Source organism: Balaenoptera ricei, chromosome 19 (assembly GCF_028023285.1).
Source record: "Balaenoptera ricei isolate mBalRic1 chromosome 19, mBalRic1.hap2, whole genome shotgun sequence".
Taxonomy (NCBI): Eukaryota; Metazoa; Chordata; class Mammalia; order Artiodactyla; family Balaenopteridae; genus Balaenoptera; species Balaenoptera ricei.
Genome location: NC_082657.1, coordinates 18,095,457 through 18,236,854, shown reverse-complemented (window position 1 = coordinate 18,236,854; position 141,398 = coordinate 18,095,457). Strand labels below are relative to the sequence as shown.

Genomic DNA, 141,398 nt, shown 5'->3' with positions numbered 1-141,398 from the left:
CTGAAGGCTGGTGCTGACTCTGTTTGGTAACATCACAGCAAACGGCCTCCTTGTCTCTATTTTGGTTCTTGCTACTGCTGCTTCTCTCTGCACCTTTCAAGAAGCGTTCCTTCCTTCTGGAAGGCTGGGGTGCCAAGCTCCCCCAGCTCCTTCCCATTTTGGTAAATTAAGGGACAAATCGTGCCAAATTGTTCTCGTCTCTTTCACGAGGTTATTCGTAACCAGCTTATTTTCTTTTCCTCCATTGAGTGAACACATTAAAACTAAAATTAAATCATTACCCGAAGCACAGACGACGATCCCCTTCATAATTACATCCTCTTAATTGGCATCTGAGGACCCAGCTCATTTTTATGCTTGCTGGAAAATGTCTCAGGCACATTTAATTTTTTTAGGTTTAAAGGTCAACAAGAATATCTTACCTTAATTTGACAAGTGTGCAAGAAATAACGCAAGACGGGTTTATGTTCAGGTAATGCACAAAGAAATCCATAAATCAAGCTGGGGGAGTATTAGATGATGCCATATCGGAACCATCTGCCTTCGATCTGAGAAGAATCGATACCACAGAGAAAGCACCAAAGATGTAGTGATTTATGCCTTTGTGTTGGGGGAGAAATACTGGCCATTTTTAGAGTTACTTCATTTCATCCTAAAACAACAGGGCCTGAGGGAAAGAATGAGAGTGGCCATAACCCTGCACATGTCAGAGAGCAAATCTGACGCTTGGTTTTTAATTGTCTCTGCTTGAGAAAGGATGATTCTGAGGTCCCTTCATGCCCACCGCTCTGCCCCCTCTGCTGTTGTATGCAGGAAGGCTGCCATGAGTGCTGAGTCATGCCCAGAGACGGTGTGGAAGGGAATTAACTAAACTGCATCTGAGTGATTGTTGCCAGGGGATAGATAGAGGCTTAGAGCTTGGGGACCCTGGGTTTTCCATGCTAGGCATGCTGCTTAAACCCCCGCCTTCCTTTTGAGAACCTTCACTGGTCTTCGTCATGGGGCTGGGAGAACACACAGCCTCGGGGAACTCCACCCTCCACCGTGCTGGATGTTGGGGCTTGGTCCTAACCAAGATGGGAAGAGGTGCTGTGGCTTTGTGGGGAGGGAAAGAAAGTCTCTGAGCAATTAGGGCTTGGAAAACAAGTGGCGTTGTTTCACCACCTTCCCCAGAGGTGGTCGTCGACAGCAGCACTTCTCCAGGGAGATGGGAGGAAGAAGGACAGGCACATGAAGCTCAGGCAGGTGTATCAGTGTCTGGGGAGGGAGAGGAGGATTTGAAATGCTTGAAAAAGAATATTTCATAATTGGAGAGGTGTTTTGTGGGGAGGGTTCAAGGTATAAAATTATATTTTCATAATCAAACTATAGAAAGGAAAGCTTTTCACAATTCTTCTGGTGGGTGGGGCTCTGCAGAATTTCGAACAAAAGAGATTTTGCTCTGTGACACTTGTGTATATTGTGGACTGTCATTGTGTGCTTATGTTGCCATGTGCACTGTGGTTCCCATTACATGTCATACGCAGAAGCGTTTTCTGTTTTAACGTGAGGATATGCTTTGAGGAAAAGTTTGATTTTTGTATTTACTAGAGAGTAGCACAGAAAAGGGCCTGTGAGCTTGTTACATCTTCAGTTTTATCCTTTCCAAGAGTTGAAGTTGGTCCTAACACTACACAAGCTGGAAATCAAAGTAAGATCATTTCCATCACCACAGGCGCCAGTACACTGTGCTCACGACTTTTTATGTGAAACAAACCCACAGCCACGATCCTGCTTCTTGGAGCCTGGGTGTGGATGGATGCCGGACCTGCCCCACTACCCTCTGGCTGCTGGCCCTGGAGGTCCCACTGCCATCTGCAAATCAAATTGAGCGTCAGGACTCAGGTTTTGCTTTCTTTGTCCCTTTTGAGGTAGCTGACGATGATGACACATGAGGCTGATATCAAGGGTAGATTTATGTCTCTTGCAAAGATGCAGTCACCTTCCTTGAGGCACTGGAAAATCTGGGCAGTCAATGCCAAACCACCCTCATATCTTAAAATACGTTGGACCAAGATCACATGAAATTTATTCTGAAACCTGTGGGTCTAATTTTTTTTTCCTGCAAAACGTCATTCTCTACTTCACATGAAAGAAACTAACAGCATCAGGATCTTATCACCAGTCTGTACAAAACTCTTGCAATCCTAAAGGATACAGATTCTCACCTTACTGGAAATTCCCATGAAAACTACATTGACGGCAGCCAGACCTTGCCTTAGTGAAGAAACTGAGAACATAGCCCGGAGGAATTCATTACGAGGGTGGCAGGCTAAAAGTTTTGCAAAAGGTCAGATCTATTATTTGGCTATTAGCTGTGATGAATGGGTGATAAAGGAAACCATGCATAGCTACCTAGGTGTGTATGATCCATGGCTCAGGAGGTGATCAGAGAGGAAATGCTGTTTTCCTAAGCCTTGGAAACTACCAATAGAATTGATTATGTCTCTGAACTGGAGTCAAATTTCTTCAAAGTAAGTGAGCTGAATTGGAAAGTAATATTGGACTTCCATTAAGGGTGTTTTTGCAATGCCAAATTCAAGACAAAGACTGTGTGTGTGTGTGTGTGTGTGTGTGTGTGTGTGTGTGTGTGTGAATACAAGGGAAAACCTCACAAATATTTTCAGAATATACTCCGTCATTCCCTGCCAAGCTTCAGCATTTGCCAGTTTTTTTTAGAAGACTTCAACCTTGCTAGTAAAATAATTATGTAAAAACAAAAAAAACAAAACACCTCACAACAACCAAAAACACCCACCCAAACCCAATGCATTGGATGCCGTGCTGTTCTCTTAATTCTCTGAATTTGGATTGCACACTGGGTTCTCTTGGTCTGAACTGAAATTGTCAAAAGTGCTTGGTGAGTAAACAGGCTGAAGGTAGACGTTACCATGTTTTTAATCATCAGGGAAAAGACCAACTGCATCAAACTTTCGAAATTGATCATTCTGAAGTGTTTGGCATACTCAGTAGACATGATTGAAATAGTTTTGCAAACACGGTACTTTGAAACCCCATTGCTCGTCATGACACATGCAGTAGAGGTAGCCCAAGGCCAGTGCTGGCTGCAGAGGCATGGTGCTTGGAATGGCTGCTCATTTTCCCTTCTTGATGAAGTGCTCAAGGGCCAGCTTCATGGAAGCCCTTTCCAGGAGCGTCACATTTTTCTGTGGGTCTGCCTATTAGCCTGAGCCCCTGAGACATTTCTCGGAGACCCCCATTGGAAGCTTCCACAACTCCCATTTCTTGCTGTCATTCAGGCTTTGCTAGAGGGAGTTGTTTCTCCAGGTCCAGGTTGATGGATCTGCCTGAGAGAGGAACACTTTGGGGAGCCCTGTTCATCTTCCCCAAAGCAGCCACTAACATGATGGGGCATCCCCTGTGTGCCAGGCACTTCCCATTTAGTCCTTATAACAACTTTGGGAGGTAAACATTATTACCCCCATTTTGCAGATGAGAAAAACAAGGCACATAGAGCTTAAGTCACTTGCTCAGGGCTACACAGTTGGTAAGTGATGGAGCTGGGATTTGGAGCCAAGCAACCTGACCACTCCAGCGCCCTCCTTCCAGTCATCACTATGTGTCTCATTATCTCATTTCCATTTCATTTACATATACCAGGCAACTGAGTTTCCTGCACTTCTAGGTATGATAACCAGCTGGGAGGGCCAGGCTTGACATGAAGAGTAACTTACAGTTTTCTCAGGATCCAGAATATTTACATGAGAAAAGCTCAGCAAGTGGACCTGAGATACACATTGATATCAGAGCATCAAAGTAAAAACATATAATTTTCAACATCATAATAAAGCCCTCTTCTAAGAGTACCAATTCTCATGAGAATGGCAGAAGCAGATTTTCATGTTATAGCTGAAATTTCTCACCCGGATTATTATGGTTGCCTGTTCCCTGACCCGCCTGCTTCTGCCCTTGCCTATCTACATGGCCAGAGGGGTCCTGCTGAAATCCAGGTCATAATGTCCTTCCACTGTCCCCCATCTCACTCAGAGTCAAAGCCAACATCCTTTCAACAGCCCACATGATTGGCCCCTCATTACTTCTTTTACCTTATCTCATTTCATCTTCCTTATGTTCACTTCTTTGCAACATACTGGGAGTCAGGAATGCTCCCACTCCAGGGCCTTTGCACAGGCTGTTCCCTAGATAACCACATGGTTCAAATGTCACTTCTCAGTGAGGCCTCCTCCCACATGCTTAGGTCTTGAGACTGCCTCTAGCCTCCAGCTCTCCCATCCCCATCACCCAGCTGTTATTCTTTTCTCCATAGCATTTATCACCCTCTAGTGTTATTTGTAATTTACTCATTTATCATGTTTGTAGCACTATCTCTCTCCTGGTTGGAATATAATTCTACAAGGGCAGGATCTTTGTTTGTTTTGTTCACCAATAGATCCTAATTGCCTAGAACAGTGCCAGGCACATGGTAGGTGCTCATTAAATATTTAACACATGTGGTTACCTCTAGGGGGGAGGGAGGGCTTAAGTAGTAGGAAGGGGTACAAAAGAGACTCCAAATATTGGTAATTGTTTTATTCTTTAAGCTAAGGGTAAGTGCACTGGTTGTTCTTTATATTATTTTAATATTTTTTTGTCTATCTGAAATGTTTCACAATGAATTTTAAAGAATCAAACTGGGAGGGACTTCCCTGGTGGCACAGTGATTAAGAATCCACCTGCCAATGAAGGGGACACGGGCTTGAGCCCTGGTCGGGGAAGATCCCACATGTCGCGGAGCAACTAAGCCTGTGCGCCACAACTACTGAGCCTGCACTCTGGAGCCCGCGAGCCACAACTACTGAAGCCTGTGCGCCTAGAGCCCGTGCTCCGCAACAAGAGAAGCCACCGCGATGAGAAGCCCGTGCACCAAAACAAAGAGTAGCCCCCGCTCGCCGCAACTAGAGAAAGCCCACGTGCAGCAACGAAGACTCAGCGCAGCCCAAAAATAAATAAATAAATAAATTTATTTTAAAAAAATCAAATTGGGTCAAAAAGTAAGATTTATATATGGTTTGTATCAGTAGGACAGTCCCCTTCCCCACCCAAATGTATTGGCTTACTTTTGTGCACTATCCTGTGTCAGTGGCTGGAAGTGCAGGTTCTTAGGCAGTTGTGTTTGTAACCAGGAGATGTGGAGGGACAGTAAGAGAAAGTGGAGCGAGGGCTCTGACCGTCAGGGCAGCTTGGCTTGGAGGGTGAATGAAATGAAGGGATCCCCTGAGCTGACTTGCAGAGCTGACCGTCGAAACATGTTGAGAACAGACGAGGAACAAGAGCACAGCTGCCCTGGGTCAGCTTCCGAGAACAGGATGCTGGGGGCAGGGTTGGGGGGAGGGCGGTGAGGGATGTGTCTGATGACCCTTGGCAGAAGGGCTCGCATCCCTTCTGTTTGCCAGAGAAGAGACAGAAGAGAAATGATGTTTCCTGAACCACGAGGAAGGTGGAAAGGGCTCAGCTCGGGGACCTGGTAGAAGGCTCAGATGGGAGCTCCTCTGGGCGGAGATTGACCTGAGCAGGACAGAACTCAGATCTCAGCTCCATGACTTCCTGTGGCCCCATAAGATCCCCAACTCCACAAAAGGAGAGCCAGTGGCTGAGAGCCGGTTTTGGCTGTGTGGACGCCCTGGCCCAGCCCAGGGCCAGTGGTCTGCAGGTGAGGTGAGCTGGTCGTGGCCGGGAGGACACATCTTGTCCCCACGCCCGCCGGGCAACTTCCCAGATGTCGATCAATGCTTCTGACGAGAACAGTTCCTTCAGAGGAGCGCCATTGATCAGGCCAGACGGAAAACAAGCGGCGGCGATCGGGACAAGTGAATATTCATTTGGCAGTGTTAGAGGGCACGTGGAGATTATGCTTGCGGTGACCGGCAGGGCAAGATCGATTCAGGACAAGAGATGGACCAGATGTCTACAGGGGCTGAGACTCGGGCAGGGGGGAGAGGGGGCCAGAGAATGTCTGGAACAGCGAGGTTGCCACCCCACGCACAGCTCTGTGAAAGCTGGCTGAAGCTGGGGCTGATGGAATGTTTCTGGGGAGTGTGGAGGTATCCTGTCTGGGGCCTTTGTCTTCAGGTGCACAGCGGCCACCAGGCCTGGGGACATCTGTGTGCATGGCAGGAGTTGAAGGGCCTCAGGACGCACAGTTGCTGGGAGAGAGGAGGGATCTGCTGAGCCTGCCTCCATCCGAGGGTCCCGCTTCCCTCCTGGGCACACTGGGGGGTGGGGGGTGGGGCTTGAGGATGTCCAACTGGCGCCATCGCTAATCTCTAGCTGAGACCCTTCTCCCACTCCATCAGTGCATCCCGCCCTGCACAGATGGGTCTCGAGCCAGGGAGACTGTGAGATTTGGGACCAGGGTCCTGTGTTGTGGTCCTCCTTGACCTGGGGGTGGGGGGTGGGGACGGACATGGATCCACCCGTTACAGTCTGGGAGCCCTAGCCCTTGGCTAGAAGCTTCCTAGATAGAGGTGAGAGGTCATCACTGCTGGCCTGGGAGGTCAGGAGTCTTGTCAGCTCATTGCCAGGTGCACGGTCAACTAGGTGCAGCCTGCCCCCTCCCCCAGCCCCAATTAACCATCTGTAGGAGCTGCTACCGACATGAGGGAGGGGCTCGGTTCCACTTCTCTGTGCAGGCTGCTCAGCTCATGAGGGGGTTTGTGAAATTTTTAATTATGGCTTCCATGCCTGGCTTAATGATGTGCGTATGGCTTTTACAAGTGAGAAGAGGATGCCTGCATGCAGCGCTTCTCCTCAGCCCCACGTTTGACTTTAATTAAAGGCAGAACCTGAGGTCTTTCCATCACTAATGATCGTGGAAAATTAGCTTCCAGTTCCCAGGGGTCGCCAGAGTGATGCACCCTGAGGCGGGAAGGGGACGGAGTGGGGAGAGTGGGAGGCACAGCACAGATGGCAGGTGGCCTTTCTGGGCTGCCACCCCTGAGCACTGCCCCCCGCAGCCCACCCTCCCGCCACCTTCCCTCCAGGCCCTGCAGAAAAGGGATCCTTGCTCTCCTCTGCCAGGAAGGAGGCCTGACCCCAGGCCGCAGCTGGGGGTGCGGGAGCACCGCTGAGCTGGGAGCGAGGGCTGCTGTGGTCTATGTCCCGGTGGCCAGGAGCTGGGAACGGCCTGGGCTGCAGCTGGACTGCTCCCTTCTGGTGGTCATAGGGCAGAGGGGATGGGAGGTTCTGGAACCGCCACACACGGGCACACACACGCACACGCATCCACTCACACACACATGTCCACTTACACACACGCTCACCCAGGCACACGTACCCGGCCCTTCACCCACTCCATCCACAGGACGGAGTCACAGAGACACATCTGCCCGCTCACACATGTGTGTGCACACATGTAGTTACAGACGCTTTCACGCATGAGCCGAGGGCCCTCTTAGGACCTTCCTTGCTCTCGCTGTCCCTCAAGCTCTCACCAAGGCCAGTGTCTGTTTGGGAGCCAGTAGACCAGTGCTGCAGACAAGGTGCGGCTTAGAGAGGGCTCCTGAGCGCGGCAGAGCAGCCCTGACCGCCTCCCCGCTGACCTACACAGGTCTGTGCTGGCGTGTGCCTGGGATGTGGCTTCCTCAGTCACAGGCAGGGTGAATTCCAGGGCTCAACAGGAGGCGTGGTGGAGAGCACGTCCTTTGGACTTTTAGACCTGAATTCAAATCTGACTCCACCACCTCCTAGCAGTGTGGCCTTGGGTAAGTTATTCAGCCTCTCTAAGTCTGTTTCCTCATCTGTAAAATGGGGATTATACTTGTTCATGTGGCTTTTATATGGAGCAAAGGAGATAATTGTGCAGTGAACTCAGTGGCCGGCTCCGGGTCACCCCTCCCCAGCTCGTACCCTACTAGTCTTTGGGTTTGGGAGGGATTGACCCCACCCTCAGCTCCAGGGAGGCCAGTTCCATCCCACTGGCTCCAGTAACCCAGGCCTGCATCCACCAACAGAGGGCATTCCCCCAGCCCCAGAGGTGCCATTGGCTCAGGGTCCGGTTGGGGACAGGGCTCCCTCTGTGCTGCTGGATGTAACGAGGATGCCTGTAGGCTGGACTGTGGCCCAGCCATCGTACAGCCATGAAGGAGCCATGTGAGGATAAAACCTGCCTGAGGACAGAGGAGTGGAGCCACAGGAAGGACCTGGGTCCTGGTGACACCGTGAAACTGCGGGATTCCCACCGAGCTGGGTTTTCTATTACTCACCTCCAAACACATGCTGGTTGTCACAGGGCTCATGGCACATGCTTAGTCTGACACTGCACACAATTGATGGCAACCACCCAACCAGGCAAGAGCTGGTCTCCTGGCAACGCCCCAGCTCCTTCCTGTCCCACCGAGGACGCTGTCCTATAGGTGGGGGCTGAGCCTTCTGCCACGGGAGCTGTATTCCTTTGCTGGGGCTGCCATAACAGAATACCACAGATGAGGGGTGCGCTTAAACAACCAACAAATATTGTCTCACCATTCTGGAGCGTAGATGTCTGAGATCAAGGTATTTGCAGGGTTGGTTCCTTCTGGGTGTGGTGAAGGAGAATCTGTTCCAGGCCTCTCCCCGAGCTTCTGGGGGGATTGCTGGCCGTCTTTGGCATCTCTTGACTTGTAGATCTCTGCCTTTATCCTCCCAGGACATTCTCCTTGTGTGCATGTCTGTCTCCAGATTTCCCCTTTTCATAAGAACATCAGTCCTATTAGATTAGGGGCTCACCTTACTCCAGTGTGACCTCATCTTAATTAATTACCTCTGCAATGACCCTGTTTCCAAGTAAGGTCACATTTTGAGGTACTGGGGATTAAGGCTTCAACATATGAATTTAAGGGAAACAATTCAACCCATAGCAGGCGCATACAAGTGTGAGTCTGTGTGTGTGTGTGTGTGTGTGTGTCACTGCTGGGTTGGGATCCTGTGTCACTACTCCCCTGTCCTACCACGGTGACTGTCCTCCAGGTGGAGACAGATGCCCTGGGCTGGAAGCCACTGTTTCTGCGTGAGTGCCATCTGGTTACAGAACTGTAGGAAGCAGCTCCTGACCAGCGAGGCTGCTGCAGTTTCACTCCACTGCAGCTGACTCACAAGCTTTCTCTCCCCTCAGATGATTTTGCACAAAAATTCTTTGAACTGTTAGGCATCATTTTTATCCAGAGGTTGGGTGCTTTTCCCCAATCCAGGCTATGCTTTTCATGGCAAGACTGGCAACGGGTGGACCCCGGGCCAAATCCAACTTGGACATGAGTTTTTATTGGGTCAAGTCGGTTTTTAAAATGTACATTACTTGCCAATTTGAGAATCAGGAAATATCAAGTTAAAAATCCAGGTTTTCAAACCGGAAAATCTGAAGGTCTGGATCTGCTACCAAGGGTTACTTTAAAAGAATTTTCACATTAAAATGGCTTACGGTTATTATAGGAAAGGGCTGCTTTAAACAAGTGTTCACTGAAGACCATCAATTGGCCAGTCTGAGTCTCGTCATAAAAATGTGTATTTGCACCTGTGTCTTCCTGTATTCAGCAACCATATAAAAAGTCAGGGCTCAAGTGACCCTTTGCATGCAGTGTGGTGTAGGGCACAACGTGGGGCCTGTGTTGATGCCGTTCTGTTTTCAGATGCTCCCAGTTCACTGGGTGTTGCCCACCACTCCAGCCTGGCAAACATGCCATAGAGTGCCATGTCCAGGGATCATAAAGGTTTAGCCCCTTTTCTACCTGTGTCCTTGAAGCTGAAAGATGAGAACATCCAGGACGCAGGGCAGCAGAAAAGGGGCTGCAGGCTCAGGGAGAGGAAAACCAGAACCCCTCCCCCTGCCTTGTATGTTGTTCAAGGTAAGCAGAGAAGTCAGCAGAACTGTTTGGAGAGAAGGGCAAGACTAACGATGGGGAGCACGTGCCCTGCAGGGAAGGGACTGGGTCTCAGAAGCTCACCCCACCTGCCCTGAGCCTCTTTCCTCCACCCCAGGACAGCACCCCGTCACAGCAGGAATCTTCACAAATAACCCCTGTGGTATCAGTCCACCTGGGACTGACTTACTGGTTGGGAAAACTGAAGCTCGGAGCTGTAAAATGATGATCCCCAAAGTCTCCCAGGGAGAAAATTTAGTACTGAGAGTAGCACACACTCCGAGCCCAGTGGTCTTTTCTCTACACTCACTTCTCACTCTTACCTGTGTTGGAGGAAAGCCCAGGGGCTCTTTCGATGCCTCACCCGGCCTGGGGGCTGTCAGGGAATGGTGAGAGATGAGACCGGATACTCACTTGCCTTGTGGGACATGCTGAGACATTTAAACTTGGACTGTTCGGCAACTGGGCGCCCTCAGACGGTTTTGAACAGGGAGGGACAGCAAATGCACTGCCGGAAGCGGTGTGGCGGTGGGGGAGCTGTCCAGGACCCCGGTGCTGAATCAGCCACACTGAGGGGCTGGAAAAGATAGACAGGACAGGAGCAGGGGACCAGGTGTACAGTTGGATGTCGGGGGAGAGGGAAGGGAGGGGAGGTTGGTCCTAAATTTATGTCTTTCCAACACTGTGGTGAAAAGGGGGGAAGGCATTGAGCGGGAGGAGACTTGAAATACAGGAAGTCAAGTGGAAGGAGGCATGAGGCAGAGTCTCATAGAGAAGGCAGGCTCCTACCTCATGCATAGCCTCTCATTAGGACTTCCAGGTCACTCACAGCCTTGGTCCCATCCTGATAGCCTGAGACAGACCCAATTCTCCACGGAACATTCAGGACAGAGACGATAGACTTGGTTATTCTGCCATATCCTTAGTCTTTGAGCCCTTAGATTGGAAGGAACCAGCCTGTTCTGAGAAGAGCTCCAGGGAAAATCATGCTGGGCTAGTAGGAATCATGAATGTGGCGGTCAGCCTTGGCGCCAGCTTAGAAAGGCCAGCCTGATCCCACAGGACACCAGGGCACACCTGCTGGGCTCCACATGACCTCAACTCAAAGCACCCAGCTGGCCTTAGTGTACAAGCATCCCTTACCTTCCTCCCTCCTCCTCCTAGCCTTTCATCACTCACTACACATTGCCCAAATACCTCCTCTGTGCCAGGCACTTTTGGCAGCTGGGAGCACAAAGGCAAGTCCTCTGGGGCCTCCTTGCGCCAGCCGCAGGGAGAGGGATTCCCTGGAAGGAAGCCAAACCTCCTTGCCATTCTCTACTCCTCTGGAGTCTGTGGGTTCAGTCTGCAACTTGGAGGCAGCTGCACTCTGCCAGGGGCCAGGGCATTCTGGGTTTACTCAAACACTCCTTTCTGTTCGTATTATACCCCAACTTTCAATTTTGAGAAGTAAATATGCAATTTTTTCCTCCCTGTAATTTTCCCTGCTGTGGCTGTGGATTTCAAAGCAGCTGGAAAATGTGAGTAGCTCAGTGCTTTCTAAAAGTAAAAGGAGGCCGTGCAGCTTCGTACATCGTCTGCTGCTCTTCGCAAGATCCAGCGGCTCTACTGTGGGGAGATGCTCTCCAGGCTGTACTGTCAGGGGAACTTTTAACCCAAATAATCCACGTCCCCGCCTACCATTAGCAACGAGTTAATTGCCAAGAAGTAAGCGTGTGTGTGCGCACAGACGCATGCGTGTTGCAGGGATGTTAGTAGTGCGTGTTGCAGGTGAAACAAAGGTATCTGCTTACGCAGTCAAACTTTCTGCATGTTCCTCTGGAGACTTTCAAACCTTCGTGCCTCAGTAACTGAAGGTCAGGATAATCTGATCTATGCTTTTGTTAGGAAGAAGCGAGGCAAACAGATCTGGGATGGCTTATTTACCGTGTAACGTTGACAGTCTCTCTGGGTCTTAATTTTATCATCTGTAAAACAGAGCAGTGGACTTGGAGATATGCTGCCTGGATCCCCTTCCAGGAAGGACTCACTGACCACCCATGGGACAGGTGGTCAGCTGTCATCTCCTTAGGGATCTGCAGCAAACTGCCTGATCCCAGGTCATGCCCTCCCCTGGGCACCCCACATCCAGCTACTGAGTAAGGTAGAGGCATACAGGCAGAGCCATTTCTGCCTGTTGCAGGGTGCTCTGACAGCCAACACCTACTCCAGAGTTCCCATCCAGGCTTTGCTGGACCTGAATCCCTGACCGACTTCTCCTGCTCACTTCCCCTTCCTCCCTTTTCCCTTCATAGATGTTGAGCCTTGATAAACATCTTGTACCCCAAACTCCATCACAGCATATCCTTATAGAAAACCAAACCTGTGACAAATAGGGATAAAGATTTTCACTTCAAGAGGTTATTGTGTGAAAGCTAAATGGGATGTTTATGTGGTACCCAGCATAGTGCCTGGAACGTTGACAAAGCATGACAAATGTCTATTCCTTTTCCTTTTCCCCTAAAAACTGTGACACTAAGTCCCATTCCAGGCCTTGAGCATTTGTTCGTAGCCTGTGCTCTGTAATATCGGTTTGGATAAAGACCAGAGGGGAAAGTGGCCCTGAAAGTTTGCCCCAGCTGCTAAGTTTGAGAACCTGGCAGAGGACTCCAGAGCCAGCCTTGTCCTTGTGAAGTTCTTTATCCGTGGATCACATCAGCCCTCTTCAAGGTCCCTCACTGAAAAGAAATCGAGCGTGCAAACACTCTTATCATTGATTATGATAAAAGAGTATTATCCACGGGGAAATTCATGAAAGAGCCGGAAGTACATTGAAATTCAATATTGTTTTAGTCCAAATCAATATTAATAATTGTTTGCATTTTTAAAGTGCAATTTGCAATTGAAAAATACACAAAGATCAACCAGTAGTTGTTAACACATCAAATTTTCCTGTTAAAGACATACCCTTTACCTTTAAAATGTTTCTTATTCAACAGAGGATGGTGCTAATCCATGAAAATGGTTATCTGTTATTTATGTGCACAACATTAGAATGTGCTTCCATTATGCATGAGCTGAAAGGCCAGTAACTTTTCTTTTTAAGTTCTTGATTTTTTTTAATTAAACTTTTTATTTCAAAATAATTATAGATGAACATACAGTTGTAAGAAGTAATACAGAGAAATACTGTGTACCCTTTATCCTGTTTCCCCCAATAGTAACATCTTGTAAAACTACAGTCCAATATCACAGTGAGAACGTTGACATTGATACAGTCAAGACAGAGGACATTTCCATCACCACAAGGATGCCTCATGTTGCCCTTTTACATTGTTTAAGAATTAAAGATTTTTAAATGGCAAAGTTGACCATAGATACAGTGGGATTCAAATCATTAGCCCTGTTTAGATTTCTGCCTTAAAATGATTTTTATCATTAGGTGAGACACTGTCCCAACTGGGCTCAGTGGGCTCAAACATAGAGCAGTGGTAACCTAGGCAGAGAGTGGACCCAGGAGAGACTCGCCTCGACCACGAAGGCCTCAGGGGTAGATCAGAAAGAACCTGAGAACAAATTTTTCAGTTTGACACTTGCATCAGGGTCCCTTGCCCCCTCAAATAAGGATAGCGTTATCTCGAAGAGAAACAGCTTGGCAGCTTTGGTCCCTAGGGGCACAGCATTGACCCAGATTTGTGGCAAGGGGCCGTCAGCAGGTGTGGGTGAGGGACCTGAAAGTGGCCTCACACGAATAAAATTCACAAGGTGCCTTTCTGTTCTCCAAGATAGGTGTTTGTCTCACACCAGAGCTGCAAGGAATTTGGAAACTCACCTATAGCGCATATTTTGGATGCATCTTGATTTCAGGGTTAGGAAAATCAAACCCTGAGGGTCAACAGTTAATTGGAGGGGGAGCCAGGCCCAGAACCTGAGCTCCCCACTCTGAGCCTTGTGTCCATCCCATGACATCTGGTCACTTTTCGGGGGGCTGCCTGGGTTCATAAACTTAGTTCCTCTATGTCCTGGTTATGTTTCACACAGGCGTGAACTTGACCATTCTGGTCTTCCTCAGCTTCTGGGCCCACACCAAGTCACCTGTGGGATGAGGAAAATGATAACATAGTGATTTCTGCTCAGTTTGCGTTCACTGATTTTTTTTTTATTGCAGTAGAATTACTATCATTACTATTATTTATATATATAATATAAAATTTACCATTTTAACCATTTTTAAGTCCAGAGGCATTAACTACATTCACATTGTTGTGTAGCCATCACCACTATGCATCTCCAGAACTTTTTTCATCTTTCCCAACTGAAAGTCTGTGCCCCATTAATTAATAATGCCCCATTCCTCCCCCCCTCCCCTGCAGCCCCTGGTAACCACTATTCTACTTCCTGTCTCTGAATTTGACTACATGGAATCGTACAGTATTTGTCCTATTGTCACTGGCTTCTTTCACGTAGCATAATGTCCTCAAGGTTCATCCATGTTACACCGTGTGTTGCTTTCATAGGTTTTTTTTTTTTAAAGAAACTAATAAACAGTAATTTATTTATTTATTTATTTATTTTTGGCTGTGTTGGGTCTTCGTTTCTGTGCGAGGGCTTTCTCTAGTTGTGGCAAGCGGGGGCCACTCTTCATCGCGGTGCACGGGCCTCTCACTATCGCAGTCTCTCTTGTTGCGGAGCACAGGCTCCAGATGCGCAGGCTCAGTAACTGTGGCTCACGGGCCTAGTTGCTCCATGGCATGTGGGATCCTCCCAGACCAGGGCTCGAACCCGTGTCCCCTGCATTGGTAGGCAGATTCTCAACCACTGCGCCACCAGGGAAGCCCCTTTCATTGGTTTTTGATCAACACATTCAACCTCCAATTTTGTTTGGGAGTTTCCTATCATCATACTGTATTTTAAAGGTTTGGGGATCATCCATTTTACAGCATCTAAATGACTTGTATATTTGTTTGTGCATGTGTTATGTGTGTTAATATACATCTATATATAGAAATAGAGTTGTTATTTACCTCTACAAGTATACTAGTCTTCAAGCCCCATGATTTGAAATCTTCCCTACCAACATGAGGATACAAAAGTGGCATCCTGGTGGTGAGTGTGCCTTGGGTATTTGGGAGCTGTCAGGTTCCGATGGGCTCCCTGGTGGAGCTCAGTTCCTTGTCTCTTCTTCAATCATAGGATTGGACTACTCATTGGACCTGATTCCAACCCAGACCTGATCAAAACAAACCCACAGCTCCCTGAAACATAAGTGACCTTTTTAAAATCCCAGGTTCATGGAGTGCCTCTCTCCAGATGGCCCAATCACCTCTACCTATTAACTCATGCTCATTCAACATGCAGCGAAGTTTATCGATCACCTGTGCCAGGCACTGTGCTAAATGCTGGGACTACAGAGATGAGCAAAGAGTCTGAAACAGGCATGTGAATGCTCTCCACGCAGTGGGGGAAGGGCTGTAACTGAGGTACACATGCTCACAAGATTGGAGGTACTGCCTGGGCAGGGGTGGGGAGGGACTCAGTTTTTCTACCTGTAGAATTACTATTCCACGACCCTGTTCCATTGTCATAAAACACCCTGAAAATATAAGACGCTCTGGGCAGAGATGATCCCCATAGTAGCAGTGGAAGGCACTGCAGCCTGTGACACCTTGGCCAGGCTCTCGGGACCCGCTCGCCGTGGCTGTGTGTTTGCAGGCCTTCGTTCATCCTCTTTGTGTGCGCAGTGGTGGGAAGCTGGGCTGTGGTGTTGCTAGTGGGGCCGTGGGGATATGGCTTGGGGCTGTTTGAGCCTGATTTATGCCTCGGCCTTCACCTTAGCGTTCCCCTTTCTCTCCCCCTGCAGAGAGCATGGGAGATTGGAAGGACTCCCTGCCTTGTAACAGGGGAATGTATATCAAGTGAATTGCTTCCCCCAGGAATGGGGTGCTGTCATGCCTACTTGGGTGTGCCAAGGCTGGGCCCTGGCCATTTCGGGACCCAGGTCAGCACACACACACACACACACACACACACACACACACACACATGTGTCAGCGGTGGGGCAGGAGTCTGCAGCTCCGCCTCAGACTCTCAACGCTTGCAGGCATTCGTCATCCTCGCAGAGCATTGCAACTTTATGCCTACGCATAAAAACTGGAGGGACTCGTCCCAGAGTTTGCTGCTGCTACCACCACTGCCGTTAGAGCAGTTTTAATTAGCTGCAGGATTTTATAAGGAGCTGAAATCAAGAAGAACCCCATCTCAGAAGTAAGCAGGAGCCACACACACGGAAGAACTCGTCTGACAAAACAGATGGAGGCGGTGTTCTCAGGGGACTGGGCTGTGTGCTTTGTTTCAGCAAAGAGCAAATGAGTTACTGAGGCCAGGAGGCTGAGGAGGGAAGCCGGGAGGTCAGCCCCAGCGCCGGCCTCGGTGGGGGGCAGAGCTGGAGGCGCGGCCCCGTCTGCTGCCCTGGCAGAACGCTCGGTGCCGGATTCAAGGTGACGGCAGTGCCTGGTTCCATTCTCCTCAAGTTGCCATAGCAGCCTCTCTCCCGATGAGCAGCTTCTCCTGGAGCCCTCAGCCGGGAGGGACGTCATTCTTCGCTCCTGCCCGTTAGAGGTGGAGACTGACTAGACAGAGAACTTTCCTGGGCCCGGGGTCTGCATGCCAAGTGAGTGCACCCCGTGGGCACGCGGCTGGATGCATCCTGCCGCCTCCAGTGGGGCACAGCGTCCTCTGGGTGACTGGGGTGAGTGTCTGGGCCTCGGAGCGTCCACAACCAAGTGTGTCCTTGGAGCCGTCCGTCCGTCTGCCTGCCGGCCCTTCGCCACTGGAGGTGCGTGTGTTTTGTTGGCTGAATTCCCAAGTCCTTGCTTGTGCCCTGAAGTGAATTTTCTAGAGACGAATTTTTAAATCAGATAAATAAGGAAATAGGAGAAATCCTTGGCCCTGCCCTGTGTCCCAGGAGGTGTTTACAAGATTAATTGGATTTCTTTTTCTTACTGTAAAAATTGGTGATGCCATTCAGGCCTCAGGGAGAGAAGCCGCTGGGAGCACTAGAAATTGTGAGGAGGGCAGGACCTTCTGGAAACTCAGTGGGCTGTTTATTTTTCTTGCCTCACCCCTCCCCCTTCCACCCCCAGTTATTTGAATTTTCTTATTGTCTGTTGGCCTTGGAAGGGAAGCAGGGAAGCAGGGGAGGGTTTTCCACTTGTCATCGGAGCCGAGGGTGTTGCAGCGCGTGTTGTGGCTGCACCAGTCCTCCCAGCGGGGGGCGGAGGCCTGTGAATGTGTTTCTGGGCCCCGGGCAGCCCGGGCCCCAGCCTGTGATAGAGTGTGGTGTCCCCTTCCCAGGCAGCAGCTCAACTCCCAGGAGAGGGAGACAGCCTTTGGACAGCTCTCCCCACGGCCTTGAAAATAACGTGTGACTTTGAAGACAAGGACCCTCACGGGAACAGTAGGGGATCAGATGTGCATACCCTCTGGAGTGTCTGGTGGTCTGCTGGTGACCTCTCAGCTACCTCCCTTTAAAGGAAGGAGGTTCCTACGGATAACGTGATGTTGGCCCCCTCCTGGGGCACTGAAGACCCAGGCAGACTGCAAACCAGTCTCCCAGGAGGGGAGGCATGCTAACCTTTGATTCTTGTTTACGTGGAGCAGGGAGTTAGTTAGCCAATCAGATGGTCTCTCAGTGAGAGCCGCCACTGGGAGGAGGGTCCCGGCGGGGGGAAGGCTGGGGTCTGAGGCTTAAGGGCTGGGTCTGGGCAGGGGAAGCCATGCACGGCTCTAACACCAGCTTCCCTGGGCTGGTGGGGAAGGGGCTTATATTCTCTTGGGGGCCAACAAAGAGAAGAGTCGCTGAAATGAGACACTTGAATGGTTGACGCTCCTGCCACAGTGAAGGTGCAGGTCCTGGGGCTGTGTTCTCTCCTCCCCCAGATTTGGGGGCGGGGATGTGGTCCTCATCCCGGCTCCAGGCACGTGGGCTGCTGGAGCCTGGCTCCGGGTGGGCTGGGTTTGGGCAGGTTCAGAAACAAGTGAGGACAGGTCGTGGCTGCAGGACAAGGGGAATCGACACTGGCTTGAACGGCGACAGTGTGACAGATTAGGAAGAAAAAGGGACTGACCAGCTCTTCTGTACTCATTTCTGCAGGGCCAGCCACTGTACAGACCGTGCGATGATGATCACATGTGCGTCTGAATCCCCTTTTCTCATCCAATAGAGTCTCTGGGTCGAGATCAGGCAGCTCTTTATTAGCTGTTTAACCGGGCAGCTGTGTACGCTGGCCATCAATTTGCCATCCTTTCGTCCCGCCTTCCTCTCTCCTTCCCTCTCCCCCTCCTTACGAAATGTCCTGACGTCGGAGCTCACCCTAGATCAGATCAGCCTCCTGGCCTCGTGTCTGACTCTGCAGGCCGGTGTGGCTGCAGGAGATGTGCCAACACCATGGCCAGCATAAGCTGGGTGTCCTTACAGCTGTGGCCTTGCTTATAGGCTTACCCTGTGGGCCCTGCACTCAGGGCCTGTCATCGCTGAGGGAAGGGCCTGGGAGACCACAGGGTGCCGGGCATGCTGTGGGCAGCGCTGAGAGTGGCCTCGTCCTTTCCCGGAGCCTGGGGCCTGCACTCTTGCATCTGTGTCTTTGCAGGATGATGAGCCAGGTCCCCAGGACAGTCCCATCTGGGGCAACCACAGAGGGGGAGGTCACAGCCCTTCATGAGGGGCTTCAGGGTCTGAGCCTTTGGGGACACGTGGCTACCCATTTTCACCCACCGCAAGCCCAGGGTGGAAGTGTCCCTGGTGATGGCAGGAAGCAGCCATCTTTCTCTGCGGCAGGGGGCCACTGCAGCGAGGTCAAGGCCAGCTGGAACCCCAGAGCCAACTCCAGAGGCAAACCGAGCCCAGCTCAGCACTGCCTCCCAAACATAAAAGCTGAGAGGCCGTGGGAAACCCCTGCTCAGGTCAGCCCAGAGAGCCCGGCATTCAGGCGCGTTCCCGTGCGTGGAGGCCTGGAGAAGGTTAATTAAAGTTAACTGAGTGAAAAAATAATTACAGAGACTGTAGAGGGGAGAAACCCAAACCTGCAATTTAACTCTCCTCAGCCTCAGAGCTTTGCTGAGAACTGTCTAGTCCTTGGGAATCTTTGTCTGGGCAGAGGAGGGAGGGGCTTCTCTTAGTATCACTTCCTGCTTCGCGCCCCCCAGGTTGGATGCAGAGGGAAAAGAGTTAGGGTTTCCTCCCCCAGCATCTGGGTGCCAGGTCAGAGATGGGTTCCCTGACCAAAGTATCGCACCAAGGAGACCCCGGGCAGGGACCATCCTTGTGCCGAGCAGCACATCTGGTCTGGGGCCCCATCAGCCACCCAGCTGTGCCCTTGGAGGCTGCTGGGAGCTGCCCACCTGGCCTCAGCCTCCCTCGGGCACTGCCCTGTGGCAGGGAGGGACAAGTTCCCAAGGGCTCCTTGGGTGGAAAGAGGGTGGTATCCCTGGGCCCGGACGGGTAGGACCCAGTGAAGGTAAGGGGACCCAGTGACAGCTTACTGGGCGGATTCCCCTCCCGCACCTGTCCCACCCCACCAAGCCCCGCCCCACTGCAGGAACGTACATCCTTCCCTTGGGCAGATGGCCTTGGGGCACCCCCATCTTTTTTTTTTTTTTCTTTTTCTGGCCGCACCGCGCAGCATGTGGGATCCTAGTTCCCTAGGCCAGGGATCGAACCCACGCCCCCTGCAGTGGAAGCGTGGAGTCTTAACCACTGGACCACCAGGAAAGTCCCAGGGTACCCCCATCTTGACCCACAGCCTGGCCCAACCGATGTCTCTTGGTTGGTACTGGTGTATTTGCAATTTCTTCTACTTCAGGAGGAACAAGGGTTGGGACAAGCCACGCGGGCATGCTCTGGGTCTGCAGCGGCCAGAGCAGTGGGGGTCCATCTGCAGAGACACAGCCTCTGAGCCTGGGGTCTGTCAGATCTGGGTCTGGCTGCCCCGTCTCAGCTCCAGGCCCCGGGGCTTTGAGAGCAGGGACAACCGTGATCTGGCCAGAGCTTCAGCTCCTGCAGGTGTGACTATCCACTGGAGCCTCGATCCTACCAGCCCATCTTTCAGTCTGTCAGGGAGGGAAAGCTCTGGCTGGTGGGGGTGGGGAGTCACTCAGTCCCTGCCATCCTCTGGGCCTGGGAGGCTCCTTCTCGAAGCCTCCAGTTCCGTGGAGACCCTTGTCCCCAGCACCCTGTAAACAGGAGCCAGGGCAGAGAGAGACCCAAGAGCTTTTCTGTCCAGCAGGCCAGTTGCGAGGGAGAAGGACCCAGATTCCTGCCTGGACATTGCAGGGGGGTGGCCGCTGTCCCCGGCTGTGGGTGATGGGGCTCCACCCTGGGCTTCCCTGGGCAGGAGCTGGGCAGTGTCTCTCTCCATGGTTTTTCTAGGGGTGCAGATACAGGAGACCCTGGCAAGAAGCTGGTGTCTTGGCCACAGGTGGTGACCGGGCTTCCCTTCACCTCCTTGGGCTTGAAAACGTGAAAGGGATGCACCTGAGTAAGGATGGAGGGATCCAGGATTACGCTGGTCGAGTGCGGTGACTGGGGCCCTGGGCCTCAGTGATGGACCTCTCTCTCCTCTGCTGCTCCATAGACCGTGGCCTGATGGACACCTGGTGTGGACGATGAGGGAAGAACGCGCCTCCCACACCCGAGAGGTGACCCCAGAGCGAGCCCTGGATGACCCCGCGAGCAGGAACGATGCGGCTGGCCTGCATGTTCTCGTCCATCCTGCTGTTCGGAGCCGCAGGCCTCCTCCTCTTCATCAGCCTGCAGGACCCCACGGAGCTCGCCCTCCAGCAGGTGCCAGGTGAGCCCTCACTCTCCGCCCCGCCGTCTGCTGACCCCGGCTTTCCCGCCCGAGGGGCAGGTCTCCACGCTGCTCTGGTGCCAAGGCAGGGGTCCTGGCCTCCTCCTGGTGGTCCTCAGCCTCAGTGTGGGAACACAGTGTCTGTTGTCAGACCACCAGCCTCAGGGTTCTGGCCTCTGGCCTCTGGCCTGTGCGCTCTTCTGGGGAAGGACAGACAGGCTGCCCATCTCTCAGCTGGTCATTGCCTTTGGTGTAACCCAGATTTAAGGAGGATTCTGCCACCTCTCGGGGCCTCTTCCACATGGTCTTGGACATCCGAAGATGAATGCCTTCTCCCTGAGCCCAGGCCTCCCAAATGGGACTCTGATTCTCTGCCCAGCCCTGGGGACCCCTCGAATTCAGCCTCTCCAGCCTGGTCAGGGAGGTCGGGGTACCTCCTGGCTTTGTGAAGCTGAGGTGGCTCCTGCTGGCCCGCCACCTGCTTCCTCCTAACACACTGGAGGGAAGTACCCTCCCTGACTCAGAGGTGGGGTGGCAGTGAGGGGAGAGCAGGAAGGATGGTTCTGGAGCCTCGGAGTGGACAGGATGTGGAGAGGGGAGCTCAGGCCAGGCCCCTCTTGCTGGGACACAGAGAGCACAGCAGGGCTGGAGGGCATCCGGCTCGGGGCCAAGGCCGGGGACCACTCTGCTTTGGGGTGAGAGGAAAGCGTGGTTGCCAGGCCCGAGCACCAGCGTTTCCCAGCAGTGGTCCCGGAGGCCTTGTTAGGGGAGGGTCCGTGATGACGGCCCTGTGCTCCAGGACACGAACAGAATGAAGGAGGTGTGGAGGCTGGGGAGTTAGGCAGAGAGATTCCTGCCATCCCTGCCCGCAGCCCATAGCACAGGAGTGCGGGGCATGGCACAGGGGCCCCTGGCCCTGAGTGCGGAGGGCTCTCAGGCCTGCACCCTCCTCCCCAGCACCCCCTCAGCCATGGCGCACACGCTCAGGGCAACCTGCACCCAGGCTCAGACTGGGGGCCTGTAGGCAACACGTGGAAAGGCAGAAGGAGCACGAGGAGGCCAGAGCTGGGGCCCTGGGCCTGGCAGCTGCTATCAGAGGCCCTGGTGGGAGAGGCTGATGAGTTGATTCTCTCATCACAGAGAGTCGGCTAGAGGCAGCCCAGGCGCTGGGTCTCCAGGAGGCAGTGGGTGAGTCACTGGGGCTGACCCACGCTTGGGCCGGACCCTCCTAGAGGGTGGCCGTCGAAGGTGGGTCTGGCTGCTTCCTGGCTTCTGAAGAAGCAAAAGCAGGGGCCCACGACCGAGCTGGTCCTCTGCGGAGACTTTGCAGCCTCACGTGAGCCCCAGAGTGGCCGGCTCACTGTGTCAGCGGAACCGGGGTCCACAGGCAGCGCCAGCAGGGGCGCTAAGAGTTGGTCTCTGCAGTTGTGGGTTATATATGCAGAAGCGAACTCCCAGAAAAGGGCCCTCAGACAGGGCTTGGGGTTAATGGCACCGTGTATCCTCGGCACAGGTCTTGGTGAGTGCGTGTGGTTGGAGCACACGTGGACAGGATCTGCGTGTCCAGTGTCTGCGCTCTATGGGACGAGCCTGGGAGAGAAGGCATGAGTGTGTCTGCGGTGTCCACCTGGGTATCCCATCCGTGGTGTCCTCTGGGGACAGGTGTTATTTTCCTGGGTGGGCTCGGGGTCTGGTGGCCACGACACACACACCCCACCGTGCTGTAGCAGCTGGCAACGCAGAGCCCTTGCCCCTCATGTCTTCTGCAGACGTGGATTCCTGTCCCGCCCGCCAGCCAGCACTGCCTTGCACAGCTGCCCCAGTGCACGCACTTGCAGATCTCCTTGATTGCTGGTGGGGTGGGAGCCCACCGGATGGCTGGGGTTTCTGGGGTGGGGTGGAGTGGTGAACAGGAGAGGAGCATGGAGCCTTAGCTGGCAGGGTGTGTAGGATGGCAGGAAGCTGAGGTTCCCCTCCCGCTGCAGCCGGGGATGGCAACGGCCTGGCAAACCCAGGCAAGGAGCACACTTGGGTCTTGAGCTCCCTTCCTCGGGCTGTAGATGGAGCGGGACCACCCCCTCGCCACATGCCAGGTGATGGGCAACCTGGACGTCCTACGGAAATCACATCAAACACAGTCATAAAACCTTAAGTAATGCTTACATTACTTTCCCTGAGCAAAGTGTTCCTGACACAGGCTGTTTGTGTTGATTTGTTGCTATTCATTTATTCTTTCCCTGTACTTCTCACAGCAGCCTAATTGTGATTCGGTACCAAGAAAGCAATATCAAAGTAATTTTCCACAACATTAGTTACAATTTTCTTCTGATCTTTCAAGTGAAACAATCCCATCCTGTTGGCTTCTTTGAGCATATAAACCTTGATTACATTTATCTGTTGGAAACCAGTACTTACAAAGTGTATGTATCCAGTTGCATGGGTGGGTGGCCCCAAGGGCCCTGGACAAGTCAGGATTTCTACCCACGGGAGGTGTGGATGTGTGGGGTCTGCCCTGTCATCCGGATCAGGCAAGGCCGATGGTGGGGGACACCTTCAGAGGAAATTCCACACGGGCTACTCTGGCTTTCCCAGCAGCAGAAACTTCCCTGGGAATGGAGTGTCTCGTATCTGCTGTTGGTGGCACTGATCAAGGTGGAAGGGGGAGGGTGGGCAGGTGAAGATCCAGAAACAAGCTTGAGGAGGCAGGCAGAGCCTTTAGTTGTTTGTGGTCCCTTGGGGTTGGGGGTGTCCTTCAGATTTCTCCCATGCAACTACCAGCTGTTAAAAGCACCTGAACTTCTCAGAGACCAGTCAGCAAATCTCACCTGCTTTGTGCATTAGATGCAATCCTATGGGGCTGCCAACTTTTGTAAACCAAGCGATATTTTCCAAAATGTTTGCTATATTTAAAATCAAACCTCCTGGAACATAAATCACTGCCGGTTAACCTACCTTCATTCTAAGATTAGATTTTCTTGGGTATCAGAGAAACCACCTATCCTACTATTTTTCAGTCTCCAATATTGCCAGGCTCTGAGGCCTCAGGAAACTCACTTCTTGACCTAGGAGACTACACTTGCCCCTTCCTTAAGTGGAAGAGAGCAGACCAGAACCGGGAATAACACATCCCAATGTGCTGGCCCTGGGGGTACAGAAGGTACACTCCATATGTGTGTTTGGGCACACTGACTTTTTATGAGCTGCCTGTCTTTATGAACTTTGTATTATGGAGAGCTTGGAACACACACAAAAGTAGATTAGCATAGTGCAATGAACCCCATGCACCCAACACCCAGTAGCCTCAAGAGGGCCCCATCCACAGCCCCATCCACTTCTCTCCTTTTGAAGCATATACCATATGGCCTATCAATTCAGCCATCAATTTTTTTTTTAATTGCTATTGGAGTATAGTTGATTTACAATGTAGTGTTAGTTTCTGCTGTACAGCAAAGTAAATCAGTTATACACATACACATATATCCAGTCTTTCTTTTTTTTTTTTTAATTATTTTTGGCCTCGCCACACCTCATGCGGGATCTTAGTTCCCCGGCCAGGGATCGAACCCGTGCCCCTTGCAATGGAAGCACAGAGTCTTAACCACTGGACCACCGGGGAGGTCCCTATCCACTCTTTTTTAGGTTCTTTTCCCACGTAGGTCATTACAGAGTATTGAGTAGAGTTCCCTGTGCCATATAGTAGATTCTTATTTTATCTACTTTATATATAGTAGTGTGTCTATGTCAATCCCAGTCTCCCAATTTATCCCTCCCCCCTTGCCCCGCTTTACCCCCTGGTAACCATAAAGCCATAAATATTTCAATATATTTCTCAGTTTAAAAGATAAGAACTCTTTTTTTTTAACATTCAACAGTTCTTTAATCTCACCAAATGACCAGTGTTCACATTTCTAGTTGTCCCACAAATATCATAAATACCTTTATTTCCAATTTGTTCTATCCAGTATCCAGATAAGGTCCACATGTCGCAGTTGGTGGATGAGTCATTTAAGTCTCTCTCAGTCCATAAGAGGCCCTGCACATCTTTATTTCTCTCTTGCTATTTATTGGAGGAAACTGGGTCACAGGTCCTGTAGGTTTCCCGCAGCTGGGATTTTTGCTGATCGTGCCTGTTTGGTATAGCTCAGCACAGACTTCTGCTCTTCCTATTCCCTATAAATTAAGTCAATTTAGCAGCTTGATCAGATGCAGGTTGGTTTCTTTTTCTTTTTTCTTTTTTTTTTTGGCAAGAATTCATGTGTGGTCCTATGTTCTTCCGTTGGGAGACGCACGTCTGCCCGGCTTTCTTTTGGGATGTCAGTTAGCCACTGACCCTGTGCCTAGACCGTTCATTCATTTGGGGCTGTACAATGTGATGTTCTTTTTTTTTTTTTAATTATTTATTTATTTTTGGCTGTGTTGGGTCTTCGTTGCTGCGCGTGGGCTTTTCTCTAGCTGCGGCGAGTGGGGGCTACTCTTCGTTCGTTGCGGTGCACGGGCTTCTCATTACGGTGGCTTCTCTTGTTGCGGAGCACGGACTCTAGGTGCACAGGCTTCAGTAGTTGTGGCATGTGGGCTCAGTAGTTGTGGCTTGCAGGCTCTAGAGCACAGGCTCAGTAGTTGTGGCGCATGGGCTTAGTTGCTCCGCGGCATGTGGGATCTTCCTGGACCAGGTATCGAACCCGTGTCCCCTGCATGGGCAGGCGGATTCTTAACCACTGTGCCACTAGGCAAGTCCAGCGATGTTCTTTTTTTTTTTAATTTTTTAATCTATTTCTTTAAATTGAAGTATAGTTGATTTACAATGTTATGTTAATTACTGCTGTACAACAAAGTGATTCAATTATACATATATATACATTCTTTTTTTAAAATATTCTTTTCCATTATGGTTTATCATAAGATATTGAATATAGTTCTCTGTGCTATACAGGAGGACCATTCTGTATATAAAAGCTTACATCTGCTAACCCCAACCTCCCCCTCCATCCGTCCCCCAGCCCCCTCCCCTGTGATGTTCTAAATATTATCATTCCTTCTTCATTCTTTTAAGTGGGATGGATTTTGTTTTAATGGGGTGAAGCGAAGCATTGTAAGTGACCCATGAAGCCAAAGTGAACAGTGGATTGATTGGCTTATTCACTGATATATTTTAAAACTGTGACCTTATGATACAGATTCTGTTGCTGGCACACTACAAATAGGTGTTTTTGTTTTTTGGGGTTTTTTTTAAATGTTTGGTTTTGGCAGAGTGGATTTCCTTAGAGTGAGCCACCCCACGTTTTAGTGAAGTAGCTCTTTGCTTCTTCCAAAGCCATGTAGCTGTGATGGGGGGGGGGGTCTCTGGGGACTGAGGCCAGTGCTGGGGTGCCGAGGGGAAAAGGCAGCCACAGTGATGGCTCAGCGGCCCCGAGTGCAGACAGGACAGCCTCTGATGACTTGTTGGTCCATAACCAGGCCCCAGGGCATCCAGGAATAATAATAATAACAGAAGTTTACCACGTGCCAGGTCTTGTGCTAAGCCCTTTAGATGTTTTAATGCATGTAATTCTTATAATAAATGAGGTCCTGAGACTTACAGGATGGACACGCAGAAAACACTGATGGGGGGCTAACGCTCCCAGCCACTCACTGCGTGCCCACCACTAAGACAAGCACTTCACAAGTACTTAGCACTCATTTAATACTTTCGGAACCCCCTGAGTTAAGTACTGTTACACCATTTGACAGACAAGACGCCCGAGGTAAGAGAGGTTACAAGCTGTGCCCAGGGCCATAAAGCTCTGGGCTTCAGAGCCCGGATTCATCCTTAGGCAGCGGGCTGTTGCCCGCGGCACCTACTGCCTTCCCAACAGCAGTGATGCTCGCTCGGGCTGGCCTGTCTGGTCCCAGAGCAGAACCTGGCAGAGAGAAGAGCGTGGATCGAAGAGGCATGAGAGAATGTGCGTGGGAAGAGCTCCCAGTGCATTAGGGGCTGGAGTGAGACCCGGGGATCCAGACTAGTGGCCGAAGACACAGCCAGGTGCTGGGCCCCGTGAGCCCTTGGAACATTGCAGGGAGCGAGCCTTTGCTGCAGGCTCAGCAGGAAAGCTCTGGGGATTCTGAGGGTGCAGTGGCCATCAGAGAGCCCACTCCAGTGACTGCATGTCGTGGACCTGTGGGCAGGAGCAGAGGAGGAGACCACAAGTATAAGGAGAGTGGCTGGGAGGGGTTGAGTGAGGCTGGAAGAGATGGCAAGGCCTGGGGCAGGCAGGCAGGGACTGGAGAGGTGGTTCAGGGCCATCATGGGGTCGGCAACCCCAGAGTTGGTGACCACATGGGTGGGAGGATGAGGAGGGTGAGGAGGGCAGCCGTCAGGGTTCAGGGTGACTCTAGCTCAGAGTGTCTGTCTCTGGTAGATGGGGGTTAGGGTGCCAGTCACCGAAGCAGACACTTCAGACAGGGAGTGGTCAGAGGAGGGAGCTGGAGACCACATGTTCTATTTTGGGCAGATGGCATCTGAGATGCTGGGCAGGGTGTGTGGAGTTGCACTGTGACTCCTCCACCCAGGGTTCCAGACTCACAGACCACAAGAACGGGCGAGAAAAGCAGGAAGCTCCCACCCTGCCCATCCCTCCTCCACCGGCATCTTCATTCACGCAGGTCACACACTCACTCCTTCGCTCTCACACACCCGAGGGCAAGGTCCTGGCTGGAGGAGTCGGGAGGGCTTCCTGGAGGAGGGGGGCTGTGGACTGCTTGTTGGCCTTCTCCAGGGCACAAGAGGTGACAAGATGCTGACCTCCAGCAGAAGCAGTGAAGTGGATTTGGATGAGACTCAGTGGGAGCCCGTGGTCTCCCTCCAGAGTGCATGATGCTAAGTATTGTGCCCAATATCTCACAGTTAGAAACGAACAGAGCCAGAATTGACTCAGAAATTGACAGAGCTCCTGCTTTGGTCCCCTGGAGGCAGGGCTGTGTTGGCTGGAGAAAGCGTGGCCCTCACTCTCGGTTCCATGGTTACCAGGGACACATGGCCCTGCCTGTGCCAATGTGCAGGGGTCAATGTCAGAGGGTTTGTCTTGTTCCTACAATGACTGTCTTTCTCCAGGTGTGACCCCTTGTAGCCCTGAGACACCACCAGGCCAAAAGCCCTGGGTGAGCCAGGGCCACAGGGGTAACTGCTGAGACGCTCTCAGCAGCTCACCCACGTGAGGGTGATGGAATAACCATAAGCACGGTGGCCGTCCCTCCTCCCCCTTCTCTGGGCAAGGTGGCCTTGGGGTAGGGGCAGCCTGCTGGAGCCGGTGTGCCTAAGCCCACGCTCCTTCCCCGGCCAGGGGAGCCAGCCCCTCCAGTTTCCATGGAGCTGTCTGCTTTGCCCGGGCAGGTAGGTTTTACTAGAATCCTCTCGAGTCTGTCTCCTGAAACCTTTTTCTAACAGCATTGTGGAACATCATATATATTTCCTACAACCCTTGTGAAACTGACACCTCCTTGTTGTGACTGTGAATATCAGAAGTGACATGTAATTGCAGTGATCCATCCTGTTAAGTAGCTGGCAATATATCATTGCAAAATCAGCAGGGCTGGGACTCTCAGAACCCAGTGTTTCTAAACAACGCACCTGCAAGCGTGTGTGTTCAAACGGTCTTCGCCAAACGCCGCCCAGGGCTCACGAAGGCTGCCTCACCTGCCTCGCCTCGCCTTGCTATGACCACAGCAAAGAAAATTTAACTCTGGTTAAAGCCACCCACTGAGTTTTCGGTTCTCTGGAATGCCGGCTCCTTGTCACAGAACGCACTGGGTTCTCAAAGTCAGGGCTGCGGTCAGGATGCTTGTAGCGGTGGTCCTTCCAAGCGTGGCCCTGGGGCTTCCTGTCCCCCCTTTCCTCAACTCCAGAGTGGCTTTGTGGGGGGTTCTTTCTGGTGCCACAGGGCGGGCAGTGAGCTGGGCCAGCCCAGCCATCACTGTGCCAGCCTGGGGAAGGGAACTGGTGGGGTCAGTGCGGACGATTGGAGGGTTGGGGACCAGGGGTGGCTAGAGCCCATGGCACGATGGCTGAGCCCTGCCTTGGTCAAGTGGGAGCACTGAGGCAGGGCCTACACATGTCAAGGGCACCACTCACACTGTGTTCTAGGCTAATTCCAGGGTAGTGTTGATTTCAACTGTGGTGTGAAGGGCGCCCCCTGGAGCTGTGCAGAGGACAGTACTGATGGAGGGGCAGACATGGGACCTCCAGGGCAATCAGACAATAAGTGCCAGAAAGGGGGGCCATGTCAGAACACGCAGCCCTCAAGTGTGGGCACCAGAGCCCAGGCGGGCTGGTAGGCCCTGGGGGGTGCTGGTTTTGGAGCCTTCTCTGAAGTCTGCTTTGGGGGGAGGACCCTCACAGAGCCCTCCCTGGGACGCCCTGACCTCAGGAGTGTCCACTGCGGGCCCGTCTGCAGTGGAAGTTACTCTGCCCCCATCCTCTCTCACCTGAGACACCGCCCCGGCCTGCAGCCCCCTGGCATCTGCTTCTCTGCTGTGGCCCCCATTTCCTGGGCTCCTCCCTCCCCACTGCGGAAGACACCCTGGAGGCCTCCAGCTGGAGCCTCACTTTTCCTTTGGTGCGTTAGAATATGCTAAGTGAAAAATAATGAGCATGTAGGAACTAATAACAGGAATCACCAAATTAAATTAGGAAACAGACATCTTATCACTGTAATCTGAAAACTGATATTAATAGAAAATGGTCCCAGCATTGTTATGCTAAATGTTCCTAGGGGTGGAGAAAGTAAAAAGGAGAGCAGAACGGAAAATGGGGACAATCGTATCCAATAAGAGCAAGACATGTTTTAAAGGAACTAAAGTAAAATGCTAAAAATAGAATACAGGGTCACTCTGAGGCTCTAATGACGTACTGGACAAAGATGCCTTTGAAAACCACAGAGCTCCACACACGTGTACGATGATAATTTTTTAAATGAGACAATGTGATTAAGCTTCAGTGTGCATGAAACCTGGTAATAGTTATCGTTCACTGGCGCCAGGCACTATCTCGGGTGCCTTTATTTCATCTTCCTTCACCCAGTGAGACGCAGGCATCATCGTCCTCAGCTTACATTCAGAGAGGTTAGGTCAGTTGCCCAAAGTCCCACAGCCAGAGTGGCCTGAGCTGGGATTCGAACCCAGATTTGCCTGCTTGCAAAGCCCTTCCGAGGCTCACTTTGCCCTCCTCACCTGTTGCTGCTGGTTAATGTCACGGTCAGCAGTTCTCGTATTTTCTGTTTTTCCACCGTCTCCTCAAAGGGCATTTCTTGCCGACAGCCAGCAGATTTCTTGGCAACCAGACTCCCTGCCCCAACCCCAAGGCTCCTCTGGCGTCTTGGTTAATAAAACCCACACAAAGACACCTTCTGAAATTACAGTGCAGCTGGGAAACTGGGGCTCCCATTGTGTCCGGGGCTGGGCGGGGCTGAGCGGCCGAGCTGGGCTGGCGGTTCCGATGCTCGTGCCGACCCCGGAAGCCCTGGTTTCAGGTTGTGTCTCCACAGCAGCTGATTGTTCCCCCCCGCCAAGCCCCCACCTGGGAGGTGAATCAGGCTCTGTTCACCTGCGACGTGAGTCACTACTCCGTGAGCCCAGAGCGGGGCTCAGGTGTGGGGTGACCCCTTTCCCATCTGCCCGGCCCAGAATGAATAGGAGGGATCCAGGGAGGAGGAGGAGGGCTCAAGATCTGTGTGTGAGATGCCCCAGAAGTACCTAGTCTGGGCCACCGCGGGGAGCACACCTGGGCCGGCATTAGCAGGGACCCCGCACCTCCCCACCTCTGTGCCCATGCACCAACCAGGCACCTTCAGTGGGGGGATGGAGGGGGAGTCAGTCACCTGACATCAGAGCCAAGCCCCCCACTCAGCGCAGGAGCTCCGCCAGGGAGAGCAGGAGGGCAGGGCAAGACTTCAATCCCAAAGTGGCACAGGGCTCTGGGGGTGGCCTCCTGCTCCGACTTGCCTCCCCACTCAGCCCCACTTGGTCTGCAGTCTCAGGGCTCTGGGAGAGAGGCTGGGGAGACAGTGAATCTCACTGCCAGCTTGGGGAAGGGTCCGGTCGGGTCCTGACATGTGTTTATCCAGGCCCTGCTCACCTTCCAGAAGTCCTAGGTTGCTAACGTGGGCAGCAGAGAAATGGTTCTCTGCCAGAACCTGGTCTAAGGACAAGGCTGTTGCTACGACTGTCATCCTTCTTCATAGCTGGTTCTTGTTTTTTTAAACCCCGAAAATGTCATGGTTGTAGTTATGACAACAGAAGTGCCGGAGGCTGATTCTGGAGGCCGATGCGGGTCCATGGTGAGGTGGGCCGATCAGGGATGCCCTCGGACCAGGCCAAGTGGAGCTCTCACCTGGGCACCGACTGCCTACTGGGTGGGCACGCTGGCCCCTCCTATTATGATGATGCCTTTCTTGTAGCCTTCGGGTCAGTGTGGGTCTCCTTCCCGAAATCTTTGCAGGAAGTTGGGTGCTCAGGCAGATCCCATCTAAGCCAGAAGCTCATCGTTACGTGTCTGCCGATGTTTTCATTGTAAAGCTTATCTCCCAGGATTTATGGCGCTACAGTTTTAACTTGAATCATGGTAGGACTCAGTGGACAATTCTCGCTTTTAAAATTTTTTATTTATCTGGGAAAAATAGCTGAACTTAAATGGGTTCCATTGTCCCCAACAACTGCTACTCAGGAGCCCCTGCGCAGCTGGCTGGCTCCTGACGGAGGGGTGAAGAGCCCCGGGGGGGGTCTTCCCATTCTCCGTCTGGGGTCCAGGCAGGAAGGTGGGGGCTGCCCCTTACCACGCCCTGCGGCCTAGCCATGGCATTTCCCAGCCCTCCTCAGCAGTCCTGAAGACCGGCCACCATAGAGCAGGCGCTCCCCGTCCAAGCTACCTGCTCACCCCAGCTTGCTTGTCCTCAAAGCAGGTCAAGGGTCCAGTCCCCGGCCAGTGGTTCTCAGCCCAGGTGGTTTCCAAGCTAGGTTGGACCGAGGGGGTGATCTGTGAACCCCTCACCACGTTTCGGTTGTGTGTCTGAATGTGCTTAGGTCCTGGGAAGAAAAGGCAGCCTGGAAGGAGTCTGGGACCCCCACCCCACCTCTCCAAAGGCTACAAGCATCTGTGGGTGCTTTCGAACTTTGCCCTCAGGGTCTGGGCCTGCCCCGCAGGGAGGGAGATAGGAAAGAGGAAGGGATGAGGGGGTATGTCAATAAAAAAAAAATGGTGTGGGGTCACCAGGCCCATCAGAAAATGTATCAGCGCAGAGCTGCCAGGGCCGGGAGACCACAGGGAACGGGGTGGGGGAGGGGAGGGGGGAACAGATGGTCCCTGGCTCCTGGGGCAGGGCCGCTGCTCAGCTCCAGCCAGGAGCGCCGTGTGGAATGCGGGCCCAGGGTGGCCAGATCCTCCTTTTTATTTTTTAGTTTTTCAAAGAAACGAGGAATCTGTAACATACAATTATATCATTTCTTCTGATTTTTAAGTGGCAGCTCAGACTTTAGAAGGTGTTTTCAGAGTTGGTTGGTCACGCTTGTCACCGCCTGTTGGTTGGATGGGCTGGAAGGAGAGGCTGTGTCCACTCTCCCGCCCTCCCTCAGGCTGAGACTTGCCCCCTCCCACCCTCCCTAGCTACTCCCCCCACCACGCCCGCCCCAGGACAGAGAGGTAGTGGGTCTCCCTGGTGAGCAGGGAACTCTTTATCTTTCCAGCCCTGGCAGGACTCACTTCAAGCCAGGCCCCAAGCGAGTCCTGGGCAGAGCTTCTCCACGTGTCTGCTGACCAACGGTGGCTTCCCAGAGCCCGAGGGGCCGCTGCCCAGTTCAGGGGGCCAGGAGCCCTGCCAGATCACTGTTCACCATTCAGGCCTGAGACCTGGGGGGCCCAGAAGATGACTGGGTAGCGGAGGTGTCAGGGAGGCAAGGGCCAGGGAGTGGCAATGACACTGGGGCTGTGAGTGGGACCCGAGAGTCCCAATAGCACCCAGGGAGTTGGCACCTGGGGGGGGGTGTTGCGGGCAGTGACGATGGTATGAGTGCCAGGTGCCTCCTGTGTCCCAGGCACTGCACTTTACCTGCTTTATAGATATTTTTACACTGAAACCTCACAGCTGCTTGTCTCCATTTTATAGATAGGGAAACTGAAGCACAGAGAGGCAAAGTCACTTGCCCAAGGTTACACAGCCAGGAAGTAGCAGTGCCTAAAGTAGAACCCAGGTCTTTGGATCCCAAAGACACAGGGTCTTATGGGTGACTCTGACAGCCACTCAGAGCTGAGACACACACTGTTGGAGGGCCAGCCTGGGGGCCTGCACACAGTGCCACGCTGATGTGTGGGGTGTACTTCATTCCTGTGTGTTGCAGACACGTTCTGGTTTGTGCATAGATCTGCTGGTGAAGGACGGGGACCTCTGTGAATGTGTGTGTGTCTGGCTCTCATCCGCGATCCTGTGTACAAGTGTGTATGTGCACAGCCATGAGGTGTGTGCGCGCCTCGGGCTCACAACTCACATGGGGAACACTTCCCACTGAAGTGTGGGGCTGGCTCCTTGGAGTGCACACTGACATTGCCATCTGCCACAAGCAGGCGTGGGACACACACAATCAGGGCCTGGGCTGGGGCAAGTGACTTGGGCACCAGGGTGGGAGTTGTCTGCGGGTTGTCACCACAGAAGTGGGTGAGGAATGAATTGCCATTCCAGCAGGAACTTGGCAAAACCAGTTATTGTAACCCCCTGCCCGCGACCGGGGCAGACCAAATAATGAAATTACATTCTTAATAGGTCAGGTCGAGTGACTGCTGCTCGAATTAGTTCCGTCCCAGAACCCAGCCAGAAGTAGCAGCAGTAATTAAAGGATTTTCTGGGCTTAAACCAAGTCTGCTTGTCAAGCAGGTACAATATACAGGGCTTGCAAAATGTGTGTGGGCCTTGTCCCTTCCTGGGGACTGGGATGAAAGTCGGCGAGAGCAGGAAGGCCACTGGCCCAGAAGGAGGTGGGTTCTTACTGCAGGGGGCACTTTTCCACTTTCATTCATTCGTATGAGAAATGTTGAGTCCCAACGTGGCCGGGCACTGGGATTCTGCAGCGAACAGGACCGTGAGGTCCCCGCGCTCATGGAACTCAGCAGCGAGTAGAGTGATGGAGAAGTCCTGGTGTTCCCCACCCCGACTCCCGCCTCCTTCCCAAGCAAGCTGGTCCCAGGAGCCCTGTGATGTCGAGAACTGCCTCCTTCCACTTGGGGACCTATAAATTAGGGTCTGAGGCTGAAACCGTGCTGGGACTTTCCACGCACCAGAGAAAGAGAAAGGAAGGGCATTAGCGTGGCATGACCCCCATCTGACCCATCCTGTGTCCTGGAGAGAGGGATAAGGGAGCCAGATCCAACACTGGGGATCAGTTGGAGCTCACACCCAGGCTGGAACATCCCTCCCCCAAGCCCGTTTTTCATTTCTTCCATTTGCTTCACTGAGAGGAACACACAGCCCTCCTCAGGGAGCAGAAAATGCCAGAATCCCAAGAAAGCAAATATCGGTAGTGTGGCTGACAGAGGCGATGTGCCCACCCACCCTGGGTAAAACAGAACCTACAACTTCCTTAAAACTCCAGAAGGAAACGGAAATCCCAGGAGCCAGAAAATGAGACGGATTAGCGAAGAAGCAGTGAGTGCCAGGGGTCGCCTGCCACCGAGCCTGCGGCTAGAGCCTTTTTTACAAAACAGCTTTATTCAGGTATAATTTACATGCCATAAAATTCACGTACTTTAAGTGTACACTTCAGTGGTTTTTAATAAATTTACAGAGCTCTGTAATCACCACAATCCAATTTTAGGATATTTCCACTGTCCTCTGCCCCGCCCCCAATTTCCATCCCAAATCTCTCAGGCGCTTTGCAGTCACTCCCTGTTGCCCCAGGCAACCACTAATCTACTTTCTGTCTTTATAGATTTGCCCATAAATGTAATCATACAATATGTGGTCTTTTACATCTGGCTTCTTTCACTTAGCATCAGGCTTGTGGTCACTTTTCATCATGTAGCCTGCATCAGTAGTTCATCCCTCTTTATTGTTCAATAGTATTCCATTCCATGGATTCTTGGTTTACCCATTCACCAGTTGATGGACACTTGGATTGTTTATACTTTTGGGCTGTTATGAATAATAGTGCTATGAACATTCACATGCAGATTTTTTATTTCTCTTGGGTAGATACTTAGGAGTAGAATTGCTAGATTGTGCTAGATGGTTTAGTAACTTTATGTTGAATTTTTAAAGACACTGTTGCCAAAATGGCTACACTGTTTACATTCCTGCCAACAATGTATGAGGGTTCCAATTTCTCAACATTCTCATCAACACTTGTTATTATCTGTCCTTTTAATTATAGGCATTCTAGTGAGTATGCAGTGGTATCTCATTGTGGTTTTAATTTGCATTCTCTAATGACTAGTGCTATTGAGCATATTTTCATGTGCTTAATAGTCATTTGAATATATTCTTTAGTGAAATATCCAAATCTTTTGCCCATCTTTTAAATTGAGTTATTTGTCTTTTTATTGAGTTGTTATTTTTATTTTGTAGATACAAGTACTTATTAGATTTGCAAATAATTTCTCCCATCTATGGTTTGTCTTCATTTTCTTAATGGTGTCTTTCGAAGTGCAAAAGTTTTTAAATTTGAAGAAGTACAATTCATTTTTTTTTCTTTTATGGATCATTCTTTTGGCGTTGTATCTAAGAAATCTCTGCTTAACTTAAAGTCATAAAGATTTTCCTCTATGTTTTCCTTTAAAAGTTTTATAGTTTTAGCTCTTCCATCTATGTCCATGATCCATTTTGAGTTAATTTTTGTGTTTTGTGTGAGGTAATGGTCTTTTGCACGTGGATATCCAGTTGTCCCAGCACTGTTTATTGAAGGCTATCTTTTCCCCATTGAATCACCTTGCCACTCTGGTCAAAATAAATTGGCCTTGAATGTAAAGGTTTGTTTCTGGTGTCTTAATTCTATTCCATTGATCTATTTGTTGATCCTTACACCAACAGGACAATGTCTTAATTTCTATGGGTTTGTAATAAGTTGTGAAATCAGAAAGTATAAGTCCTCCAGCTTTGTTCGTCTTTTTCAAGATTGTTTTGACTATTCTGAGTCTCTGTAAAGACAGTGTAAGTTCCCATGTAAATTTTAGGATCAGCCTATCCTGCCAACAAAAAGCCTGCTGAGATTTTGATAGGTATTGCATTGAATCCAACAGTCAACTTGGGAAGAACTGCACCCTTAGCAATATTGAGTCTTCCAATCCATGAATGTGGAATGCCTCTCCATTTATTTAGATCTTCTTTAGTTCCTATTAGCAATATTCTATAGCTTTCAGTATACAAGTCTTACCCTTCTTTTGTTAAATTTATTCCTAAGTATTTTATTCTTTTTGATGCTATAGTGAATGAAATTGTTTTTGTTTTTTTTTTGGAGGGGGTGCTGCGTTGGGTCTTCGTTGCTGCGCGTGGGCTTTCTCTAGTTGTGGCGAGCGGGGGCTACAGTTCGTTGCAGTGCATGGGCTTCTCCTTGCGGTGGCTTCTCTTGTTGCAGAGCATGGGCTCTAGGCATGCGGGCTTCAGTAGTTGTGGCACGCGGGCTCAGTAGTTGTGGCTCGCGGGCCCTAGAGCATGTGGGCTTCAGTAGCTGTGGTACATGGGCTTAGTTGCTCTGCGGCATGTGGGATCCTCCTGGACCAGGGCTCGAACCCATGTCCCCTGCAATTGGCAGGCGAACTCTTAACCACTGTGCCACCAGGGAAGTCCCTGAAATTGTTTTTCCTAATTTCATTTCTGGACTGTTCATCACTAATATAGAGAGATAAAATTGCTTTTTCTATATTGATCTTGTACCTTGCAACTTGGTGATTAATTCTAGTTCTTTTTGTGAATTCCCTGGAATTTGCTAAATACAGGGCCATGTTGTCTGCAAATAAAGAGCATTTTACTTCATTTCCAATCTAAATGCCTTTTTTTCTTTCCATGCCTGATTGTACTGGCTAGAATCTCTAGTACAATATGAAATAGAAGTGGTGAAAGTGGACATCTTTGCCTTATTCCTGATCTTAAAGGCGTTCATTCAGTCTTTGACCATTAAGTATAATGGTAGCTGTAGGATTTTTGTAGATCACCTTTACCAGTTTGAGGAAGTTTCCTTGTATTGCTAGGTTGTTGGGAAAAAAAATTTTTTACCCTAAATGGGTGTTGGATTTTGTCAAATGCTTGTTCTACATCTATTGGGATGTTTATATGGTTTTATCCTTTATTCTGTAAATATATTACATTAATACATCAACCTTGCATTCCTAAGGTAAATCCCTCTTGGTCATAGTACATAATCTTTTTTATTTGTTACTGGATTCATTTTGCTAGGATTGTGTTGTGGATTTTTTTTTTTTTAATATTTATTTATTTGGCTGCACTGGGTCTTAGTTGTGGTGTGTGGGATCTTCATTGCCGCGTGCGGGATCTTTAGTTGCGGCATGTGAGATCTTTTAATTGTAGCATGTGGGATCTAGTTCCCTGACCTGGGATTGAACCTGGGCCCCCTGCATTGGGAGTGCAGAGTCTTAGCCACTGGACCACCAGGGAAGTCCCTGTGTTGTGGAATTTTTTAAGGGATAGTTGTCCGTAGTTTTCTTTTCTTGTGATGTTTTTTGTCTGGCTTTGGTACTGGATTAACATAGGTCTTAGAATTAGTTAAGAGTATTTCCTCCTCCTCCTCCTTTATTTTTCTGGAAGAGTTTGTGAAGGATTGGCATTATTTCTTTTTTAAATGTTTAGAAGAATTTGCTAATGAAGCCATCTGGAGCTGGAAGATTTTTAAATTACTAATTCAATTTCTTTGCTATAGGTCTATTCAGATTTTCCATTTCTTCTTGAGTCAGCTTCAGTAATTTATATCTTTCTAGGGCTTTGTTTATTTCACTCAAGTTGTCTCATTTGTTAGCATAAAAATGTTGATAGTATTTCTTTATATTCGTTAGTGATGGCCCCTCTTTTTTTCCTGATTGTCAATTTTATAGATCTTTTCAAAGAACCAGCTTTTAGTTTCACTGTTTTTGTCTTTTTTTTTTTCTGTTTTCTATTTCATTGATTTCTACTCTGATATTTATTATTTCCTTTTTTCTCCTTGCTTTGAGTTCAATTTGCTCTTCTTTTCTTTTTCTGGTTTCTTAAGGCAGAAGCTTAGGTCATTAATTTGAGATCCTTATTTTCTAATATAGATATTACACCTATAAATTTCCCTCTAAGCATGGTTTTATCTGTAGTCCACTTTAGTTGTCTCATTTCCTAGATCTCACTTTAAATTTCTGCATGGTCTATTGCTTCCCTCAACCCATATCACAACCTTGGGCTAGCTGAGAATTTGGAATTATTATTTTCAGCAACATTCCTGGGCATGGAATGTTTCAATCTTCTTGGCCTGCTCTACCTTGGTAGAACTTCAACCACCAGGGAACTGAGTTGGGGTGATGGAAGCAGCCCCGGGCTAAAATGCCATAGGCTTACCTTATTCTTCCTAGAGTTCAGTAGAAGTTCTTGAATAAATGTTTCCTAATATGTTGTATACTGTTGGTCAATTTCCAGAGTCTTAAACAGTTGTTTTGATTTTTTTTTTTTCCTGTTCTGTCATTTCTTTGGGGGAAGGAATTTGCCGAGCTCCTCACTCAGTCCTTCTAGACGTCCCACCTCCAGGACTGGGATCTTGATGTCTACACAGACAGGAAGTGAGGTCTCTGGCCTGACTAAGGTGCTGAGCTGGAGTGCAGCCTCTCTATAAATAGCACCCTCAGAAGGCATCAAACCCTCTGCCCATGGGTCCAGTTTGCTTGGGACAGCCCCGATTTACACCTGTGGCCTGGTGTCATTATCATCAGCACTCCCCTCACTCCCAGAAGTGGCTTTATTTTGATGATAAGTCACTGTGTAAGTGTAATTCTGTAAGAAGAAAATTTAACCAGAAAGAATGGGATGCAAGAAATAATGGTAAGGAAATAAGTTGTAGGTATGTAGATAAATGTAAATAAATATTTACTGTAAAAAAAATAAACACTCATTTTGCAAGTTTAGGAAGTGCAATAACATGGAAGTGTGTATGGGGACAGTAATTGGATTTAAGCATTCTAAGATCTTAATCTTGTTAGGGAGGAAAATAAGGATAGTAATAAACTTTGGACTTTATTTTCAAATGCGGCTCAGCCCTGCAAGTATAATGTGTATCTTCTGAGTCTCTGCACTGGCCCCTCTCACTGTAGCCCCACTCTTAGAGCTGGGCACCTGTTTAATCACCTCCTGTTCACCTCATTGGTAAAAGAGGATTCCCAGCCTATGGTTATGGGGATGGCGAACCCTCAACACTGGACAGATGAACTCAACAGCCATTGATTAGTCACTCACAGCCTGGGGGAGAAAGCTACTGCATGCCTTGCCCCTAGGGTCACGTGGCGAGAGAACAAGCAGGGGCTGTGGTAGGCAAGCTAGTAGTATCAAGAGGGTGGGGTGCCCCCTGGTTCCCACGGGAGGATGTCATTGATTTGTTTGAATAATTCCATGGGCTGGTAGGGCACTGAAACCTGCTACTCAGGGTAAGCAGAAACTGTGCCTGGTCCCCTTGATAGGTGGTTATTTAGCTAGGGGACCTCATCTGCAGGAGCAGAGTGGGGAGGGGACTTGCAGTTGGGCCATTGGAGGCCCTCCTGATTTCACCAGGTGTCAAGGCAGCATGTGATACTGGGCCTTAATTTTAGACCTTACTTTAGGCAGGCTGTCCCACAGAAGCCTAAGAGTGGAAACACCTCACCCTGAGTGGGGGCAGCCCTGAGCCAAAAGCTGGAGAGAGGGCTTCCTTGCTGTAGTCTCAGGACTCCCCTCACCCCAGCTAAGGTGCTGGAACCCTGCTTAGCTCCTGCCCTGGTCACCCTCTGCCCTTGCATCCTGCCTATCTGTATATCCATCTCTCTCTCCACCATCTGTCCAACCTCATTTATAGGAACATGCTATAGAACCCCATAGCCCCCTAGTTTGTGATTCCTTCAGAAATGATGTAGATGGAGACTGGCCAACCCGTGTGGGCCGTCACCCCCATGGACAGCAGCCAGGAACCAGCCATGAGGCCCTGAGCCCAGCATTGGGGTTTCTGGTACTCACAGCCCCTACCTGCCATAGGTAACCCCAGCATCACCTGGCGCACGTCCCTCCATCCCTGACACACGTGAAGGGTCTGTAGCCTGGCCATGCTCGCTGCTGTTTCAGGAACCAGTGTAGCTCAGTGGGTGGGTGAAATGAGGTTCCACTTGCCACCTGTGGCTTCTCCCAGTCTACAGGGATCTGTGGAGGTGCCACATCTTCCAGTATCTTCTCTCCAAGCAGAAGAACAAGGATTGGTGGCCCTGGCAGGTACCGTTGCAGCAGTAGTGAAGTGGCAGGCTCCCTCCTCAGCTGTCTTTGAGGCACCACCTCAAATGCCACCAGGGCGCACTCACCAGCACAACCCTCTTTCCCTCCCCAGGGTCTTCATTCTTTGAGGCATGTAGCTACCACGCAAACCCGAGCATTTCAAACTGTTATTGCTGGAGAGGATGAGATTGGGGTTTTGAATCTGCCAGGTTTTTTGAGCCACGGGTTCCAGACCGAGCCTGGCTGAGGAGTGCAGGGCTGGGTGAGAGCTGCCTGCATGCCACAGCTTCCATCTACCCGGGCACCGGGAGGGGCACCCACAACGCAGAATAACAGTTCTCAGCCCGGGCTCCGTGTTAGAGTTACCTGTGCAGGTGTTAAAAAGCTGATGCCCAAGCTGCCCCATGCCTAAGACCAATCAAATCTGAATCTCTGGGGGAAGAGACCCAAGCAGCAGAAGTTTTCAGAGCTCCCCAGGCAACTCCGCTGTGCAAGCGATTTTGAAAGCCACTGGACTCAGAATAGTGTTTCTCAGAATTTAACATAACTACAGATCATTTGGACAACCTGTTAAAATGCAGATTCTGATTCTCTGGGTCTAGGTGGGGCCCAAGATTCTGCATGGCTAGCGGCAAGGGTTCATCATTGGAATCGTGCTACTTAAAGTATGGCTGTGAACCGGCAGCCTCCGCAAAGCTTGCGAGCTTCCTGAAGATGCAGACTCTCGGGCCTGCCACCAGATCTACTGAATTAGAATCTGCATTTTGATAAGATTCCCAGGTGGTTCTTTTTTTTTTAACATCTTTATTGGAGTATAATTGCTTTACAATGGTGTGTTAGTTTCTGCTTTATAACAAAGTGAATCAGTTATGCATATACATATATCCTCATATCTCTTCCCTCTTGCGTCTCCCTCCCTCCCACCCTCCCTATCCCACCCCTCTAGATGGTCACAAACCACCGAGCTGATCTCCCTGTGCTATGCGGCTGCTTCCCACTAGCTATCTATTTTACGTTTGGTAGGTGGTTTGAATGCACTTTGAGGTTGAGACACACTGGTTTAGGAGACTTTTACGGCCCAGCAAGCCTTAGAGAGAGGGGCAGGCTGCGTCCAGGCCTCATCAGAGGTCACAGGCAAACATCTCTTCGTCATCAGATGACAAAGCCCAGGCTTGGGTCCTTCCAGAATCTTGACAGCTCTTTCATTCTCTTGCTCTCCTACTCTGGGACCTGACCCAGCTGGGTGTGGCCCTCCCTTTGCCTTCCCCATGCCCCCTGCGCCAGCCCCTCCTTCCCTATCCCGCCCGGTGTGGGATCCTGACGCCAGGCTTGCTTACACCGCCCGAAGCCTCAGAACTTTGGCTCCGGCTTCGAAGAGCAGCCTTGCCCATCAGGGGGAAGGCACAGCCTGCTGACACACAACACTCTCTCCAACACAGTGTCCCCACTGCACCCTCCCTGCAAACCCAGCCAGCCCCTCCCTCCACAGGCCCCTAACCCCAGCGCCAAAGATGCTGGCTGCCACCTTCTCCCACACACCCACTTCTCTCTAGACGGCTTGTCCAGGATGCTTGCCCTGCTGTTTTCATGTTTGCCCTGTTGCCATCTGAGCTGCCCCTCTGCTCCAGCCAGTAAAGAATTCCAGCCCTGTCTTCAAACAAGTCACTAGCTCACCCTTGGTCCTCCCCTTCCTCACTCTCCCAGGGCTGCTGTTTGGTCCAGGCCATGGGTGTTCTGTGAATGGCCTGCAGCTCCCAATTCTCTCTCTGGCTGTGCCATCCCGTGCCTTGTCCCCTGTATGATCTGAGCTCTTTCGGGAGCTGGGACTCCCATTCCCAGGGGTGGGGAACCTAGGGGTCTTGGCTGGCGTCTTGCAGCTTCTCCTGGAACTGGGGTCAGAGAGGGAAAGCAGACCCAGAGGGCTGGTTTCTGAACTGATAGGGACAGGCCTTGAGGTAGGGCTGATAGGGCTGTGATTTAAGAAATGGAAGATAAGACTTCCTGGGACTGTCAGCTCTGCATCCAGCGTGCTTCTGGTTGCCTTGGCAACTCAACAGGTTCAACCTCTTTTCTGGGCATCGCTGTCTGCTCAGATGGGAGGTGACAGGAGTCCTAGAGGTGTGCAGGTCTTCAGCAGGCAAACAGCTCAGCGCCCAGAATGCCCTTCACCTCCTTGCTGGGTTAGCTGACCTCAGTTGTCATCTAGCTACCTGCATGATCATGTGATCGTGTCCAACCAGCCAACCAGCCAGCCATCCTCCCATCCATCCATCCATCCATCCATCCATCTGTTTATCCAGTAAGCAGTCACTGAGCGTCTGCTGTGCGCCTGGCCTCATGCTGGCCTCTTCAGGCAGGTATATGAGTTCCTGGGCCTCCAGGTCAAACACAAATGCCTCTATGGGTCCAGAGGTAACTGGGAAAGCCTGGAGGTCAGGAAAGCCATAGGCATTTTTTTACTATCACATGTGTGAGTCCATTTAGAAGATATTCTCAACCCATAAACACTGCAAGCCTGCCTACCACCCTCTGCCAGGCCCTTCTTATGTACGTGTAATTTGCATAAACGCAGTCACATTCTGCACACTGTAATCTATTTTCTTTCACCTAATGCTACATGGTGGACCTCTTTCCACATAGAAACATAAAGATTATTTTCACCCTTTTTAACAGCCTTATGGTATTCATTGTAAAGATGCATCATTGGTTTATTTAACCAGCTCCCTACTGATTTATGTTTAAGGTGTTTGCAGTTTTTGGCTGGTTCATGAATTATTTCTGTTTCCTCTAGGGTCATCTTTATCTGTTTGCTTCTTTTGGTCTCTCTCGTGTTGGAGGCTGTCCTCAGATGCTTGATGACCCTTAGATATCGATTCATAGTTGAGAGCAGGTCACCAAACACCTGATTGTTTGAAGTAAGGCCGGGGGCAGGGCTTTACTTCATGAAGTGTGGGGAGGAATCAGCCATCTAACTGGAGTCTTCCAAGGGAGAGTGCCTTATCTGCTAGGGCTGCCACAAACTGCCACAGACTGGGGGGTGTAAACAACAGAAATTTATTCTATCACAGTCTTGGAGGTTAGAAGTCCAAGATCAAGGTGTCAGCAGGATTGCTTTCTTCTGAGGTCTCTCTCCTTGGCTTACAGATGGCCGTCTCCTCCCTGTGTCTTCACATGATCTGTCTTTATCTGTATTTGAATTTCTTCTTCTTATAAGGACTCCGGTTATATTGGATTAGAATCTACCCGCATGACCTCATTTTAACTTCATTGCCTCTTTAAAGACCCTGTCAGTCACATTCTGAAGTACGGAGGGTTAGGACTTCAACATATGAATTTTGGGAGGACACAACTTAACCCATAACAGAGAGATTTGCAATCTCCAGCCTGAGGGGGAGACCCCTGGTATGTGCAGTTAATCCTCTTATTTCAGAGCTGCCCTGCTCCCCTCCCAGCCCGGAGTCCTCAGGCCCTTTGCAGTTTCATCAGAGGTGAGATCTTCCGTCTCCTGCTGGGTGGGGTCAGGGTGCGGGTGGTGATTAGGGGACAGTTTGCCTGGCTGGTGATTAAAGGACAGTTTGCCTGGCTGGTGATTAAAGGACAGTTTGCCTGGCTGCTGGACTTTCAAGCCTACACGTCAACCCTGGCAGCTGTGCTTCTCCAAGTCCTGGCTCCCGTGACACAGATCAGCCCTCCACACGCACCTCTGCAAGCTCAGCTACGCATCTCCGTCAGCTTGTGGGATCTGTTACCACCCTCCAGCCACTTACCAACTTCCAAAAATCTGTTGGAATCTGTCATCTGCTGCTGTCCCCCTCCGGGTCTCTGCTCCCATGGGCCTCTATCTGTTTTATTCCCTGGCTGTCATTACACTAGAATCTTGGGAGGACGATGAGATAAATGTATACGTTCAATCCACTCTGCCACCCAGAAGCCTCCTGGTCTGCAGGGGAGGGCACAGAAGCAACGCAGACTCAGCCAAGGGCTCTCGGGCCCCATTGGACCCAATGATGAGGAGCTATAGCCACCTGGGGCTTGGGGGGGTGGGTTTGGGGTGAGACCACGGCTGTGGGTGAGGCCTATGGAGCTGCCCTTTGAATCCTGAATCCCTGTTGCTGCTGGGAGCGAGGGAAGGAGATTCCTAGCTCTTGCTGTGCGTGACGGTGGGCTCTGGACCCCAGGCTTGGTTCCAGGGCCTGGAACTGCCTTGCCTGCCAGCCCCTCTCCCCCTGGTGGTGTCACAGGTGTGACACTCTAGAGCCAGAGATGGGGGGGGGGGGGCGTCTGACACCTCCAAAATAATACATGTTTTCCAAACTGTTGCTGAAGCTGCTAAAATGTTTTTTAAAAACCGTTTACACTTCCCTTGATATAAGGCAAATACCTTCTGTCAGCCGGATGTGGGTCGGGAGGCGGGGCGCCTTAGACTGGAGAAACAGGATCAGAGCAAGGCCTCTCCGAGGGGGAGAAGGACAGGCTTGGAGGGAGACACAGGCCTGGGGTAGGGGCCCTGTGTCTGTGAGGGAGGGGGGCCTGCAGGGGAGGCAGGAAGGGGCTGTGCTGAGTTGCCGGATAAGCCATGGTGACAGTCATCTGTGTTTAGTCCCAGTTGAATTTTTCCTTCCGAGTCTCTCTGTGTCCTTGTGAGGGAGCAGGTTTGTATCTGAGGAGACGCGCCCCACCCCCACCCCTACTTTTGGCTTCTGTTTTGGAAATCCTGAGCTCACTGAGGAATTGTTCTAGGGAAAAGGAACGGGGAATGTCTTTGAAAGATGTGAGGCAGATTCAGTGCCCAAAGCTGAGAGGAATGGAGTTTGCCCAAGGCTAGGAAGGGGTAGGTGTTTGGGGTTCCCTGGGTAGGGGGTGACAGGCCCAAGGAGGTGGCAGGACAGTGGGGGACACCTGAGGAGAGTGGACAGTGCCTGTGGGTTAGACCTCCACCTGCCTGCAATGGCCAAGGAGGACAGAAGGCAAAGGGCCTTCCCTGGACACCCCAGACTGTGTGGGCCTGGGGGCTTCTCAGGACCCTCGAGAGGAAGAGAGGGGGACACACATGGTGGAGCCTGAGCCTCCCCTCAGCAGAGTGGGGCCTGGAGCAATTTATTTTGAGTCACAAGAAATAAAGAAACTTGTGCAGGGGAACCAGAACCATGCACAGCAAGCCGGGCTTTCCACGGCCTGTGACTGTCCTGCAAACATCTCTCCAGCCAACCAGAGAGGCCGCCGGCCTGTGTCGTGACAGTGCCACCACACACTCAGCGTGTCAGCTGCTGGGTGACGATGGGAAGGCTTAGGGCCACAAGGAGACACTTGGGCTCCGGCTTCCCTGCTGCGGGAGCTTCAGCACTGATTTCTCCACGGGCAGCGTTTGGAAGGTGGGGCAGCCCCGCTGTCTACCTCGGTGGCTGTCTCCTGCAGAGGCTGGAGTTACCCCTCTGAGCAGTGGAGACTCCCAGCCAGACCTTCCCGACCAGAGAACCAGCCTGACGGAGGAGGGAAAGGACCTGAGGTTCCTGGTACCTTGGGAGGGGCAGGGAGGAGCTATGTGGTCCCTGTGGTCCACACACACCCACACGTGTACACACACACACACACACACACACCCGCATCACACAGTACATCACACACACATACATACACACCGCACTCCATCCCATCGGCTGCGGTTCACCAGCCAAAGTCACGCACAGCCGCACAGCTGAAGCTCTGCTGCCAATCCTGGTGTCTGCTCGCTGCAGGGGGCAACCTTTTCCCTCTTTTAACCCTCTGGGGCTCCCATGTTGACTGCAGCACCTGCCCTGATGAGAGCTGGGCAATGCCTCCACTCCAAAGCCATGAGGATGCAGCAGGCAGGGAGCTGGGCAGGCAAAGGTGTGCAGGGCCAGAGCTACCAAGGGCAGGACCCTGCCTGCCTATCCTAAATGCCACCCCTTGGTTCCTTTCCCCCTGCAGGGTCAGCCTAGCCTGGGAACTGGGGTCAGAAGTGGGGGAGCCCACAACAGGGATGGCCGTGCTCGTCATTGCTGTGCTCTGGCTCAGCCTGGACCCAGGGAGGAATGGTGCTTGGACCTGGCCCAAGCAAGGGCGGCCGAAGCCTGGTCGGACCAGACATGTTCTGTTTGTCCTCGGCCTGTGCCTATGGCCATCCCCAGGTTCAAAGCCATTTGTCCCAGATGTGACTGGTGTGTAGCACCAGGAAGCCCAAAGTCCACATATCCACAAATGAAAACTTTGTGGGGACACTGGTGGTCCCTGAGAACCCTTTCTGGGAGCCCTGTGACCACCCCCTGCAGCCCAGTTCCAAGGTCCCTAGAGCCCGCGTTGGCTTTAGAGCTGTGCATGTGCCTTGCCGCCAGCAGAGGGCGCCCTGAGCCTGCTCACAGCAGTCTAGTCTACCCTCAGTTCTCTGTCCTCTGTCCTCCAAGACTGGGCACCCTCGGGACAGGGCCCAGGTCTGTCCCTGCCTCTGTCCACCTCCAGCCACCTTCTCACCTCCCATCACCATAAAGGATGCAGGACTTAGCACCTGCTAAGTGCTTAATAACTGTTGAATGGACGGAAGGATGGATAGATGGACAGATGAAAGAAGGAAGGAAGGAAGGGAGGGAGGGAGGGAGGGAAGAAGGAAGGACCTATGGATGGATGGACAGATGGGTGGGTGGGTGGACAAATGGGTAGGTAGGTGGATGGACGAACAACTGGATGGACAGATGGACAGATCAACAGTTGGATGGATGGGTGGGTGGGCAGGTTGGTGAGTGGATAGATGGATGGATGGACAGACAGACTGATGGATGGTTGGATAGGTAAATGCACTATAAGAAGGAAGTCAGAGGGAGGTCAATAAAGGCTAATTGATAGACTGAAGCTATAGCCCTGGCTGTGGACTAAATTCTTTCAGGAGAAAGAGAGAAAGCTTAATTTTTCCAGCATCTCCAGGAAAAAGGCCCAAATGCTGACATTTCCTCACACCCAGTGTTCCTGTGGTCTTGTCATCAAGTTTCCCTCTGTTCGCTGGTTACGCCCCTTCCCCTCTCCAACCTGGGCTGGGCCCTCACGACTGGGACACAAACCTGGAAGGGGCGTGACTGCTGAGATGATGTTTCTGGGGAGAAAGGACTGTTCCCCACCCGAGCGTAACTGCTGACCCAGCACCCCACCCCTCATCCGCACGCGGCCCTTTCCTTCCCTGCTCCTTGAGTTCTTAGCTCACCCCGGCTCGGGCTGCTGGTATGAGTACACTAAGTGGATCAATAACGTGTCATCTCTTAGTCAAGAGCAAGAGGCGTCAACCAAGTGCTGAGTGACAGCTAGTCATTTTTCACCGGGCACTCACCCTTCCCGAGACCCACGGCTCTCCTCCGAGGCCTGCTGGCGACCAGGAGGCAGTGGCAGGCTCTGTCCCACTCCCCTGCAGGCCGAGAGTGCTCCACCAGGTCACACTTCCTCTCCCAACACGCAATCCCGCCGTGGCTTAGTGGGAACGTGAGCACGCCCTGGGCTCGTGAGTACACATGTGCGTGTGAGCAGCCCAGAGGGTGAATGCCTGGCCTTTGGGGTGTGCCTGAGGGCTTATCTGTAAGTGTGTGCATATGACTGTGAACATCTGTTTGAGAATGTGTGCGTCTGTATGTGTGTGCGTGTCTGTGCACGTATCTCTTGAGTGTCCGTGTGTGTGCGTGCACAGGCATTTAGAAGCCCGTGTCTGTGAGTGTCTGTGCATGTATGTATCTACGCATGTGTGTGTCTACATGAAGGTGTGTGCCAGGTGCCTCCGTTTGTCATCAGGGTGCTGCTGTACGTGCCAGAGGCTGCAGCCCCCTTGGGTACCCCTTTTGAGTCCTCCCTCCGGGAGAGGGGTGCCTGCAGGATGCCCTACCCGGGGCCACCTCATTGTCGCTCCCCCCTTAGCTAGTGCCTGGAAGGGAGGAGTGGTGGCTGGAGCTCTGTTCTCACCCATTGTACCTTTCCTGCTGGAGAAAGCAGGTGCCAGAGAGAGGAGGAGAATCCGTAGGGAGAAGGGTCCTGGGTTGACAGGGACATCTCAGTTGACATGGACGGCATCAGGTAGGGCTGTATTCAGGTGCTGTCTCCGTCATCAGAAGTCAGCTTCTCCATTCTTCGCCTCTGCTTTCCCTTTATGGGCTTCACTCCCAGGCAGCCTCTCCCCAGGGGGGTGGCCCTAGCATCTCCAGGCCTCCATTATCATCTAGCTTTGTCACTAAGCTGGTCAGTCCAGCTGGATCACATGTCCCTCTTGGTGTGTGTGGTGTTGCCCCATCCTAACTGCAGGGGCTGAGAGTGTGGAGGGGACAAAGTGGGTGTTGATGGGATGGGAACAGGGAGACTGGGTGGGCAGGAACAGGATGTGGGCACTTTTCTCCCTGGTGTAGGTCTCACGTCCTGGGCACGAACAGGTGCAGTCTAAAGGGCACTGGGCCTGCCTCCTCAGTGCCCCAGCCCTTCATGGGGTCTCACAACAGCCACTCTGTAGGCCCTGGGTGAGGCCAGCTCCTCTGGCTTCAGGCTTTCCATGACCCTGGCCTTTGGCCACGTGCCCTTGACCAAGCTCCCCTGGTTACCAGCCACCCAGGCCCTAAACTGGCTCCTGCCCATGAAACCCAAACCCTACCCCAGACTCCCTGACCAGGTCCCGTCTTGTCTCCTGCTTTGTTGCCTCCTCCTCCTCCCTAGAGACCCTGACCCACAGGTAGTATCTGCACCCTGGCGTGCGGCCCCTAACCCCATGCAGCCTTTCAGAAGGGGAAGATGCTGGGCCAGCCCCTCTCTCCCCGTGGACAGCATGGGGGGGCCTCGCCTTCCCAGTGGTCCTCCCATCCTGGATAGAGACACCCAGGACCCCTCTGGAGTCCTGCCAGAGGAGCCGGAAGCAGCCCTCCGCGGGTGGCTGCCGGGTTGCTCGCAGCAGGCAGGCAGCTCGCCCAAGTGTCTATGAATAATTGAAGACACCTTAAAACGTGCGCCTGCAGCCTGGAGGACGCCCCTCCCCCGCCGTGTGCAGGAGCGGGCCCAGACGGTGCTGCTGCGTGGGCCCCATCTGCCGGGGATGGCCCTGGACAGGGTGGAGGCCAGGCCTGGGCCTGCCCCCTGCACCAGTCTCCTGCCTGCCTGCCCCCCTTGCAACCCTCAGGGCAGAAGAGGGTCTGCGGAGGGCCTAGCAAGCCTGGAGTTGCCCAGAGCGGCCGCTTGGGGGAGGGGGAGGGGGAGGGGGAGGGGAGGAGGAGGGGAGGAGGAGGGGGAGGGGAGGAGGAGGGGGGGAGGGGAGGGGGAGGGGAGGGGGAGGGGGAGGGGAGGGGGAGGGGAGGGGAGGGGAGGGGGAGGGGAGGAGGAGGGGGAGGGGAGGGGAGGGGGAGGGGAGGAGGAGGGGGAGGGGAGGGGAGGGGGAGGGAGGAGGAGGGGGAGGGGAGGGGGAGGGGGAGGGGAGGGGGAGGGGAGGGGGGAGGGGAGGGGAGGGGGAGGGGAGGAGGAGGGGGAGGGGAGGGGGAGGGGCCCCGGAGGGGCCCCACCTGGGCCAACCCCAGCTAGGGGCCAGGTTGGAGCAGAGCCAGCCAGCAGCTGCTCCAAGGCAGATCCCTGGAGAAGGGACCCAGCAGGTGATGCGGAAAGGGGGCCGGTAGTGATTTCTCCGAGCTCTGGGGAGCCGTCCAACCCAGCTGTGCGTGTGACGTGCCGGGGGTGGGGAGGCAGATGTTACAAGGGCCGGGAGTGTGTGTGTGCGTGTGTGTGTGTGTGTGTGCAGGTGTGTCATACTGTGTGGATGTGTCAGGAGCTGGGTGGCTGTGGGTGTGACTGAGGGGTCGCAGCTGGGTCTCTAGGTCTACGGCTCTGCATGTCACAGAGCCTTGATCAGGGCTAGGAGGTCCCGAGCCTGGAAGGGCATCTCCCTTTATCTCCAGGCTGAGCCCTCAAAGCCCCAGAGACAACCGCAGGGCGTCCCATCCTGGAACGCGTCCCCTGGCCGCCGTCGGGGCTCCTCCAGACCCTCATTCTGAGAGCTGAGCCTGAAGTTCTAATCCTTCAAACCTGGAATTTTTGGTAATGAAATTTGTGAAAGGTGAAAATTAAAAACCAAGGGGCACACTCCTTGGTCACTGTGCCAGCCCGGGCTCCCTGCTGGGCCCTGGGTGGGGTCTCGGAGGTAGTGCATGCCCTTCTCTGACAGCTCCTCCCCGCTGGCGCCTTGGCGTCCTCCTTAGTAGAAAGGAGTGACTCTTCCCTCCTTCCCTTCCTCATCTGTTCCAAATGCCGCACGAGTGAGAGGTAGGATTTCTCCTGTGGCTCTTCCTCCCCCTGACCCCCCACCTGGTCCTCACCTGGGACTCTGGGGGTCTCTGTAGAGAGGTGTGAGCAGGGAAGGGGTCAGGTGCGAGGAGAAACCAGGAGAGCCAGGCACAGGTGACCTCTGGCCCCAGCATTCCCTGTCCCTTTGTGTCCCCTCTTCCGGTCATGATAGACACTTTGGGGAGGCTCGGCTCAGGGTGGGCTGGGCGGGGCCTGGGCTCAGCTGGACTTGCCACTTGGGACACTTGGAATGGGGCCCCTCGGGACTCTCTCCTGCAGGTGGTCCTGCTCTCCTGCCGGTCCAGAGAGAAGCAGCCGGGATGGGGCAGGAGTGTCACTGCTCAGCGGGTGGGGGCCTCCTGCACAGTCCCTCTTATTCCCTCCCTGGACCTGGGAGAGAGGGTGGTCAGCTGGGAACTAGAGTTGACCTGACTCTGTCCTGAGGCCTTCGTGGACCTGGGCGGAGGGTCCTCAGGCCACTGATCTCTTGAGATGACTGTGCTGCCCACTGGGAGTGCAAGGTGGGGCTGTGGATAGGGCAGAGGACAGAGCCGGGTCACACGGGCCTGGCCACACTGGGCATCGAGCCGCCTAAATGTGAGGCATCAGCCTCGGGGTGGTGGCAAGGTCTCGGGCCTCAGATCTCCCTACTGGGTGGGAAATAGGATGGAGCTGGGTCCGTTTCCCCAGAGCAGAGAGACCCACCAAATACTTGCCTCTCCACAACGGCATCCAGCCCCACTCTTGGCAAGGGCGGCTCTGGGTTTGCATCTTCATCCCAACTGCCACAAAGGAGGGGCTCCCCTGGCAAGGGGCGAGGGAGACGTGGGCCGAGGGTCGTGAGCAAAGGGAGGCGGAAGAAAAAGTGACAGATGGCCCCGCATGCGGGCCTCCCATCTGCCAGCCTCAGCGCTGCTCCCAACCCACACCAGCATCCGACCTGGCCGCGCTCCCCGATGGTTCCTGACCTGACGGGTCCCCCTCCCAGCGTGTGCACCTGCTGGCACGATGCACTCTGTCCAGAGTCACGTGGGAACCATTGACGGCCAAGTGTCCAGCTCCCCAGCTGTGCCTAAGTTAGGATGCTCCCACATCACCTCCCTTTCTTCAGAACCGCGTGTTTCCTTGCTCTGAGGCTGAGTCTGTGTTCCTGCCAGGGGAGAGGCCTGGTACTGTGGGCATCCCCTCCTGGAAGTCCTCCATCTTCATAGCTTGGGATGGAAAGGCAGGGCCAGACCACAGTCTCATGCTAACCTGGGAGGCTGGACCAGCTCCCATAGCAGCTCTTAGCACCACCCGAGGAGTCCTGCCTATGAGACCCGAGGACGGGGGGTGGGGCTGGGGGCCTGCAGGCCTGTGGGCGGGTGCATCCGTGCACATGAGTATCAGTGCACGTGTGTGTGCCACGTAGTCCTGGAGTGGGCCTCAGGGGAGCCAAGAGTCTGCAGCTGACCGGGCTCCTGCTCCCAGCCCGAGGAGCGGCGCTGGGGGCAGGGGGCTGCTGCTTGCTGGGGGTCGTGCATCTTGTCTCGGCTGGCTTCTTTATTCATCCATTTGGTGAGCAGACTTGGAGTTCATGTTGTGAATCCGGCCATTTGCTCCTGTTTCCTCCGTGCCTCCTGGGGGGAGGAGCACATGTTAAATATTTGCGGTTTTGCTGCGTTAGGTTTTAAAGTTCAGCTGTAATTACCGTGACCAGGTGCCAAGTGAATCTGCTCCCTGGGGATGCCTTCCGCTGTAGCGGGCTGGTGGCTGCATTCCAGGCCAGCCTCTGTGTGCTGTTTGCAAAAACCTATGTGCCTCCCCTTGCCTTTCCTCCCAGAGTCCCGCTGCCCTGGCCCCACTGAGCCCCGAAACCAGCCAGGCTCTACCACCTGTGGTGGGTCATGGATGGGTGTGTCCTCAAAGGGTCAAGGGCAGGGCCGTGGGCAGCCAAGTGCCGATGTGGGCCTGCTGTGAGCAGAGCCTGGAGGCTCCAGCCAGCCTTAGCCTCATGGCAGGGTCACAGCCCCACCTGTGGCAGTCAACAGAAATTCTGGCTTAGCAGGCAGAACTTTATTTGCAGAAGAGATCTGAATTGTTTTGTTCTAGATCCCCCAGCCCACCTCGTGCAGACTGCTTAGCTACTCTTTCAGATAAATGCAGCCCAACCCATGATTTCCTGGACAAATTTGGGATAATGAACACGACCCCATCCCTTTCAGAAACGTCTCCTGGCTCCGGCCGGGCCAAGGGTCGTGTCTGCGGCCTCCATCTGGTCGTATGCACATGCTGCTTGGGGGGTGGCTCCTGTTACAGGGGTGGTGGTGCCCCTCAGCTTTCTGGGCAGTGTCTGCTTCTTCCCCTGGCTTTTCCCAGGACTACACATCAAAATCCCCAACAATGGATGTCCTTCAGAGTAGCTGCCAGATCCAAAGAAGGCAGGTGGAGAAGTAGTGCCAACTGGTGCCAGGTGAAGAAGGGGCACATTTGGGCTGGACCTCATATAACCATGCCTCATGCAGTCTCAGGAGAGAGCTCCCAACCTATCCCCTGATACTTGGGTTTGGTTCAATCAGCATCCTGGTCTCTCCTCTGGCCATGCCTGGCCTGGCTACAGGTACCCAGACATGCACTTGCCCTCAAGAGGCTCACAGCCCACTGGGCAGAGAGATGTCGGGGAGCACAGAACGGGGTGGGGGGAGGGAAGGAGGCAGACTCCACCCCTTCCAGCTACCTGGGAGACTGTGAGCTGAGGTCAAGGGGAGCTGGGGCCCCCAGGGAAAGAATGCATCCTAAGGCAGGCTTGCCCCCGAGGGAGCTTTGGGCCTCGGGATGGAGGCAAGCTCACACACCCGTGGTGTCAGCTGCTCTAGTCCAACTTCCGGCCCCACCCTCTGTGGACCACATCTTGTCCTGTGGGAGGGGCTGGGAACAGGCAGGAAGAGCAACTGACCAAGTGCTGACAAAGCACAGGGAACTGGTCTGCTGGCATCTAACAGGGGTGGGATGGAGGGGAGATGGGCCCGCCCCTGTCTTGTACCAGAGTGCCCTGCTATGTGGGCATCCCAGGAGCTCCAGACCTCAGTCAGCAGTGGAGCTTAGAGGGAAATCCAGTGGACGCTCAGAGCGAAACGGGCCACAGTCAAGGTGTAGCTGGGGCAGCAGTCTCATCTGAAGGTTTGACTGAGGGTGGATCTGTTTCCAAGCTCAGCCAAATGGCTGTTGGCAGGAGTTATTCCTCCCAGGCCTGAGAACTCCCTCAGTTCCCTGCTTGTGGGCCTCTCCGTAGAACAGCTCACAACACAGGAGCTGGCTTCTTTCAGAGCGAGGAAGCAGGACAGGGCAGACCAAACCGGCATCTCAGTGTCTCTGTAACTTACCCTCAGAAGTGACATCCATCACATTAGCTGTCTCCTGTGTGTTGTGTGTTAGAGGCTGGTCTCTCACATGTGGGGAGAGGGGATTGCAAGGGAAGTTACCAGGCAGGGATATCTTTGGGTACCACCGCGGGGTCTGGAGGTGCTTTCATAGGAAAATGACATGTTCTGATTTACCTTGTAAAGGATCACTCTGGCTGCTGTGTGGAGAAACAGTTGGGACTGGGCAAGGATGAAGCAGGGAGACTTTACTTCTCTGAGATTCGTTTCCCTATATGTAAATTGGCTGTAAGGTTAATCACAGAGCCTTCCTCACAGGTCATTGTGAGAGTTAAATGAGATAATATGGGGACCAAGCTCAGCATGGGGCGATGCAGACATGTAATCTTTTTCCTTCAGACATGGTTTTGCCCCAGCCCCTCCCAGTGTCTGGCATTTGCCGCTGCCCCCTTTGCTGTTGAACCCAAGTTTGTGTGCCCGACATACAGTGAAGCCAAACAAACCGAATCATCAGAGTTTGGAGGAGAGAAATATTTCTTGACTGAGAGAGCACCAACCGAGAAGATGGGAGACATAGGCTTGTTTCAAATCCATCTTCCTGGCTGGTCAGGGCATATGGTTTTTAAAGGTATGATGGGGGTGGGGGCTGCAGAGGGCATGAATTTCTTCTGATTGGTTGGTAGTGTTTCAGAAATCTTAATCATCAACCTCTGGCTGCATCCAGTCTGGGGTCTGCATGCTTGTCCTCAGCATGTGGTCACCACCTTCCACCTGGTGGGAGGGAGGGAGGGTTAGTTCCTCCAGAACAACCATATAGCCTTTGAGGAGGAACTAGGACTCTGTTACTGCTGAACTGTTGTTTCTTGACTGCTTTTCCTTTGTTCCTGCCTTCCCTCATTTCCCTAATTAGTAACTGCTTGAATCTGCTCTTTGGAACTCAGGGAAGGCCTTGGAGACTAAAGCCTTTTTCTACAAACAAGAAACAGAGGACACAGAAAGGCCTCTGTACCCAGGAGGGCCCTGCAGGGTCTTGCTCAGCTTCAATCCCCCTTTTCTTTGATATTCCTCAACCCCCCTCAACAGGTGCAAGACCAGAAGGGGAATAAAGTTTTGGATAGAGAGGTTAATCATAGACTCGGCAGGGGAACTCAGTTTTAGGGGGACTCGGTTTCACCTTCATCTCACTGGATGTGTCTTTATATGTCTAGATGTCTGCAAACAATGATTGGAGACAAGTTCAAGTTCTTCCCCTGGAGCTCTGGGCCCTGTGCAGCCAAGGGTGGCCCAGTTTTCTGGTTTGCCCAAGAAGACCCTGGGCAGAGGAGAGGTGCGAAGATGTTCTGTTTTCCTTGCTGGCTGCCTCAGACCCCATTTCCACCTGAAGCAGCTCACAGTCTCAGGGAACCAGGAGAGGCAACTCAGCACCTTGATCACATGGAAGAGATTGGGGTGTGGGTGTGGTGGGGGGGGCCCTTCGTCCACACGCTGGGGCCACAGAGCCTCCACTTCAACCCGGCCAGGTCTGCCACCACACTGAGCGTTGCCCTGTGAGTGCAGCTGGATGTGCTGGATGTGCTGCCTTGATGCTGCCTCTTTCTTTGGAGGGTCTGGAAAAGAGCCCCCTGAAGTTCATGATTGCCTTTAATTTAAGCATGAGGTCAACAGGAATCTTTGTTCTGTGTTGGCTCTTGAGAAGCTCATGCCCATGTTCTGTTTCTCCCGCCACTGGGAGTGGGGTGGGTTCTACAACACAGTTCTGACTCTGACACCCAGAGTTGGTGTCAGACCCCACAAGTGGAGGGCAGAGTCCTGAGCTTCCTGCAGACACCAGCCACAAGTGGGGTCCCCGGGCCACCCACCCTGCTCACCAATGGGCTACAAATTCAGGGGTTCCACGATCCCCTCAAGTTTGATAACTAGTTAGAAAGACGCACAGAACCCAGGGAAGTGCTATATTCACAATTACAGTTTCATTATAAAGAATGCACATAGAGCAGGTCCGGGAGGGTCCTGAACCCAGAGCTTCCATGTCCTTCCCCATGGAGTCAGGGCACAGCACCCTCCTGGCACATCATTGTGTTTAACCAGGAGCTCCCCTGAGCCTCGAAGTCCAGAGTTTTTACTGAGGTTTCAGAACAGAGGCAGGATCAGTTAATCATTGACCAAACGATGGAACTCAGTCTCCAGGCCCCCACCCACTCCCTCCATCAGGCACTGAAATTTCCAACCCTCTAATCGGGTGGTTGACCTGTCTGGTGACCAGCTCCCATCCTGAAGCTCTCAAGGGGCCCAGCAAGAGTCACCTCGTTAGCACAACAAAGACCCCTACCACTCAGGAAGTTCCATGGGAGTTTGAAGCTCTGTGCCAGGAACCCCAGGACAAAGACCAGTTATATTCTTTATTATATCACAGCCTGTTCCCAAGTGAATATACGTCATTGTGAAATGCAACTTTCAGCTTTGCTTCTGGATCCGTTTATAGCCCCTCACTTGTTTTCCCTTTGTCAGTCCCACTTTTAATTTATGCTGTCATTTCTCGTATGCCATCTTCAACCCTCTCTGCACAAGGTGGAGTAGAATAGATAAATCATCCCTGGTTCTAGCTTCAGCTCCAAAAGAACATGTGACCTAGGAGTGGACGCTTCCTATGTGTGTCACATGTGACATCTAGGAGCTTGGTTCTCAGGGGGCCCCCACTCCCCCCCTGCGCCAGCTGCTGGGACTTCAGTTGATGATCTTGTAAATTCTTCAAGTCAAGGCGCATTGCTCTGTGAGCAGACAGCAGCAGGGTGCGTCTGCTGGGGTGTGCCCCCAGAGCGTGACTCAGCGTGCTGTCCTCGGGTGGGGTGGAGAGGAAGGGGTGGGCATGGTGGCTGGCCAGGCCAGACCCCAGGCTCCTAACTCCTAGGAGTGTGCCCTGCCTTTGTCACCCCGACTGCAGGAGCTCAGTGAGCGGAGAAGGAGGGAGAGCACTTGTGCCCAGGCAGGAGGGACACCAGCAGCAGAGCCCGCTGGGAGTGGGGACCCAGCTTCCTGTTCCCAGAGCGGCCCCTCCCACCATGCCCAGCCCCCCTCCCTGGGAGCTCGGACTTACCCAGGGTATCCTTCCTACCCAGGGTGTGAGGGAGTGGGTACAAACCCTGCACGGTGAGTCGGGGATGAGGTCCCAGTGACGACCGTGAATCCTCCCGAGTTGGTCCCCAAAACATTCTCCGCTCCCCTCATCAAGCTGAGCAGAGGGTTAGTGGGGTCTCTGTCCGAGGGTCCTCCGTGCCGTGGCCTAGAGGCTGTAGTAAATTTCAGGTGGGGAAGTCTGTGGCCCGGGGAGAGGAGGAGGGCAGCCTCTAAAGGCATGTGCTTTCTGGCAGGCAGCAGTACCAGACCTGGCTTTCCTTTAGAAAAATCCCAGCTGTTGGCAGACATGAAGACAATCCCTGGACACAGCCTGGCTGGGGAGAAGTGGAAGAGAGGCGGGGACAGCTTTGGGCCCCCTCCCCCCGCTGGCACTCATCCCACCACAGAGGCCCCTTGCTTCTCAGCAGGGGGTGAGGGGGCACATCCAGATGAGGCTTCAAACACCTCACATGCAGAGCAAGCAATTGAGCTGGAGAAGAGAACTCACAGACTGATGGGGAAAGACACCAAGTGTGCCCCTGGCAGCGCGAGAATGTGGCTGTGAGAGGGGGCGGTGCCTGCCTCCCGCTGAGTGCTGTCTCACCTCCTGGTTCCCCAGCCTATGGACAGCCAGGGGGTCTTACCTAGTCCGTCTCCCTCCATCCCTCCCTCCTTCTCTCTCTCTTTCTCTCTCTCTCTCACACACACACACACACACACACACACTTTGCTCTACACCAGCCATAGAAAATCAGACTCTCTGCCTTCCACCAGAAGGATCACTCACACCTGTGAATGGAATCGAACGTCTCCTCCACCTGTTTCTAATTAAGGATTGCATGTTTTCAAACGTACCATCCCACCACCAACGAGGAGGATGGCTCCTTGCTGAGGGGCCACAAGTGACCTCAGCTCAGCCAAGCCAAGAACTTGTGGTGACCAAGACAGACACCTGAGCCCCAGCCTTCTCTCAGAAAGGCCTCTAGCCTCGCTCCCGTGCATGGACTCTCAGCCTGGGGACAGTCTTGGAGGACTTCTGGGTGGAGGCGGTCTCGGGAATCCCTTCCTAAGCCTGTGCTCCTCTGAGTTCCTAACAGCAGCCCAAACTCTGCCCTCAGGCTGAATGATTTGCTTTCATTCCTGTCCTATCAGCTGTGCTTACTGAACTGAGAAGTGGACCCCTCAAGGGCAAGAGAGGAGGCTGGAGGACGGATTAGAGAGTGCTTCAAAGTCCAGGTGCTTTTTGGAAACCAGCAGTGAAGCACTAGCCAGGAACTGATTAAGCCAGACTCGGTACTGCCCTGGGGTCCTGCCTGCCTTCCCGGGTGCCCTCCAGGACTCCACTCCCAACTGCTGTGGAAACCGCCTTTCTTCATCAACTATGAGCATGATGGGGTTGGGGGGTGGGGGGGGAGGAGGCATTAGTCGAACCAGGGGCTCTCAACCCTGGATGCACATCAGGATCACAGGGGGCTCTCCCAGAAGATGAAGGGGCGGGGTGGGTGGCGCTTCCTACGGGCACTTAGAAAGGCTCCCCTGCTTCCCCTCCCCTGCACCTGGCTGTTTCTTTAGCCGGGCACTGCCATCTCCAGACAGCGGGGCTTCACTTTTACAGAGAAGGGATCCCTCTGAGGACCCTTCTGAGGCACTCTGGGGTCTGCTTGAGCTCAGACTAGATGCACAGTCCGTGCCTGCCAGGCCAACCTGGGTGACCGCTTCCCTGGCAGATAAGTGTGTATGGGCAGTTTGGGGACCTGGGACACTGCAGAGGTCCCATGTCCTTGGCGCTGTCCAGACTCCCTTCCTGTTCCTGAAGAGATGGTCTAGCACCAGCAGACACACTCCCCTGCCCCCCACCTCCTTACCCCACACCACAGAAGTTGGGGATCTGTGGCCATGTAGGATACAGCCCACAGCCCCGTCCCCAACGTACATGAAAGAAAGAAGGTGTGGTGTGTCATTGTCATTCTACACCCAAGTGCAAGGCCAGTGGGACATCCATTCAGAACTGTCCCCTGCAGTGGAAATCGACTGCCTGGTGACCAGGGATAAAGGTGGACTTGATTAGAGCTGAGACAAATGGGGGAGACAGTTCACTTCCCCTTGCCATTAGATCCTTACAGTCAGCTTTTCAAGATCCAGAAAAAGGCCACAGGACAGAACTCCAAGAAGGAATTATCGCCAGGGAGTGCTTGGGCCTGTCACGCTCTCCTTCCAGGATGGATGTCCTAGCCATCTCTTCCCCTGGGGCTCCCCCTGGGCCTTCTCCAGTTTGTTCTCCGCCCATCCTATCCTCTTGCCTAATCCTGGGTTCTCCCTCTTCCCCTGACCACCTGTCACATGACCTCTGCATTTGATAGCCATGCACCTGGCCCCTGGGCTGTGACTCAGCATTTATCCCCGAGTCCTGGAGAATTGTCTGTCATCTTCAGCAACAAGTGGTTGCACTTTTCATTATCATAAGACCAAAAAAAAAAAAAAAATGTAGCTGAGAAAATAGAGATGTGCTTTCCACCCTACACTGGGAACATCTTGACATTTAAATCCAATTACCCTTTTCCCATTCTTGATGAGGATACGACATGCAGCTAGAGAACGTTCTGCTAGATAAATGTATCATAGTCTCTGCCTGCTTATAATTTCCCAGGGCTGATCTGGGGACTCTGTGTCCCCTGGCCACCCTCGGCCTGTGTGAGAGGATGGAGTCACGAACTGGGTATTTCAAAAGGCCCTGAAAATGTATGTTTGGAAAATTTGGGCAGCATTTGATCTCTGCCCTTCCCCGAGTCATTAAAATTAATTGGGGAAATGGCACAATTGCAGAGGCAGGAGGACTCGTGTCAACCTTTGTAAAGATTCTGCGGTCGTTCTGAGCTCACCATCCCCCGGCTTTTGGCAAAACGCCGCAACCCAGGTGGCTGTAGCAGAGTGGAATTTACCAAACACATTCCCATATTACTTCAAAACTTCAGTTCTGTCAGACGCGGGGAGTCGTGGACTCCAAATGAGCCAGAAAGCCAGTACGGACCCTTGTGCTGTTATTCTGATGTCCATATTAGTTCTCTTGGACATCCGGAGAGATGAGGCACAAGTTCTTTAGCAAGGCACAGATGGTTCCACAGAGGAAATTGCCAGGATTAATTAAGGCTGTGAGAGTCCTGTCTCCTCTCCCTTCCAGCCGGACTCCCTGGGATGGGCTGTGTCCAAGGAGATGGGACACAGCTCCCCCACCCAACCCTGCAGAAATCCATTTACCACTTAAACTCACAGGGCATGCCTTGACTCTCCTCTCTCCATTTCCATCTGCAGAGAGAGAGGGAGAGAGCAAGGAAAATGTAAGTTCATGGAGATTTAGAGTCTACTTTAAACTTCATTCCAACCACCTAATCTCTTCCCCAGCCCACTCCCAGCCATGGCTATTACCAGCCCGAGCTGATTGTTCTCCCACTCCCACAAGATGGAGCGATAAGAAGCAGAGAAAGGTTATCCCCACCCCGACGTCACCCATCCCCCCAGAAGTCATGGAAGCAGAAAACCTTCCCTCCCCTTCCTTCAGAGCTGGGTGACCAGTTGTCTTCCTCCCCTGAGGCTCTGATCATCCTCGGACACCTCACACGGTGTCTGGACTTGTTCATCCCAAATTACACTGTTATTTTCTCCTGTGTGCTCAAGGCTGGTTAATAAATAGAAATTAAGTCATTTATTTACTTTTTGCTGCAAATCACAGTGTGAGACTCGAGTGGTACTTACATTTGTGAATGCATAGGTGTGAAATTTTGTGTCTGCGTGTTAAATGGAATTCAAGGCTCATTCCATCAGCCCCAAAACATTGTTCCCAAGAGTTCACACGTATTATGTATTTTTACAAAAACACATTTGTCTCTTCTAATATTCCCTGAATGCTTAGGTAAGTGTTGAAAATGAGATCTCTCTTCTCTGACATCCAGGCTCTGGGCACCTCTCAGAGAGAGAAGGTCAAGGGATCTAATGGGATTTGGGGCTGATAAACAAGGAGCCATAGAGAACTAGACAAGCCTACATCCTGGCAAGTGGTGCCACACACTCAAGGCTTTGGTCAGGTGCAGCCTGGTTAGAGAAGATTAACTCTCAGAAAGAAGGAGGGGTAAGAATGAGGACCCTGTCAATTTCCTTGTAAGTCCTTCCATACTACTTTTTAAAAGAAATATGTGCTTTAAAATATTTTCTAAATCAATTTGTAATAAATGCCAACCACTTGTCCTGGAATTAGATGAAAATATGAGGCTGTGCTGGAACCATCCAGCAAACCACAGGAGCCCTGAGTAGAGAAAGTCAAACCAGGTCATAGAGCAGACCTCTCGCAGCTCCCTCCAAGAATGCCTCACGATGGTTTGTGGGGTTCCTTGGTAGAAATTCCCATTCTCTGAAGGTGAGGGGACCTCTCCAATGACCCTCAAGGGTGAGGGTATGTTTGTAGAACTGTGTCATGAAAACCATGTGCCATACTAAGTTCAAAGTCAGCAGTTACCAAGCTGAGAAGACACAGGTTTTCCCCACACAGCACAGGCCGTGTGGCCATGTGCCATGGGAAGGTGAGTCTGGGACAAAGACACTGCTGGACTATGTCACTTTAGGGAATTAGTGGAAACACCCTTTCCAGGGAGAGGAGAATCACTCTGAAACAGGCCTAGGCTGCCAGTTTAAGACATACTGTTAGACTCTCACAATTAAACCACAGCATGGAGTTTCAGCCAGAGGAGTGGATCCTAACATTTTGGGGCCTCCCTCCTCCTCTCCTCTCTGTTTGTTCTCTCTCTCTCACAAACACACACACACACGCACACACACACACACACACACACACACACACACTGCTCACCATCTCAGGAGGCTCAAGGACCCATAAAGGGGATTATAAGTTGATCTACGTGTCTTTCCCACTGGACAGTGAACCCCTCTGGAGATAAATGACTTATTTTTGTATCATCCCCCAGAACTGGCATCATGTGCATGTGCAAGTCTTGGCTTCTGAGTTTGAGGAACTGTCCGTGGTGTTGACACTCAGTTGCAGTCATTTCACTTGATTATGCTGATGGCCAGGACCTCACCTGGTTATCCACAGTGATGTTTTGACAGACTTCACTACATTTCCAGGGGCTCCTGGAACCAGAGACCAGAACACGGCCTGGGGCCAAACCTTGGAGGTGGCATAGCATTGGGAGCTGTCCATGGTCCTGGAAACAGCCACCCTTCTTCCAGTTGGCTGAGTTGCCACCACAGGGTCCCATTTTCAGGAATGTCTTAGTGCCAGGCCTCAGCCTGATTTCAGTCACCTAATTGCTAGTTGCTGTGCTTCTTGGTGCAGCTTAGATTCTGGCAAGAATCTGGCCTTTTGCTTCAGTCATGCTCTCCTAATCCTTGCAGCTGTTGACGTGATCCTGTCTGAATCAGCTCTGCCTGTGACCTCAGTCTTGCCAGGCCCTGAACCAGGGTTTGGCCTCTGATTGCAAAGCTGTATTTCCATTTCATCCTATTGCATGCTTGGTTCCTTGGGAAAGCAGACTCTGAGACAGAGATTTATGTGCAGGAAGTTTATTGGGACTATATTATGACAGAGGACAGGAGAGTTAAAATAGCTTTGGAGCAAACTAAACATCTACTGTTGTCCATTCCAAGTCAATGTGAACTGTTTCTTATACTCTTTTTTGACAGATGGAAAAGAATCTATTTGTCAAACCATGATCATATACCATGTACCCAAGGCCACATAAATCTAGCAGATACCACACGACACAGTGATTACAATTGGGGCTACAACTTGATAGAGTTTGCAGCAATCTCCTGTCTTCCTCCAGGACTCATTTGTCATTTGTAGGGACTAGACTAGTGAATTACATGACGATTTGATGGTTTGACTACTCCTGCATCTTTTAGGTCTTTAAAGGTAGCACTAATCTCTGCCATTTCCCCAGGAATGGCAAAATGGAAAATTAAATATTACCTTTGATTTAATATCTTGGCTCAGGGGATATGGTAACTTCCAAAGGCTTCCCAGGTATTCCTTACTATGGTAGCTCTTATCCCATGGGTCAAGGACATAGGGGTTCCGCCAACTATCACATATGTCCATTTCAACTGTACCTTCAGAGATGGGGAAAATGATCACTGGCGTGGGGGAGTCTATGAACCTGACTTGAACCAGATATGGGCCATTTATTACCTGGTCCCTATATTCCCTCACTCTACCTGAAAGGCTACATGTCAGGTTCCCAAGAGCCAAGTCCCTAGGTGTAAATGTCAACTCAGACAAAAATCTAGAAAAGTTTAGATGTCATTCCTCCCAACCCCTGCAGTGTACATTTATCCAAATAAATGGCTACCAGTCACTCTGAGGAAGGACTACGGTGTACACTTGCCATGATGACATAAGGTTCTTCCTCTTGGGGACCCAACCTCCCCTCAGTCATTGAGTTCTGGATTTGAAAACTGGTCCAGGGATTGTGCCATTTTATTGGATCAGCGGCCCTCAACCTCCTGATTGTCCATCCTTGGTTTCTTTTGGTTGTATATATTGGTCAATACCCTTGTTGGCTGCCCATCTTTCTTGCCCTTGGGATGACGTGTTCTATTAACCTTCTTCATAGCTTTCTGCAGGCCAGCTTCTCTTGGCTGACGCTCTGACATTGCTGCTCATTAAGATTCATTTATGGTGGCTAAGCACCACCACGTGGGTTGTATTATTTCAGGAGCCTATCGTCTCCCATTGATATCAGGGAGTCCTGATCTATAATGGCATCTCTCTATTCAGCCCTGTCCTACACAGGAGGGCCACCACTGAGCTTCTCATTGATGCTGGTACCTGTCTCACCAGTGCATTCTCTATTGCTTTAGACAAGGGAGTACCCTGCAGGTCCTCCTACAAAACTCAGTCATGTGGTGAGTTCTCTAGCCTTTCATAGATCAGCTGGCATGTTCACCTTTGTGAGCCTTTTGATCTCTTCCCCCACTGTGTGTCACAGCAATTCTATTATTTCTGCTTCATTTGTGTGGGCCATAGCCTTCTCTGTGTTTCTAAGAACCATCCTAGCAGCATGTTAACATCATCACCTGGGGGTCCTCGCCATACTCTTAAATCCTGTATCCCAAGAGAATGCTCCCCTATAAATTGTTCCTCCTTATCCAACTTGATGTTCTGCTTTCTTATCTAACACCCGCAGAATCTGTGTATACTCCTGGCTCCTGCCCGTGCCTGTTTTATGGATCCTTCTCCTCTCTCAGGAGTATAGTCCCTTTTCTCCTCACATACGTCAATCCAGATGTCCCCATCCCATTTCTCAGGCTCCCGTTCCTTCTCCATCAGGTGCCTGACATTGCTGAGAATGAACCGTCTCTGCAGCTCTGCTGCTCCTACTATGAAGTCCTGGGGCTGGTCCTCCTGCTGCAGAAGATGAGAGTCTCCTGATAGGCTGCCAAAGAGGCAATAGCCAACCAACTCCGTTGTCCCTAAATTACTACGTGCCCCATATTTCTCAAACTTCTCATACATTTTTGTATACACCAGTGCATTTCCTTCCACTGGTATGCCATCCTAGTTCACCACCAGTAAAAATTTTAACGATTGTATTACTGCCTCTTGCCAGGGACAATCTGTTGCTCCAACTACCACCAGGTCCGTGGTCCTCGTTGCTGGCTGGCCATCAGGTGATTCAGATCTAACACTTCATCTTAGCATCTGCTTTCTCAGACCACTGGCACCAACTGTCTGATTCCTTTGGAGCAGACTCTGAGGAAGTGCAGGGAACGTGTGGCGGAAGGTGTTCTCTTGGATCAACACCTGTGCGGGAAGGGAGAGAAGCAAGAGTGGGCAGAGGAAGAAGTCAGACTATGATTTAGTCAGCCAGCCCCATATGGAGCTTTGGAGCAGGGATGGCCCTGAACTGATGCAAGGAGCTGGAGCCTTCATACTCTGCATCAACCAGTTACTGGATGCACGCAGCCCCAGGGAAGATGCGACCTTGGGTGAGGCGACTTTCTGCAGCCGGGAGTAATCTCTGGAGGGAAACTCGGGGAGCAGTTTTTCCAAATTGCTTTGCTTACTCAAGTATCACTGAAAATTAGCCGTAGCTAATGTTACTGAATTCACTTCTTTTTTCAGTTTTATAAAAGTCTTTTCCTTCCAGGAATTGCCGTTTGGTTTCTGAGATACAAGCATGATCTCTAAAACGGAAATGGCAGGTTTTTTTTAACATGGCACTTCAGAGTTCTAAAATATGTTCACACAATTTTTTATCGATTTAATTGAGGTATAATTTATACACAGGAAAACACATTCATTGTGCGTTCTGACAAATGTATACCATCATCCCAATCGAGATATACAACATTTCTTTCATCCCAGAACATTCTTTCATACGCCTGCTCACTCAACTTCCTCCGCGCCCCCATCCCCCGGGCAACCACCGATCTTATTCTGACTCTAGAGATTAGTTTTGCCTGTTGTAGAATTTCATGTAAGTGAGATCCTGCAGTACATACAGTGTGGCTTCTTTTGTTCAGCGTGAGGTCTGTGAGCTCATCCATGTTGCCATGTGTATCAGTAGTTTGTTTCTTTTTACAGACAGTAGCATTCCATTGTATGGATATGCCACAATTTGTTTATCCATTCATCTGTTGGTAGGCATGTTCTTAGAGTTTACTGTCACGGCATACCTGGACACAGGTAATGCAGTCCTTAGTGAAGTTCAGTAAAGGGGTGTGACCTTACACAGCCGTGCAGCCTTGAGTAGCTAGGAGGGGGGCTCCATGAGCCAGGAGACCGGACATCACTTCACTCCAGCATCACTTAACCAAAGAGCCCTAGGAAACAATGCTCTGGCCAAATAACTGGTGCATTTTGTTAATTTCTTCCAAGGCATGTATTTTTCTCGAAGATGCTCTTGGCATTTTCTTTGGATGCTACTTGAGTTAGTGTCCTGCCAAGCAATATTAATTCTCCTTTTTAATTCAGGGTAATAGTAATTGAGGGGCAGACCTGCAGAGCAATGGGTTTGGGCACATGCACGTCAAACGGACTATATATCATGACATCAGACATTTCGAGAAAATTGCTTTTCCTCCCTGAATGCCAAGTCATAAATAATTTCAGGTTGGGAAGAGCTCTGGTAAGCATGTGCTTGACTCCAGGGAGTGGCCTGTAAATATTGTGAACCGTAGAATAAAAAAACGAGGGGACAGATTTGTGGGGTCACTTCTAGTCTGGATCTTGCTATAACTCTTTGCCCCGCCCAGATCTGCTTTCGCAGTGATGCACCCATCACCCGCCACCGGAAGTGTGGGCTGCTGATGGCTCACAGCTGCACCCTTAATTCAGAGATTTGACTTCGGCTGATAGGAGCCTCATCTGGAAGGTGATGCCTTCCTCCTGGAGGTGACCTACAACCAGACACACCCTGGTTAACGTGCTTTGGGTGCAGGGGACAAACCGAAAAAGCCCTGATTTGTAGCACTTTCCAATGTCTGTGGTGTAACTACTCCCACTGTGGCCAATTCCAGGCTACCTTGCAAAAATAAATAAGTTGCTTAGGAGTGTAAGCACGTGCCAAAAAAAAAAAAAAAAATGACATTTAAAAGGCATGGGAATGATAAACACAGAATTCAGTGTAGTGGTTATCCTGGCCGGGTACCAGGGATGTCTGAGAGGGGCTGAGGGAGTCTGGGTGATACTGATACTATTAATAAAGCTCTGTTTCTTAAGCTTGGTCGTAGATACTTGGATGTTTGTGCCCTTTTTCTTTGTACTGTGTACATTATATGTTATATATCTTCTTTTGCGTGAATGAAATGTTTCATGACAAAAGCAATTCTAAAGAAGACTTTTAAGCTTTGAACTCGTCTTCACCTACACACATAAGGCATGGCTTTTTGGTAGAGACTGTGGAAGCAGCTTGAAGGCTGGTCTTGACTCTCCCTGCGTCTGCCTGCTGGGTGCAGCTACAAAGTTTACACCCCTAACAAGCTCTAAGTGTGGTCCCGTGGATGGAGATTCCCATTTCTCTCAGGATGGGCAGCAGGAGGAGATGAGTGAGGGCCTGTGGACAGAACTGCCCTGTGCAGCACCTCCTCCCATCGAGGACCAAGGCATGCTGCCCTCAGGCCTGAGGCTAGATCTGCGCCCGCCTCACCCAAATCAGTTCTTCTTTTGACCCAGAGGGGCTATTAGAGACAGGCCATCCCACTGTGTGATACTTAGCAATCGGATCTAAATTTGCCCCTGGTACTTAGCAGCCCTGGGCACTCTGCTTTTCATCTCCCGTGGATGAGCTCCTGCCGCCCTCCCCAGAGTCCCCCTTATCATCCCATTTTCCACGTGAGGAGATGCAAGACCGGAGCGAGTCTGGAACCGGGCAAGGCAAGAAGTGGAAGCCACAGCTTCTGGCAGGAGGGCTTGCTCTTGCAGCCACATGGTGCCACCTGCATTCTGGTACCAGCACCACTGAGCGGCTGTGGCCCTGTCCCCTCCAGCAGCCGAGGTTCCCTTCACCAGAGCCTTCTTTCCCCGGGGTTCACTTCTGCTTGCAGCCTGGGTGGGGCTCCCAGCTGAGGAGGGGAAGATGAGGGTCTGGTCCACACCTGGGCACCCAGGAGCTCTACCATCTGAACACAGTGGCTGCATGCCCCTTCACCAGGTTGTTCATGTCGCCCTTTCCCCTGGGGAACACATTCGTCCGTGGGTACCAAGCCACTGATTTCCCATTATAGAGTTGGTAAAACTGAGGCCGCAGGCCAGTGAACAGCTGCTGCTCATGGGCTCCGTGGGGACCCTCACAGCTCGGACCCTCAGGGCCAGGCCACCTTCATTAATGCAGAAGCCGGTGCAGTGAGGGAGCAGGGACCACAGCCCAGGGGGAGGCAGCCAGGACTGAAGGCAGACAGCCAAGGAGAGTCTAAAGAAGAAACTCAGGCTGGGAAGCTCACGTCCCACAATTGCACACAGATGCCTGAGGGCGTCAGAGAAGTTCCAGAAGCTGTTTCAGATACGGCCCAGGCTGAAGCTGGAGGGAGGCAGCAAGGAAAGTCCCCACCCTGAGTCAACCCCCTGAGAGGCCGTGCGGAGTGGGAGTGGAACGGGGGAGCTGGGTGCTGAGGAGAGGGAGCAAGGGCAGCCCGTGTCCGTGCTCAGCAAGACCCTGAGAACGCAGTAGGCGGGGAGGAGAGCAGCCCCTGGGGCCCAGGACCACTGGGTTTAAATCCCAGCTCAGCCACTGACCAGCTGTGCGCCCTTGGGTGGCTTAACATGTGTGCATCTCTGTCTCTTCATGGGTCAAGTTGGGTCAAAATAACACCGACCCTGTGGGCTTCTGTAAGGGTCCAGAGCTTCTACAAGGGTACCTGGAATCAACAAATACCCTCACTGACAAGGAAAACAGGGTCGGTGTGGGAGCAGAGTGGGCTCTTCCCTGGGTGGCCCCCAGGGTGGTCTCTGGGTGCGGTGGGTGGGCTGCTGAGGTGGGAGACCCAGCCTTCTAGGATCAGAGCCCCAGGGAAGGGAGGCAGGGGCCCCTTGCAGAGGGTGGGCACGTGCGGTGGGCTCACACAGTGCTGGGGTCTTGAAAAGATTGGGGTCATTGCGCACATCAGGCGAGGAGGGGCCGTACCAGGCGCTCAGATGGGTGGCTCCTGCCCTTCCTCTGTCCACAGGCTGCATCGCCTGAGTCCTGCAGGGCCCAAGGGCCTCTGTGAAGCCAGAGCCTGGGTTAAGGGTGATCCCAGGCAGCTGACGTGACTGAGGGGCCACAGCACCCAGACGCAGGCCTGAGGGGTCAGGCCTGGAAAGACCCAGACCCTGCACCAGGGTGGTCTATCAGGCCTGCCTGGGAAGTGGGGTCTCTCCCCAAGGACAAAAGGCCAGGCGTCTGGAAGCTGAGAGAGAGAGAGATGAGGCCTGGGAAGGGTATCCTGAGCAGGGTGGTGACAGCATGGGGGCACTAAGGAGACCCTGATGGGGTCAGGGAGTCTGTGACTAGGGGAGGTTACCGAGTGGGGTCAGTGGGGGTTGGAAGGATGCATTCTTGGGCGGGGGCCTGTCACATGTCCACGGCTGGTCACAGCTGAACTCAGCTTTTCCAGCTGCACACAAAACTAGATGCCCTCACCGGGGGCTCTGGTCCCCAAGCAAGGGCGTGTACTGGGACAGACCCTTTCTCCTTAGAGTCTCTTGTTCATTCCTCTCCAGAGCTGCCTGGGCCACCCCTCCCTCCACAGCCCCCTCCCCCAGCCTTGGGCCAGGCCATCCAGTCTGCAGAGACTCTGCCAGAGGAGAGTGCCGCAGCCCCACTCCGCCAGCAGCCAGGCTCCTGGGGCCCACCTTCTCAGCTCCCTGTCAGGGGCCCAGAACTATTGATCCTCTTAATTGGTTGCTCATAGAGGACCGAAGGGAAAAAAAATAAGCAAAGCAAAATAAAACATTCCTTTTAACTTTCCACAAGTGTGGGCACCAAAGCCTCATGGTTCTCCTATGAGACCCTGGACACCGGGTGTCCACCCCCGGAGGAGGGAGAGGCAGCCATGGGCACTGGCCCAAGCCCCTCGGACTGAGCTTCCCGCCCAGGACAGCCCTTATGTCCCTCAGCCGCAGGTAAGTGCACCCCCTGCCAGCCCCCGACCCTCCCAGCCATGCCAGGGAGGGCCTGAGGATTTCATTATGAGCGCAGATTATTATCAAGTACAAGGGGGAGTGCAGGGGACGTTATAAGCTCTCCTTTTAATAACGAATCCCATTTCCTCTTGCAGTTGGTTTTCTTGCAACAGATGCTGTTGCAGAAAATGGAACAAAATGGAAAAGACGAAAAGGCGAGTAACTCAGCCCCAAAGCATTCCCAACAGATGTCAGGGACGGCAGGGCACGGTGCCCGAGGCCCGCCCACCGCACCCTCGCCTGGCACAGAGGCACGGCTGCTGCCACGGCGACCCATATGTTTGGATGATTCTCAGCTTGGCTCGGTATTGGGGAGGCTCGATATTGGGGAAGCGTGGAGCCGCCCTCCCGCTGTTCAATAACTGATGACCGTTTTTCTCCAATTAAACTGAAATTGAAGGATCCTCAGACTTAGACACCCAAGTAAAATAATTAGTGCTTAAAATGTTAATTGTGCTCAGATGTGCCTTTGCCTCTGGAAGCTGTCTGCAAGTGAGCATGCAGGAAGGCAGTCCTTGGTGGAGAGAGCTCTGCCCCCGTCCACCCCCTGCCACTGCCCAGCAGGCTGGCCTCCCCAGGAACCCCAGAGTGGGCAGCACAGGTGCTCATTCTGTCCATGTGATGCCAGCATGATGGCTCTGTGAGACCTGCTGTGACCCCCTTGCCTGGCCAGCCCACTGTCCCCAGACACAGATAGGCAGTGTGGTATAATGTTTAGAACAAGGGCACAAAGTCAGACAGGTCTAGCCTGGACCCCGGCTCTGCCACCCACAGGGCCAGCAGTGTGGACGCAGGCGGCATACGTGACCTCTCTGAGATTCATGCTCTCATTCATGCAAAACAGGAGCAAAACCTCCCCTGCTGAAGTGCATGAGACACCCTTGGGTCCTCAGCGCCCACCAGGTCCCAGATGATTCATTCCAGAAGCAATGGACCCCTTTCACCAGGACCAGGAGGGTTGGGGGTCGAGGGCAGGGCCATTGTGTTCTCTCTTCGTGGGCTGTGCAGCCTGCTTCCCCTGGGAACGGCTATTCTTGTGAGAGGAAAGGGTGTGAGGGCCGCCCACACCCTCCCCGGTCCCACCAACCTGCTCGCCAACTAGGGGAAACATCTCCCTGCCTCTGGAGAGGATTCACCCTGCCCCGGGCATTTCCTGCTCGTGACTCTGCCCACTAGTGTGCCCCAGTTCTATTCTCTGCGGAGACGACACGTGTAAGAGGCTTAGGCTCCTTCATGCTGTGCGTCCCAAAGAAATCCACTTAGATATTCCGTGTTCCCTGATCCCCCGCATAATAAGATTCCTTTATCTCTTGTTGTCATGGGAAGTATATATTAACTGATTAATATTAATATGTTGGCCGATTAATATTAATACCGAACCGGTTCATACTTCACAAGGCAGGGATGTTGATGAGCGCTGCAGAGCCCAGACAGCTGTTGGGTTTCTGCAGATCCCGGGGGAGACGCTGACCCTCTCCACCGCGCCTCATTATGGACACCATGTCATTAGCGGTGTTTGTCAGAGCTGGCATAGAAGTGTGTTTGGACTCTGAGTGTGGCAATTAAAATCCTTGCCATCCAAGACAGCATATTTTATCATTTAAATAGCATTTTTACATTCTCCTAACATATTTTCCCAGTAACGTTGTTAAATTAGGTGATAAAAGGTTATTTCTTGCTTCTGAAGTTGAAATACGTTACCATTATTCCTTATCTGCCTGGAATTAGAAAAGTTTTGGTATTATATGTTCTGAAGGTTTCATTATCAAAATTTGCCAGACTTTATAAAACAAACAACATTGTTTGAGGGGGAGGCCCTTGTTTTAATCAAAGATGGACAGAAGCTTTGTCTTCTGACGTATTGGAGATTGCTCTCAGCATTTGGTGGAAAGAGAAGTGCCATCTTTTGAAGCGGCCAGGATGTACACTCAGGGCTCAAGGGGGGTCAGAGGGGGTGCCGGCTTACCTTTGACTTGGAGCTGTTACCTACGCCACCTCCTGACCATCAAGGAAGCCAGAGATGGTCAGGGACTGAGCTTCCCGTCCATCTTGCCCACAGGGAAGCCACAACCAGAGGCTGCATCTCTGGCCAGTGGGGCTGGACTGGAGCCTGCCTGTGTCTGTGTAGCCTCCTCATCCGTCCGTCACCCCTCCAGCTACCCACCTGTCCAGTCCTCACCCAGCATCCATCTCAAATCCCTTCCCTGATTGACATATACACACTACTATACATAAAATAGATAACTAATAAGGACTTACTGTATAGCACGGGGAACTCTACTCAATACTCTGTAATGACCTATATGGAAAAGAATCTAAAAAAGAGTGAATATATGTATATGTGTAACTTTCACTTTGATATACAGCAGAAACTAACACAATATGGTAAACCAACTATACTCCAATAAAAAACATTTTTTTTTGAAATCCCTTCCCTGGACCTCAACCCATCCATCCACTATCCACTTTCCATCCACACCCCCATCCACCAACCATCTACCCACCATCCATCACCACCCACATGCCATCCTCTTCCCTTCCCACCCAGTATCCTCTGTGCTGTCAGTGTGCCACTCACGTGCCATCTCCCCAACCATCACCTGTGCTGCATCGCGTCTGATGTGGAAGACACCCTCTGTGCACTACATGAGCCTCCCCCCAACCCTGATTTCCCCACCCACACCTCCCAGTTATATGTGCCATGAGCAGCGGCTGGGGCCAATACCTGGTCACGCATCACTTTCCCCCAGTGCCCAGCATCCCTGAGTCACCCCGTCTCATGACCTCCAGTGGGCACACTGTCTTTGATGTGGCATTTAAGGCCATGGGGCTCCTCCGAGAACACATCTCTTTGCCTAGGAAGAGAGTGCCAGAAGAGCTGCTGTGTTCCCGTGGGATCAGCAGACCTCCCCCCAGAACTTGACCCCAGTCCTGCCTCCTCCCATCACCTTTCCCCCAGTTTGATGCCAGGGACAGGATTCATTTTACCAACGAAAAGGCTTGGACTCTCACAGACTTCCGGCCAGAATGGAGCGTCAGCTGGTCTGGTGGGAACTGTCCAGGGTGCTCTGTGGCAGCCCCTCAAGTGTTCGCCCTCCTTGCGTGCCAACTCCAGCCTCTGCCCTGCCTCACAGGGACAGCCATTCCCAGCCACTGGGGGCATGGGTGACAGCCTCTCTGACAGAAGACTTCAGCGAAGGATGGGAGCTGGGGAAGCAGGGCTGTGGGTTTCTTCCTGAGCCCAGGCTGGGGTCCTGTCTAAATCCTTGGCCAACCTTGAGGTTGACTTCAGTTCCTCTGAGCTCTGCTCTGCAGGGTGATGTCTCGGGGGAAAGAGATCACTCTCTGTTGACCATCTGAGTGAGAGATGCCAGCCCAGGGGCACCTGTCTGCAGGCCGATTGGCCCTCGTTCTTCCCGGAAGCTCAGCCCCGAAGAGCCATTCTAGCCTGGGCCATCCAGGTCCTCCCCCGACCCAAGACAAGGCTGCAGACTGGCAAATGGCCCCAGTGTGCTCCGGAAGCTGTCCAGTGCACAGAGGAACGGCATACATGGGTTCCTGGGCCCTGACCTCAGCTGGCTGGTGCCCTCAGTCGGGGATGCAGCAGGGGAGACAGTGGTTGAAAGCTGGAAATGATATTCTCAGGATGTCCACCACCCATGAGCCTCCTCCAGCGCCCAGAATAGTGCCTTCCTGCGGATTTCCAGCTCTTCTGAATCCCCTGCCATCTCCAACCACAAACTCTCACAAAAACCTCAGGCATTCACGCATCCCTCTGCCTGATGCCACGTGTGTCCTGGGCACTCCTTGCCCCACATGAGCTATCACACAGCAGCCCCTCGTTCTGTAATCACCTCCCTAACGAACAGAAAACACTCTAGTCGCCGTTGTAAACATCCCTGGTGTGATTTATTGCCATCATCACAATATTTTGTTTGGAGCTGTAAACCTCCAGACATAAATCAAGTCATTAGAAGGAATGATGTTTAATCCTGCAGAAGAAGCCTCGGTGGGCTGCGCTGCTCTCACCCAGCCAGAGAACCATTCATTCTAGAGAGGACGGCCCCAAACACACCCACGTGGGCAGCCCCTCAGCTCCACCGCACACAGGCATAGAAGGACAAGGCATGAGCCAGGTTGCTTTTGTTTTGTGGGATTGCACATTCTCAACTGCAAAGAGGTGCCCAAAACGCACGCCCAGTAATCCAGACAGGAATCTTAATTCCGAAGGAAATGCACACAGCCGGGAGGGGATGCATCTGTGCCTGTGATCTGTGCTCGTCGTCCTGAGAGCAGCTGCTGGTTGGACTTCAAAGGAAGCAGAAAGACAGCTCAGAATATCTTCTTCAGCTTTCTGTTCACAGTGGCCCTCGCCACCCTGTGAGCAGCTATTACACAGGGACCATGTTCTGTTTGCAAAGCGGGCGGGTCTAACTTCCAGAGCTTTGCTGCCAATGTGCAGGCCAAGGCTAAGAGAACTGAGCCTTGAAGGGAACGTTCGGGGAGCTCAGACAGTGCCTGCCAGGAACCCAGCAGCCCCCGTGCCCCACCCAGGCAGTTCCCTGTGAAGGGTGCCTCTCAGAGTTAAGGTGACATCCCCAAAATGCTGCTGACCAGAGGGGCACTGGGGTCTCTGCTGCTTTGGCAAATTCTAAGTACACATGACAATTGTGAAAATGCTGGATGATATTTCCAGTGTGTAGTTCTACTTAATATTCTTGTGCTCAGAGCTAAGAGGGTATTGTTATGCAGTGTTATGTTGGCTCGTGTTTCAAGGATGTTGGAAGTTTGGGCTGGGTTGTGTCTAGACACTGTTTCCAGCTTCTATCTGCAGGCCTTACTCAAGTCTTGGGTCTCTGGTTCAAGATGAACAAACCCAGGGTGTTGTCTTCCCCCAGTGGCTCCTCCCTCCCCCTGGACCCACCCCCCAGACAGCATTATGCGGGGCACCCCAGACACTTCCCTCGTCCTCACCCCTCATACCCCTGACTCACCAAGCCCTCCAGCCCTCCCACCTGGTGGTTCTCCAGAATCTACCCTCCCCTTTCATCTCCCTGCCCTGCGTGAGTTCAGGCCCAGCATTGCTCATCTACATTAGGGTTTAAGAATCCCGATCAGTTTTTCCTCTTCCTTTAGGCCTTCGGTTTCTGCAGGCCATTCCCCAGTCGCCTCCAGAAAGACCTTTGAACATGCAGCCCGCAGGGCCCCTCTGCCCTCCTCTTTTGTCTCAGCCCTGCAGTCAGTGCCCCAGGATTGGTTACCTTTCGTGAGCTGGGCGCTGGGGACACAGGGCCTGTGGGTCTTTGCATGAGTGCGTGACGTGGGTGTAGAGCCCAGCTCCAGCACGCTGTGATGGAGCAGTGGGAGGACAGGTTTTCTGTGCCCCCAGGATGGCTGGGGATGCCATGGTCAGCCCCCAGCCAGCCAGGTCCACTGCTGGCTGGGCCCCAGGGTGATGAGCTGGGCAGAGCCAAGAGCTGGCCAGACAGAAGGGAGAGTGAGTGGGTCTTAGCCAGATGTCCAGGGAAGGTGGCGTCTCCACAGCCAGCCGCTGCCAAGGCCAGGATTAATGCCTTACCTCTTGGAGGACCCGGCCAAATCCTCAGGCCGAAGACTTCCTGAGCTGCTGGTGGCCCGGTCCTTGGCTGGACCGACTCCACTTTCAAGGCCCTGCCTTGGGGTTAGGGTTAGCTGTGGACTGCAGCTCTCCAGACCCATGGCAGAGAACAGCTGGGTTGACTGCCAGGGCCCCCTGCCTCGCCCTTGCCATCTGTGAGTCACCAGGGGCTCAGTTCTGCTCAGGGGCACACAGGATGATCCCTGAAATGCCACTGCCCCTCGGGGAGGCGGGGGGGTCCCGATGGTGCTGGAGGAGACACTGGAGAGAGGATGGGCCTGGGAGGTGCTGGAGTCGGGCCCAGGTGCCCCTCCGGGCACGATCAGTGGACAGCGTGACTGCCGATGCACGGCCATCTGGGGCGGCCCTCTGAGGACCCGCGCATCCACCCCGAGCCCCTGGGCGGCCCTTTGCAGTCTCAATTGCAGGAGCCCGACTCCCCCCTGGGAACCTGGGCTGCCTCCCTCACCGAGCGGCCCCTGCAGCAGGTGGGGGGCCCTTCGAGGATGCATCAGCTAGGACGGATTTACTGTTGCGGCTCTTCAGGGTATCACAGGCAGCAGCTGTGATGGGTCTGACAGCCACAGGACAGCTCAGTAATTGATGCCGCGGCCGGAACGTCACATCCTTAAGCCGGCTTGAGCCGGCCCGATCATTATCTTGTGGCCAGGCCATCGCGGTAATGAGGCTGCCCCGCCGGCGGCCTCTGATGGCCTGACTCGGCTCCGGTGAAGGAGAGTCTGTCACAGGCCTGGGCCAGTCGGTGTTTTTGGCATTTTACCTGCAAACAGGCAGCCCCTCAGTGGGGCCATCTCAGCCTCAGGCTCCAGAATGACTCACCGTTTTTATTTTCTGGCAACCCCCAGCAGGATCTCACCAAATTAGGCCCCTTCCTGCAGAGCTGGCTGGAGACCAGTCACCAGGGGCCCCTGACAGCCGAACAGGAGGAACATTACATCCATCCCATTTAACCTGGTCACAGCGACTCAAGAGCCGGAGCCGTGGCTCCCCGTGGGCTGTGGACAAAGGCAGGACTCAGGCCAGGCCCACTGCTTGTGCTTCAGGTAATTGGCTGCGTCTGCCCTGCTTTCTGTCCTCTGGAAAGTGCTGGTCCCACACCATCACCGACCCCAGAGAGCCACAGGCCATGGAATGTGCCCCAGCTCATACACCTGCCCCCCATCGTCCCTCCTTCAGCTGCCCTCTGGACATCTGCACTTGGGAGACCCGTAGGCATCTCAGACTCAATGAGGATCTGCCCCCCTTCGCAGGAAGTGCCACCAGCACACCCCTGCTGCTCAAGCTGGAAGCCAGGATCCCTGACTCCGCTTCCAGTCAGTCCCCAGGTCCTGCTGACCCAGGGGCCCACTGGTACTAATCCACAAGGGCCCAACTCCACATTTACATCAGTAGCTTGGCATCTGCCATGGTAGGAGTACCTACACGACGGAAATCAGCAAACACTACAAGTTAGGCTCCTCCCCCACCCCGCCGCCCACGGAGCCAGTTGTTAAACATTTACCAGCACACCTCCTACTGCCGACTGTTCCTCCTGAAATATTCTTCACACGTTTCCCCACTTTCTACCGTCGTCACCTGGGGCCAGGCCTCAGACCTGTCCTGCGCGGACAATGGCAACATCCACGGACCAGCCTTTCCGCTCTGGCTTCAGCTCTTCCTCTCAGAATCACTCAAATTCAAAATAACTCGCAGCTTAAAGCCCTTCTAGGCTCCCCTTGGGGACTTAGGAGAGAAGTTAAGGACCTGCTACCTTTGCCGGGACCAGACGGCCCCTTTCTTGCTGGTCCTCCCTGCAACCACCATGGTCCTGCCATTTCTGGACACCCTTCAGTCTCTGCATCTCTGCATCCCATGAGCCCTGCTGTCATGGTCAAGGCCATCGACCTCTGCCAGGAATGCCCTCATTACCTTCAGGTGTCAATTAACTGTCACTGCCTAAGGGAGACCTCACCTGATGCCCTGGACTTGCTGGCGTCCCCCTCCACTTGCCGCCTGCCACGTCCTCCGTGACTGCCATCACACTTGGAACCACTGTTCAGCGCCTCACCTCCTGTAAACTCCATGAGGGCAGGGCCACGACTGTCCCGTTCATGGCCAAGACGCCGTCACTGGTGCCTAAGACACTGCCTGACACGTACAGTGCTCAGTCAGTGTGGAGTGAAAGGACAGACGGTGGTGGCCTGCCTGACTGTGTTCTGCCACCAGCTCCCGCGCTGCAGGTGCCGCCGGGGGGCACCGTGACTTTGCCGGCGAGGGTCACGAGCTTGGTTCTTTCTCATCTGCAGCAGCATTCACTAGCTCCTGCTTATCCTTCCAGGCCTGTGTGTGCTGAAGGAATACATAAAGGAAAGAAAAGGTATGGCTTGCTCTAAAGCGTGTGCCACGTGCTCCCAGAAACCGTACATGGACGTGAACATAGCCTCCCCGCCCAGCGCAGGCCGCGGCACACAGCAGGAAGCGTGCGTGTGTGCGGCACAGAGATGTGGTGTGATGCGTCCCCTTGGCACACATGGTGCAGCAGCACGACGTACCAGGTCCTGTTCCAGGCAACGTGCCTATGTGAGGGCGCAGAGCAGTGCGTGGCACGTGCGCTGGGGCCACACACACACCCTGAACGTGGTGGAGTCACCCCCAGGCTCTGACACAGGAGAGCCTCGAAGTGGGAGCTGGGGACCCCTCCCCTGTGGACAGGCGGACACACGGAGGATGCCCAGGGACCCCCCACCCCCACCCAACCAAGTGATGGGCAGATGGGTAGGGGTGGGGCGGCAGGACAGCTGTTGGCTTTGCAGACCCTCTGACTGGCTGGCTGGTTGATTGACGGGCAGCTCCAGCGCTCCACTCTGACAGCTCCAAGGGGATTCACAGCCAAGGCTGAGCGGACAAGGAACTACCCAGTTGAAATGTGGATCCTAATCTCAGAGGCGAGGGAATGGAATCGCTAAACAAAACAAGTAGTGGGCCGAGCTGTCAGGTGCCCATCAGGCCAAGACGGGAAGATTCCCGCTTCCCTCCCCCGCAGACAGGTCCCAGAGGGCCTGTGATCGTGCGGGAGCTGGGCTCAGGGAAACTCAGCCGGGGCGAAGGTGTCCATTTGATGGGAATACCAGTGGCCGGTGGCTTCTATCCTGTGTGCTCTCTCTAGGCCCACCACTGTGCATCGTTTCATTTACACCTTTGTGGAACTGGGAGAGGGGTATTTTTATCCCATCTTCCTGGCGAGGAGACTAAAGTTGAGTGAGGTTAAGGTCACACAGCAGTGTTCTTGTTTTCTTTTTTCCTTCTTTTTAAATATGCTGACCCCTTGTTAAAAGCTGTGACTCAGAGTGGAGTCTCTAGGTTAAGGGAGAGGAAGCCCTTGCTCTGGTCTGGGGCCAAAGGTGACCCCACTGTGAGTTTGGTTGTCTCAGAGCAACTTGAAGAAGTTCTCCCCACTCCCCAGAGGCTGAGACAAGAGGACAGAGCCCTGCAGGGCCACCTGCTGTCCCGCCCAGGACCATGTGTGGCCTGACCCCCGCCTTTCCCCAAGGTCCACACTGACTACAGAGCCACCTTTTGGTTCCAGGAGCAGCCGGCATCTTTGTCTGGGGCCCCCTGCTGCCTGGAGCCCCATTTGCCTGCCCTGGGCCCTGGGGGCAGCAGAGGTGGCATGGCTGTGAGCTGAGGCCCTAGCAGAGAATTTAATGAGTTGAATTTTCCAGTGAACACAAGTGAGAATTTAAGGCCCTTTGGTGAGGCTTCTTCCATCTGAATTCTGTGCCTTGAGTCCAGGCTGCCCTCTAATTGCTGAGTTTTGCATCAAATCTGCATAAATTAACAATCTGCCCAGATGAAGGGAGCAGCTCACAATGAGGCAGACAGAGGCCGAGGGGCCGGTCAGGAGGGCTTGCCCCTCAGAAGGGCAGAGCCTGAGCTGGTGGGAGAAGAGCCAGAGGAGATACAGCCACTGCGAGGACCCAGGAGCAGGCCCTGGCCAGGTGGCCCCCAGGTTGCAATGGGAGGGAGCCAGCTGGGTGTGACCTAGTTCTGACCACACAGACCCCACACAGCCGGGGTGGGGTGGACAAACCCTCAGCCGGCGCAGCTCCTGTCTGCATCCGGCTACTCGGCTGGCACCTGCCACCCAGACACACAGACGCTTCTCAGGCTACCAGGCCGAGCCGGAGAAGCCCAGCCGGAACCCTGGGCTGCACAGAGAAGCCCAGCACCCGTCCCCCTCTCCAGGGCCAGCTCTCAGTCCAGGAAGCCTCGGCTTTTTCACAAGCGTTTACTGAGCTCCTGCTGTGTGCCAGACCTTGTGCCAGACTCTGTCTGACACAGTTTCTGCCCCAAGAACACGGAGAACTAATACAATCCTTCGTTACTAATTGGACCACCCAACCCAGCAAGGGAAGTGTTTTCTCACCTCCTCCAGGCTATTCCTGCCCAGTGCTCTTAAAGCCCTCTGAAGTCGCTTCCCCCCTGTTATGAATTGAATTGTGCCCCCCCCCCAAATAGGTTGAAGTCTCAGCCTCTAGTACCTGTGAATTTGACCATATTATAGGCTCTTTGCAGATGTCATCAAGATGAGGTCATTAGGGTGGGCCCTAATTCAAAACGACCAGAGGAGAAGGGACAGGTACATAAGACAGCCATGTGAAGACAGAGGCAGAGGTTGGATCTAAATTGCCACAGCCAAGGAACATCTGGGGCAGCCAGAAGCTAGACGAGGCAAGGAAGGACCCTCCCCTTGAGGCTCCAGAGGGAGCAGGGCCCTGCTGACGCCTTCATTTCAGACATCTGGCCTCCAGAACTGTGAGAGAATAAATTATTGTTATTTTTACTCCAACCTGTTTTGTGGTACTCTGTTACAGCAGCCCTAGGAAACTACTACACCCTCTGTGAGGGTTAAGTTTATATATCAGCTTGACTAGGCTGTGGTGCCCAGATGTTTGGTCAAACACCAGTCCAGATGTTACTGTGAAGATATTTTTTAGATGTGATTACCTTTATTTTTTTATTTTTTGATGTGGACCCTTTTTAAAAGTCTTTATTGAATTTTTGTTACAATATTGCTTCTGTTTTATGTTTTTGGTTTCTTGGCCCTGAGGCATGCGGGATCTTAGCTCCCCGACCAGGGATGGAACCCGCACCAACCCCTGCGTCGGAAGGTGAAGTCTTTAACCACTGGACCGCCAGGGAAGTCCCTAGATATGATTACCTTTGAGTTAATAGACTTTGAGTAAAGAGATTACCCTCCACAATGTGGGTGGGCCTCATCCAATCAGTGGAAGGCCTTAGGAGAAGAGAAGGAGAGAATTCTGCCTCCAGAAGGCCCTCAGGCCCGAGCTGCACCATCAGTTCTTCCCTGGGTCTCTAGGACGTGGCCTGCCCTGCAGATTTCACCCATCCTCCACAACTGCAAGAGCCAACTGCTTAAACTAAACCCTTCTCCGCATATATATATCCTATTGGTGGTTTCTCTGGGGGACCCTCATTCAGAAACCTTTCAGACTCCCTGCAGAGGGGGGCCTCGCAGCTCCCTCAGGGTCTCTCCCCTGACCCAAGCAGCCAGCACATGCACCCTGGCTGCTGTTTCTCCTGCCAGCATCCCAGCCTCACACCTTGTAGCTCGTCACCGCTTGCGTGAGGGCCTGCACACTGGCCAGCCAGGGAGGGCTGCCCCAGGGCATGAAGACCTCTCTCCCAGTACACATGGTAGGTACAGGATCAACTTCTTTCTAATTGGGATATGGAAACAGCAGAGCAGGGCAACGGTGTTCATCCCACCAGATGCAACTGCCAGGGAATCTGGGGTGGGACCGATGCTTGGAGGCAGGATCTCGCACGGGAGGCAACCGAGGTGCAGTGGGGGACTTGCCTTTGGTGTCTCTCCTGGCTCCGCCCAGCCTGAAACCCCTGGAGTTTCCTGGCCTGATGGGCAGCATAAGTGAACATGTGGGTGGACAGCACAGATGGGTGTGGGGATGTCCATCATGCAAACTCAGCCGCCGGAAGGGCCAGGCTGTGGAAAAGGAGCCAAGGAGACCCAGCTCAATGCAGGAAACTCTGGGGAATCCAAGGACCACGAGTCTGAAACTGCGGACAGGGCAGGGACTCCGCACTTGCACTCATAGCCTGTGGCCCCTCCTGGCCCCTCCAGTTCTCTCCCATCTCTGTCCCTCTTTGTGGCTCTGACTCCTTCAGGACAGCCGTGCCTTCCCCAAGGCTGCAGTGTTTAGAGTGGCAGGACCCTCCCCACTGCCCATCAGGGCCCAGGGCTGGGACTTGAGCAGCCAGAACAGCAGTCACTCTCCTCAAATGACCAGCCTGGGGCTATAGGGGGTCAAGGGCTCATGAGGCAGCCCTTTCTAGGCACTTGAGTCCTGTTTTGACCCACGTCAGTGTCACCTGTCTACACAGCCAGACCGAAAGGCTGGTCCCCAGCCCCCACCCCCCGTGGGTCCTGGGCATCCAGGATTGGGACTTCTGAACTGAACCCAGCAGGTCTCCCTCCTGTGATTCAGAGAGGAGTGGTGGGCTAGGGACCGTCCTCCCCAACAGCCCACATGCCAGTGACCCCCCTCCCCAGCTCTGCTGCAGACCCAGGCTGCATGGCCTAATTATAGGGCTGGCCTCTCACTCTCATCAGTCGCTCCATCCCCTTGGCAGGCAGCCAGGAAGCTTCTTCAGCCAACGGAGGGCTCGCAGTGTGGAGCGCGCTTGGCAGCCCCAATAGCCCACACCGTGTTTACTCTCACCGCTGCTCACTGCTATTGTACTGCATGTGCTTCAACCACTCTGCGAATCTCCTCTGTCCAGAAAGAGAAAGTGGTCGTTTATTTCTTTCCGTGCAGGGGGATAGGGCTCCCTTACAGGTTATTAATATTATGCTGAAGGGAGAGGACAGGTGACTCAGACTCTGAAAGCAGAGGGTGTACATGACTGGCCTTGGGGGTTCCTGCAGCAGGGTAGGCGTGAGGGAGACAGGCGAGGTGAGACGCAGCATGGTGACATTGGATGGAAGAGAAGGCTGGGGGCATATGGCTTTTATCTACCTCTTAGACTTATTTGGGGGCTGGGCAGGTGGTGTTATGTTGAGGCCAAGTCCCCCATGGCAAGGGTTCCGGGGGCTCCTGGTGACAATACCTTCCTGGTGCTGCAGCAGAGGCAGGGCCCTTCCCGGGCCGCTCCCTGGAGCTGTCCAGGGTCCTGAAGTGCAGCTCTCTGGGGAATGCGCAGGCCCCAGGCTCAAGATGCCCAAGGCTCCTCCTGGCCGTCACAGGCTCAGAGCTGGGGGTGGTCTTTGCTTCAGCCTTTATCTGAACAGTGTGTGAAAGAGCAGCTTCCTCCAAGAAAAAAGTAAGGACACTGGGACCCTGGCCAGCGGGGCCATTTCCGGCCATTTCTGTTACATTTCCTTCCTTAAGTTTCTTTATTCCAAAGTGGCCATGTGAGATAGGCTCACAGTCTGCAAACAAGCTGCCATACGTTTAAGGGTCACGAACATGCAACTTGTGGCAAACTCAGGCTCCACATAAGATCTGTTGTTGGGTTTTCCACAAGATAATTGTTTTTTTTCAAAGGGGACAATTGCAACCAGGTTGGCTTTGTTGGGCAAAAGTGGCCAAGAGCTCAGGAGACTCACCCAGCCCTGGGCTCTGTCCAGCAAGGACTTTCTCTCCAGGCTGGGCTCAGAGCTCTGGCCCGACCTGTCTTGGAAACCCTTCAGCCTCAGAGCCCTCCTGTGCAGTCTGCACAGATAAAAATGGGTCAGACCTCACAGCCCACCACCCTCCAGGCTGAGGGGATAGAGCTGGTGGGAGGTCACAGCCGTAGGGGCTGTGACTCTGTAGGCATATCCTCATCTGACTTCACCTGCTGGCAAGATGCCTTTTGTAAGTGGCTCCTCAACCCATTCTCGGCCAAATCTGGCACGACTCATTTGCTCCAGAAAAGGAATATAAATAAGCACCATCGCACCTTGACAAGTTGACAGGATTGACAAGCAGAGTAAATTCCTGTGTCTGAGGCTCTGAGGAGGAAAGGTGATTTAGCAGAGCCAGCTGCCATCAGAAAATAATTAAGGAAACCCGGAAGCATGAAGGAAAACTGAGTGTGCAGAGGGTCCCTTCTGGTGAAGGGATCTGTGATCATTGGCTGCAAGAGGGAACTTGCACGTATCAGAGGGAAATGAGCTCAGGAAGCTCATGCTGGCGACTGCCACCTGAAGAGATGTAGAAGGGCGCGGGGAAGGGGGGGCGGCAGAGGGAAGGAGGCTCTGGGCTGAGAAGGGGACCCTTTGAGGGGCTTAATTCTAAGAGGCTCCTGCCTCAAGGTCAGGCACCCGCTGCTCACACCCCACCCCCTGAGGGGTGCAGCCAGTTCTACAGGGAGCTTCCCCCTCTCCATGGAAGAATCTGGAAGGCCTGTTTCAGGGCTCAGCCACATGCACACACATATAATGCACATAAGCTGGGGGATGCCCAGGAAGGTGTGGACACTCTGCCCTTTGCCCAGGGAAGGGTCATCCTCTGGGCAAAGAGGTCAAAGAATAGTATTGCAGAGAAGAAAGATGCAACATAAGTTGTGCCTTCACCTCCACCTCTCTTGGGAGACGGAAAAGGTCCAGGCAGGCTCGGAGAATTTAGGTTTTCCAGCCCAGGGGTGACCCTCACGTTCCCCCACTCTCACTTGCAGATGAATGAAGGAGAATTGTGGGCACATCCTCAGACTGACCAGTATAAGGCCAGGGTCATAGCAGTGGCTGAACCTGTAAAAATGGACCTCACAAGGAATCAGCAGAGTCCCTGGGTCAGGGACAGAGGACCTGGATGTCCCCTCGACAGCTGGGCTCCAGCCACTGGACCTCCGCCGTGTACACAGCGACAGCAGGGGAAGTGCCTTCAGAACAATCCCCACCCCCAACAGCAAACAGAACACAGTCAGGTGTGGTCAACATGGCGCCCCATTGTGCCAGTTGGAAGTTGGAGCTTTCCACTTGTTTAAAGGATGGCCGGTTCTGACTGTGACTGTGGCTTTTGGCAAAGCCTCAGAGCAGAAATGTCCACTCACATGGCACAGGGGCAGGAAGAACCCCGATGCCTCAGAGGCCAGGCTGGGATGGGGAAGGAAGCCAAGACTCCTAAATAGGTTCCCCCAAAGGAAATCCTCTCGTTCTCCTAGGACCTCCCCTGAAAAGGACCAAACTGGGACCAAACGGAGCAAAGCAAAATCCTCTCCTCTGGTCAAAGATTCGACTCCCCAGAGCTTAACCTGAGCGGCCCCCGCCCCAGCGCAGGCAAAGCACCTCCTTGGTGGGCAGAGCGAACAGTCTGGAGTGTGGCCAGTGATGCACTAATCTCTCTCCATCTCCCCCTAGTCGCCAATAAAGGCTCATCAGGCAATCAATCACTGTGCTGGCCTCTCTTCAGCCCATTGGAGGAAACCAGGGTGAGCAGGATGAAGCCAGCTCACCCCGGCGCCCCAAGACCAGCTGAGATGGCCAAAATCGCAAAGCAGATGCCGAGGTGAAGGAACTTTCTGGAGCCAGTGGGGAGGCCCAAGTCGGAGGGGAAAGAGTGTGTTGCACTCCCAGGCCTGTGTGCCGAGGTATGGGTACGAGTGTGTCATCTTCAAGCACAGAAAGGCTAGAGCTAGGACAGGGTACAAAGAGAAGACGGACAGATCTTCCCGAAGGGCGCTTCCCCATGACTTAATGAAAGTGTGAGGTGGGGGCAGGCTGTGAGGTTCCTGGCGGCTCCACTGGGCAGGTATGTGGGCACCCTTGGGCAGGGCGCCTTCTGGACCCTCCTGATGGTCACATCAGGAGGTGGGACACCCAGAAGTGAGCATCAGCTGGGAGCCAGTGGGACCAAGTCTCTGCTGCACCCCCACTCTCTGCATGGGTAGGAGAGTGGAGGGGCACTTGCACTGTGCCATGCCTCTCCTCCCACCCACCCTGAACTGCCTTTTCCAGCCCAGGCACCCACAGTCAAGAGCCTGTAAGCAGGTCCCTGTGGACCACATGATACTTCCACTGCTAATACTATCCTCTCTGTTTGCTTTTCAGGAATAAAGTTCAACATCAGGCCACAGGAGCCCCACAGCGTGAGTTCTGAGAGTCTGATGAATCTCAGCATGGGCAACCTGGGGAAAGTTGGGGAGGGCAGGGAAGAAAACTCAGAGCTCACAGTAAATCCATTCTTGCAAAGGAAAATGTGTCCTGTCTTTCCGAGGAGCCTTGGGAACAAAACCTGGGACCTTGGACCCATGAATTTCCCTTTCCCGTTGGAGGGCGGCTTTGGCCTGTGCTGATAGAAGCATTACCTCTGAGCCTGGCTCCTGCAGGCCACCAACTCCCCCGCCCACCCCCACCCCCCCGCCCCGCGTCACCAGGAGGCTATTCCTGGGAGACCTGCGCCATCTTGTGGCCTAAATGACACTTGCACCTCACACCACGGCCTCTTGAGGGGAGAGGGGATTGTGGGGGCTGTTATGGGGGCTCAGACCGAAGGGGTCGCATCCTGCAGGGCCAGCCTGTCCCCCTCCCCCTCACCTGGGAAAAAACGCGGTCTACAGAGGGGTCAGGGACCCCGGCCGTGGCGAGGGCCTGACCTGTGTGACCCTCAGTGCCAGCTGACGTGTCCACCCTGCTAACCAGTTCTCTTCTTGCCCCAGGACCTCCCATCAGGCAGTTCCCAGGATGGTGACTTTAAGGCACCCACAGAGAGGGTCACCCGAGACTTGCCCAGCCGGGCCCCGAGGGGCCTGAACCTACAGGTGTCCCAGGAGCCTCAAGCCCACCTAAACGTGGGGGCCCGTCTGCGATCCCGGCAGCGCCGCCGGCGACTGCTTATCAAGAAAATGCCAGCTGCGGCGGCCATCCCGGCCAACAGCTCGGCTGGTACGTTCGTCCGGCCAGCACCCCGGGCCCTGGACGGCCGCTGGGTCAGCCTGCACCAGAGCCAGCAGGAGCGCAAGCGGGTGATGCGGGAGGCGTGCGCCAAGTACAGGGCGAGCAGCAGCCGCAGGGCGGTCACGCCCCGCCACGTGTCCCGCATCTTCGTGGAGGACCGCCACCGCGTGCTGTACTGCGAGGTGCCCAAGGCAGGCTGCTCCAACTGGAAGCGGGTGCTCATGGTGCTGGCCGGGCTGGCCTCGTCCACCACCGACATCCAGCACAACACCGTCCACTACGGCAGCGCCCTCAAGCGGCTGGACACCTTCAACCGCCAGGGCATCCTTCACCGCCTCAGCACCTACACCAAGATGCTCTTCGTCCGCGAGCCCTTCGAGAGGCTGGTCTCTGCCTTCCGCGACAAGTTTGAGCACCCCAATAGCTACTATCACCCCGTCTTCGGCAAGGCCATCCTGGCCCGATACCGGGCCAACGCCTCTCGGGAGGCCCTGCGGACGGGCGCCGGCGTGCGGTTCCCCGAGTTCATCCAGTATCTACTGGACGTGCACCGGCCCGTGGGTATGGACATCCACTGGGACCACGTCAGCCGGCTGTGCAGCCCCTGCCTCGTCGACTATGACTTTGTGGGCAAGTTTGAGAGCATGGAGGACGACGCCAACTTCTTCCTGAGCCTCATCCGCGCGCCGCGGAACCTGACCTTCCCGCGGTTCAAGGACCGGCACTCGCAGGAGGCGCGGACCACCGCACAGATCGCCCACCAGTACTTCGCGCAGCTCTCCACCCTGCAGCGGCAGCGCACCTACGACTTCTACTATATGGACTACCTGATGTTCAACTACTCCAAGCCCTTCGCAGACCTGTACTGAGGGGCGGGGCCAACTGGCCGTGGGCGGCCCAGCCCCACCCACTCGCCTGTCCGCAGGGGCACCCCACGCTCCATGGCTTCTCACCTGGCAGCTGAAATGCACCCAGAGCAACAGGGCTCTGAGGAGGCAAGGAGCCGTGCCTGCTGGGTGGTGCAGGCCCTTCAGGGGGGGACAGAGGCCCAGGCCTTGGATGGGGACTCTGGCCTCTGTCCCATACCCGCTTCCATACTCCTCAAATAAGGAAGATGCTGGGGGGTGAGCTGGGCACGCCAGGAGTCCCAGCTGCCCATACCCAGCTCTACCAAGAGTCAGGATGACCAGGGAAGTCTGAGGCCCAGAGGACAAAGGCCCCAGCTGTAAGGGATTTCCCGCATCCCTTAGCCATTGCCTTGTACCAAACCACAGGGTTTGCAGCTTTTCTATGACCCGGGGGGAGGTTCCCTTGGAATGAGGTTCCAAATAAAGCACATGGTTTCCAGAGCAGCCGTGTCCATACTCTGTGCGTGGGTGGGGAAACACAGGGGCCCTTCCCCGTGCTTTCTGGGGCTCCTTCTCTCTCCTGAGGACAGCCTGAGCCCCGCGCCTGCAGACCCTGCCCAGGGGAGCCCAGGGCACGAGCAGAAGAAGCAGAGGACCCAGCAGCTCACTTTCAGGGTGCCAGCAGCATCTCGCCTCAGGCTCCCAAGGCCACGTCTCCATCAGTAGGGTGCTCCTGTCTTGGTACCAGCACGTTCATCCCCGAAGAAGATAGACCTGTCCCCGTGGAGGACCATCAAGGTCCCTTTTTGTCAGTGCACTTTGTGGGGGGCCCTCTGGGGACTGCCAGAGCAGTGACAAGCTCTCTGGGCAAGCTGCTATTTGGGGGCTGCCCCTGGGGTCAATGGGACACTGCACATGGGTCTCAGGGGGTGTGGCATTTCCAGGCAGGGAGTGACGCCATCCTTGGCTTTCTGAACCCTGGGATAAGCAGGGCTTTGGCCGAAAGATGTCATCTGCAGATCCCCTGACCTGGCCTTGACCCCTGACTGCATTCCCTGACAGAACCACTTCAAAGCTACCAGGATTGCCTGCCCCCATGTGAACCAACTCTGGGGCAGGAGGAGGAGGAGCTATAGAGGAAACTTCTCCTCCAAAAGCATACACTTTCACACGCAGAGATGGTCTGAAGTTGTCAAAAGGCAGGGTGATTCTTGAAAGGTCTCAGAGAAAGTGTTTGTGGGAGCTTTGAGTTTGGGTACAACTGTGGCTGTCTTGGGGTCTTGTCTGCAATGGGAAGTGCTGCGCGGCTGTTTCTAGGGGCTGTCTGTCTGTCTGCCACTGCTGGGTCTCGTCTCTCTGTCAGCCTCTCTGCCCGCAGTCTGCCGCATGCCCTCCTGAATCTTTCTGTGGCCTTTCTCTCCCCAGAGCTTGCTCTCTGTCTGCTCCCACTTGCTAAGGGAGATGCTGCCAGACCCTGAGGGGGCGCTGCTGCTCCCCAAGGTGGGACATCCCAGCCAGCTTCACACTAGCATGAGCGGCTCCATCTTTCTTTCTGGGCTCTGGAAAGGTATAAAGGCAGAACAAGAGGCTTGAGGCTGCCAACTGCCTGCTCAGGGCCACGTGTATCCAAGAAGCCTGAGCAGGGTGAGGCCTCCGCTCGGGTTCCAGCTGAAAGTGGCCTGGGCCATCGGACAGAAGGAACCCAGAGGGGCAGGGAGGAGGCTGGGGTCAGGGCCTGAGGGATTCACAGGTGTGGAAGGCAGGAAGGAAGATGGTGAGAGGCTCAGAGACGCCTCAACACCTCAGCCAGGGCCAGGTCAATGTGAGAGGAGGCGGCGGGGGGGGGGGGGGCCTGGCTGACCATGACCCAGAAACAGCTGCCCCTGGGCTGCGGTGCTCACAAAGTGAGGTGGAATTCCTAATGCAGAAACAGTGCGTCTGGTCAAGGATGCATTTGGCGAAGACTGTGGCAGCGTCACTGGTCTTCTACTCAGCAAGAAGACACCCAGAAGCCGGGCTGGGGCAGCCTGCAGGGCACCTTCACCCACTGCTGCTGCTTGGAGGCGATCAGGGTTGCCCAGGGACCATCCTTCCATGGTGTGAATGAGTGTGTGTGTGTGTGTGTGTGTGTGTATTTGAGGGTAGGAAAAGACATCTTGTGTCATCTCTCAGAGACAGCCAGGCCTGGGTTGGGCAGATGTACACACAAACACATCCATCAAAGAGGGGCTTTCCTTCTGGGTGGTGATGGCAGAAACACAGTCCAGGCAATGACCATGATCACCGCTTGATGGTCCCCAGTATGAGCTCCAGAAGCCCAGCCCTGAGACCTCATCCTGCACCCACTGAGATGGTGCTGGACCCAGCTCCAGCCCCCAGGGCCAGACTCATATAGCTCTAAGGACAGTGGACTTAACTGCCAACACAGGAAAGTGTGTGTGTGTGTGTGTGTGTGTGTGTGTGTGTGTGTGTGTGTGTTTCTGGGGGGCGCATGGTGAGCATGTGAGTCTATGTGTACGTGTATAAGTGTGTGTCAGTGGTGTGGTAGGTGTCAGTCTTATGGGCATCTGTGTCTGGGGTGAGGGGGTGTGTACACGTGTGTGAGCCCGTATACGTGTTGGGAGGATGGGGGGAATGTGGGCCTTCCTCCCTCCTCTCTGCGACCATCGCGTGCTGCCCCTCCCCTGCCCCTCCCGCCCCATTTAACCTGTTTACCACTTCGTGGTGAAGGAGGGGGCCCTCTGGGTCAGGGACCCAAGAAGGGGTCACAGGCTCCTCCCAGGGGCCAAGCCGGCCCATCAAGTTGGGAAAATAACCACTGAACTCCCAGTGCCCTTTGCCAGTTTGGTCCTCCAAATAGGCCCTCTCTGGGGCAGCCCACAGCGAAGTCCCTGCAGCGGAGACCTCCCTAGACATGAGACCTGCTCTCTAAGTGGTGAAGAGAATAAACATCCCCAAAAGCCCTAGAGTCCCCTGGGGAGATGAGATGTGAGGTCCAGCCAGATGGTCAGACATGAGTTTCAGTTACCTCTGGCCTCCCAGACATGACCAGACCATCCTATCTGCTGTCACCATGGGCCTGGCCACCCACAAAAGGGCCCAAGACAGAGGTGGGCAGGCAGTGGACGGAGGGACAGTCATCCAGAACCCCTATCCCCTCCCAGGCAGGGCCTGTTTACCAATTTCATCCTCAGGGTTGAGACCCCTCGGTGGGGGAATGGGAGCCCCAGGAGAGCCCTGAGGGCAGAAAGTGGTCTCCCCTCACTCTCCCCATCCTCTTAGCCCTTTCCTCTCTGGGGAGCACCCGTGGCTAATCATGGGAATTTTGTCCTGGTATCTCCCCCGACCTCACCCAGAGCTGGGCACAAGGGGATTACTGTTGACCTATGGGCCCAGGAGTGGACCAGGGTGGTCTCCAGGAACTGGGGCTGAGCAGGGCTGAAATAATCCTGCCCCTATGCTGCTGGGTACAATGACCCTGGCTGAGGCTGGGGGAGCTGTCCCTGGCATGGGGAGTGTGCTAGCCCCGGCTGATCTTGCTGGATGGAGGGGACTCCATGGTCCACGGGCCCAGGCTCAGGGGAGGGCACGTGACAGCCCTGAGCTTTGGTTCTTCGGGGCGGCCTGGCCTGGCGGTGAGGCCTGCGCTGCTCCCTGACTCTTCATGCTGCCCAGAAGGGCCCTTGGCACAGGAGGCTCGGCTGTAAGAAGACAGCAGAGGGTGGCCAAGGGGGCCGCTGGGGTTGGGGCCACGTGGGAACAGACGCTCCCGCCCCCTCCCCGTCTCTGGGCCGGCCTCCAGGAGGGGAGGTGGAGAGAGGGGGCTGGAGGTCTGCTCCCAAGATCACCTGAAGCCTAGGGCAAGGGTCAGGTGTCAGAGGTCAGAAGTAATTCCAAACCATGGGGCCCAGGGTTTGCCACTGCGAATCAAGCGCTCCTGATGGGCTAGTGCCGTGATGCCCTCTCCCACATGCTGCCTGATATACCCTCCCAGCAGCCCTGACCATGCCTTCCTTACCCTACTTTATAGGTGAGGAGACTGAGGCACAGAGAGGCCTGCCTAGAGCTGCACAGCGGCAGGACCTGGAGCTGAAATCTCACCCAAGCAGTCCCGCTGAGACCCCTCACTATTGGGCCCGCCTACCGCCCCGCCCCTGGGCATCTATACTGTTAAGGAGTGGGGGAGCGCGGGAGGGCGCACGTCTTCTCAAGCAGAGACAGTACTGGGCCACCAGAGGGCGCTAAGCCCTCACTCCTGAGCAGAGGCCTGAGCATCCCCGGCAGGCCCACGAGGTGGCAGCAACACCCCGATTGCGCGCCGCTCACGCGGGTCGGAGCATCCCCCAGGACCACTGGAGACTGCGTCGGTCTTCTGCCCTCTGTCCCTCTCATCTATAGGGTCACGGGGACCCTGCCTCTCCAGGTCTGTCTCCGGGCAGACCCTGGAGGTCAATCTCAAACCCTCCAGCTCCAGAGGACACATCTGCCCTAACACCAAACATCCCCAGCGCCCCTCCTGGGCCTAATGGGGCCAGAAGGTTTCAGGAGGCCCTGGAAAGCACAGACTGGTCAACACGAAGGACACAGAGAGCAGAAGGGCCAAGTGTCACCAGGAGTGTTGGCGGAGGGGTCTGCCATCACCCCTGCTGGCTTCACTCCCTTCTTTGGCAAGCTTACATTTGGGGTACATCCTGACCCACCTTGGCCATTTTTCCTTCTGTCTCCTGCCCCTGGCAAACCCCAGAGCAGCCAAGCCCCTCCAGCCTGCCCCCCTCACTGCAGGAGGAGAGGACTGACAGGGCTCTCCTTACACTCACCATCACAAACCTCTCAGGGCCACCAAAAACCTGCCGACGTTTGTCCTCCACTCTCCATGAGGGTGACGCAGGCCTTCTGTGACTTCAGCCACATCACACACCCATGCTCACATGGGCACAGACATACACAGACATGCACACACACACACACACACACACACACACACACACACCTTCTCACAAATACATACACATCCAGACCTGGGGATACATCCGCAGAGGCATAGGTACAAACACACATGCAGACACACACACAGACATATAAGCATGCACAGAGATCCAGGTGCACAGGGACACAGAGAGACACACATCCACACACTTACACAGACATGCACGCGCGTGCACACACACACACACACACACACACACAGAAATGTGCACAGCTCACGGTGTGCCTCTGACCGCAGTGAAAGGAAAGGGGAGGACCAGAAAGGCCTTCACTGTCTCATGTCAAACTGATGCCCTGTGTGCACTGACCCCGCTTCTCACTCCCCCCTGCCCTACCAGCGTCAGCCCTCCACTGCCTCTTTGATCCCAGCCCTTTGTCTCCTCCTCAGAGACATGGCCCTCTCTCTGCCGGCCCATCAGACTTCAGCCCCCTCTTCAAAACTTCACATCCCCTCCAGCCCTTGCCCCATTTCTGTCCTCTCCTTCCCAGCAAAACATATCCTGCTGCCTCACGCCTCCACTAGCCTTTTGCTCTTGAACCCACCATGGTCTGCCTTCCAGTCCCCCCCCCCCCCACAGAAATGGCTCGCTTCAGAGTCTCCAACAACCCCACGTTCTGAATTCGACAGACACCCCTTGATCGACACACACCCTGGGCCAGCTCAGCCAGCTGCACTCCGTTGTACAGCTGGCGCCCAAATCTGCACCTCCAGCCCTGACCTCAGACCCCACACCGCACCTCTGTCGGCATACCTCAGGGCACCTCACATCTCACGTCCCCACCAAGCCTCACATCTCTCCCAATCGGCCCTGGACTCCTCCTTTTCACACATGTCATTCTCTCTGTCCCCTAAGCGTATCCTCAATCCATGTACTTCACTCTCTGTCCAATGCCTTCATCTTAACCCAAGCCGCTTCTCTCCCTCCTAGGCCCCTGAAGCAACATTAAGAATTCTGGCTTTACTGCTTTACCGGAGATTGCTCTAAGCATTTTGTATATACTAGCTTATACTAGCATATACTAGCGTATATGAAATCCTCACTACAACCCTGTAAGGTAGATACAGTCATTCTCCTCCCATTTTTTACAGAAGAGGAAAGTGACACACAGAGAGGTTAAGTAATTTGCCCAAGCTCACACAGTTATAAAAAGGATGTTCCAGGATTCAAACCCTGGCATTTTGGCCCTGGTGTCCCGCAGTGTGGTGTCTCGCTTCTCTAGCAGCACAGAAAAGGTTAGAGCTGGGCTCCTCCGAGGCACGTGGGGTGGAAAGAGGGGAGGGGAGAGAGAAACAGTGGCCCAAGGGATCTGGGGCAGACAAGGAAGGGCATGAGGACAAGAAGGGCTAATGGCAGAGGGCAGGTGAGAGGGTCTGTGGAGGAAGTAAGGTGGGAGTTGGGGATCTATAACCTTGGGGATGGTGTGGTTTCTGTGTGACAGGGACAGACTGTGGCAGGAGGTGTATGTGGGGCAGGGTGGGCAGAAGAAAAGGTTGCCGGACAGAGGCGACCTCAGTTCCAGAGCTTGTAAACAAGTCCTGTCCCATAGACATACCTTCTTCAGCCTCCTCTTGGGTCTAAAGATGCCACCATTCCACACGGGTGTCTGCACCCAGCCCCATCGCATGACCGCGGACTACGTGGCAGTTGCCTGGGCTATGAGCCGGGCCTCTATTTGGGGAGCTGGTGGGAGAGGATGTTGAGGGGTGGAGCCAGCACCAGCTCATGGGGAGACGCAGGCGCACGAAGGGCAGTTCTGGCAGACGCAGGGAAGAGGACCCAGCCTGGCAGGAAGGGCCAGGGCAGCGAATGCAGGTCAGCAGGGAAAGCTCGCGTTCTCACCCTCCAAGCCGATGTGCTGAATTTTACTTTTCCTTTTATTTATTTCTTCTGCTTAAATCCTGTTTCTCTCCCCGAGGCATCTAATCTATTATTTAACATTGGATTGTGCGATTGAACTCCCAGGCAAATTGAAAATTATTTGTGTTTGAGGTTTCAGGCATGAAGCCGAGGCGAGCATTTCTGGGAGATCCTGGGAACCTGGGTGAAGGTGAAGAGCCCGCAGCCCTCCTCCTTGAAGGGGCGGGCGGGGTGCTGGTGGGGGAAGGGGGGTGTCCAGGCCACGGAGCTCCCCCGCCAGCTCCACCCAGGCCTTGCGTTCCCAGAGCCCACAGCTCAGGGGTCATTCATCTCCACGCGGCATTTCACTTGGGAAACGCCATCCACACCACCCACTGGCAAAGTCCTGGCAGGCCGAGCAGGTGCCATCCGTCCCCCAGCCCCGCACCCACCCTGGGGGGAGGCCACAGTCACAGGAGAATTAATGGCACAGGGACAAAACTCGCCATCATTTTTCAGGGCTTGGGCTTTCCGTGGGATTGCAGCCAGGGTTGCCGGCCTGATGGGGGTCTGTGCGGAGAGAACTGAGGTAGGAGGGGCCAGGGTGGGGCTGAGGACCCTGCCCCGGGGGGCGCAATCACAGGCCTCTGGAGCCCGAGGGCTGAGGGGGCATGTGACCCTGCAGGGCTGCCCCCAAGGACAGGAATTGGGGCCACCCCCCGAGGCAGAGAGCGCTTGAGTCTGGGCAGGGTGCACGCCTTCAGCACGTGTGCGGGGTGCGGAGGGCAGAACCTCTTGGCCGTGAGAAGGAGATTGGATTTTGTGCTGGAAACAACAGGGAGCCAGACTTTGAGACAGGGAGATGCGACAGGTTTTCTGTGTCAAAAAAAGATCCATGATAAGGCAAAGGCCGTCGGCGCCCATCCACTCCACGTTTCCTGAATGGTCACATGTGCCAGGCGCCGTGCTAGGGACACGTGGTGATGGCACCCGTGTGCTCCCGCCCGGAACCGGGGCCCAGCGTGTGGGATGACAGTGGGAGTGGGGATCTCCACATAGATCCTCCGCCACTCAGACGGGTCACTCGAGCGTCCGCTGCTCCTGCAGGAACACTGGGGGGGCGGCCCACGGGGCACAAAAGAATCTCCCAGACCAGCCTGCTGCCAGCCCCTGCCACAAACCCCAAAAGCTGCTCAGACCCTGATGCAGCTTCCCCTCAGCCCCTCACCCCAGGCCCCTCGGTGCAGCGATCCCCCACCCTACCCCGCTGTAGCCGCTGACACCGCAGGCCCTGCACACAGGATCTGGCACCAGGTCTGAGAGTGTGCTTGGCCACGTCACCCTCCTTCCACCCCTGACCCAGAGCCAGGCCTGGAGACCCAGCCCGGTCCCCTGCCAGGGCCAACAAGGGGCTCACGCTGACATGCTCATAGTCAGCATAAATATAACTTTGCACCCCCCAGAGAATGCATCATCTTTTCAGAGACCTCTGGAATATATACAAAAGTTAATCACAGATCCCTTCGTCTCTCTCTCTCTCTCTCTCTCTCACACACACACACACACACACACACACCCCTCATTTCCCACGGAAAGAATGTAAAATGTAAAAGCCACATATTTAGACAACAATGACAAGAATTGGAACTTATAACATCTGGGACCTTTTGGTAGCAAGTATAAGGAACCTGTTGGCACCAATTTCAGGTGAAGGAGGACCTGATGAGGGGTCCAGTAAGATGGGGACTTAACAGCAGGACTGCAGAAGCCCAGGGCCTGGGACCCTGAGTGCCACCAAGGCTCTCTCTATCGGGCTTACCTCCACTCCCTCGGTGGGCTGTTTCATGCTTTCCCATTGTGAACCCACTTCCCCTGCTCTTTCTGTGCCCATGGCAGAAACTCAAGCAGGGGACTCACCAGGGGAGGGACTGCTGCCCAGGGAGGGACAGGCCCCTTGACTCCCAGTCCCAGCCTCAGGGACACTCTGATGGGCCCAGCAGTTCCATCTCTAGAAATCTGTCCTGCAGAAACTCCAGGCAGGGAGATGAGAATATGCATGAAAAATGTTCATTGCAGCATGATGTGAACTATCAAAGGACTGGAAACAACCTGAATATTCATCAGTAGGGAAGTAGAAGGACCAAATGCGATCCACTCGTGTTGCCAAATATGATGGATCCACCTAATGAAGAAAGCAGTAGGTCCTCTCATTCACCTATTCAATAAATACCTTCTGAGCACTTGTTATGTGAGGCCCACTGTGCTCAGTGAAGGGGACACAATAGTGAGCAAAAGCAAACCCCATCCTTGCCTTGCAGAGCTTGCTCTACCTGGGGAGCCTGATGCTAACGACGGAGTAATGCTGCAGGTGTAGCATCATGAGCTTTTGAGGGCTACAGTGGAGATGACCTAGACAGAGAAGTCAGGGAAGGCTTCCTGGAGGAAGTGGTGATGGAGCCAAGATCAAGACAGGTGGCAGAGCAAGGAAAGAGCATGTGCAAATGTCCTGGGGTGAAAGATTGTGTGGCCAGGTGAGGGAGGGAAGACGGTTGCTGGGGCTGGAGCAGAGGGGCTGTGGTGGATGCCATGATGAGCCTCCCAGATCCCCGTCAGGAGTAAAGAACCTCCAGTGTCAGCAGTGCTGCTGGCAGGCAGACCTCTTAAGGGATTGGCTAGGCTAAAGACAGCTGCTTGCCTAAGGTCACAGCGCACCCAATATCTAATCAACATGGAAATAGAAAGGTCCAGTGTCCTCACCCAACAATTCTGCAGGGTCATCCAGACTCAAAGCTCCACATGCCTGGACAGAATAACAGCCCCCAAAGATGTCCACATGGTAATCCCCAGAACTTGTGAATATGTTAGCTTACAGGGCAAAAGGGATTTTTTTCCACTACGATTAAGGATCATGAGATGGGGAGACGATCCTGGCTCATCCAGGTGGGCACAATGTAGTCACAAGTGTCCTTATAAAGTGAGGCAGAGGGTCAGAGTCAGGGAGGAGAGGAAACGATGGAATCAGCGGTCAGAGTGATGGAAGGAAGAAACCACCAACCAAGGAATGCAGGAAGCCTCCAGAAACTGTGAAAGACAAGGAAACACATACTTCCTAAAGCCTACAGAAGGAATACAGCCCTGTTGACCCATTTTCAACTTCTGAACTCTGGAACTGTAAGATAATACATTTGTGTTGCTTTGAGGCACAATATTTGTGGCAATTTCTTATAACAGCAACAGCAAACTGACACAGCGTGAGAGCCCAACTTTTCCCTCCATCTAATCCTGCTTTCTTCCCCTCCATTCCACAAGTGCTGATGCTGGGAACTCTCCCTTATAAACCTCTTGCATGCTAATGAGTTCTGCTTCCCGGAGAACCCCACCTACAGCAGCGAGGGCTGAGGAGTCTGAGAAAGCAGATGCTGGGGTGGGATTTGGGAGCAGATGCACCCGTCTCGCCTGCCTGGTGACAGTGGTAGGTGGGTAGCTCCTCTTACAACATGGTAACAGTGCAATTGTTATCACTTTCACCTTTGATGAACTGAGATCGTTTACCTGTGGAAGGAAATGCAACTGCTGGGGGCAACTATTCAGACACCTGAGAAGTATCATGGGAACGCAAAATCGGTGAAATTAGGTGGCTATTGCCAAACTTAACTAACACTTTGAAAAAAGATAACCAAAGACTGAGAGCAATTAAGAGTTAAGTGTGAAATAATTGAAGTATAGTTGATTTACAATGTTTTGCCGAAAGGAGGTCCCTGAGTCCTGTAGCAGGAGGGCAGACAAGGTGGAGAATCTCAGAGCAGCCAAGTTCCAAAGAAGATTAAACTTGGGGAATTCCCTGGCGATCCAGTGGTTAGGACTCCGCGCTTTCACTGCCAAGGGCCCGGGTTCAATCCCCGGTTGATCCCTGGTCGGGGAACTAGGATCCCACAAACCGCACGGCGCCACCAAAAAAAAGCCTTGAAATGATCAAGGCTACAGCAAAGAGGATTAAACTCAACCTAAGTAGCTCTGTGTCAAGATCATGCTCTGATGGGGAGAGGATGGCACCCTGACGTTTCAGATGGGACATCTGAGTTGATGCACCCCAAATCAGAAATCCCTAGATTGTCTTGAACCCTCTGAGCCTGCAGGAGTGACCCATTCTTCCCTATTAAGAACTAATGCTCCACTATTCCTTAAAGAAATGCAGAGATCTCTGCTCTGCAAGACATTATACAGCCCCTCCAGGATCTGCCCCCACCTCCCCTTCTGGCCACTAGACCTATTAATTAGGGGTCAAGTCACACCATGACTGGGCCAAGGCAGTGCTGGACTTGATAAGGAAGGAAAGGAACTATGGCCCCTGGGTCCTGGCAGGATCCAGGAGAGCACGGGTGAGACTGGATTATGAAGGTGCATCATCCAAAGTCCACGGGGGAGCAGGGAGAGACACGTAAGGTTGGAATGATTGGAGAGCTTATCAATGTGAGAGCACTTTCCTGGGATGCAAGATTCCCTAGCAAGGACCACAAGAGATGGTGCAAAAATTCTGCTAGAAGCATGGAAAAAGTCATGGTGGAAAGGGGACTTAAAGGGCTCTGCAAAGTGGGCAAGCTGGAGTGAATGTGCTAAAGCCCCAAGGCAGGGAAAACCGGTGGAGGACTATGTTGGGTAAGGGGCGGACACACCCCTTACCCAAGCAGCAGGGAATGTGTGCGTGAGAGGAGCGCCAGCATCACTGAGACGATGGGTGACGGCTCCCCTCTGGGCGCTGGGCTGCTGGTAGGATCAGCTCTTGTGGCACAAGGGTCACTGACAGCAATGAGGACAAGAAAACCCCAAAAAAATAGAGGTCTAGTGGTGAGATTTACCCATCTGAAGAGAGGTGGATGCAATCGTTATAATGGGTGGTCCGATCAGAGTGGCCCCAGGTGACCGGGCCTACAGCAGGTCCTCGAGAACAAGGTTTTCCCTGGAGGCAAAATAGATGGGCAACCAACAAATGTTACGCTCAGTCTGTACAATCAAAGAAATCAAGAATGGATAATCAGGAACCTAAGGGCAATCCTCCCAACCAAAAAAAATGTCATGATTCCTTGCCCAGTTTCTGGAGGTAAGTCAGTTTTCAGACCAGGAAACCAATGACTGAAGGAGAAATCAAGCCTCCAGGATGAGCCTGTAACATAAAGCAAGTATATCTAGTAATCATACCCCAAGTCCTTCTCCAAAGATATCCTGGGGAAAGAGGCTACCCAAATAAGTCTAGGACATTGGACAGGGTCCAACTTGATATAGCTATGCTGAGCTCTGATGTGTCATGGCGGCCCTCCATTAGAGTGGGGACATACAGGCCAGGTAACAGATGGAATGCTGGCCCAAGCGTGGCTTACAGTGGATCCATTGGATCCACAGATTCACCCAGTGGTCATTTCCCCACTCCCCAAAGTGTAATTAGAGACTTAGTAATTGTCACAAGCCCCACTTTGACTCCTTGGCCTGTGGGGTGAGAGCTTTTGTAGTGGGGCAGGCAAAGAGGAAGCCTCTGAAACTGCCCTCTGTCCGCTTCCAAGACAGTATATGAAAAATAATATCACATGCAAGAGGGAGGAGATATGGGGATATATGTTTATGTATAGCTGATTCACTTTGTTATACAGCAGAAACTAACACACCATTGTAAAGCAACTATACTCCAATAATGATGTTAAAAAAACCCAAAAAACAAACAAACAAAAACAATATCACATCCCAATTGGGGGAGGGGGAGGGTGGTGGCAGATATTGGAGCTACCTTTTTTTTGGCCGCACTGTGGGGCTTGCAAGAGTTCCCCGACTAGGGATTGAACCCAGGCCCTCGGCAGTGAAAGCGCAGAGTCCTAACCATTGGACCACTAGGGAATTCCCCATGGTGCTACCTTTTAAAAGCTAAAGGATCTAAGGGTAGTGGTCCCCATTATAGCTCTGTTGAACTGACCAGTTTGCCCCTGCAAAAATGAGACAGATCCTGAAGGATGACAGTGCACACCCAGCCAAGCAGTAGTCAGAATCACAGCTGCTGCGACAATCATGGTATTCTTGCTAGTGCAAATTATCACGACCTCAGTACATGGTACTTGGTGATTGATCTGGCAAATGCATTACTTTCTATCCCTATCAGAACAGAGGATCAAAAACAGTTTGCATTCAGTTGGAATGGATAACAGTGTACATTCACAGTCTTGCCCCAGAAATACATTAACTCTCCAGGCCTCTGTCCAATTATAGGCCCCAAAGATCTGGATTGGCCCCACATCCTGCAAAATATCATATTGGTCTGCCATATCAATAACCTCGTGCTCATCAGAATGAATGAACAAGAAGTGGCTAGTACATTGTGGGCCTGAGTAAGACCCACACACTCCAAAGGTTAGGAGGGTGAACCCAGTGAGGTTTGAGGGGCCTGTCATAACAATAAAACTTTTAGGAGCTGCAATGGTCTGGAGCATGCCAGGGCAACCAAAGCATAGGACAAATAATGGCATCTTGCACCTTCCACCTCAAAGAAGGAAGTATAATGCTTGGTAGGCCTCCTTGGGTTCTGAAGGCACCGTCCGCATACATGTGGTCTGGACTACTCCAGACCACATACCAGGAGACATGAAAAGCTGCCGGCATTGATTCAGTCCAGAGATGGAAAGGACTTTGCAGCAGGTCCAGGCTATGATGCAAGAGGTGCCAACTCAGGCTGTACGACCCAGAGGATCCTATGGTATTGGAGGTATCAGCACTGGGAAAAGATACCATGTAGAGTTTTTGGCAAGCCCCAAGGGGAGGATTACAATGCAGACTCTTAAGGTTCTGTCACAAGGCCATGCCGTATGGAAAATTAGAAATCCTTTGAAAAGCAGTTCCTAGCATGCTATGGGCCCTGGTATAGACCGACCATGGGACACCAAGTGAAAATGCAGCTATAACTGCCTGTCTTAGTCTGTCTGGGCTGCTATAATAAAATACCATAAACTGGATAGTTTATAAACAGCAAATATTTATTTCTCACAGTTCTAGAGGCTGGGAAGTCCAAGATCATGGCACCAGCATGCCTGGGTGAAGACATTCTTTCTAGTTCATAACCAGCATTTTCTCACCATGTCCTTATGTGGTGGAAGGGGCCAGGGATCTTTCTGGAACCTCTTTTATAAGGCACTAATCTCATTCATGAGGGCCCCACCCTTATGACTTAAGAATCTCCCAGAGGTTCCACCTCCTAAGGACATCATATTTGGGGGTCAAGGTTTCAACATATGAATTTGGGGGGACATAAACATTCAGACTGTAGCGCTGCCCATCATGAGCTGAGTTCTGTCAGACCCACCAAGTCAGAAGGTCAAGTGGACCCAGCAGCATCCATCATAAGATAGAAGTGGAACATCTAAGACCAAGTATGAGCAGGATGACAAGCCATAAGCAAGGTGTGCGAGCAGGTAGCCTAGACTACCTTGTTATCCACCACTGTTGCACCGAGGCCTCTCCATTGATTCACACCTATGGCCACATGGTGAGGGGTATGACCAGGTGATGAAAGACCAGCTTTGTTCACAGAGGTGTTGGCTTGGTATGTGGAAGCAAGTAAAAAAAATAGGTGGTACCTGCACTGCAGCCCCACTCAGGATTGACCTTGAGAGAGCATGGTAGACTGAAATCTTCCCAATGGGTAGAGCTGTAGACCTTTGGGCAGAGCACCTGCGATCCTCTTTGATGGAAATAGAAACCCAATAGAAACCTAATAAGGTTTCTAGTTGGGAGACTAGAAGGAGACTGATTAGAAGCTAGGCTATCTGGGGCAATCATGTGGATGGGACTTGGCACAAAGTGTGTAGCTTTCTTTCTCACTGGAGAGCATCCATCATGGAAGAGGCACTAAACAACCAAGTCAACAGAATGACTTGGCCAAGTGATATCAACCAGCTCCTGTCATTGACCTCTTCACTGCCGGCCCAAGTGGCAGGGTGGAGGCTATGAAGACATCTAACAGCATGGGATCTCACCCAGCAAGGCTGATCCAGCTGCTGCTGCTGCGGAATGTTCAGTCTTCCAGCAACAGAGGCCAAAGCCAAGTCCTACACACAGTGCCATTCCTTGAGGACACCAATCTACAGATCCAAGTTGACCACACTGCATCCCTTTCATCCTGAAAGGAGCAGTGATTCATTTTCTTAGGAGTAAACATATATTCTGGGTACAGATTTGCTTTTCCTGCCCACAGGGCCTAAGCCAGACAACTATACAAGGACTTACAGAGACCCACACAGGGTCCCACAAAACATTGTGTCAGCAATGGAGGTATGAGGGGAGGCAAACGACTGTAAGTTGCACTGGTCATAACACTTCCTATATCGCCCTGAATCTGCCAATCTGATAAAGCAATGGAAGGGCCCGTTACAAGCACAGCTAAAGCACCAGCTCGGAGTTCATATTTTGCAAAGATGGGGTGCCATTTTCCAGAGCAAAGCGTACACTTTAAATCAACAATAGGTCGACATGGGTCTACTTGTGTGTGGTCGGCAGAATAACAACCCGTTCCCCCAGAGATGTCCATGTCCTAATTCCCAGAACCTGTGAATATGTTCCCTTTACTTGGCAAAAGGGACTTTGCATGTGTGATTAAATTAAGGATCTTGAGATGGGGAGATTATCCTGAATTATCTGGGTGGGGACAATGTCCTTCTAAGTGAAAGAGGGAAGCAAGAGAGCGTCAGAGCGATGCAGTGTGAGGAAGATTCAACCAGCCACAGCTGGTTTTGATAATGGAAAGAACCATGAGACTAGGAAAGAGCCAGGCTCTAGGGGCTGGAAAAGGCAAAGAGATGGCTTTTCCCCTAGAACCTCCAGAAAGAATGCAGCTTGATTTTTAGCCCAGTGAGATACATTTCAGACTCTGACATCCTGAACTGTAAGATAATAAATTTATTTTGTTCTAACTCACCAAGTTTGGGGTAATTTATTACAATAGCGACTGGAAATGAATACACTATGTTGCAGGTAAGATGGGTCTGGGAACCAAGGAGTGGAAGTAAGAGTGTCCTGCTTGCCATCACTCCTAGCCACCCACTTGGGAAATTTGTGCTTCCCACAATCTTGGGCTCTAAGGGTTTAGAGAGCCTGGTTCTAATAAAGAATGCTTCTGTCAAGGACCACAGTAAGAGTTCTGTGAATTATGGCTATAGATGCTGCCTGGGCACTTGAGGACACTTGAGGCTCCTTGTACCACGGGACCAGCAAGAAAGAAGATTCACCATCTTGGCAGGGGTAACGGACCCTGATCATCAGAAAGAGGTAGCATTTTTGTTATACAGTAGGGAGCAGGGAGAGATAGATTTGGTGCCTGGTTAATCCACTTGCTTGTTGGTATTCCCCAGCCCAATTTTGACAGTAAATGGGCAAGGGCAGCAACTCTGGCCTGAGAAGGTCATGTTTGCCACGGTCTCAGACCCCTCAGGGATGAGGGTCTGGTTACTCCACCAGGTAAGCCACTGAGACCAGAACAGTCGTGGGGGGAATCCAGAATTGATAACAAAGGCAAGGGAAGATGAGTATCGATTGTAGCCTCAAGACCAACTGCAGCAGTGGAGGCTGTAGTTAATCTCACTAACCCTCTCTTCCAAATTCCCCCAGGGAGAGGCACACCAGAATCCTGGAGGAGCTGCTCCCTGCATGTTTATGAAAAAGTGGAGCCTGGTCATGCAAGGGATGGACTGTGTCGGACATTTCGTGCACCACCAAATCCCCCTTCAGTACGAAAGAACTTATTCCCCCAACTTCTGGGAGTGTTGCCTGCAGAAAGCCTTTAGCCATCAGCTCCCTTCAGAGAATGCCTCGGGTGAAGAGAGACGCCTTGCCCAAGGTTACACCCCACATCCAAAGACACATCCAGCCACCAATATGGCGGCACAGAAGCACAGCACACTTGCCCCACGTGGGGAACATCTGCGCTCCTTGTGGGGTCAGCTGAGACCTCTGTAGAGATTGATAAGAGCTCAGCTTCTCCCTCTGCCCACTCCTTCCTTGCCCTCTCTTTCACAAATGTTGATGCAAAAGCACTCTGTAAGAAACCTCCTTTGATAATCTCCACCTCCGAGCCTGCTTCCAAGGAGGACCCCTCCTTGAGGGGGAGCAGGGAAGTGGGGCTAGAGAAGAGGTGGACCAGTCTGCATGCACCACTGAGGGTGGTGTTATCTTCTCTTAGAGCAAGGGAAGCCTTGGCAAGGTTTAAGCAAGCAGTTACACGATCTTTTGAAAAGATCCTTCTGGCTGGTATGAGGAAAATAAATTGTGAGAGCAAGATTGACAGCAATGAGGACAGAAGGATAGTCCTTCAAGCATCCAGATGAGATGAGAAGGTGGCTGGACCAGGGTGGTGCAGGTGGTGATAGAGAAACGTGGATGGGTAATTTGATAGACCCTGGTGATGGACGGAGATGGGAAATGGAGAAGAGGGTCAAGGAGAAGGAGGTTCCTGGATGACTCCCAGGTTCTGGCTTGCACAAGTGAGTGGCAGGGGAAGATGGGGACACCAGGGGGAGGCCAGGTTTGAAGAGGGGGGCAAGATCATGAGACTGAGTCAGGATATGTTGAGTCTGAGGAACCTCTGAGACATCCCCCGGGAGGCATCAAGTGCGCAGGCAGCGGGACTTGCAGGTGGGAGGAGGTGTAAATCTGTGAGTCATTGTCATGCAGAACTGCTGTGAGTGAGATTATGGAGGGATAACATGTGAGAGGAGAGGAGAAGGAGGCCTGGGAATGGCCAGATAGGGGGGCTGAGCCAGCAAACAAAACTGAAAAGCAGTGGGCTGAGTAAGAGGGGAAAGAAACACGTGCGAAGTTTGCTCTGCAGATGTCAAGTGCAGCAGCCAGTCCAGGGGCAGTTATGCTGCATAAACGAATATCCCTAAAATCTCAAAGGCTGAAAAAGACTAAAGTTTATTTCTCCCTCACTCTATGGGGCCAACGTGGGTTAGCAGGGTCTCTGCTCATCATGGTCACTTGGGAACTGGGTTGATAGAGGCTCCATCTCAAAACCAGCTTCTACAACTGCCCAGGCAGGGAAGGCGTGTGGCGTGGCACACAGCTCCTCAGGCTTGTCTCACATTTTGGGGGCCTCCCCTAACCTCAGAGGAGACAGGGAGGGAGTTCACAGAGGAAGAGAGCTGGGAGCTCTTGGGCAGCACAGATCACCATCAAGCTGAGGAAGGGGAGGAGTGGCTGGCTGAGCCAAAGGCTGCTGAGAGGTGGAGTAACGTGAGGGCTGAGAAATGGAGGTGATGTAGGTCCTTGGTGACCTGAGAAAGAGCTCTGTGGTGGCTTTAAGGGATTAAAGGCCAGAAGCATCCCACTCCTGGGCATATATCTGGAGAAAACCATAATCCAAAAAGATACATGCACCCCAATGTTCATTGCAGTGCTGTTTACAATAACCAAAACATGGAAGCAACCTAAATGTCCATAGATGGATGAATGGGTAAAGAAGATGTGGTACATATATACAATGGAATATTACTCAGCCATAAAAAAAGAATGAAATAATGCCGTTTGCAGCAACATGGATGGACCTAGAGATTATCATACTAAATAAAGTAAGTCAGACAGAGAAAGACAAATATCATATGATATCGCTTATATGTGGAATCTAAAAAAATGGTACAAATGAACTTATTTACAAAACAGAAATAGAGTCACAGATGTAGAAAACAAACTTATGATTACCAGGGGATAAGGAGGGGGGGATAAATTGAGAGATTGGGATTGACATATACACACTACTATATATAAAATAGATAACTAATAAGAACCTACTGTATAGCACAGGGAACTCTACTCAAAACTCTGTAATGAGCTATATGGGAAAAAAATCTAAGAAAGAATGGATATGCGTATATGTATAACTGATTCACTTTGCTGTACAGCAGAAACTAACACAACATTTTTAATCAACTATTCTCTAATAAAAAATTCATAAAATTAATAAAATTAATAAAAAAGGTGGATCTCCATTTATGCTCTTGTTCTGGTCCCTGCAAATGTTAGGGGTGGGCCAAGGTGTATAATAAATAAACAAACATATATAATATACACACATATATAATTTTATATACTATCTATGTTATATATAATCTATAATAAATATATATCATATAATTATAAATCATAGAATAAAATGTATCATATATATGTATAGTATATACATTCCCACTCAAATTGGATTGGGATTGTACACACACACACACACACACACAAAAGGATACAGTTTGTATCAGTCAGCTTTTGCTGTGTGACAAAGAAACACACAATATCAGTGACATACAACAATAAGCATTTATTTCTCATGTGTCATGGTTGCTGGTGCAGCCCCACCCCACGTGTCTCATTCTGGGGCTCAACCTGGAGGGTCAACAGTTGCCTGGGGCATTTTCTTCCTACTGCAATGGCAGAAGCTCGAGAGGCAAGCTCAGCTGCAGGTATATACTTCAAGCCTCTGCTCCTTGTGCTGCATCTGCTAACTTCCCTTTGGTGAAGCCCAGGATTGGGGAGTGGAGGAGTACATTCTGCCGAGCATGGTGCCATGGCAAGGGTATAGATGTCTAAAGCCACTACAGGGCAGGGAAAAATTGCTATCAATAATTTAATCTATCACATACCAAACTGAGGTTCCCTAGGAAGAGGAATATGAGATTGCCAGAGTGTGTGTGGAGGGGAGGGGGGCTAATTTGTAACTAATTCTAATTACTAAAATAACAAATGTTTTAATTTTTTACAATTTACCTGTAATCCCACATTCCTCTGTTAGAAAGCAAAAATAAGCCCTCGATTCTCCCCAGTCCCAAGCAAAAGCCTAATATAAAATTTTTACTAGTTGATTCACCCGAAAGACTGGCTAGACATTTGGAAAAACAAATTCTTTTTTAGATCCTGATCTCAAACCACAAACAAAAGTTAATTCTAAAAGGGTAAGAGACCTAAATGCAGAAACAGAACTGTCAAAATTAGTCTGGAGATAATATTTTGAGATATATCAAGATGCCTTTTCTTTTTGCACTTCCTTGGGTGACCTTCCAGCTTTTCAGCCAGAGGCTTGCATCGACTAGAGGTGGAGGGAGATGGAGGGAGAGAGGGAGAGAGAGAGGTGGAGGGAGGGGGAGAAGTGGGGGGAGAGGAGAGAGGGAGGAGGAGGATGGGGAAAGGGAGGAGGGGGAGAGGAGGGGAGGAGGGAGGGGGAAAGGGAGAGGGCAGGAAGCCGGAGGAGGAGGAAGGGAGCAGGGGAGGAGTGGACCACACCCATCCAAACACCTCTTCCAAAAGCAGCCTGCTGGGAGGTGGGAGGTGGAGGTGGGGCCGTTCCTTCCCTCTGACACCACAGTGGCCAGAAACCACTGTTTTCAGCAAACGCATCAAAGACCCAGTTCCAACGGGAGAGGCCTTTGGGGGCCCTTGGCCTATATACACAGAAGAGCTGGCTGAGGGATGGGGGCCAGGGCAGGAGGCAGAGGCGACTGCATGGATCAAAGGAGTGACAAGGGGGGGGCACCTACCAGGCCCAGGGATGTGAGAAGAGCAAGTGGCCAAAACACAATGCAAGAGGAGGCACCCGTTGGATACCAGTTATGTGAAAGTTTAAAGCAGACAGAAATGTCATCATTGTTTATGAATACATTCATGTGTCGCAAAAAGTATAAAAAGGTGCTCAGGAATGTGGCAACTTCTGGGTAGCAATTACAGGGTGGGGGAAGAAGGGAGGGGTTTTAACTGGTCTGTATTGTTTCATCTGATTTTTTTTTTTTAATAAATTTATTTATTTATTTATTTTTGGCTGTGTTGGGTCTTCGTTTCTGTGCGAGGGCTTTCTCTAGTTGCGGAGAGCGGGAGCCACTCTTCATCGCGGTGCGCAGGCCTCTCACTATCGCGGCCTCTCTTGTTGCGGAGCACAGGCTCCAGATGCGCAGGCTCAGTAGTGGTGGCTCACGGGCCCAGTTGCTCCGTGGCATGTGGGATCTTCCCAGACCAGGGTTCGAACCCATGTCCCCTGCATTGGCAGGCAGATTCTCAACCACTGCGCCACCAAGGACGCCCATTTCATCGGATTTTTAAATAGGGATCTGAAGCAAATGTTTGAGCTGTTAATATTTGCCATGCCTGGGTGGTGGGTGTATAGATATTTGTTAGATTATTTTGAAATACACAGAAGGGGGAAGACAGACTGTGGATTAGTATGAGCAGTTTGATGCCATAGTTTAAAAACCATGTGCACATGTGCATGTTTGCATACCTGCTTGGATGGTGTGCACACGACGTGTCTTTGGTTCTATGAGACTCTATGTGTATCTGCACCTGTGCAACATTATGTGTGTGTGCGTGCTGTGTGTCCCTTTGTGTTTGCCACTTGCATGTGATCGTGTGTGTACCTGTATATCCGTGTGTGTGTCTCTGTGCAACTGTATGTGTATCTGTGGCTGTATGTGTCTGTGATTGTGTTTGTGTGTCCTTGAGTGTGTGTACGTGTGTGCATATCTGTGCTAGTCTGTGTAATTGTGTGTGTGTACATGAACAGGAAGACGAATGGCTGGACAAACACCAAATTACTGACTCATTGCTCTCCGGGAAGGAGAAACCAATTTTTGTTTCTCCTTTGTACATTTCACCGTGTGTGTGTGTGTGTGTGTGTGTGTGTGTGTGTGTGTGTGTTTTACAATGATCATGCAGTGTTTACTGAAACTTAAAATTACTTTTAAAAAGACAGTAAAGAGTTTCACAGTTTGAAAAATGAGAAGAATTTATCATCAGACCCTTGTTGGCCTCTGGGGCTCCTCTTTGCCCCCTGGGTCCCAACCTGTGATTCCATCCACCCCCAAGCGCCCTGAGTTCAGAGGAGCCTGAGGACACTTCCTAGCCCCACCCCAGAGGCATGGCCCAAAGCAAGCATGAGATTTCTCTGAAGTTTTGTGTTTTATCTTTAAATGTTAGGCAACTTTTACATTCTCCCCTTTAACGTATACATGTTTATCTTAATTATACAATCACAAGGTTTCAACCCCCAAATCCTGGAGTCAAGGGGCCTCCGACTCTCTCACCCTCCCCAGCTTCTGTGTGTCTCCTGTAGGTGGGTGTTGGGCCACCAGCACCTGGAGTAGGATCCGGGGGTGTAACTACAGCCCCACCAGAGATTCTAGGAAGGTCAGTTGGAAGAGGAAGCAACCATCACCCTTCCAAGAGCTCTTACACTGGCCTGAGCCGAGTTCTCTGCATCTGCTCTCATCGTGACTTCTCCCGGCAAGGGCATCAGCTCCTCATCAATACTATTCTCACGTTACACGGGAGGACACTGGGACTCTGCGAGATGAAACCCAAGGTCACCCAGTTGTACTCAGACTTCCAAGTTCATGCCATGCACAGACTGTCTCTCTAAAGTCTAGGCCCAAGGAGAATGAGTAGCCTGTGACATGGAAAAGGGTCAGTGTACAGAGCTTTGGCCAGAGGAAGGAGCCCTGGGCAGGGCTGATGACTGATCAAAGGCTGCCTCACTGTCTCAACTCTTGCTTTCCCTCAGGCCCAAGTAACTGCATCTGCAGGGCCCCTAGTCCTGTGACCCCAGGGCCACTTTTGTGGTCACCTGGCAGCCACACAAAGTCATTTAGGGGCAGGACTTGGTATTGAAGGCTGTTCTCCCAGGGATCCGAGCCAGCCTGACATTGATTGAGAGACCTGGAGGACCCTAGAGAGGGCCTCACCGGCCCCCAGCAACTGCAATAGCCTCATCTTTCTGGAATTCTTTTCTGTGTGTTGCATGGGGAGAGCAACACATGTTGATTGCCCTGATGAACGCCAGGTGCTTTCGCAGGAAACAGCCTCCTCTCCATACCTTGAAGGGCTGCTGGGAGGACCTTGGGACTTCACTGATGCAGCTCGAGAGAAGGAGCCCTGAGAAGAAGCCAGAGGTGAGGAGGTCAGAGGGCCTGGGGTCAGTGGCCTGGCTTGGTTGCCTGGGGGCAGCCATACTCTGCCAGGTCAGGTGTCTCCTGGGACCCTAGAAGGATCTGGAGCATCATCTCTGTTGCAGCCTCTCTGAAGGTGCCCTTTGGGGTTTGGGGCCTCTCTTTCCTGTTTAGCTTCTACCTTCCTTCCAGCTCAGGGTTCTGGTCAACAACTCTTCACCTTTGGGGCCCCCAGCATAAAGCCCATCCTCTCCTCCTTCCCCCAAGGCAGATCCTGACCGTGCCCAGGGTCTACCTTCCTCCCCACGGCCCAGGGCGGCAACCTCAGCCCCTCACAGGCCAGGGCTAGACCTGATTGGTCCACGTTTTCCCCGGGACTGGCTTGCAAGTTGGCCAATGGTGTGCCAAAGAGGGCTGTGAGGGCCACTGGATCACTTCCCTGTTCTCCACGCATGTCCAGGGAGGTAGCAAGCTTTAAGCTACAATATCTTGAGACCAGAGAGGACCTGGCGTAAGGACAGGAGAACATGCAGAGGATGGCAGGGAAAAGTGGAGAGAGCCTGGGTCCTTGAATCCTCCGCTGAGTCTCTGAATGGACTCCAGGGCCACTCTGCCTCCCACTTGCCATTATGCGAAAGAATCCACTTTCCTTATCATGAAGCCCATTGTGAGGTAGGTTTTGTTAATTGCACCCAAACTCACACAGACTCTTTGAGAATCTGGTAAACATGCTGAAACTTCTCTCGGGAAGAAGGCTCAGATGCAGAATATTGATCAAGTTGGGGGAGGGGGTCCTGGTCCCCCAGAGGTCATCCACAGGCCACCACCATGTTAGGATTCCTGGTCAGGAGATCTCAGTCTTGTCTCATCGCTGTCACCCTGATGCTGGCTCCCGGGGAGGGCAGGTTTGTTTGGTTCTGAGCAGCATACCTGGGCTGCAGGCAGAAGGCAAGAAGGAGGGGGTGGTCTGTAGCCCCTGGAGGCAGGCCCTGCTTTCCCTCCCATCAGAAACCAGAAATCCCACTGAGCATAGTGCTGGGGACTGAGCAGAGCTCCGTGAGAGCTGGCTGGTCTCGATTTATTAACTTCAAGGACAGGCACTTGGCCCCCACCTGCCATCCCTCAGTCAAGTTTGGACTGCTGCTCTCCAGGGAGCCGGTCACCTTGCTGACAGTCAGGAGGCCCTGTTTGCAGGGCGCAGCACTAACAGTCCTACATTTTATCACTCCCTTTAGTTTCCAGATTCACTGGGGTCCTAGAGGGAAGACTGGGGGATTCCTGGAATGGAGGCAGAGGCCAAGCGGATGTCAGACTGTGATCTCTGGGCCAGGCTGGCTCTGTCCTAGCCTGGTCAGGGGCCATCTCTGAGTCTGGAGGTGGGCGCAGACCTGGGAGGGCCTGGCTTTCACCCCAGCGAGCCTGGGGGTGGGGGAGCAGACAGCCCTAACACCCCAGCCTCTCCCCATCCCCCTACCCTCACACTCTCCCCTCTTGGAGGGCAGCAGCTGTGTCTCAGCCTGTTCATCTGCTATCTGGTCACAGACTTCCTGAGAAGGTTGAGTTCAGCAGACTTTGGGACCTCATCTTCTGATTAAGGTCTTGATCTTCAAATATAGTCTGCACACAGCAACAACAAAATACAAAGTCACACTGGAAGCCCCTTTGAAACATCCGGAGACTGAGGTCTTGTCCACAACACCTTGATGCAGGGCCTGACCCGCATCAGCTTCATGTGAGCTCATGCAGAGCAGCCTCAAAGCAAGCTCAGGTTTGAACCCACTTTTTAAAGTATGTGAACCATAATGGCTCAAGTGCTAGTCAAATCTACTGATAAAGCAAGTTCCATTCTGATTAGACTCACATCCAATTTCATCTCTTGGACTATAGTAATGAAACAAGATGTATTTCACAAGATGTTTCAGTATGTTTTCAGTCCTAATTATACATCTTCAATTAAAAAAGACAAAACCTCACCACTGCATTATATACCAAAGATCATTAAATGCCTATCACAGCCCACGTCCAAGTCTCTCAATGTAAAAGATGGTTGACATTTAGCCGGGAACTTTTAAAACACTTGAGAATAAATTATGGCCCAAACTCACTCTTCTTAATGACACGTATAAAGTTCAGCTCTTTAATAAAAGGATTCAGGAATATGAAAACAAAGTTCCCAGCAATAGTAAGGAAATAAAGGTCTTTCAAAATGGTCAGTTCTTGTTTCAATTAAACCGTGCATTTTTAATATAGTTGGTATAAAGTGAAACTCTTAAAAAAACATCGAGGAATTTAAAATGAAATGGAACATCCTCTTTGCAGGGTCACCAGTACCACAGTGAGATTTGTCTCTTAAACAATGACACTTAGTATCTCTGTAGTTCCATGAATACTTTTGAAGTGTCATATTAAAACCAATCTCATGGCCTTGAGGCAAAGAGAAGCAATTAGTCTTGGAGTTGTGAATAAATAAAAATCCATTTATACACCCGTCCTTGACATGTACCTTGCAAATCTTAGAAACTTCATCTAGTGGGAAAAGAAATGTTAAATCATGAATACCAATACTAATCACATCGCCATGTGGCTTCCTAAAACAGTTTAGTTTATACCCATCTTCTAAGTATTAATTTATATGTATATATTCATCCATATTGAACACAAAACAAAGAAGCTCTAGCAGGCACCTAGCGGGTGAGGGGAGAGGGGTGAGGGGCGATGGGGTCACATGGGTGGCCCCATGACAAGCAAGTTTTCAGTGGGTCTCTGCTCCTCAAACGGGAGCCTGGAGCATTCTTTCTCATGCCTCCCTCTTCCCCCCCAAGCACTCCAAGGCTTGAGAAGGGGGAAGGTTCTTTCCCTGAAGAAGTGTGGGGTATCCACACACGCCTTTCTCCATTTGTGATCCCAGCCAGCATTTAAGGGAGGACACAGGAGGTCAAAGTATTTGGATACTTGTTTTACTTCTTATTTGGGCCCATCCCTTCAGTGCCGGGTGGGGTGGGTGTAGATGGGGGCTTTGCTGCTCCTTGGCCTTGCGTAGCCCTGGAGAGACTGGGGCAGTCACCAAGGAGCAAAGCAGACCTGCTGGGCCTGGCCGAGATGTAGAGAGCAGACAGTGGTGCTGTCAGGCCCGAGCTGGGAGCCAGAAGCCCGGGGGCGCCAGGGCGTGGGGAGCAGAGTGGGCAGCCCATGGGCCGTGCTGGAGCCGCTGCACAGATCCCTGACCTACTTCCAGGGCCCCTTTCTCTTCAAGGAGCAGCTAAGAATCCATAAATTAAGGAAATTAACTGATGGGGCCTGCGGCATCTTTGTAAGCTATTTAAATCTATAAATTTACAACATCTTCTGCATATATCAAGTAATTGAACTAACTGCAGGGATGTAACTTTAATGAGAAAATTTCCCCCTTCTCCTGTAGTTCGAGCTCTAAAGTAAATAAATAAATAAAACCTTCCCTTAGGAGGAAAGTTTCTCCTTATTCTCGCGTGGAGAAGTTACAGTACGGCGGTCCGGGCCCTCTTTCCACGCGCGAGGTCTCCTGGTCAAGGGAGGCAGGCCCCCACCTTGTCCTCTTTCCACCAGCGCCCCTTCGCCCCCGCTCCGGGCCGCCCCCAGCGCCCCCCGTGAGTGAAGCCGCTAGAGGGCGTCCAGGTCCGGCTGGAGCTCAGGGTGGGGGGGGGGGGGCCCGGCGCCGTTCCCGGCCGGAGCGCACCGGTCCTCCAGCTCGAGCCTGGCTCTGGCCCGGGCGTCCCCGGAGCCGGACGGGGGCGCAGTGCAGGCCGGGCGCACTGCACCGGAGGCTCCGCGCTCCGTTTCCTAGGAGCCGGGAAATGGTCCAGGAGGAGGAGGGGGGACGGGCGGGGCGCAAGGGAAACAGGAGAAAGAGGAAGGGGAGGAGGAGGTAGAAGAGGAGGAGGAAGGGGCAGCCGACTCGGGGACCAGGAGGGACGCCCCGGGCGCAGGCCTCGGCGCCGCGGGGAGTCTTGGCGGTAGACGTCTCCATCGCGCCGAGCGCGTAAAGGAAATGGCGCGTCTGGCCGCGGGGGGCCGGCCGGGCGCCCCCCGTGCGCCCCTCCCCCGCGGTGGCTGACCCCGTGTCCGCAGACGTCACGGGCGGCGCTGCTCCCCGGTAGAGGGGCAGCCGGGGCAGAGACCCGGGGAGGAAGGCCAGGGAGGGGGAGGGGCGGCACCGGCCCCCGGCTCCTCTCCAGCCCCGGCCGACTCGCAGCCCAGTTTCTTCCCAAGTCCCGCCCCTACCCCCGGGCGCCGCGGCGGCGGCTGCTCTCCTCTTTGTAACCGAGGAGTCAAGAAATGTGAGAAACGTGCCCTGTGTTACTTATTTGGGAGCCGAAAATTTATGCCCAGCTGAAAGCGCCCGGGGAAATATTACATCAGATGAAATGACAATGATTAAAATCAGCTTCTCCCCCACCCCCTCCCGAGCCCGGAGGAGGCCCGGGCGCCGCGTGGCTGGCCGGCGGGGGGCGGGGGGCTGGGCGGCGGAGGGCGCGGGGGCCTGGGCGCACCGCTCCCGGGAGGGTCCTGGCGGAGGCCCCGGCGGGAAGGCGCGGACTCCGGGGGAGGCGGGTGGTGATCGCCCGGCTAAAGGAAGGGAAACGGCGCATTTTTGTCGCCAAGCGCGGCAGGCGCGGGCGCGCGGAGCTAATTGCGACTCTAATCCTCTGCCCCGCGGCGCAGCCGAGCCCCGAGCCAGGAGTCGCCGCGCGCTCCCGCTCGCGCTCGCAGCGCTGGGTAATTTGGAGCCGGATCGCTGCCCTTTGCGTCCGGGCTCGGCCGCGACGGGGCGCGGGCTACGGGCTAAGGTGGGGGGCTGGCTTTCTCGCCAGCAATCGGGGAAGGCCGCTGGAGAGAGAGGAGGGAGGAGAGGAGGTGGGAGCGGCGGGAGGGCAGCCGGAGAGCGGCGCGAAGAGGAGGCGGCGGCCGCGGCCGCGAGGAGGGGAGGAGGCGAGGGGAGGGCGGGGAGGGGAGGCCCCGGCGCGCCGCGCCGCGAGGGGCCGCGCGAAGCGGGGGCCGGGGCGGGAGGGGTGGGTGGGGGGAGGGTTGGGGGCGAGAGAGAAAGTAACTCCAGGACGAGACCGGAGCGACCCGCGCAGCGAGCAGAGGCGGCGAGGCTGCGCCCGGCGCCCGAGACCAGCGGCTGCGCGGGGCGGGGGCTGCGCCCGAGTCCGATCCGCCGCTCCGGCTCCGAGGTAAGCCCCGCGCGGGCGGCCACCGCTCAGCGACGCGCACCCCTGTCCCTAAAGTGGCTGCGATACCCAGAAAGTCGCCCGGCCGTGATTCGGACGTGGGAGGGGCGGCTGCTTTGTCCCGGTGCAGGGCGGCGGGGGCTGGCGGCACGGGGGCACCCAGCACAAAGGCCTGGTGCGGGAGGGGGGGGACTGCCCACGTGGGCCGGCCCTGGCCCCGGGTGGACCCTCCCCACGCGGGCGGGCACCGAGCTTCCTGCCGCACGGGGTGGTGGGGGTGAGGGGGTGTTCAGGTCCCGGCACTCGGGCCTCAGTGCAGGGCCGAGCGCCCTGCAGGGCCGGCGAGTTTCCGGGGTCAGAACCCGGCTCACGCAGCTGGGGCTTCGGCTGACTGGACCCGGCTTGGTGTCCAAATCAGAGAGAGAAAAAGTCTCCAACGGGACAGATGTGCGTCCTCTGACGCCCACCCGCGAGTCCGAAACGGAGCGGGAGGGGCTGGCGGTCTGGTGGTCGTCCCAAGCGCGCGGGGTCTGGAGCCCCAGGCGGGCCGCGCGGAGATGCGATCCCCGCCTCCGGATCCCCGATTCCCGCCGGTACCCCCTGACCTGGACGCGCGCACCGGCACACTCGCAAACAGCCCCCCTCCCCCGTAGCTGGAGCGCGTTTCAGTCCTCCCGCGCCCCCCACCTCCGACTGCAGAAAGATCAGCTTCAAGTTTTCACTCCGCGTCTCAAATGTGCATGAAGGAATTTAACTGCACGATTGAATAACAGCATTAGTTTCAATTAATTTTTTTTTTAATCCCGGCAACAATAAACTTTGAGAACAAAAGCGCTTTTACGTCCTTAATTAGGCGAGCTTCCCATCTGTGGTCTCTAAGTGTCTGCCTCTTGATTTAACTTTGTCTTCCGCCCCGCCCGTGCCGCACACCCTCGCGGTCCTGCCAGGCGCTTTGGGTGCTGCGGCCACCGCCGCCCGCGGCGCCGCCGGCCTGCACCCAGCCGGCTCCGGCCGCCCCGAACGAAGTTCACACCGGCCGGCGGGCTCCGCGGCCGGGCTGGCGCGCGCCAGGTGGCCCGCCTGCCTCCCTTCCGGCCCGCCCCCTGGACAATTCTGCAGGCCCCTGGCCCTCTTGCCTGGGGCTGGCGCCCTGGGCGCAGACCTGAAGGGAGTTCTTGAGCCGCCTTCTGTTTACCTTTTATGGTTAAAATAACAGCTTAGCAAAGAAGCGACTTCACGAAGAAGCGATTTAGTAAAATCGTCTCAAGCTGCCGCAGCTCAGCCAGTTTAATCACCCCCAGAGAGCTGAACAACTGCGAGCACAATGGGACACAAAATCATTTTGTGTGTAAATGAGCGTGGCATTCTGCTCGCTTCCCTCTGCTCGGGCGGGCGGGGCTCGGTGGCGGGCGGGCGCGGGACCCCGGGCTCCCGCCGCAGCCTGGTGAAGCGGGTCAATACCCAGCCAGTTTGGAAACCCGCGGGCCGGGCAGCACACTACCGCCGAGGCCCCTGCAACAGGCGGTTTGGCTGAGCCTCGGGAGGGCCGTGGCGAGCTGGGGCTGGTCGTGGGTTTGATGCTGGTGCTGGCGGAATGAACTTGTGTCTCTTCCTGCACCCACTTTATGCTTCTGACCTTGGCAGTGGTCTCGGGGAAAGGGTCGTTGTCCAGCACAGATGCGTTTGTCGGAGGGAGCAGTGGAGGTTCGCGGCAAGGCGTACAGCCTGGGGCTTCCAGTGGTGAGTTTCTGGTGTGCCATGAACATCAGGTGGTGCTTGCGATGGAAAAGGCTGGGTGAGAACAGGATGGAACAGCTTTTGTGATGGGTACTTGGTGTTAAACGTCACTTCTGAGTAGTGTCCTGGCAGTAGGGCCGGCATTGTGCAGTCCGCTTTGATAGACGTTCCATCGGAATTCCTTCCAGCACAGTTTATCCTCAGTGTGGCTTTCCTTCTGACTCCTCCCTAGCAGAGCCTCCCAGGGCAGGATAGCCCATTCCTGAGATACGTTTTGGTTTCTCAGAACTTCCTTGAGATAAGTGACCTGGTTTTCTTTTTGAAGCTTGCGGGAACTCAGGAATGCCCAAAGCAGCAGACCCTGGACAGCTAGAAGTTAAACATCACTGTCTGCTAATAGCCACCCCCACCTGTTTCCTGTCAGAGGACTTGCCAGGACACCGAGGGCAGGACAAATCCTGGGAGAGTGACCCGGCTTAAATTTGCAGGATTTGATTCTCATTGGACCTTGGTTCATGTATTAAAACTGGATGTTGAATTTCAAGGCACAAAGTCAATCCTTGAGAGAGGTTCGGTTAAACCTGCAACGGATAAGTCCAGGTTTAGGTATGTGGCGGCCAGTGGGGGCGGGGGGCATGATAGCCACTGTGCACGTCTCCCCCAGCCCCAGGTCAGTGGAAGGGTCTGCTTAAACCTGCTCTTCTCCAGCTCTCCTGCATAGGGCCTGCAGAGTGTTCTCAGACAGCTTCTAGAGACTGTGGGACAATCTTATTTCAGGTGGTTGCGGCTCAGAGGAGACTGACTGTGGGGAGGGGCAGGAGAGAGTGTTCATTAGCTGAGCCGCTGTCTCCTTCTGGCCAGCTTTCTAATGCCTTGGGGCTGTGATCCCAAAGGGATCTGGAATATATTAGGCACAGACAAGACCATTCCCGGGGTCTGGGGAGAAACTGCAGAGGTGCAGGCTGGGCAAACAAAGACAAGTTTTCTTCTCTAAGGAGCCACAGGGGGAACGGTGGCTTCCTAAGTGACTTTCGCTCTTCCCTGGCTTCTCTGTGTCCAGCCAGTTGCAAACTGCATCTTAACACTGCAGAGACGGTGTTCAGAGAGGTCCTGGGGCTCCCCAGCCCATGGAGGGTGGGGGGATCCTCTCTGAGCTGTGGTTCCCAGGGTTCTCTCTGAAGCAAGAGGAGACATGCTTGGTAACGTGTCTCGAAAGCAAAATACCAAGAAAATCGGATTTGTTCTGAAACATTTTGGGGGCAATAATGGTGAGCATATGTTTCAGTACTGTCATTAGCTGAATTAGCAGACATGGAGCTGCCCTGAAAACACACGTGTGAGTGAGTGAGTGTGTGTGTGTGTGTGTGTGTGTGTGTGTGTAAGTAATCTCCTATGGCCCGGAGGCTTGCTTTGGGGTGTGGGGGCAGGATAGTAGCGGGCAGTGTGGTAGGGCATGGGGTCCTGGGACGCATGTTCATAAAGGAGGATTGTAAGCATCTTTGACTGGGAGACACGGCGCCCAGGACCACTGAGGAGTAAGTCCTGTCTGGTTGTGTTGGTGCTTCCCGCAGATACTCTGGGCAGCGATGGAAGCCTAGATGCCTCACCGCAAGGAGCGGCCGAGCGGGTCCTCGCTTCACGCCCACGGCAGCACTGGCACCGCGGTGAGAGCCAGCAGGGTGGGCTGGGTCAAGGGCTGGTGTCCTCCTCTTCGCCCTCTTCCCAAGCGCCAGCTCACTGGCTGCCCTTCCTCGCAGCCGCAGCCATAGCTGTGGCATTCAAGAGATGGCTGTTGACTGGCCGTACGATTATGTATTTTTTTTTGAAACAAAAATGCTCTTAATTTGATGTGAAATTTACTACATGTATAAAACTCAACGCCTTAGGTGCTGAGGAAGTCACTAATTTAGAGGTGTCTCGTTACTGAGACAAACTTGCAAAAACCCCTGAATCCCAATTCACAAATTGGTGATTCGTTTGTCAGGGGATATTTCACATCTAACACATAAGCCCACGACCTTTAATTAGAATTTTGCAGTTTGTTTTATGCCCCTGGAGGCTGACACCTTGAAAAAAATTTTTTTTCTTGATTTCTTATTGCTAATAAGCATCTTTCTTTTTTCCCTCTGGTACTTTGAAGAAAATGATGCAAATACACTTAATTACAGTGGTGGCCATAATTTGTCAGCTGAATATGTGATCAGGCACAGGCAGAAGTGATCTGATTAGATCTGTGATCACATTGGCAATAAAAGGAGTGCATAGCTCCATCGTGGAGAAACCCTTGTCTTGTGCCTTGTTTCCATCTCCAGGAGGGAGGAAGCATGTCTCGGTTGTCTCTCACCCGGTCGCCTGTGTCTCCCCTGGCCGCCCAGGGGATCCCACTGCCAGCCCAGCTCACTAAGTCCAACGCGCCTGTGCACATCGACGTGGGCGGCCACATGTACACCAGCAGCCTGGCCACGCTCACCAAGTACCCTGACTCCAGGTAAGAGCCAAGCCCCTCATGGCACCGGGGCGTGCAGTGGTGACAGGCAGCATCTGTAGCCTGCTACCAGCCAACACGCAGGGCTCTCCAAGGCCCCCCTGCTCCTAGACCTGGGGAGCTAGGGTTTAGGAAGCTGAGTCTCCCTGTTAATGGCTGCTTTGCACAGGGACTTGTGACCCTGAGCTGGTGGCATTAGTAGTGTTAGGTGGAGTTCCTGACTCACTGGCAGAGGCCACTTTTCAGAGCCAGCCCCACCTGCCGCTGGCCAGCAGCTGGCTGGGGAATCTCATGTTCCATCATGTTACTCTTGAGCGAGACTCAAGCCTGGCCTTTGCAGGGGACCATTCGTGAGCAATGCTGCGTACTTCTTGGGGTCATGCTGGGGAGAAATAGTTCATCCTATTTCCGAGTCTAATCCTTGGGATAGAGCATAAGGGGAAGGATGAGGGGGAGCTGCAATTTGTCATCTTTGCCTGTTTGGGTGGCCACTGCTGGACCCTAAGTTCTAGCAGCAGGCTCCCTTGGATTTGGGGGGGTTGCAGTGACTGGCTAGGAATTCCATGATGTTCGGGAATATCCACAGCTATGGATAAGCGTGAGCCACATACCACCATCAGTGGGCAAAGCGTCTCTGACCAGGACCCTCCCTACAGGGAGCTTTACACTCTGCCCAGCTCCCCGGTGCTCCTGACTCCTGGACTCATCTTTGGGAGGCGCCGGGCACTGCTGACTCTCCTGCTTTTGCCTCTCAGGCATTTCTCTCCTAGGGGCAGACCTGGTTTCCCCCTATAACGGCAGGGCTGACCAGAGGTGGGATGGGTCTCTGAGCATCTCCTGGAGATGATGCCGCATGTTGCTTGCTGAGCCTGGGACTGCTTGCTCCTGGTACAGCGAGGCGGCCACCACTGAGGGCTGGCAGCGGGAGGGCCACGGCTGCAGGGCATCACCTCTGTTTTAGACATTTAAAATAAAAAGAGGAGTTAATTAATCCCCCAGACAGAGAGGGGGATCGGCTCTGGGAAGCTCTCTGATCAGGCTGCCTCGTGGCTGGCGTGGCTGCTCAGAGCACGGAGGATTCACAGCGTGTGGAAGTGGCGGCTTTGGGAGCTCGTTGGAGGCCGGGGTGGCGCCCTCCAGCGGGGAGTGCTGGAGGCGGATGCAGTGTCTCGTTCAGAATTTGGGGAATTGGGTGCAGGTGGCGGTTGGAGCTTCACTCCCTCAGCAGACAGAGGCTAGGCCTGGGGCACTTGTGACCTGGGGGCCAAGGAGGGGGCAGCATCCAGGAGGCCACGTCAGCTGTGTCGGCCTGGCACTCTCTGGCAGAGCCCTGTCTAGGATGGGAGATGGATTCTGCTTATTTAATTTCAATTTTGCCTTCTGCGGCATTCGTGCGTTGTTTGAGATAGATCATCCCTTAATCGGTTGACGACGTTTGCGAGTGAAATTCATAAAACCCTTGCCCACAACCTCCCTGAAGAGTGTTTCCTGAAATCAGACACTTGCCTTTCTGGAGTCATCATGGCCCAGGCCTGCGGGGAATGGCCTCCTCATTCTGTCTCCAGGCTGCTGCCTGGAGCAGGGTGGGCAGGGGGGTGGTCCTCCCCTCCCAGACCCACAGCCCATCCTCACCCATTGTCCTGCTCTGACGTGGGGCGGGCCATCTTGCCGGGGGGCCTGTGGGACCCTCAGGCCAGCAGGATGTGCCCAGAGGGAGTGGCGGTCTGCATTCTTCCCTGGGGCTGAGCCTCAGGATGAACCTGTTGTTCTGCCTGGATGGCTTCCAGCTCACAGGAGAGCTGCTCCTTGGGCCTGAAGCTTTGGCCTAGAGGCGGGGGAGGGGGGGGATGGGGACGGTGGGGGGACGGGGGCGGGGGGGTGGGGGGTGGGGGACGGACCTGTAGGACAGTCAGGACAGTGGGTCAGGCCAGGCCTGAGAAGTGGGTTGGGCAGCTCTGCTGGCCAGAGCCCCTTGGATCTCTCACTGAGTAAATTATTAAAATTAAAAAACTGTTTTTCACTAATTCTGGAAACAAAGATCAATCCCTCACTCAGGGTCACCGATGTATAGATCACCTGGAGATGGAGAATTGTGTTAAGGTCACCCGGGGTGGAGGGAGTTCTGGATGTCAGCAAAGTCCCACCCTGGGCAATGCCGGGAGACCCCCCACCCCCTCAGGTCCCGGTGCCCACACAGCTATGCCTGGGCTTCTGGTTCTTGGCTGGTCAGGGTGGCTGCAAGGCAGGGAGCGCCAACGGGTCCTCGCCCAGAGCCGGCCCCGCCCAGCTGCCCGGGGCTGGGAGTCGACTCCTGTGTCTGCCACCGCACTTGCTGGACATCGTTTAGCTCCGGCCGTGGCAGCCCCACGCTTGTGTTCATCCTCACTGTGGGGAGCAACAAATTAAGATGTACAGGAACTTTAGAACTAATAAAACCTGCCACTGAAACATGCAGGAAATTGGAGCCAAAGCTGAAAGAAAGAAAGAAAGGAAGGAAGAAAGGAAGGAAGGAAGGAAGGAAGGAAGGAAGGAAGGAAGGAAGGAAGGAAGAAAGAAGAAAAAGAAGACAACCCCTATCAGCTGGGGTCAGAACTGGCCAGCTTATTCTGTGGAAGGCTTCTGAGGTTGGTACCCCGAACCTGCAGCCTCCCTCAGAGAGTGGCCTGGGGTGGGAATGGACTCTTAACACCACACACGTGTCGGGAGCTCCCTTTGAAGTGACTGTCCTAACCTTCCCTCAAGCTGCTCCTGTCCTTGATAGCTTCAGACCCTGAGGGCATGAAAGGCCTTAGTCTGTGAAGAGACACCGAACCGTGGAAAGACCTAGAACCAGCCAGTCCTGAAATAAGGCAGATTGAGAGCCTTCTGGCCTTGGACCAATAAGACAACCTAGAACCCAGGAAGCCCTGGAATGTGGTGGATTGGGAGTCCTCTAGACCAACAGGTCTGGAGCTTCACAGCCTGATGTCAGGAGGGATTTGCAACACAAACAGCCGTGGAACATTGCTTGCTGCATACAGCGCTTGAGCTCAACCAGGAAGGGTGGAGAAAATTCTGCAGGGAGGCTGAGGCTTCACACTTGCTGGCTAACCTATGGAAATGGCTCTTACTTCTTCCTGCTGGTGCTACGTGGGGTCCCTCAGCAGCCTGCTGATGACTGCCCATGGCACCTGGCAGCCTCGCTCAGTCCTGTCTGTCTCCAGGGCTGCTGGGTGGCCCTTATTCTGACATCTGGATGCCCAAGCTCTGCTGAGGTTAGGTCTTGGGGAGTTTGAGGCCTGGAATAGGCCATGGAGCCCACAGAGCTTTCCAGCGGGGCTGTGTTCCCCAGTATCACTGTCACCAGGCCTGGGGGTGGATAGGGCTCCATGGCCTTTGGAGCTGTGAGATGAGTTGTATCGGGGTGACCGCAGCACTGGTTCCACAGGCTCGGGCCTCTCCACACCTCCCCGTGGGCTCTGGCCTGCTCTTGCCCATCTACGAGGCAACCTTGCCCTTTATACGGCCCCGCTGGGCTATGTCCCCAGGGTGAGAACAGGTTAGTCACTCTACCCCTGGGCAGACCCTCCTGGCCGATGCCTGAAGTGTACCAGGCCACCAGGGTGGATGGGGTCAATGGGAGGCCCCGAGAGAGGCTCTGGGTGCCATGACCCCTCAGCTGCCCAGCTCATTGCCCTGGCGCACGGTGGCAGGAGTGGGGCAGGGCCTGAGGAGCAGTGACGCGGAGCAGACGGAGGAGTGGGCAGCTGAGGGAGGGGGGAGCCCTCCTGGGAGGTCTTGCCGGTGCAGGCAGAGAGTGGGGGGGCTAAGCCTCGGCTTGTACATGTTGGGCTGGAAGGCCTGGGGCCCAGGTCGGGGCCACCCTTCTCCCAGGCTGTGCAGGGTCCAGCTGGGGACGTGTGTGTGGCCTTGCCTGTCTGCCGAAGGATGTCTGGCGGTGCTGCCCCTGGGGAGACCCTGCCGACCTCCCTGCGGTTCCCGAGTCAAGCTCTTGGCTGTCCCCACCCCTCTTCGGGGTGTCCTAACTCTCCCCAACGGGGCCTGGGGTCTGCAGGGGAAGTTAGCCAAACCAGAGCCTGCTGCCCTGGGAAATGGGGAGGCCTGGTTCCTCCCCGCTGGAGTGGAGGGGGCCAGGCATCAGGGCGCCCCGAGAGCCTCCTGCAGGCCCCATGCTTCTGTCAGAGCCACTGCCCTTCAGAAGATGGGGTGCTGGGACCTGGCCTCCCCTCGCGGTCCCCTCCCCGGCGCGCACACGCTGTAGCACGCGTGCACGCATTCGAGCACGTGTGTGCACTGTTTTGTGTGCATCCACACTGGTATGTGTGTACACACTGGGGTATGCGTGTGTGTGTGTATGTGCGTGCACTGTAGCTGCACACACACGTGCTGTCCCCGGTGCCTGCCTCTGTTCTCCCCTAGGGTTCCCCGAGCGCAGGGCTGTGGGTGGTTCGTCTGTGAGTTTGTTGAGTGTACGTAGCTGTGTCTCTGGTGGACCCGTGCTGCCTGGTGTGTCCCTCACCGGGATGTGTCTGGGTCTGCCTGTGATTTGTGTGTTGTGAGGGAGGGGACCATGTGACGCTGTGCCTGCTGCGCGGGTGTGCCCTGTCCGATGCTCGTTCACGCGGGTGGGGTGAGGTGGATGTGTGTGACCCGGGAGTGTGTCAGCTGGTTTACATGTGTTCACTGGGCAGGTGGCTGTGAGCTGGCGTGTCTGATGGTCAGTGGGGGTCTTCTGGGCAGTTCTGTCCAGCACGGGTTTGTGTGCGTGGGACGAGGTGGCTGTGTCTGTGTCTCGCTGTGGTTTTCCAGGCCTGTAACCTGTGTCAGCGGGCAGGCGGGTGTATAGAGCTGGGGGTGTCTCTCTCTGGCTGTGGCTTGGGAGTGTAGGCGGGGCGTGTGCACGTGCTGGTGTCCCGGCTGACTGTGGCCTGGCTGCCGCTGGCATGTGCAGACATCCTTTTCAGTCCTGGCGCAGTCCCAGGGTCACCCATGTAAGGCCCCTCGCCCCTCCAGCAGGGGGAGCGCTAAGGAGTCGGGGTGGGGCAGGTGGACCCGCCCTTCCATCCCACATCTCCGCTCCCATCTCTCCCAGAATAAGCCGCCTCTTCAATGGCACCGAGCCCATCGTCCTGGACAGTTTGAAGCAACATTATTTCATCGACCGGGACGGGGAGATTTTCCGCTATGTCCTGAGCTTCCTGCGGACGTCGAAACTGCTGCTCCCAGATGACTTCAAGGTAAGTCCGCAGCCGGCAGCTGCACGGCACACTGCCTGTGCGGTGGCATTACACAGGGTAGGCTGTGACTTAATAAATGGACCCACAGTTGTCATGGCAACCATAAAAACTTAAACGATGAAGCCGAGGGCTAAATCAGTTTTTCTAAACTAATTTTGTCTTCTCACATTTTTAGCTTATTTATCAGGGTGTAACAACAATTAAGCAGCGGCAGTGGCGCTTACCCCGGTTTCATGTTTGTCGTGTTGAAGGACTGTCGTGTGCCGGAGTTACAGGAGTTAGAGGTTCCCAAATCTGTTCCTTGTAGGCACTTGGCAGGGGGAAAACTGATCCAAACCAGACACCCTTACACAGAAGGTTGCCCCCAGGTCTCCGGGCGAGCCTGTCTGCGGCAGCCGACCTGGTTCCGAGAGTCCTGCCTCTGGTGCTGGGCCGCTCACGGCACGGGGATCCCGGAGGCAGGAAGCCCATGCCTGGGCTACCCCAGCTCCAACCAGCAAACGTCCTTCCTTTCTTTCTTCCTGTCGGCACCCAGAGGACCCAGTGGCCCTGGGGCTGTTTTGTCCTTCATCCAGTTCAGTTCCTGGGTGCCAACAGCCGAACTCGGGCTGAAAATGCAGTGAAAGACAAGGCAGACAAGGGTCCTGTCCCCACAGTGGTTACGCTCTAGTGGGAAGACAGATGATGAACAAAAAAACACTTGAATTCCACAGGGGCAAACGCTTCAGAGAAGCAGAGAGTACTGTGAGAGTGAACCACGCGGAAAGCGGGCCTGGGAGGGTTTGGAGGCAAGGCTGTTTCTCTGGGTGATGGCGGAGGACCGGGGGCAGACGGGTGCGAGGGCCTTGGTGGGGAGGGGCGAGGGGAGGGCAAGGAGCTGGATACGTGGCAGCCTGGGACCGTATGAACTGGGAAGGGAAGAGCAGGAAGGAAGGCTGCTGCTTGGTGTCAGGACCTTGGTGGCCGGCTCAGCATTTGGCTTTTTACCCTGAATGCAGTGGAAGGGTTGTGAGTAGGGGCATGACCATCAGATCTGTTGTGTGGAAAAGGATGCGGGGGGGAGCAGGAGGGTAGAGGCAGTGAAGGTGGAACAGAGTGGTAGATTAGATTCACGCTTAGGAAAAAGATGCAGAAGCCACAGGTGTGGATGGTGAGGGTCGGGGGCTCTCGAAGGTGTCTCTGGCCTGCAGCTTGAGTCCTGAGTGGATGTGTGGAGGCCCAGGGTAGAACAGGCTGGGGGAGAATGGCACCGCAGTCCTGTGTGGAAGAGCTGGTGGGGCATCCGGGGGAGATGTTCTGGGCTATGAGGAAGGAAGTGGGGTTGTTGGTTTGCAGATATCGTTTCAGACCTTGCGTGGATGAGAGCAGAGGCCCGGCGTGGTGCCCTAAGGAACCCCTGTGGAGGGACAGGATGGGTTCTTTTTAATTCTTGAATTTTATTTTATTTATTTTTTATACAGCAGTTCTTATTAGTTACCTATTTTATACATATTAGTGTGTATATGTCAATCCCAATCTCCCAATTCATCCCACCACCATCACCACCCCCGCCACTTTCCCCCCTTGGTGTCCATACGTTTGTTCTCTACATCTGTGTCTCTATTTCTGCCCTGCAAACCGGTTCATCTGTACCATTTTTCTAGGTTCCACATACATGTGTTAATATACGATATTTGTTTTTCTCTCTCTGACTTACTTCACTCTGTATGACAGTCTCTAGCTCCACAGGGTGGGTTCTTGACTGATGACAGGCCTGGGGAGGCTTCCCTTGGGGTGACTCCGAAAGCTGGGGTCAGTCAGCAGGAGGAACGGACTTAGGCACAGTGGGGTGGGCCCGGCTTTGGGGGTTGGGCTTCCTTGCCTCCCCCCAGGGGTCCTCAGGCTCACCAGCCGGACTTGAGCTGAGTGGTGTGGTCATGGGTCCTCAGCTACTCAGGGCTGGGGTGGGTGTGGGTGGACATGTGTTTGACCGGGGCAGTGGTCTGATCATCAGGGCCTGAGGGGTGGTTGGTGTGAGCCCGCCAGCCCGGGAGTGGGCTGCTGGTGAGAGGTGGGCGTCCCCCCAGACACCTCCTCACACTGCCTGCGAGGGCAGGGGCCGATCTTGTTGTCCTTTAAGCTTCACCCCCTCTTTGAGCTGGGTGTTTACATCCATTTTATAGATGAGGAAACTGAGGCTCAGAGAAGGTCTGGTAGATAATGATGCCGAAAATCCAACCCAGACAGGTCTGTTTCGCCTCCCTGCTCCGCAGTGAACTCCTCCAGGGCAGGTGAGGACGGGGCTGCCCCGTGCCTTGCCGAGAAATCAGCAGGTTTCCAGGCATCTGCACAGCCTCTGGCTCCTCTAATCTAGCCTCCGGGTCTATCCAGAGGCTTCTCTCTGCTTCAGGGGGATGAAGCCACCCCCAGTGCTGGGGCCGGATGGAAGAGCTCAGGGGGTCTTGGGACAGGTGCACACCAGCTGCTGCCTGGATGGAGGCAAGACCTTTTTTTTTGGGCACACATTCACCCGAGCCTCGTTTTCCCCATCCCTACAATGGGGACAACCATCCCAGACCACATTGTGCCCTGGGGGTGCGGGGTCTCAGAGGGGGGGCCCCCTGGAGCCGGAAGGGCAGATCCCCACCTCCCCCACCCGTGTGCGCGTGCCCGCAGGACTTCAGCCTGCTGTACGAGGAGGCGCGCTACTACCAGCTGCAGCCCATGGTGCGCGAGCTGGAGCGCTGGCAGCAGGAACAGGAGCAGCGGCGCCGCAGCCGGGCCTGCGACTGCCTGGTGGTGCGCGTCACGCCGGACCTGGGTGAGCGGATCGCGCTCAGCGGCGAGAAGGCTCTCATCGAGGAGGTCTTCCCCGAGACCGGGGACGTCATGTGCAACTCGGTCAACGCCGGCTGGAACCAGGACCCCACGCACGTCATCCGCTTCCCGCTCAACGGCTACTGCCGGCTCAACTCGGTGCAGGTGAGGGCTGGCCGGCCGCTGCCTCCCCCGTGCGTCCCCGACGCCCTCCGGCGGCAGAGGGAGATGGAGGGAGGCTCGGTGCCTGCAATGGCGAGGCCCTCCGTGCCATCTTACAGAAAAGGCAACAATGTGTCGAGGCCCTCCGTGCCATCTTACAGAAAAGGCAACAATGTGTCGATGCATAATTTATGTCCCGCTCATAATTAAATGATGGCGCCTGGGGGATGGACTTAAAAAAATTGATCTATGCTTTTTTTTTTTCCCCGAAAGGATGTTCTATAAAAATGGCCTAGAGTATTTTTAACAAAGTGTGCTTCATTTGACACCCAGAGTCTGACTTTGGATTCAAATTAAACCCAGGCAGTGGGAGCAGCAGGTCAGAGGCTGAGAGTGGCGGCGGCCTGGAGCCCCCCTCCTCCTCCGTGCTGACCGGGGCCACCAGCACCCAAACAGCCGCCCAGTGCGTGTTTGGACTGGCTTTCCCCAGATGGGTCTGAGAGCTGGGAAGCCCCACATAGAGTGGAGGCCTATTTTCCATCAGCTCTTCCAGACCCGGGAGCAGACTCCTATTTCAGGCTTGGGGCAGAGTGGACTTTGTGGGGAAAATCCCGCAAGCTGTCCGTCAGCACTTGCTAGTCAGCACTTGCTAGAACCGTCAGCACTTGCTAGTTGCAGGACCCAGGTGTCAGACACAGTGACCGGGCCCTGCCCTCACAGAGGCACAAGCCCGCCCACGTGGACACGGAGACCTGCAGAGACTCAAACATCAGGAGGACGCCTCCTCTCCACCCCAAGCTCCCTTGGGCTGATGGGCCCCCAGGCCTCCAACCATCTGGGACTCACAGCTCAGGGAAGCAGGTGGCTGCCCAGAGGCTGGGGGCGGGGTCTCTATTACTGGGGCCTCAGTGAGGGAGGGGGGCCTGGGACCATGTGTCTGGAGAGAGAGGGGCCCCAGTCAAGGTTGTGGGCCCCTGAGGGCAGCAGGGCGGTCGCCCATCCAGGTTTGGCTGTTTGAGGGGCCCTGGGGCCTGGCTGCCCCTGTCCCTTCTGTGGCTGCCCAGCTGGATGTTCTGCAGGGACCTCTGTCAGCAAGCAAGACGTGTCTTAACAGGAGAAGGTAGCGTGCCCTGGCTAGTGCCCACCTGCCCGCCAGGCAGGGCAGGCAGACGCTTGCAGCTGGGCATGACTGACCCCTGTTTCTTCCCCGGCAGGTCCTGGAGAGGCTGTTCCAGAGGGGTTTCAGCATGGCTGCGTCCTGCGGGGGTGGCGTGGACTCCTCCCAGTTCAGCGAATACGTGCTTTGCCGGGAGGAGCGGCGGCCGCAGCCCACCCCCACTGCTGTCCAAATAAAGCAGGAGCCCCTGGACTAGGCCCTGCCTCAGCGCCCACCTGAGGCCTCTGGGCCCTGGGGACACCCCAGGGACCAGGAAACAGTGCTGGGGAGTTCTGCCTATGCCTGCTTAGCGGTGGCCATGAGACTGAGGGTGGGGCTGGAGGGTCCAAAGCCTGCCCAGAGAGCCCCAAGGCCCCACGTGTCATGGCAACAGAATGTGGGATGCTGGAGGCACGTCCACTGAAGGACTGTTGATGTGACCCAAAGATGCCGAGGTGGGAGAACTCGGCCACCAGTTGTCTGGGCCCCTCGGCTCCCAGTCCGGTCCTCGCGGCGCCACACGTGCCGAGGCAGGGTCAGCAGAGGCCTCCCCAGTGCACTCCGAGGAGCTGTCCATCCTTCGCCACGCGGCAGACTCCAGCGGGTCTCCTTGCGTCAGAGATGGCTTATTTTTCTACAGTATTTAAGACGGAAGTAACTGTCAGTGCACAAGTCAGAGAGGCCGACAAAGACCAATGCTTCCTTATCTGGTGCTCAGCTCAGTCGGACGCGCAGCATGTCTGCATGGGGGGTGGAAGAGCTGCCGGACACTCGGGCCCAGGTGCCCGCAGAGCAGGGCTTGGAGACTTCTGGTCCCTGCTCTAGGGGCAGATGCAGGGATGGCAGTGCCACAGGGGCTGAAACTGGGCTCCCACGGGGTGGGGCTGCTGGGAGGAGGGTGGTACAGGCGTGGGGGATGGATAGCTGTGGAACCACTTGAGACCCTACCTTTGCTGCCGCCTGGGGCACAGGCCACACTTGAGAACCACCTGACCAACTAATGCCCAGGGCCTTCGATTCCTATCTGTGCGTGCGCACACCTGGGCTCCCAGAGAAGTCATCTCCCCATCAGGACCAGCCATGGGGCCACACCACATCCTTACCTCAGGAATGGGCCCCACGGTGAAGGGGCCCATCTGTCAGCAGCATCCTCTGGGTCCCCAGCTCAGGAAGCCGTCCCCCACTCTGATTTTCCCACACTCATATGCACACTGAATTTTAATTAGACTGTTGTTACACTAGCTTGCCAGTAAGACCCGGACAGAGTCATACCTTGGGTTCTTGGCCCCGGATTCCAACAAGGACTGCCTCTGAGGGGTCCTCACAGACCTGCTGCCTCTCAGACGACAGGTCCAAAGATGGATACCGCCTGCCTTGTCACAGTTCCCCTCCCCTCCCGAGATGGCTCTTTTCCCGGGTTGGAGGAACCGCAAAGAACTGCTGGGTGGGCGGGGCGTCCCGGCCAGCACTGCCCCTTGTACGATGCCTGTAGACTTGTATATGACTCCTTTAATATTGTAAAGATGCTGATGTACAATTGTCGCGTGTTTGTGTAAACACATTATGTTCCTAGTTCATGCCATAAATGATGCTATAAAAGCGAAAGACTGAGGCTCCATCCTGTGCAGAAGCGGCAGCCAGATTCCAGCATTCCGCTGCGCAGGGAGGTTTGGGGATGGGATGCCTCCCTCCGTTCCTTCAGTTCAGATGGGGAAGAACCAGCAGCGGTAACTGGGGGTGGGGCAGGGACAAGGGTCCTGAGCTTGCTGTTGTTTATCGCATGTGGGTGTTTCCTCACTGCTGTGCCTGTTCCCCCCTGGGCAGCACAGATTCTGAATTCTGATTCACAGCCCCTAACCAGATGCAAGCTGGGGAAAGGCAGACCCAAAGTGTCCAGGGGCTTTTGAACCCAGTCTTCAATGTTTGTGATTTTTCCCTCCCTCTGGTTTTTGGTTGAGGTTGACGTCCTCTTCAGAGCCCCGCAGAGCAATAGGAGAAGGTGGCAGGCAGTCCATGCGTGGCTCAGGCCAGCCAGGGGACACGCAGCCCTGCGCATGAGGACGGGTCACCCTAGCTCAGCACAAGACCTCAATGCGTCTCTTTCCGAGGAGTTTGGATGTACTTACGCAGGCCTCCAATTTTAATGAGCCTTTTTGTATTTTTCCTCAAAGTCCTTATGTTCTAACTGGCCAGGACCCTTTCCCATGCCAGTAAGGGCCACCAGCCTCTCCCTGCCTGGGGGACGGGCCACAGCCATGCGCTGTCTGAGGCCGCAAAGCGGTCGCCATCCCACACTGTACAATCGAATTTGCTGGACAGACTTGCCAGCCTTCTCCTTTGCTCAGCAACATGCCTACAGTTGGCACATGGGCATTTTGGCATCTGAGGTTCACATCTGAGAGGAGGAGAAAGTGTTGTGTTTATTAGAAAGGAAGTCTTGTGGAAACAGCTCAGTGCCGCGTGTGTTTATGGATTTTTATAGTATGATAGCCTGCATGGTTGCCGGTTGGTGGAGATTCCCTAACATTTTCAAGCAAACTATCATTTTGATTAAACCATTGTGCTAAAAAAAAAAAAAGAGTAACTACCTTACTGAATGTTACTCTTATCATCTCCTTACTAATTAAGACAAACCAGGAAGTATGATTTAGGGAATTTCTAAATTTGTAGAGAAGTGCCATGTTCCCAAAGTGATGCTAAAATTCTAAGATAGTCCCCATAAACAATAAGTACAAACATTTTTTATGCTTCCTGGAATGAATATACCATATTGTAAGTAATCTCTTGATCAGTTGCCAGTGATATAAGTGTTATTTCTGCTCTTCATAAATTATTCTTGATTATAAGCAACTGGACAGATAGCTGTGCCAACACTTCCCTGTTCCCCACCAGACCTCTGCCCGTGCAGAAAACTCTGCAAAGCTACAGCAGGTGGCTTTGGCCGCTGTCCTGCTGACACGGAGCTCAAATATCTTTTTAGAAGCTTTTTTTTTTTTTTTTAAGCTACCACTTGACTGTGTTCCATAGAATAAATAAAGGATATTTTATAAATTATACACCCAGCTCTAGCACTTCGTTTCCAATCTACCGAGGCAGCCACAAGAAGGTACTCTGGCTTGAGTGACTCTTGCGCCACTGCTCCTCACACCTGGGACTTGGCTTGACCACTGAATCAGCACCTTGAGTAGCCCTAGTCCCAAATACTGAAACTTCCTGATCTAGGTGAGGAGTTGCCATGGAGGGTTGGGCCCTTTTGCACTATATTCGTTTTGTGCACGTGTATATGTCAACCAAACCACTAACACATTTGACAAAGGGGCAGAGAAGCATGGATGTGAGAAATGGCTCCATTGAGCCCCTGACCAGGGGAAGACCAATTTGGTTGAGTCCAGCAGAGCCTAATTAGAGCACGGGGTTGGAGATTACCCTTTCTCCCATCCAGGAGGCAGACCTGTGTTCTCTGGAGAACGCTACCTGCCAAGATGGCCCCATCCCATCAGGCCCTGTCCACCCTCCTGACTCCCCAGAGACAGGACGACAGCTGCAGTGGCCCTGGAGGACCCACAAGATTGGAGTTCCTCCTAAGTGGATGACAAGGTGGAACATACAAAAGCAGGAGCTGCCAGAGGATTTTCAGTTCGAGGCAGGGCACTTGGTTCAAGCCAATGGGGAGTTCTAGACAGAGCTGGAGGACCAGCTGTTGGCTAGAGAGCACAGCTGCTGCCCTTGAGCCTGATGTCTGGGCTGATGAGGGATGTTGTAAGAACTGTGATGTCACAGTTTGATGGTCTCGACTTCTGTTGACTTTAAGGTGGGTGGGCAAATGTGTTTAGCACAAAGACAGCCACATAACGCGGGCCTTGGCTCAGATGTGATGAGGACGTGGCTGGCCCTCTTTCTGCTCACCCCCATACCACCCAAAGGAGGCAGCTCCATGTAGAGAGAAGGCTTGCCCCACCTGGAGATTGAGGCTCATGAGGTAGCCCTTTGTGGACCAAGAGAAAGAAAAGAGTATGGGTGGCAGCTAAGGGCATCTTCCTGCCAGGAGCCAGACTAGCAGTGACATTCTCTCAGAAGAATCAGAGTGACCCAAATGGAACCCAACCCCAGGGAGGGTTGAGGGTCAGAAAAGGATCTCACAGCCCATGCCTCAGTCCCTGCCCTCAAGTCCTCAGTAAGTCCAGGGGCATGGCTCTGAGAGCTGTTAGTGGAAGGAGAGCCCAGCCCCTGGGAAGCCCCCCAACCTCACCCCCTGCCCCCGGCTGATCTTGTTTGGGAACACCAGATGGCAGCTCTCTTCTCCCAAGCCCCAGAGCTGGGAAAACAAGACACCTGCTTGACCCATGGGGAGCTCTTCAAACCTCAGAACCTCAGGCAGAGTGGGGGCCAATCCTGGGATATATATCCAGGTGTTGCTGCCTGTAGGTAGTTGTTTATTCACAGGGAAGAGGCCCCCTGTGTTTCCAATCTCACCCTCTTACCCCCAGTGGAAGGATGTCTTGGACAGTATTTGTGCTATTTTGGGGTCATGTAACTTTGACTTGAACAGTGGGCTAATGTGGCTGCAGAGGCTTTGGACCTCGGTCAGCAAAAGGGTCCTGCTTACTGCAAAGATTCTTATCTTCCTGGCCACCCGTGCCATTGATTGATTGACAGCCAGCATGTGCCAGCCACTGCAGGTACTTGGAGGACAAGACAGCCCACAGGGCTAAGAGAAGACGTCTGTTTATCCACAAGAATTGTTTACTTGAGGTCCTGTAAAGTTATCTGGAAAAGAACTTTCCATATTACAGTTTTCAAGTTTGTCATAACATCGAATATAGATTACCCGCAAATTCCTTGACTTGCAAGTACAGCCAGCAACCTCTCCGGCCTCAATGACTGGCACCTCCATGGTGAACAAGGCTTCTCTGAAATTCTAATGAGAGATCCAGGGACAGAGGCAGGCACACTCCCAAGGGGGAATACAAAGGAGATGGCTGGAGGTCAGTTGCATTTGGATTCTCCTCTTTGTTTCCATTACACAGAACAGCCAATCCTGACAGCCATCTCTGGGCCTGGCGGCCGAGCTGGACAGCACTCTTACTTGACTGAGTCATGGCTCTAGGATGACAACAGCTGGGTCATCCAGGCCTTGACTCCCAGGACCTCCTCACACAGACATCACAAACTGCGACAAAGCCTTAAAAGAGCAGGGCCGGAGCCAGGGAAGCGCTGGGACGCCCAAGCCAAGCCCCTGGGAGGATGCCCGCCCTGCCCCTAGGAGAACATGGGTCCCCACATCCCTGGCTGGACGGGGTGGGAGGTGCGCCACCTGCCACGGGCTTGAGCTGCTCGGGGGGGCTGGCCAAGGCTGCTGTTCAAAGCCCATGTCTAGAATGTCACCAGAGCTTCCTCCTCTGCGTCCTGGACCCGGTCCAGGGCTCCCGCGGAAGCTGCGGTTTGGGGCAAACAGCCTGCACCGACTGGGCGGGGCGGCTGCTCCCACTCCGGACGCGGGCCACGCCCTCTTGGACGCGAACACACCCCCATTTCCCGGGGCCCACGGAGACACGCCTCTCCCTGCAGCCTAACAGTGTGAAGGCAGATTTGTACGAGTACGTACAAGGTCCTGGAATTCTCGCCCGGTTGCCACACAGTGTAAGGAGCATAACTGGGGGAGGTTATGCAACTGCCCGAGGAGCCGGGGTGCGCTGCCAGGGCTCTCCAAGTTCCCATCACAGGCATCCAGGGAGCCTGGGACGGACCCAAACGCTAACAGTGCCACCTTTGGTGGCACTGATGGCCTCGCTCCGGCAGGGCAGCAGTATGGCTCTGCTAAGAGTTGGGAAGCCCAGGTCCCTGCTGGGCCAGTGGGGGTGAAGCTTAGGCAGAGGGGACCGTGCCTGCAGCCAAGGCGGCAGAAGCCGAAGCAGTGGCAACAGCCCAGCCTGGCAGTGCCCAATGAGCACAGGACCGCCCCCAAGCCCCCAGTCTGGATGCACACCAGATCCTGAGGGAGGGCAGTAGGGGGAGCACTGGGTGAGGTCTACCCAGCTAAAGCAGGAGACTGACAACCCTTTCCCCACCCCGTGGGCAGCTGGGCTGCATTCTCAGTCCCACAGAGCCCTCATGGGTGGGTCCATCCCCGGGGCCCTGTGAGTCACTTCCCCAGGCCCTGGAGGCCTCACTTGAAGGTGCCTCCCTCTCAAGCAAAGCCTCCTTTGTTCTCCTGCTGGCTTCACTTCACAACCCTTTCCTCCCCTCTGAGTTACAAACTCAGGTTCTGTGGGCTATAGGGGCACCAGCTGTGAGCAGCACAGAGATGGACAAATGGAAAGTGGTCTGGCACTGCGGAAGGCTGGAGCTTGCTTCCTTGCTTCCTCTGTCCCCTGCTCTCTCAGAGCTCAGCCTCTCTCACTGCCCCAGACGTCTGGGGAAGCCCCCACCCCCCCTGCTCAGGTAGTGGGTGTGCAGCCTCAGGAGCGCTGATCCTGGAAGAGTACCAGGAGGGAGGGCAGTTTGGATGCGCTCACCCTGGCCGGCACCACCCAGAGCTGCTGAACTGGCCCCTGACGCTTCTCTTGCATCACAGAGAGGCTTCCTTGGCTCTGATGACTGCAGCACCATCACTCACTCTCTTGGTTCTCCATCCCCTTGCCTCCCCTACTTTCCCATGCCCTGGTGGAGGAGCCCAGTGGAAGCCCAGCTCAGGAATGGAATTCATCAAAGTGACTCCAGACACAGCCTCTAGTCTGCCTTCTCTCCCCTCCTCACCTTCCACCTCCAGCTGGGCTGACCACGTGGGGCCTCACTGTCCTGGGAGGTGCTTAGCTGCCGGGTGAGCTGAGCCACCCTGCGCTGAAGGCAGCCGTCTGCTTGTGTGTGGTGAGCACCAGCCTTGCAGCCAACAGGGACCCTTGTTTTGAAGAAGTAGAAGACTAATTTCAAAAAAACAAAACAAAACAACAACAACAAAAAAACTGTGGGGGCTTCCCTGGTGGCGCAGTGGTTGAGAATCTGCCTGCCAATGCAGGGGACACAGGTTCGAGCCCTGGTCTGGGAGGATCCCACATGCCGCGGAGCAACTGGGCCCGTGAGCCACAACTACTGAGCCTGCGCGTCTGGAGCCTGTCCTCCGCAACGGGAGAGGCCGCGACAGTGAGAGGCCCGCGCACCGTGATGAAGAGTGGCCCCCGCTTGCCACAACTAGAGAAAGCCCTCGCACAGAAGCGAAGACCCAACACAGCCATAAATAAATAAATAAACAAATACTTTAAAAAAAAAAAGGTAAAAGTCTATTAATTAAAAAAAACAAAACAAAAAAAAAAACTGTGCACAAAGATTCTCAATTTTTAAAAATATTTAATTAATTAATTAATTAATTAATTTTGGCTGCACCAGGTCTTAGTTGCGGCACGTGGGATCTTTTAGTTGCAGCATGCGGACTTCTTAGTTGCAGCATGCGGTCTTCTTAGTTGCGGAATGCAGGATCTAGTTCCCCAACCAGGGATTGAACCTGGGTCCCCTGCATTGGGAGCGCAGAGTCTTACCCACCGGACCACCAGGGAAGTCCCAAGATTCTCAGTTTTATTAACGAGTAAAAATGAAAATAGGGAGAAAGCCCAGTGTTCTAAAAACAGAGGAAAGATGAAGTCTATTATGGAACATCATTTGATGAAATGTATTTATCCTTCCATAAATATGTACTGTCTACAGTCTACCAGGCACTGTCTACAGTCTACCAGTCTACTGTCTACAGTCTACCAGGCACTACAGTCTACCAGTCTTCCATAAATATGTACTGTCTACAGTCTACCAGTCTATGGTCAAGTCGAGGGGCTACTGGAAGCCAGGCTCTGAGCCATGTGCATGTCATGCATGAGCTCACCAAATCCTTAAACCACAGCTGGGATGAAGGAGCAATCAATAGTCTTATTTACAGAGAAAAAGAAAGGTGCAAGATCCCCCAGATAACAAGGGCCAGAAGAGCAGCCTCAACTGGCTCCAGAACCCATGCTCCAGCCGTTAAAAACAACAGCTAGTGTATTAGTTTCGTATTGCTGCTGTGACATATTACCACAAACTTAGTGGCTTAAAACAACACAGATTTATCATCATGTAATTCTAGAGATCAGAAGTCTGAAATGGGTTTACCAGGCTAAAATCAAGGTGTCAGCAGAACCACATTCTTTTCTGGTGATCTAGGGGAGAATCTGTTTCCTTGACTTTTCCAGCTTCTAGAGGCTGCCCATATTCTTTGGCTTGTGGCCTCTTCCTCCATCTTCAAAGCCAGCAGTGTAGCATCTTTAAATATCTCTGACTCTGACTCTTCTGGACTCACGATTACATTGGGCCCACCCAGATTATCCAGGATAATCTGACTATTTCAAGGTCAACTGATTAACCTTAATTCCATTTGCAACCTTACTTCCCCTTTGCCACATAACCTAACATATCTACAGATTCCTAGGTTTAGGATGTGGACGTATTTGGGGGCATTATTCTGTCTGCCACAGCTAGGCAGCCACCTTATCCAATCAAAAACTATTCATTGAACACCAACTATATGCCTAGCATTAGTTTAGGTGCTGCCAGCATACAGTAGTGAATGAAGAAGACAAAAATCCCTAACCTTGTGGAGTTTATGCTCCTGTAGAGGGAGATGGACAAGAAACAAAATAAATAAGCAAAATATATCATAGGTTAGATGGTACTAAGTTAAGGGGAAAAATTAAGCAGAGAAGGGGATAGGCAGTATGTGCGTCTTGCTATTTTGGCTGGTGTGCTGGACATCTACCATTTGTCCCTCTTTTTCTGCCTTGTTTCTTGTGGGCTGACATCTGTGAACAGCATGAAGGGGTTCCCTTACCCTCTGGCTTCCTTTTGGTCATGGCTGATGGGAAACACCTTCAGGAGACTGGAGGGCAGAAGGCAACTGAGGTCAGCCTCCCTTATCCCTCCTCCAAAGGCCTCACCCCCTATTAGGAGTCTTCTCATACAGCCCACCCAGCTCCAAAAACACGTCTTTTCCTTGCCGTTTCAGGCCTAGGTATGGTAACTATGGCTGCCTTTATTAGCCCCAGGGCAAATTACCACCCTTCCAGTTTCACTATACCCTGTCTACCCTTTGTAAATAGTACTTTATTAAACTCTCTTCAGATTGTCCTAACTGGAGGGTGCCACCTGTTTTCCCAGGAAGGCCTTGCTGAGCTGGTAACATTTAGATAAAGCCCCTAAAGAAGGTAAGGTGAGAGACAGGCAGATACCTGGTAGAAGAGCACTTTGGGCAAGGTGGCTGCAAGTGCAAAGGTCCTGTGGTAGAACCATGCATGATGTGTTTGAGAAACAGCAGGAAGGAAGCTTGTGTGGCTGGAGTAAGTAAAGGATGAGAAGTGAGAGAAGGTGAGGTCACAGGGGTACCTGGTATAGGACAGAAGTCGGAGCATGTAGGGCCTTTGAAGAAAGTGCTGCCAGTGCCCCACCTATATCCCTTCAGCACTGTCCATTGGATGCACGCAAACCCTCTGGCTTCCTACTGCCCCTGCAGCTCTCTGTCTGAGGGCCTCTTCTGGCCACAGGAGTGCAGCAGGGCAGGCCAGGGAGTCAGTTCCCTGGGAGTAGCCCTCAACCAATGTGGAGTTGGTGAATAAATACCCAGGTACCTCGCTGCTTGCATTTGACAATTATGAGGCATGCCCTAGGCAGCCTCCCAGAGGTCCCCAGAAGCATGGAGCTCTGGTGCTTACAGCGGTAACCCACTTATTAACACACCTTGTATTGGCTTCCTTCCTTTCCTGTCTCACTTCCCTGTTTATCTCCCCCTGCTCCTGGGAATCACCTCCCAAATGAACCACTTGTACTCAAGCTCTTGTCTCAGCATCAGCCTCTGAAGCATCCCAATCTAAGATAGCCTGTGGGCCATTATTAGGACTTAGGCTTTTAAGAGAGTGAGATGAGCATCCATTGAAGAGTGGTCATTAGAGGAGTGACATGGACTGAGGGGGCAAAGGGAGAGACAGAGAGACCAGTTAGATGCTATTGTAATAGTTCCGAGGAGTGGTGAAGGAGCAGGGTAGAAGGAGTGGAGGTGGTCAGAGATGGTTACATTCTAGATACACTTTGAAGGAAGAATCCTTGTGATTAGCTGTCTGTTCAGATATGGGATATGAGAGACAGTAAGGTGTCTAGGGTGATTTCAAGGTTTTTCCCTTGAGCAAAGGAAGGACGGAGTTGCCTTTTACTGGGATGAGGAAGACTATTGGGGGGAGAGCAAAATACGGAAGGCTGGGAGTTCAGGTTTGGACATGTTGAGTTGAGATGTCTGTTAGGCATATGAGTGGAGATGGTGAGCAGGCAGGTGGTCAGGTACACAGGTGGGGAACTCAGGAGGATTCCAGGCTGCAGGTAGAAGTTGGAGGGTCATCTGTAGATAGGTAGTAGGTAAAGACTGGATGAGGTCTCCAAGGGAGTGATGGTAGAAAGCATAGGGAAGAGGCCCTGGGACTGAGCTTTGGGCACCCAACATCTAGAATTTAGGAGAGATAAGAAGGGATTAGCAGAGAGATGTCCGAGAAGGAGCAGCCAGCAAGGTGGGAGGAAGGTCAGGAGGCTGAGTGAGGAAGAAGATATCAACCTGCCAGGTGCCACTGATGAGGCAAGAGTAAGGTGCAGCCTGGGGCTTGACTGCTGGATTCAGGAGCATAGAGCTCATCGGTGACTTTAACACTCATCCTATCAAGTGGGAATGAGGAGGCAAGGATCTAAATGGAGAATATTCAAGAGAGAAGAGGAGGAAGTTGGAAACAAATATGGAGAGCCCTTGAGGGAAAATATATCAAATATTTTCAATTAATTTTGTTTCATTTTGAAACAATCCCAAACCCACAGAAAATTTGCAAGCACCAGGCAAAACTATTTTTTTATGAGCCATTTTACAGTAACTTGTTGGCATGATGCTCCATCACCCCCAAATACTGGTGTGTGTTTTTCACAAACAGGGACATTTTCCTGTATAACCACCAAACAGTCTCCAACATCAGGAAAGTACACCGATACGTTACCAACATCTACTCCTCTGACTCATTCGGTTTCACCAACTGTTCTCGTAGCTTCCGTAATAGCAAGGCAACCAGTCCAGCATCATGTGTTGCATTTAGCAGTCATGTCTCTTTAGTTCCTGCATCTGGGAAATTTCCCCCATCTTTCCCTAACTTTCATATCCTTAATGTTTTTGATGATTACAAGCCAGTTATTTTATAGAATGTCCCTCAGTTTTGGCTTGCTGGTATTGTCTCATGATAAGAGCAGGATATGTGATTCAGCAATCCCACTTATATATTCAAAAGAATTGCAAACAGATGACCAAACAAATACTTGTATAGCACTATTCACAATAGCCGATAGGTGGAAATAACCCAAATGTCCACCAGTGGATGAACAGATAAACAAAAGGTGGTATATCCATACAGTGGAATATTACTCAGCCATGAAAAGGAATGAGATACTGATATATGCTGCAACATGAACTTCAAAAGCATTATGTAAGATGAAATAAGGCAGACACGAAAGATCACATATTGTATGATTCCATTTATATGAAATATCCAGAACAGGTAAATCCATAGAGACAGAAAGCAGATTAGTGGTTTCCAGGGGTTGGGGGGAGGGGCTAACAGGAAGTAACTGCTTAATGAGTAGGGGTTTTTCTGGAGTAATGAAAATATTTTGGAACTAGATAGAGGTGGTAGTTCTACAACATTGTGAGTGTACTAAATGACACTGAATTGTTCACTTTAAAAAGATGATGTTTATGTTATGTGAATTTCACCTTAATTAAAAAATAAAGATTCAGGTTATGCATCTTTGGCCAGAATATCCCAGAAGGGTATTCCTGTTTTTCTCATTGCATCCTATCAGGTGGCACATGATTTCTATTTGTCCCATTACTGATGATGTTCACTTTGATCATTAGATTAAGGTGGTATCTACCAGGTTTCTCCTCCTTAAAGTTACTCCTTTCCTTTTTGTAATTAATAGTACTTTGAAACTATGTAATGCCCTGTTCTTCATGGAATTTTCTATCTATTTGTTTATCGGTTTATGCATCCATTTCTATTCTATTCATTGGGTCATAATCTGTTACCTTATTTATTTTGGTGCTCCAGTTACCCCAGATTTGGCCAGTGGGAGCTTCTCTATGCTGGCTTTCATATTCCCTTGACATATCCTCATCATTTTTAGTACCTCCTTGCTTCCTGGCATAACAAGGTCATCTTGTATTTTTCCTGCTCCAGTCCTGGAGTCAGCCCTTCCTGCAAGGAACACTGGTTCCTTTTAATGGAGAATACCATTTAGAAACCAAGATATAGGGCTATGTGTACTCATTGCTATTGGGGTATCACTTCTCCCAAACATTCCTAGTGGACAATGCCAGGGAATGTAAGTGTGTGTGTACACATGTATACTCATGCTTTTATGCATATTATGTATATATTTCTATATATATAGAAAATCATGAGTTCTTACCAATAATTCTAATTCCAGTCTAACACCCCACATTCCAGTCTAGTGTTCTCCCTTTTCCAACAGTGAGAAACACGGCTCCCCTAGGCTTAAAGTATCCAGTCACTGCCTTCCCCCCAAATCCTCAGATGCCTTCTTCATCCTCCTTGGGCTCTGACACATGTGCTAGGCCACACCACTGCGCAGATGTTCTCCTCATCCAGCGTGGGTTCAGACACCCCCCAACCTTGCACTGAACTACTCTCCTCTGCAGATGTCCTGCTCACCCCTCAGGGTACAAGCTGTACTTTGGACCACCACAACTTCCTCCCTTGCTCAGCCCCACCTAATAAATGTTGGCCTGAATTGTTAAGGAAAGAAAGAGAGATAGAAGAA

General features: G+C 53.2%; 2 protein-coding genes across 3 annotated transcripts; both read left to right on the top strand.

Annotated features, from left to right (window-relative positions):
- The first annotated feature begins 20,586 nt into the window (after positions 1 to 20,586).
- Positions 20,587 to 86,992, top strand: CHST8 (carbohydrate sulfotransferase 8). The gene is made up of 3 exons (XM_059905005.1): positions 20,587 to 20,716; positions 85,278 to 85,315; positions 85,886 to 86,992. The coding sequence occupies exons 1-3, from the start codon at positions 20,587 to 20,589 to the stop codon at positions 86,990 to 86,992; spliced, it is 1,275 nt and encodes a 424-aa protein (XP_059760988.1).
- A 27,819-nt stretch (positions 86,993 to 114,811) lies between these two features.
- Positions 114,812 to 130,124, top strand: KCTD15 (potassium channel tetramerization domain containing 15). Of its 2 annotated transcripts, XM_059904822.1 has the most exons (8): positions 114,812 to 114,949; positions 116,591 to 116,686; positions 118,255 to 118,347; positions 118,996 to 119,171; positions 124,261 to 124,405; positions 126,795 to 126,883; positions 127,061 to 127,366; positions 128,578 to 130,124. In XM_059904822.1, exons 3-8 carry the CDS (start codon positions 118,282 to 118,284, stop codon positions 128,714 to 128,716), a joined length of 921 nt encoding a protein of 306 aa, XP_059760805.1. In that variant the 5' UTR covers positions 114,812 to 114,949; positions 116,591 to 116,686; positions 118,255 to 118,281; the 3' UTR covers positions 128,717 to 130,124. The 2 variants fall into 2 exon arrangements, with proteins under 2 accessions (XP_059760805.1, XP_059760806.1); XM_059904823.1 differs by lacking the exons at positions 114,812 to 114,949; positions 116,591 to 116,686; positions 126,795 to 126,883 and having other exon boundaries at positions 118,270 to 118,347.
- The last annotated feature ends 11,274 nt before the right edge of the window (positions 130,125 to 141,398 follow it).

Coding starts and splice junctions, on each gene's coding strand:
- CHST8 (XM_059905005.1), top strand. CDS start 20,587: ATGACCCCGCGAGCAGGAACGATGCGGCTGGCCTGCATGTTCTCGTCC. Junction 20,717..85,277: donor CGCCCTCCAGCAGGTGCCAG/GTGAGCCCTCAC, acceptor TTTGCTTTTCAG/GAATAAAGTTCAACATCAGG. Junction 85,316..85,885: donor GGCCACAGGAGCCCCACAGC/GTGAGTTCTGAG, acceptor TTCTTGCCCCAG/GACCTCCCATCAGGCAGTTC.
- KCTD15 (XM_059904822.1), top strand. CDS start 118,282: ATGCCTCACCGCAAGGAGCGGCCGAGCGGGTCCTCGCTTCACGCCCAC. Junction 118,348..118,995: donor ACGGCAGCACTGGCACCGCG/GTGAGAGCCAGC, acceptor TTCCATCTCCAG/GAGGGAGGAAGCATGTCTCG. Junction 119,172..124,260: donor ACCAAGTACCCTGACTCCAG/GTAAGAGCCAAG, acceptor CATCTCTCCCAG/AATAAGCCGCCTCTTCAATG.